Raw genomic sequence first — 109,468 nt, forward strand, 5'->3', positions numbered from 1 at the left:
TCTTGTGCAGGATTTACTAAGAAGAACAGAACAAAATAATTTTCAAGGCTTCATGTACAAATCAGGTCATAGTCTGATGATCTAAAGCCATTTAAATGCAATATATACAGACTTTAAAAGCATTCAGAACTTCTGAACTGATACAGTTACAGGTACGTATGAAGGTATACTGACATGTATATATAAATATATCTACCTGTTTACAAAAACTCAGATGAGGGAAAAGTAATGCTGAAAAAAATTAGTTTCCTATGGAAAGGAAGTCTGACATTTCTTGCACCTTCTTTTTTTGTTTTATTGCTTTAAATTAAGACAGAAATTCATAGGGCTTTTGAAGATTCATGATTTTATTGTCCATGTTTTTGTGGATACACATGTATAACTCCTGTATAAGCAGAATGGGACAGAGAAGCTAGGTAGTGAGCACACATTTACATCCAGTTACATCCAGTGAGAATGGACCTTTTCCACATATATCAATGTTCAAATGCCTCATTTGGCAGCTTTTATATTAGTTCTGTAAGTGGATCATTGGATAAAAAACGCCTTGATTTATTTAAATGACACAGTTTCTGAATCTGCACACATAAGATGTGCGGACAGCTTACGGTTTTTGACTTGCTGCACAAATAAATTGCACTCTTGTTCCTAAGCAAACACCTCACCAGGAAAGTTCTGACTAACATACCCAGGTGTAAGTAGTTACAGATGTGTATTGGATTTGTTGAAGTAAAAAACAGATTAGCCTAAAGGTGTTATTGAAAAGTCATTAAAATGTGGCTAACCAATGTCAGGGAAACAATGTGAAGAGGGAGATAACTCATGGTTCATGTCTACAGTTTAGGTGACTGATGAGTCATCCAGCAAACAGGTTTACTTTGGGACACTACATTGACCAAAAGTGATTTCTTTTCCAATCAAATGGAAAAACTAGACTATTTTAAAAAGGGAATTATATTGGTGAATGTTGTCTCCTAATGAGGCAGCCAGAACTGAAAAGATCCAAGAGCTACATTCTACAAAATTTTCCAGACTGGATGCTTAGTCATGTAACTGCAGGAGAAATACTTGAGTTTCAGTCATGCTAAGCATCTGAAACTATTATTGTCTTGACAGATAAATATTGGCCTTTGTATTGGCCTTTTATCATTTAGTACAGAGATGTAGCTCAGATTCGGAGACAAGACTTCTGCTTGGGAAACACATATAACATAAATAAAGCAGTAGACATTTAAAAATTGGCAAAAAAAAAAATTAGTTTTTAACAGATGGGAATAATGAAGTCAAGGGATTTACTTGAGGGGTGAATTGGCTTATGGTATTCTAAAATATTGAAAGAAATGCAGTAACTCTATAGTTCGCTCCAGATACCTGCCTTTCCAGACATAGCCCTGAGGTAATTCAACCTTGGCCATGCTTACAGTTGTATGATCTGTCAGATTGTCGGTTGATAAACATGGCCACAGTTCTCCCTTGACACAATATCATAACTACTGAAATGTTTCTTAGAAATGGAAAATGCATGAGAGTGTCTTAAATCTATTAAAATGAGTTATAGTTTGTATATTTTCTGAAATCTTGTTCATAATAATATACAAAGCCATCAAAGATTTAAGAAAAAAAAAAGTAAAGGTAACGTAGGTGGTGACACAGGTTGTACCATGAAGAATGCCATAACATGAAATGCCCAACAAGGCCTATCGCCCATCAGCATCAGGTAGGGACAAAAGAACATGCTCATCTTTAACAACTGGTCTTTAACTAGTGCTTGGTTATGCTAAGGAGGCTGCCTGCAGCCAAGAATATTTATCAGAGGAGAGGCTGCTGACATGGCAGGTGTCTGTGGTTTCCTGATGAGAAGGCCTCATAACACAAGAGTATTAAAGGGTAGGAGATACCATAGTCTGGGGTCACTTTGAAATGAAAGGAACAGCCAATATGCTTGAAATAGGGGTCAGGAGAATCCTCTTTTCTGAGAACCTGAGGTGCAGAGAGAGGTATTAGAGGGAGAGGTCAGATGGACCTGGGGAAGGCAGAAGTTTCCAGCTGACTGGTATTTAGGGAATTAAGTATTTAAATTGGGTCCCAATGCAACAATGCAGTAAGCAACCAAACAGAAGGAACGTTATCTAGATCAGTCTAAGAATGGTAAAGGACAGCATTACCCTCTGTTGGTAAGTTGCTTAGCTCCCTGTTTCACGTTTTATTTCTAAAAACTGTTCCTTGTGGGACTAAGTGCCACCTATGGACACTTCACTGCACAGTTCCAACAATTATGGAATAGTCTGCCAGACTATTTGTCAGCTTTCAATACATTTTAAAATCAAAGATTTAATATGCCAAATGCTAGTATCACAAGCAATGCTGTTTAATTTCAGTTATCTGAAACAATCCTCATGCTTTTAGTTTCAGCTGTGTATTGGGTATGCACCAAGAGTTTTCAAGGCTTTGGAAATGGGCTGGGACGTTACTAGGTTTTACAGGACTGATGCAGTTGCAGCAATCTTCATTCTAATGAGGGTACCTAGGATCACTGGATGCTTTTAATAAAGCCTTGGCAGTAAAACAGTGAACAACCTTGATGCTGCAGCCACCTCCAGCCTCAGGGTTACGAGGCAAACAAGGTATGGTTGGAAGCTCTTCTTTCCCCTGAGGCTGTGCTTCCAGGTTTCTGCAAAGACATATTGCTGCGTGGTGCAGACACGCTCCCTTGGGAGCAAGGCGACGAAACACAGCGTTAGGCTCTGGAGGACGTTACCGAGCACACACAGCACATGCTCTGCATGCCAAACTGCAGCGAGGCCCACACACAAGCTCTGTCCCCAGTCACGGCAGTTTGCACGCCTCACCCTCCCCAGGCTCTTTGCCTTAAACTGCCCGCATTCAGGTCCGTGGCCCGTTAGACCGCATCTGGACCGACCACCTCGCATCTCCGCTAACTTGGCTGCAGCCCACCGCACGCAGAGAACGTCCCGCTGCCTGCTGCTGCCTGTCCCGAGAGCCGGGCGCGCCCCACGACACCCCCGCGGGGGCACCGGCTGCCGCATCCACGGCGGCAGCCGGTGCCTCCCGCCTCGCCGGTGGGCTGCGAGGGAAGCTGGGGCGCAGGAGCCGCTGGCCCGCTGCACGGCCGCGGGCAGGCCGGCGGTCGCGGCGGGGCGGGGACTGGAGGGGCCCTCTCGCTTCCCCACCCCTTCCTCGCTTCTCGCGAGGCTTCTGCCGGCACCCCCGGGGGCTCCGTCCGCCTGTCGCTGGGGCGGAGCGGCGGCCATGGCCGCCCTGCGCACCTTCCTGCGGTGGCGCCGCCGCTTGGGCCCCGCGCCCGGTGCGCAGCCGGCGCGGCGGCTGTGGGCCGGCGGCGGGGCCGGGGCGGCGGGGCTGAGGCGGTGGCGGCGGGAGCTGGGCTGGGCGGCGGGGGGGGCTCTCGCCGGGTACGTGGGGTACCGGCTGTCCGAGCGGCGGCGGGAGCCCCCCCGGGAGCCGGCAGCCGCCGAGCCGGGCGGGGCCCGGGCGCTGCTCCCCATCCCCGTGGCGGCCGCTGCCAAGGAGACGGTAGGTGTGTGCGCGCCGCGCCCCTCCCGCCTAACGGCCCGGCGGCCTCTCGCCTCCTCGCCGCGGCCTCGCCCCGTGCCGCGCTCGGCGGGGCGGCTCGGCGCGCCGGGGGCCAGCCGGGCGCTGTCAGCTGCCTGGGGAGCGGGCCGGAGCCGGCGCGGATGGAGGAACGTCGCTCCCCGCCCTTTCGCTGTGGAAACGTCTCTGCGAGGCGGCGGCTGGCGGCGGCGGAGCCGCTCCCCGGGCTGTCGCGCAGAGGTGACCCCGCATGGAGCCGGCCCCTGGGCTGGGAGGCGAGGCAGCCTGCGCAGGCAGGTCCCCCGGGAGACGAGGGCAGAAGCAGGAGCTTGTCACCCGTCCTCCATCAGGAGAGAAGAGCTGTCACTGAAGCGTCGTGGTAGGCAGCGGGCGTTGGCACGCCTCCGCTGCGCCTCAGTATGCAAACCGTGTGCATCCTACTCTGCTTTTCGTCTCTGAAGCTGTCCTAATGAAATTTTTCTATGATAGAAAATATTCTTTTGCACACCGAACTGCTACTGATAGTGCAAAACCTGTGCTCATCTTCTTTATATTTAGGACGGTTATCTTTTTAATATAAAATTTTCTGTGGGGTGAAAGGTTTATGCAGAGCTTCTTAAGAAGTGATAGCGTAGCACTTGGTGCAAATAAGTAATGCTTCAGTTGGACCAGTGCCGCAAAAACACTGGTTGACTAACCATGGGTGACAAGAAACAGTTGACGTGAACCTGGAAGATGAAGTTTCCTGTGATAGAGAGAAACTCTTGCACAATGCCGAATGTAACATATGGCAATGATAGGGTTTTTGTCATTAAAAAATTAGGTATTTCTAAAAAGTAAACGGCTGTGATTAGGTGGTTTGTCAGTGTGGTATCTGCTAAGACTGGAAATCAGTGGTGCAAACGGCCTGCTTTCTGTGGATCAAGTTTATCTTATAATATGTTTGGGAAGAGGATCTGCATTTTTGCAATGGAGGCCTTGGGCTTAAGTATGGATGTTGTTAGCCCTTTTGCCCTGAGTTGTTAGCCGAAAGGCAGATTCTTTTGGCAGCATCCTTTATGAAGGGAAGTTGAGCCAGGTATTTTTGATTATTCATGTACTTGTTGTCTTGAGTGTGTTACTATGGCACAGAGGACTAAAGACAAACTCTTTCAGCCTTTCATACTGTTTTGATTTGACAGAACTTTACATTGTTCTACTTATCCAGTCTTAATTGTCAGTCTTCTTTCGAGGGAAATACGGCTGCTGCACCCTTGAAAAGTAAATATATTTAGTGTGATGTATAATTATGAATTTTCACACACATCACTATAAAAGCATTGAGGTTGCAAAGTCAGACTTAAGGTTATATTTGAATCAGTGTAAAATAAAAAGAAGCATAAAATGTATCTTCTATGTATACATAGACTATTTTTCAAAGACAAGTAGCAGGGGGGGAAAAAAAGGGGAAAGAAAAAAATTAATATGCTTGGTTTTATGCTCCTATGTGGAAAGAGGCTCTAATTAATTCTGTTTTCATTTAGATAGAAGAAAATTTGAAAGATGAAGTTGAAATATGTCCACCCAGTTTGTATGGCCAGACTAAATGCACAGACTGACATCTCAGAATACTTAGCTTTATGTTGCAATTTTTTATTTTTGAACAAGTGGTCTCATTGATTTCACATTGAAGATCTGAATGCTCATCATTCCTGAAAAAACATCCTTTTAATTCAAGCCCCCCAAAATGAGGATCAAATAACTGTGGAATTTTTGGTCCAAGGTAGTGGGTTGCTGTGCTTTTTTTATTACTGACTGTCATGCTGCAGAAGACTTGTGTGGTCTTTGGGGAAAGACCCCAGTTTGAGGCCAGATCAAGCTGGTGAACTACCAGGAGTAGTTTGACCATGATCTCCATCTACGATCTGTACTCCATCCGTGATTGCCCTCTAGACCTGTGATAAGCACCAACTTTTTCATTATGGGTTTCTAAAACACCTCCAGATGTGTCTTCCAGGGGAAAAAAAGGATGCAAATACTGTGTACAAATTGCATTGAATGGTATTTGTGGTATTGTGCAATGGCATTGTATTGTAACATCCTTTATTAGAAGGCTGAATTCATGTTGTCTGAGTGACAATAACTTTTTTGTTTCCTAATTTTAATGCTGGACTTAACAACCTTAATAGTGTTTAACAGTTTAAAAACCATAATAACGTTTGAAGTAGAAAATTCTGTTGTGAAAAGTCATATTAGTGTCAGTGTTATTAGGATCAAGGTTGGAGGTCTTGGATCTACTGCAGAGTGTGTTTGGAGTAATGGCTGGAGAATGAGAACCTGCAGTTTCTGTATAGATGAATTTGATGGAAATGTCATGCACGTTTTGCTAGGAGGTTTTTACGATTATATCATGTACTGACCAACAAAGAATGATGAGGCTCAGGTATCTTGAGATACTTTCCAGCTGCTTTTGGAAGGTTAAGGAGGAGTCAAAGACGTTTCGCCTTTATTCCTGATGCACAAAGTCTGACATCCTTTTCTGGGGCTTTCTAGGTTTGTCCTCCCCCCACCTCTTTCCTATTTCCCTAGCTCCCCATTTCATTTCCAGTCTCAGTCTGCTTTTGATTCCACCAAGGCAAATTATCCAACATCATCTTTTTTTTTCCCTTCCATCCAGCCCAAACTTTTCTACTTCATCCTAGTATTTCCATTTGCATGCTTCTTCCTAATCTTCCCTCCAGCAGAATGCTTTTCCCAGGTGCTTTTTACTTGGACCATTGGAAGCAAGAAGCAGGTGGTGTCTCTGTTCTCAATGTCTTGCCATAGAGGTCTACAGCAGCTGGTAGAAGCAGTCACACTGAGTATTTCTTGTGTGAACCCTGGGGCTCTGACCTGGAATGACCATATAGCAGGTTGAAATTTTGGGGGACTTAGCTAACAAAATGAGTATTTTTGGGTGAGGGTTTGCATAGGCTCATACATATATTGCATATTTACTTCTTAACAGAACAACCACTAAAAAACCCCAGCCCTGACGCTAAAGTGACCACCCCTTGCAAAACCTGAAATCCTTTCCTTTAAAACGTGGAATTGCTGGAGATTCTTAAAAAAATTAAAAATGTTCTAATGTGGGCAAAACAAAATCTCTCTCCTCCCATAGTTTTTGATTCCATTCAAAAAAATCCATTCTGAAACATTAATTGACGATGGATAATTTCATTTTTAATGGTTAACGCGTAGTAAGTTTATAAATGAAAACAGTATCACAATGTAAAGTATTCAGATATTCAAAGTGTTCAAGAGTATTCGAGACAGCTATGGCTCTCTCATCCATATTATTGGGGTTTAACCCTGGCTGGCAGCCACCACACAGCCCCACACAGCCCTTCGCTCACCCCTCTGCAGTGGGATGGGGGAGAGAATTGGAGGGGTAACAGTGAGAAAACTCGTGGGTTGAGATAAAGACAGTTTAACAAGTAAAGCAAAAGCTGTGTGTGCAAGCAAAGCAAAACAAGGAATTCATTCACTCCTTCCCATTGGCAGGCAGGTGTTCAGCCATCTCCAGGAAAGCAAGGCTCCATTACGCATAACGGTGACTTTGGAAGACAAACACCTAAACTCTGAATGTCTGCCCCTTCCTCCTCCTTCTCCAAAGCTTTTAATGCTGAGCACTGTATCATATGTTATGGGATATCCCTTTGGTCAGCTGGAGTCAGCTCTCCCAGCTGTGTCTCCTCTCAACTTCTTGTGCACCCCCAGCCTACTCGCTGGTGGGACAATGTGAGAAGCAGAAAAGGCCTTGACTCTGTGCAAGCACTGCTCAGCAATAGCTGAAACATCCTGTTTTATCAACGCTGTTTTGGTCGCAAATCCAAAAGAGAGCCGTACCAGCTACTGTGAAGAAAGTTAACTACCCCAGCCAAAACCAGTACACATCTTGAATTCACACGTCTTTCTTATTTCTTGAGATGAATTTTTGTAAAAGTGTAGTAAGTGGAATGGCCTTCTTGTTTCATCTAGGCAGCTCCAGCAGACAGCAGAATAGGTTTCTGATCCCCCTAAATACTACAAAGGGAGGGTTAACCTAGTTTATGTCTTGACTTTTGAAGAACAACTTTCTTCTTGCAGGTCACCTGCTTTCAGATAATGTTCATATGGCCTGTGAAAGTATCTTGAGAGTTGTGCTGGGCCCAGTTAGTATCCCTACAGGTTACTTTTCTTCAGATTCTATCAGGGAGTCCAAATAATGCTTGGCAGTAGTGATGGAATATTTAAGAATATAAGGTTATCATATATACCTTGATAATTAGTTGCTTTGTCATACTGCTGTCATGTAGTATTTACTGATGCTCTAGTATTTATGGAACCAATAAGTTTTAAAAGGGCTTTTAGATTCCAGGACTAACACCGATGATTACACAGATGTTGATGGGACACTTGCCCATTCTTGGCCAGTTCAGAAATGGGGTACATCATTTGAGAGTAACTGAAAAAAACTATGTTTGAGTCTCGTAGAGAAACAGTGTCAGAATGGTCTACAGATCTTTCTCCCTGTTCTGTGAAACTCTTACAGTATGAAACCTGATGAGCAACAGATTTGTGAATTTATGTACAGGTATTGCTAGAAGTCAAGTAAGCTATGCTATGTGTCACTAACATGGGGTCAGTGGTTTGGCAAACTTTTTGAACAGACAAATCTAATGTGGTCAGTACAAAAAAATACTTGCTTGACCAAGTATATCATTGGAGGTGTTCTGGTAGAGAGTAAGATTTGTTACAGAATCAGCATGAAGCTAAGCTCCCTACAGGACTCCCTTTTCCCAGATGCTTTCTGAGACTAATTCCAGTCCTGGGGACTAGGGGTTTATATGTGATTATCTGGAGTAAAATCTCGGACACTGTAATAAAGCAACAGTTTTAATTCTAGGGTTGCTGCCACATAACATTTCAGAACCAAAGTAAAAGTCTGCACTCAGAGCTGTGGGTTTTGTGTCTGAAGGTTTTGGTGAAGACTGGGAGAGCTCTACTAACAGACAGCTCCTTTAAAGTCTAGGAGATGCTTATGCAGAGCAGGAAACTCTTTGAAAGAACTGTTATTCTGATACAGATTCTCTGTACTGACAACTGAGAACAGTATTGACCCAAGAAGAGCCCTGATCCAACATACTGCTTGTGAAGTATTTACCTTGTCGGAGCAACTGTGCATCATGTTTTTTCAGAGAAATTTAACAATTTTAGAAAAACATAATCCAGTGTCAGAATTCCTCAGAGGAATTAATATTTGTCTTCTAGTTCCTTGCTTCCGTGTTCCTTACTTCCAAAATTCCAGTGTCATTTGTAAAGCTTATTAAAATGGTCTTGGAAATACCAATGATGCCTCTTTGCATTGCAAAGACAATCTTTTCTATAATCATGTTGTCGTTGTGTAAAGGTAGTGAACTCCAGGTCTCTATTTATTTTTACGAAATATCCTCTGAGAATCACTTCCTTCAGAGGTGGTTCAGGAATTAAAAGGGGGGCAGGGACAGACAGACACAGAATATGTACTTTATCACATTTCTTGAAGGCAAACTCATTTCCAGGAGAAGGAAGCTGCATACTTTGGATGTTTCCAGAGGTTTTTTCCCTGGTACCTCAGCAGTACTGTCAAACTCTCTCTTTGTGAAAATACTCAAAAGGTGAAGTTTATTTGTAGCAGCACATTTCTAAGTGTATTACATCATGTATTTCCATCTCTGTGAAATGAAGAACGAGACTTTTAACTCCAAAAAGTAAGGCAAACTCCCCTAGGGAGGAGACTCTCCTGCCTGCTCACAGAGGATGCCGTTCCAAGAGATGTGTAAAGCATCATTTTTACAAGAATCACTTGTAGCTAACCTTTTTTCATCAGCATTGTGCATTTCACATCATAGGTCAATTGTCAAATGTAGGAAGATGGTTTGCTCTTTGGCTGATGACATCTGAAGCTCCTCACTGTCATCGTGGCTTGCCAGCCAGCTATAGCTTGCCAGCCAGCTATAGTGAGAGCCATGCTGAAGGAAAAGGAAGGTTTACCTCTCAGCATTAGTTCTGTGTTCCTCAAGGTGTTAAAAAAGGATGATACATGTTTGGGACAGACAGATCCAGCTACTAATATGTTTTAGTTTTTCCTGCAGTGAAGCGTATGCACATGTATAGAAGGATATACACACTGACAAGCTTCTTGAAGAACTGCTAGAGGTTAAGTAACTTCCATGTGAAACTAATGTAAGAAGGACTGTTGGAGAATATTTTAGCATAATACTTACTTTGGAGGATTTCTGGAGTAGCTGTGCTTACAGGTAAACATTGTTACCTCAAGGATTTCCTGTAACAGAATTGTATTTGAACAGGGCCCTTTTTACAGCATTTTAAACACATTCCAGCTTCCTATGCTTGTAAATATTTTAATATAATAATGTCCTTATCTCAGTGAAGCAGGATCAACTAACAGAATTGTTGGCTGTACTACATCTAAGTAGTCTGCTAGAAATATAACTTCAGTAAGCATCAAAACAGTTTTGTCTACTTTGGGATTTTCCCACACTGGGAACTTGACGTTTAACCTTTTGGCCACCCAGCATGAAAACAAAATTGTGCTACTTTTATCTACATGGGAGCATATTAAATAAGCCTGAAGTCAAATATAAACGAAGGAAGTAAAGAACAGCATTGCTTTGAAAACCTTTTTATTTTAATAATTTGCACAGATTCTCATTGATGGAAGACAGATTACTTTGCAAGCAAAAATTCAAAGAAACTCACTTGAAATAAATTAGTTAAAGATTAAACTACTGTAACATAACATATTTTTGACTGCAAGCAAAAGGTACTTTTAGTAGCAAATGTTGGCTTCTTAAGCTAAAATAGTCTCACCTTTATCTCAATTGGAAAAAGCAAGAGAACACTGATTTGACTTGGAGCACAGCAAAGTTGTGGGTTTTTCTGTGATTTTTGCCTCATATGCATGCACACACAGCATGTATATTTTTACCTATTTGTTTTGTAAAATATTTTGCATTATTTGTAGATATTCTCAGAATCTGGGAGTTGGAGTATTGTTCTGGGTTTTGATAATGGATTCTTGCGGATTACTTCTGCAGAGCTTTATGAGCTTGTAGGCATCAGTTTTTCTAATTTTCAAGTGAAAAATCCTGTATCTGGCATTTAAGCTTGTCTCTATGGGAAAACTAGATCTTTTGCCACAGAATAAAACATCTGAATTACTGACTTAATGTAATAGGAGACGTAACACTTGGCAAAGAACATTTCTTTTGTGCTTTTTAATAGAAAGGGTAATGATGTCATGTTTTATCTTCTGCACTTTATTTCCACTGAACTTGAGCCATATCATTACCATTCACGGATATTTTCAGATACTTTGGGGTCATAACTACTGCAAAATTTTACTTATTTTAATGTCACTCTGTGAGCTCATGTCCTTTGTTAAGCCATCTTGCGGCAATGTAGAGTTACTGCATGGATTTCACTGGAAGGCCATCCAGGTTAATTCATATTACACCAAATTCAGACAGACCATATCTCTGAGGTAAGAGAGTCAGTAAGACAAACATGGAACCAGAAATTGAGATTAGCCCATGCTTCACGGAAGTTCAAGTAATACGTGGAAACCTTTGGTGAGAGCACCAGACTTTCAGGGCATTTTGACTTGTCTGCATCAAGAGACACAGTACATGAAAGATGAACCCAAAATGGGAATGGGTTTTGGACAGTAATTTTGCTTGATAGAAAGCCTAGATTTTCTTCACTTAAGTTTTTGTTGTGAATAGAGGGAGAAAATACAGAGGGGTATCACTCTAAAAGAGGTTCAGCAAGGAATGCTTTCAAAGTTGGTTGACTTAAAAATGTTGAGTGTCCATAACAAAGACCTTCATTTAAAGGATACTACTCTGTGAGACACATGGTGGTGTTACTGTAGCTTTAAATGCAGTACCTCTCTAAATGCAGTACTTCTACAAAATAGTTTTTAGGAATTATATTAAGTCCTTGAAATAAGTTAGTGAGAGAGTTATTTTTATTATAATCATATTTTAATTTGCATAAGGAATTTGAAACTTTTGAGGCCTTTTCCAGATATTTTAGGCTGTCTGTAATACATTTGTAGCGTAGATTTACAATGGAAGCACACGTAATTGAAGAGTGATACTCTCCATTCAGAGAAGTACCCTGCCAAATTACTATTTGGTCTTCAATTTAATTTTTACTTACCTTGTTTTGATAAGCTGATCTTAAAATGGACTTTCTTACGGGAAATGTTTCCCTCTGTTTCCTTTGCCTGGTGGTGGTTTGCATATAAGTGCTGTATCCATTTAATCCATTTTAGAAAGTGCTTTGAAATGTCTCCTCTGTGTGAGAATTAGGTATGTGTATGTACGTTTCTGTGTTAGGGAACAGCAAGAAAATAGGCCAAGATCATTTTTTCTCCTCAGCTGATTTAAACTGAGCTTAGAAGAGCCACACAGTCTCTGTTCTTGGTTTTGCAGAGGGCAGATGGAAGCCAAGACCATGCATAGCAGCACCCCAAAAAGGTGCTGTGTTCCCTCTGCAGTCCTTCTGCAAGGGTATGGCACAGGAGAACAGGGGGTGGGAGGTGAAATACGGAACAACAAGGTACCAGACTTTGAGGGAGGAAGGGCAGAAGGATGATAACCACGAGCTGTTTGATTACAACTATTAATGTTTAGATTTTTTGTAGAATAGGGAAAAGACAGTACATTTTTCATGAGTGCTGATGAGCTTCAGTCTTGCCTCTTTTTATTTACTTCATGAGTTGTGAAATTGGAAGGATAGAAATTCTGGCTACCAGCTAGATTCTTGGTTTCAGCTGTGGGGCTTTTTTCCCCCCTAAAAGTTCTAATAACAAAGTAGGTCGGTGTACCTGTGCAGGTAAACCAGAGCTAAGCTGCTACGCCTGAAATTAAGGTAATACTGCTATTGGGAGATTCATGACATTCTGCTTGAAGGAAATGGCCGTGTCCAGTTTTTAAAAGGCAGAGAACCATAACATGATACAAGATCATAGTAATTAGTAGGCAGGATTGCCAAGAGGATTAGTAAACAGAAGCATAAAAAAATCTCCCCTCTTTTGTTTGTCAAAGAGATGTACTTTCATGAAAGTTTTTGAAGATTGTTGATAATTACAGAGAGATTTAGTCTGGATAAGCTCTTGAAACTTCAAATAGAAATTGGAATCTTATTGAATCCTGTTCAATTGAATCCTTCACCAACAGTACCTTCCCTGAGGTATTCAACATCTACTTTCTGTGTCTTGTTCATGTGTGCATTGGATTTGATACTAATACTGCTACAATAAGATTGCCTAACCTGGGCGTAAATATGAAATAAATCAATTGAGAGCAATCGGTGTCACTAAGATTCTCATACTTGCCTCACTGGATTATGATCTGCTGATGTTGGGGAAAACAGGAGACGTTTCATAGTTAGGTGTTGAGATGAATTTCTTAAATGAATGCCTGAAGAGGTGCGAATTGAGATCATACTTTAGAATGGCTTGGCTTTTAATTAGCATATTGATTAATTTCTAATAATTGCAGCTTTTATGCAAGGGACTTAAAGTTGCTGTATGTTACATAAGTTGATAAGCAGTAATAGAAGAAGGAAAGCTCTAATTACATAAATTGATAAGCAGTAATAGAAGAAGGAAAGCTCTAAACAAGAAATTTGGACAAAAAAAAAATATTATTCCCAAAGACGGTTTTATTTGTCAGTTTGCTAAGGTGTGTGCCTGGAGTCTTCTGCAGCCAAACTTTGCTTTTATTTGGACATTTAGTGTATGGACCAGTGATCTAATACACATTAAGCCCTGTATACATTTGTTTTAATTCATGTTGGATCAATAGCAGAAACAATTTGTTTTGATTCTTTCGATAAAACCACAAAGTTCAAAATAAAGTGGTATTTTTATTCCTTGGAATAAAATTATGCTTAAGCCTGCTGTTTTCCCATCACTTTAACTTGAAGTAGGTGGAGCTTGCTGCTGGAACAGGTAGTATTTACTTTTCCATAAGCTGCGAGTTCCTGTGGCCTGTTTTGAAACAAATAACTGTTCTTGTGGGGTAGGTCCAGGCATTTGTCTGGCTAAAAAGTAACACCACCAAAACTAAAAGTTCTCAGTCAGATCAGTTCCCTTATCCAGTTTGACACTTGGAAAAATGAACGTAAAGTGCCAGAGCAAGGGCATGCAGGGTATTGAGCCTTTAGGGAGGTACTGCTCTTTTTGGTGGCAGGCTGTATTCATATTAGGTTACAATGACTTTGAGCCGAGCGTGAAATACTGGCATGGCTATATAGTCAGAGGGAAACTGTAGACTGGCTAAAATGAAGCAGAAATTAAGGTTTTGCAGACCCGGGTACTGGCATGACTTAAGTTTAAACGTGTCTTGAAAATTCCATGTTTGCAGTATGTTATTTTATACTTATAGTAGCATGGAGTACTTAAGATAATGTTGAAATATGTGTCTGAGAATTTAGCAAATGCTTTTCTAGGTGTCTCAAGAAAAATATTAAGCAGTAGTACCAGAGATAGTGTGAATTTCTTGAGAGAGGAAAGAATCTCAACATGCTCTCCAAATACTAAGAGTGATCAAAACTAAGATGATATTTCTTGAGCGATACGCTATCTATAGATTCTCCTGAGTATGTATGATTGATTATGACTGATTACAATCAATTATACATAATGCATGTGTAATATGGCTTTGAAGCAGTTTCTTTTCTGAAAACTGACTTTGCAGAAATATTGCTTTATTACTCATGCTTACAACCTGCATGTATTCAAAAGCATATTTGTAATAGTGGTAAAATAACATGTGCATCAAAAATAAGATAGATTATTAAACTTCGAATACAGGGATAATCAGTTATGTTGCTACAAGCTCTACCAAAACAATTGAGTCATGTAAATCCCACATGAAGGCATAGCTTGAATGCCACTGGACTGCTGAAGGATCAGTAAGACCATAATATTCAAACAATGAGATAGGAAAGAAACATTTTTGCTTGCGTGTGGGTATATCAGAAGATAATTCAGCTTTTTTCTTCATTTTGAGGTGAGTTTGTAGGCCTGGCTGTTAGGCTTTATTTTTTTCTCCCCATATTTAATTTGGTAATCATTTGAAAATGATAAAAAGCACAAAGACCACATTTAAAGCTGCTTCTTAGGCAGAAGTGCAGAATATTTGTATGTAGAGCAGTCTACTGAAAAATTAAATTGTTATGTAAGCATTTCTATTACTCTTACTTTCTATGGCAGTTTATTCCATTGAAATGAAACATTTTCACATGCACACACACACACTAGAAGCAATAATTTCAAAAAGACTAGGGACAGTCCAGAAAGAGAACTACGCACTCAATAGCCTTTTTTCCTTCTAGAAGACTGGTTAAAATGTCCTAGATAAAGTACTGAAGTACTAAGTTTCCCATATATAAAATCAAGAAATTGTGAGTCTTCTGTTACATTGTGATTATACACGTGATTTTTTGTTTTGTTTTTTTCCAAATAGAAAGTGTTTGACCTCTTCTAGACACAGTCATTTTTGATGTGTCTATTATACAAACATAATTTAATCTCTTAGTTGCAACTGAGGCCATAAAATTTTGTTTCACTGCAGTAGTCTTACTAATGTTTTAGTTTTTAGGGACGTTGTTTGGAAAGCAGAAGGAAAGTGAGCCCAGATTTTTGACTGGCCAATATAAATGTGCCTTTGCTTCTAATTGCTGAAATCTGAAACCTATTCTTAGAAAGGTTTTGGAAAACCAATTTCCATTTGTAGTGGAGGACTGTTATCTCTTAGTGGACAGCAACTGCAGACATCTCCCAACTTCTCTTTGTGTTTAGATGTGTTTTTCTCTGAAAACAAAATTTATTTGGCTGTTTTCTTAGTTGTTAAAAGAAAACATAGACATTAGTTAAGACAGGTGCTACTTGTTGCCTTTCCTTAGTTTGACAGCTGAAAAATTTTAGGGATACTGTATGAAATGACAAGAACAGTGAGGACAATGGCAGCTTGGGATATTTCATTGATAAGATGCTGCATTCCTATTCAAACATACTGGGAGAAGTTAGCTATATCATTGCTCTTCCTTTTATGAAACAGTTTGGGTTTGTTTTTTTCACCTCTGAAAAGAAGTTTGAGATACTTATATTTTCTTCAAGATAGTGATTCCACAAAGGAGCTTGCCTCGTTATGGGCTAAAAAAAGTTTTCAGATAGCGCTAGCATATTTTCTGTTAAAAGGTTTGACAGTGTAACACAAAGATGTAATAATTTAGAACACTTACAGTTTCGTACTACTAAGTTTATGTGGAAATCAGCTGGATGGTAAATATACCAGAAACTCCTGACATCTATAAACTCTCATGAGGTGTGAACTTAATGCCATATAGTACTTCTGTAACTCTGGAGGAATAATTATGCTCTTCTCTTTTTCTGTTCCCCCAAGTATGGTAGCTTTAATTGCATTGGATACTTGAAATAGCAGTATCTGTAGAAGATTTACACTGGAGTATATTATGGAGGTGTCTTGCCTATTATTGTCAACAGCTGTGTTCTACACTAAGAAACAATGCCAAAAAAAGTGTTATTCCATTCTCTTCTGGAAATGTCAGACAACTGAAATAATTTTAGCAGAGTTGTTTAAAGTCTGACTGCTGAAGTTACATGGACTTCCTTGAGTTTAAGTTGCCCCTTTTTCTATGGTTCAAGACCCTAAGTTCTCTTTTTTTTTTTCCTTTTTTTTTCTGAGCTTGGGTAGTGTCAACAATTTCAATGCATAAAGATTTATTGCTAAAATTGTGGAAGACTGAAAATGATAGCAGTGAAATCCTGATTGTAGTTTCAGCTCTTACCATACAAAAAGATTTGGATGCATTTGACTTTACACATTATCACCTTTACGTTTACAGTTTCTTTATGGTGAATGACAGTGGCAATTGTAAACCAAAACTTTTTTCATACATTAAAATTGTTTCCTTCTGTCTTTGAAGGTTACAGAAAACAGATCAGACCTTGAAGATTTACACCTTTATGCAACTCCTCGGGAGCAACGGTTTCGTAGGTTTGCCAGTTTAGAATTTGAAGGACAGCTATATATGACTCCATATGACTTCATTCAGGCTGTCACAAATGATGAACCGAAATGTAAGCAGGAGTTTTATATTGGTAAAATTGCCAGGGAAAATGCCAGTGGTGTATGTTATTTTCCCACTTGTTTTTGATTACTACTTCTGTTTCTGATTGTTGTACAAAGGTACTGCATCTTCCAGAATTTTATTTTTAATGATATCCAAGTGCATACAATCAGTATCCTGATTGTTACTAGATTGTAAACATCTGTATACTAGTCATTAGCTAAACATTCTTTTCTTAGAGGTCACAGACAGCTCAACAGGTACAGAAGACAAGAAGTTCATTTGTACCATTTGCATTGAGACAGTTACAGTTATGGTTTCTTTCTGAGCAGGCCAGTATTGCTGTAAAACTCTTGCCTCCACCTCCGTATAGTTTCTGTGTAAATAGGCAGGCAAGATGCGAATTCTCTAAATAATTTGGGATAACATTGTTTTGCAATATTTGCCATCTTAAATTGCCACCTGCTATTATGTTGGGGGTTTTTTGCCCTACAGAGATTTTATAACCATATCACGGCTTTCTAAATAACATGCTTTGAGTAAGAGTTTCAGTCCCCCAGGGGATCCACTTTCTACACTTAAAAGTTGCCAGAGTTAGCACTATGTGTTAATTAAATTAATGAAAAATAAACTATCAACTTTAGTTCACTTATTGTAAAATTTTTGCTTTAAGTATCAAAGAGTGACTAAATAGTAAGGTGATCCATTTCTGATCTAGTTTGATTTCCTGGCCCTCAGGCTTGCAGTGCATTGGTAGCAGCACACAACTTCTGGGGAAAGTGAATATCTTTGCTCAGGTGTGACACGTATAATAACTCACCTTAGGTCTTTCTTCCTGAAGTCTACACCACAAAGCTAGTATAGAGAACAGTCAAAAGCAGCTAAAACAGTCAGAGGAGAGCTTAAAGCTCTATGCAGATGTTAGATTTTTCCCCTTTGTTCTCTTAACAGTAATGAAACAAGAGGAAAGAATTCAGCCATGGCACATCAGTGATCAAAACTTCTATAACTTTTGAATAAAGATATAATCTCATTGTAACAGTGAAGACAGAAGATAGAGCTTAGATGGTGAAAACTTGCAAAGCTTTGAAACTCTTACCAGAAAGCAAATCTTCATTCTCTTTTTTTGCTCTGCAGTTAAAAGAGAGGAAGCAGATTCCTTATCACAGAAGTTAATACAAATACACATCAGCGCTTTATATCTGTTTCCTCTGCCCAGATCTCCAAGTCTTCCTTTTTTTGTTACTGTGGAATTGGATTTCACCATGTATGGTCATGAAGGATTTGTGCCATACAGTGGACATCAGTTAAACATTTCATTTTCACTTCATTTTATGACAGTTTGACTGGCTTGGCCACACTGTATGTATGGTTTGCTATTAAGATTTTTCCATGCTAATGAAGGTTACGCTTCCTCCTCTCTCACAGCAAGTGTTCAGATTTTAAAAACCAAACCAGACCAGACCAAGAAGTATGAAGCTCACAAGGACATTCTGTTCATCTCATCCCAAAGGAGAGGAGATCTGGAGTTGAACAGTCAGGCATCCTTCTGAGTTCAGTGTAGCAAACCTTGTTTGTATCAAAATCCTTCCTGTACATCCAATTCTGAGACTGAGACTGAAAGCAAAACTAAGCTGGATGTCCTTTAGTTTTACAGACTAATATCAGAGATTACATGACTGAGATAATTATTTTAAGGGATAGTGTAAGAGGCTGTGACTTAGTAGAAGCAGATGACTTCATTATAGTGGAAGTCATACTGTCTAGGACATTTGGATAGAAGGCTGACAAGTAGGAAGTAATAGATGAAGTAGATGACCTGCAGGTATTACCACTTCCAGCTTCTGATCTCTGACTGTGTTAATTTTAACCTTTGAACTGCAGCTTTGTCAAAGTACCGCTTTGTCTGTTTGGGCAAGTCTTAATTTTCTGTTTTGCTCTATGGAAGGTAGTAAGTTTAAGGAAGGTGTTTTTCTGAATAAAATAATATATCCCAAACATCGTATTTTGTAGTTTTGGATCATTTTGTAAATAAGTTACAAGTTATAAATAATTGGGTCCATTCAGGCTGACATACTAGAGCATCTCTATTTTGCAGAAAAAAAAATAACATACACCTGTTTTTTGTTTTAATGGATGAAGACTAGAAAGGTCATGAGTTTTGTCAAAAAGCAAAAATGCCCTTTGAAGAGTAATAATAGTAGCTCTTCATGTCTGCTTTATGGAAAAGCTAATAATACTAGACCTGAATGAGATTTGTGATGGAGTGAATGCGTCTATTGTGATTGATTTACTTTGGAAATCTTGTAAACCCTACAAAAGTCAAGAGGGTGTTCACTTCCTTTTTTGATTAAACACTAACTAATATGGTAAGAGTATATTTTCTTTTATAAAATGTAACTTTTTACTCCAGGCAGTTATAAAAAATATAAAATAAATGCAATAATTAACTTGTTGCTGCTGCCTTTATGGTGCAAGCTTTCATTTGGGAAAATACAATATTTTTAACAGTCATGCTTGATACATTTTTATCACCTGAATATATGTTTATACATTTAGAAAGCCAATTAAGAGAAGAGAGAACAATATTTTGTTCCCTTTAGCTATAACTATAGTAATTTTAGCCTAATACTGAGCTGCAAGAAGTATGTATATACATATAAATCTTCACTTGCTTGTCTAGAAAGAAAATCTATGTATAATGTATGAGACTGGGAAATTGGCTGATTGGAAAGTTAGATATATTTATTCCCCAATTTTTTTTATGGTATGCATAAGCATATATCAATTTGTATGGCAAATTAGGTTGTTTTGTTGGGTTTTATTTAGTATTTTGAGACAAGACTTTAATTGACATTTAAAAATTAAACTGAAAAGTATATGAACATTTGTTAGCTCACGTTATGATGTTGCTTGATATAAATCCACTATAGTTGGAGTGGGATTTGCAGACAGTCTTGGTGCTAACCTTTACCAAGATGTAAAACTAAAATTTCAGTGAGTTTAACCATGAACTAATGAAAGACCATAGTGAGTAGTTTCTGTATCGTGATAATTATTTAGTAGAGCATGGAGTTCATCATGAGGAAGGGATTTCTAATACCACAGGGTGTTTTGCTCTATAAAAATGAGTTTTTACCAACCAAAAAGTTATGGATTTGACCACATACTATGCTACTTTTTGTACCTTTGTGAATTCTGATGTTCACAGTGCTTCATCTTAATACTGAATCTGTGCAAATGTTTGTCTTGAGAGGGTGGCAATGAACCTCAAGTTTTGAATTCTTGGAGGGTTGTGGACAACTGTTGTCAAATGCGAGTATTTTTTTTTTCTGCTCCTGGAGTCTTTCATGTAAGGCGTTGGGAAGGAAGCATCTGGTCAGTCTTACTCATTATCAGTTTTCAGTGTTAACGAGCAGTTCCAGTTCTGAACCGGAGGCCGCCTTCAGCTTCTCTGTTAAAACTACTTACAAAAAAATTGAGCCTGACAGAGGCTGTAAAAGGGAGCATGAATCTGAGTTATTAGGAATGGCTGAAGGAAGTCTTAGCACCTGGTGTAGTTTCAATGATTTTTTTCTGTATTTGCTTTAAAAGGTATGAGTAGTCCCTGAAGCAAGGGCCAGAATCCAGGTCTCCCTACAATCTGCACTGTAATACTACTGCTACTAAATACTTCTTTCGGAATATTGATACCACAGGTTAACATGCATGCCCTCTATTTCCTGTTTAATGTTTTAGTGGTGTATTTTGGAGGTAGGAAGTCTTTTCTCTTACTGAAGCAGAGTTGGGTTAAAGACTATACATCTGAATTGGTTCTTTAAAGTTAGGAGTTTAGGTATGTATTAAGCTAATTATTTTTTTTTAATAACATAAAGATAATTTTTTGGACCCAGGTTGAAGATTAGCATCATGAAGTAGCAAAAATACCTCTTCTTTGGCTAGAAAACACAGAGTATAGATGCAGTCTAATTTTTATGACACCACATTGGCATAACTAAATTCTGTGCATACATAACTTTGTCTTTTGTTGCAGGTGCTAAAAAGTGGCGATCCCTTTCAAAGCAGGTGGGCAATAATTCTTGTGCTGTCTTATAACCATAGATTTTGATAGTTACTTTCTTTCATGATGTAAACTTAGTGTCACAGGAGAAAGAAGGGAGTTTTTAAATCTTTATTAAAAAAAAAAAAGAGAGACTTTGATTTCTTTGTTTTTGTCAATTCAGACTCAGCTGAATCCAGAATCTCAAAGATACTTGAGCAGCTGTGCTTGTTATGTTGGATTTACTGACTTTCTCAAGCCTCTGTCAGTTCATTTCTCAGCCCATATCTGACTGAGTTTCTTTAGTGTCTAAGTGTAACAGGTGTATCCAAAGCTGCCTGAAATACACATGACACTCTCTATCTTTTGTGATGTTTAAGTGCCTCTTACTTTTTTTTTTTTTTACATTTGTACAACTGCAAAAAGACTGTCTGTATCCCTGTATTTTAAGGACATTCATATTCATGGGTGAAGTTTGCTTTAGTTCGGGTTGAGTGTTTTAAAAGAACTGTTGCTTGGAGCTTGTGTGAAAACCTTACTGAAATCCAGGGGGACTTATCCTTGGCTTCAGTGAATATGGGCAGTGGTGAATAATTTCAGCAACAAATATGTTACATGTGTCTCTCCAACTCTGCAAACACTTAGTATTTATGCAGATGAGCAATTCTTGGAATAATCATGTGTGCAAAATTTATATATGTGCTTGAGTACTTCCAAAGTCATTGTGGTAAACTGAAGTTAAATTAACTGGTAGATTTGTATGCAGTTCCTTATCTTTTATATTAATTTCCTAGCATTTACTCATAATCTGTTAACTACTTCATTAAATTTTTAAATATATACTTTTATATTTTTTAAATCTTATTTTTTAGGAACTGAATCAGATCCTTATGGAGACACCACCGGTTTGGAAAGGATCATCCAAACTGTTCCGTAATCTTAATGAGAAAGGTGGGGGATAAGAATTTATTTTCCTGAACCAGATTATCACTTGTATTAATTTATTGTGGCTAAAGCGATGTTCTACTTTAATCTGAGTCACATCTTCAAAAAGATAAAAAGTGTTCGTTGCTTTCTACATTTTACAGCATGGAAAAGTTCCTTTTAGTCTCTACAGTGTTTTAATCATGCCATCTTACACCTAGCCTCTTTAAGTGAATTGGTTTCTTAGAGTTTGTTAAACTGATGTTTGAATGTTTCAGATTCAGTTTGCTGTAATGAAGAATGATCTACAGAACACAGAATATTCTAATAAAGACACCATATCTCTTTCCTTTTTTTAATAGGTTCAATGATGTGATTATTTTTAAAGACAGTAATGGTATCTTACATCACTGCATAAGCATTTTCTTCACAACAAAAAGACATTTCAGAAATGCTGTATATCCCTTTAAATTCTGCAGATGAGGCCTTTGATAGCTTTTAAAACTCACACTATTGGTAAAGGAAGAGCCATGAGCCATACTCCTGGTCTCCTCTTTTTTTTTTTTTTTTTTCCCCCTTAATAAGCTCTGTCACTTCAAAAACAAAAAACACAGAAAAAAACCCCTATGATGGCTTGTGTACAGACATTTAAATGCTATTTACAATAAATAATCCAAATATTCCTTTGCTTATATTCAGAATGGCAAAGGTCTGGTGGAGCGTTTTAAATATTTTTAGAAGCAGCCACAAGTACTTGCTATAAAATAAAGACACTTTATGAATGTTTAAAATACACATGCCAGCAACAAAACTCCAATCAAACGTGTGCATGTAATTGAGGAATCTAATCCAAATGCAGCTCAAATTTGTTAAAGGAGTAAGTATGCACCTACTCTCAGACGAGGGTCCTGGGCTCGAATATCTAGTGCATGGAGGTGCTCACTTTTTCTGAGTCTGCAGCCAGAATTCCAGAGAGGCAGAAACTGGCACATCTTTGCACTGTATTCCCTTGTATTTCCTTGCTCTAAGCTGCTTTCTGTATAGTCAGAACAGCTGACTTTTGAAATATTAATTACATTAAAATTCAGCTTCAGAATCTGTTTAAATCAATACATTATCATTTTAATAAAAACATATCTGGATGTTGCTTATTAAATCTGTAATAAAATGTCTGCAATGTGCAGTCTTGATGCAACAATATCTTACTCCAGTTTTCTGCCAGTGAAAATCTGCAGGAGTTGGAATTAAGAGAACTCAAAACTGGTGTAATAAGCTGGTAAAATTAGTAATAAACTTTAGCACTTACATAGCTTTTCAGCATTCTTTACGAAAAAGTGAGTTCCATTATCCCATTTTATAGATAGTATAAGAAAAGATGATGGGTCTTATGACTGATAAGGTCATTCAGTAAGCCAGCGACAGGAATGGGAATAGAATTCAGGTCTCCTTAATTCTAATTTAATGTTTATTTAGTACATTACATGAAAACTTCAGGAATAATTTACTCATTTTCTTTAAAACATGCCCATTTTAATATGAAGCAAGTAGCAAAAGCCTATGTCTATTTATTTTGCCATAGATGCATTTAAATCAGATGACCCACATAGATTTATGCCAGTTGTCCTTAAGTTTTATTTTTGTTTTACCCTTGAGTGACTTCCCTCACTTCTTTCTGATCTTAGTGTAAGCTTTTCTTTCTGTTCAGTAGTCATTTCAGAGCCTCTCTCCCATAACACTCAGAGCAATCAACCAGAACTATCTGTCTACAGCTACAATATGCCAGTACAAACAAAAGGAGAGAATGCTTTCAAGGCCTTTTATATTGCTCTCTTCATACCTGTGATGGACTGCTTGACAATTGCACTTTCTTCCTCCCTTTTACAACAAAGAAGGTGTCATCAAACAAACAAAAATACATATTTACATTTATTGACTGGCTATTAAAGAACATTTTACATCACTGAATGAGAACCTTTGAGGTATCTGATTTCTTGATAGCTGCTTGTCCAAACAGATTCAAGCAGGCCTTTGAAAACTAATTTCTGCAAGCTGCTGTATAAAATCAAGAAGATAAAGCATAGAGCATGTGTTACTTAAATGGTTGCATTTAATCTTTGCTAATCTTCAGGGTGGAGCTATGTGTAAATTGAGGAAAAGAGTAGGTGGTATTAAAAATACTTAGTAGCCTTCCTAACTAGATCTACTAGCAGTAGTAAAACCTTGGTTCTGAAGACTTAAATTTGCTCTTGGATCAAAAGGTGGGGAAATATAATTTTTTTCCATGAAAAGAATGGAAGTTGGGAGGGCAGTGTTTCAGCTGGTAAAGGGGTTTAGTGATTCTTTCTAGTATGTGATTTGGTTCCAAAGACAGTTTAGTTAACTGTCTTTCTTTTGCATTGTCTTTATATTCCAGTCTTTGTGATACCTGTACAGATCTCTGTGGTTGGTTATTTTTTCTTTTATGTTTGATAGTAGACATGATTGTCTTGAAGGCACTCCTCTTTCAGGACAGTTGGCTTTTAGGGAGGAGCATTGTATGATCAAAGGTTTGGGGAGGCATTTGGACAGATCCAAGAGAAATGTAGGTGAGATTTTCATATCTGAGCTATTCAAGAGGACAGAAAGTCCCTCCTGAGTATTATTTCAGGACAGAATTAATTTAGAACTTTTTGTGATGTAAATATTAGTAGAAAATGCCAAAGTTTCATACTTTGGAAATGCTGATGTTAAATGCATTCAAATAATTGTAAAAGCCACATGAATGATACAATGTTTTGAGTTTTAATTTTACAGGTTTTTCAGTGAAAAAAATTCAGATGACTGTTTACATAGTTTGTCACATATTCAGTTAAGTCAGATTTTAAAAGGTATTTAAACATCCAAAGATGTGTCTGTTTTTCTAAAAACTTTTGCACCTGACTTGGACTGAAATCAAGGAGACAGCCAGCAACTTTGAAACTCCCAGCTGATAGACATCATTACTCTCAGGCATCTAAAAGGTTTTGTTGGGTTTTTTTTTACTCTTTTGAAATAGTCTGATATTGTGGACTGACTTACTTTTTTTTTTTGGAGAACAGACAAAATCAATTGGTTAGAAATCAAGAACCAGTTTTGCTAGTTCAGCCTCGAAGATTGTTAGAGCTAAGGGCTTTTGGGAGAGCTGCAAGTAATTGTTTTCAGTTCTTACTGAACTGTAAGATGCTCCTCTTCATTGGTACTATGGGCATTCTGCAAGGTTATCTCTTTACCCAAGAGCTAGAAAAGCGGAAGTACAGCTTATGGTACCAGACATACTATTTGGATATTGACTTCAGCTCTAACTTAAATTTTGCCTTAATCACTTCTGAAAAGGAAGTACCATTCCACACTGTGATTGCCTTTTGACATCTAACAAAAGCTTAAAAGCTTAGGATGTATTCCTTACAGATCTTCTGAATGTAGAAGAAGAGATAGTACAAATGTCTCTAACAGGATTTAAAAATATTTAACAAAATTCACACATTCATTTAGTAAGCGTTTTAATATAAATTTCAGGTGATGATTATTAAAATGTGCATGTAAAGACAACTCAAAAGCCCAAATCTATGCTTTCATAAGTAACATGAGGCCAAGTTTTCAATTAATATAGGGCATGCACTTAAAAAGCACATATTAAAGTCAGGAACTGTATTCAAATGGTACATATCAGGAGGGAGCACTATTAATGTTCTCAGAGTAAATGTTCTCATACTGTTAGAGAGTGTTGTCATGAATTATTGGTGGGGTTTTCAGAAAGAAAATTGAATAAATCATTTCTATTAGCTTCTGAGAATCTAGCCAGCTTCTGTTTAATGAGCCATTCTCCACTGACCGTAGTTGTTAAATTGCCATATTTAATGTATTCCTCCCCTAAAATACTCAAAACCAAACCAAACCAAAAAACCCCACTCCATAGATCAGTATTTTATACAAATAACTCATTGACCAGGTTGAATACAGTCACGTGCACAGAAGTATGAATATGCATATGCACAAAAATTCTCCTTCTTATACATAGATTTAATATTTTCAAGTTTAGGATGTGAAGACAAGGTGAAACTAATATGGCATAACTTTTTTTTGTCTTCAGGTGTGATATCTTACACAGAATATTTATTCCTCTTATGTATTTTAACAAGTAAGTATTTTTGGAGGAAAAACCCCAAAAACTTCCTTACAAATTTCTAAGCTCTGAATGTATTGCTGTATGTTACAATACTCCTTTTCTTTTTTCTTTTTTTTTTTTTCCCTCCCCTCTCCTGCATATCCCAATATGGAAGAAAATGTATCATGCATCTCTATATCCATTTGAACCTTTCCTATCCTACTGGAATCTTGTGTTATATTTTATTTAAGTGCTTTACTATCTAGAACACCTTTTACTGACTGTTGAGAAAGTTGAGCCATACACTTCAGCTAAACTCCTGTTAAAAGCTTAAATTTATTTTCTTCTTTGAAATTCCTACAAAATTTCTAGCTGAGTTTACTGAAGTTCATAAAGGGCATTGAATATAGGGAGAAGAGAAAGATATGCATTATTACTGTTTTGTTTTACCTATTAGTGCGTAATGGGTGACATCAGCGAGACAATGATAGAATATAAAACCTGTCAAACTGAAGTAGATGTTTATTTATGTTAGAAAACACTAACAAAATTGCATACTTATTCTTCTACCACCCATAAAAACAAAGTAGAAGAACTTATAGCTAGAGTAAGCTAAGCCTGATACAGACTTTGTTTTGATATTTTAAGAGGTATTTTTTGGGAAGGAGCAAAGTGTTTTACTTGTCTTTCCTTTGTATGTAAATAAAAAATTTCTATTGGATTCATTAGGTTTTTCTTCAGACATGATTTGGATTCTTATTGTGAATCAGAGCAGGAACTTGACCCTGAACCCTTACAATGCCTAACTGCTGGATCGACGGATATTCTTCTATCATTTCTTTGTTATCTGGACTAACTTTTGGTCATAATTCATCCATATTGCAAATCATTGAGTATCACCAAAATGTTGCCTAATGGCCTCACTTACAGTTACCTTCAAAGTCCCCACATTTCAGAAATGATTTAAAATTCTAACCTGATTTCAAATTTCAATGACTCTAAGCATGTAAACAAGAAAATTCTGGGTTTCTTTCAACACATCGATTGCTTTGACCAGAAGTTGCCTCCTGTACCTTTTTTTGCAAAACTTTTTAAAAAGTCTTTTAGAACACTGTGTTTTGATAGAAAATTTATTTTCTACAAATTTGTGTTTTGTAGCATAAAATAGACTTTAGTTATGAACTAATACTCTTAATGACCCAACCAGCCATTACTGTGAGATATTTTTCTTGGATATTTCATGTTCTATTTCTACCATCTATTTCCCCTAATCTATGAATTTGTGAGCATGCCTTCTGTTTTCATAACATGGATAATATTGTTTTACAGATGTTACGATTTGCATTTACTATGTACACAATGTACTAATTTAAATTAGTTGAGGATATGCCTTTTATAAACATACGCCAAATCATTTCTTAGAGTTTTGTATTTGCTTTCTTTCTAAGCAAATAAATAATTGAATGGGGTGTTTTTTGCAGAGCCGCATGCAGGTTTTAGAATTGCTTTCAACATGTTTGACACTGATGGCAATGAGATGGTGGACAAAAAGGAATTCTTAGTGGTACGTATATTTTCAGTCTTTGGATATTTTGATGTAATCTTGAAATTCATTTTTTGACTGGATTAAGACTCATGATGATGTCAATAATCATGAGAACATGAGCTATTCTTCACTGAATGTAGTTGTTTATTTGCCTTATTTAATGTAAATAGTAAATGTAACATAAATTTTAAGTAGTATCTCTTTATTACAGTACATGAGTGTGTTGTATATAATGATTTTTGAAGCTTGGCACTTGAGAGAAAATCTTCAAAAAATCTTAAATCGTCCACTATATTTTGATTTTCACCATGATAAATCTGATAATTGCATCTTAAAATTTGAATACTTTATAAGTTTTCAGGTGATAGGATCCACTAAGTACAGGAGAATGATGCTTGCACTGACAAGTATAAAATTAAAAAGCCTTGGAACAAGAGGACTATTTCAGATTTATGTTAATTTCATTTATTTTCTAATTTTAAAAGAAATGGGAGGAATAATTAATGCTATTCTAAATTAATGTCAGTAATGAAGTAAAAAATTGATCATTTAAAAAAAAAATCATGAAATGCAGAAGATTGCCCACTCATCATTAGGTCTTCTGATTTTACAATTACTATGTGGCTTTACGTTAACAAACTGCACAATACAGTATAAATCAGAGTTTTCTAAATTGATAATGTCCATACGCAGCAGATGTCTGGGATTACACTGAAACACTCAGCTATGGCAAACATAGTTTTTGACATTTCTTTAGAAATTAGCATTTAAAGGTTTGTGGTTAGTGGTTTAGACAAGTTTTCTGAAGACTGCACAAGGCCTTTATTTTCTACTGAACAAGTAGAGGTGATTAACGGAATAAAAAATATTTATAAGAATTGAATCAGATGTTTTTAACAAAGATATTTGCAGAAAACATCAATTCTTCATACATTTTTTGTGTAGTTGAGTTTATAAAGAAGTATAGTAAATACATATGAGAAAAAGCCCTCTGCCTTACTGAAGAAGAAGATGGAACAAAATATAAAGAATGAAATAGACATATTGAATGGAATGGATTTAAGTGTCAGATCACTATTTATTTAAAACGAAGACACCCTAATTTCCTGTGTGCTGTTCCTTAATTGTTTTCAAGTCAAGTTATAAGGTTAAATTCTGATAAGCTATGCTAACCTAAAGAAAAGGGAAACGTGAAAAAAACTGTCCTCAACACACTGAACTTCCCTCAATTCTTCTTTTCAAGGAAGTGACACACAACCAAGTGAGTGAGATCTGGGGGACTTGTTTTCTGGTGGCATAGCTTAAGCAGAATGGGTCTCATTTATTTTGGAAGCTGTCACCACTTGCAAATTGTGGCATGCTGATCATTTTTTGTATTCTAATATTAAATGTACACATCCTTATATTTGCCAGTTCCTAACAAGCATCTCCTCCGGTTGGGGGAAAAAGCCAGCAAATATTGGATTAATTGACCAAAGGAAAAATAGAAGAAGAATTTAAAAAAAAAAAAGGGGGGGGGGGGGGGGAAGTCTTTCATGAGTCCATAAAACAGAATGTGGTGGAATAGACTGACGACTTTTTTTAAAAAAAAAAAAAAAAAGGCTTCCATTACAACAGCTAAGTGGGAGGAAATTGAAGCAGGAGGCTTTGTCTTTCAGAAACTGATGCTGAAAATGAAATCAAATAAGTATATAAGGTAGGAAGCAAGGACAACATTTAACTATGGATATTGCATCTTTCTTGCTAACTCTGCTTTTATAGTCCTCTTCACATCCTACTTTTTATTTGTTCTCTGTCATGGTCCCTGATAAAAATTTCTCCTTCTTATTCTTTTCCTGTTACCTGACTTGGTGGATAGAAGAAAGAAAGGATAATTTTCAAACATTAGATATACTGTTCTCCACCAATTATTGTATTTAACAAATTTATATAGATTAAACCTGAGCCTAACTCTGCTTGGTTACCATGTCAGTGACCCTTCAAAAATTAGATCAAAACCCGTAAGTCAGAATGTTAGATCTGAAGTGAGAAAGACTGAAATAGATAGGTAGATAGATGGATAATGTCTGTGTAAATAAAAGTAAATATGAAAATAAAAGTTGATTCAGTGATGTTGCTACTGTGATAGACCTGGCCCCAGAACATACATTTGGCATCTGTACTCACATTGCTTGGATATGCATCATCTCCTGTGTGCCTGGAAGCAGGAAACTGTAAGTGTTGCCATTTGAACTATATCCAGCATTTGCAAAATACTTCTCCATTGATTACAGTTGGCTATCATAAAATTGGAAGTATAGCTAATACTACTCAGTTTTGCACATAAAGAGACTTTGAAGAGATTGGTGTAGGGATCACATGTTATGTGATTCTTGAAGAGAAGGGTACATGTAGTGAAGAGCTGAAAAATACTTAATTTTTCTGATAACAGCTTTAGTGGTTTTGTGAACTAATTCCATGGTGTTTGTGCTTTCCTCTTTGATTATGTCATAGGGGTGAGGTCAGGGAACAGAAGGATTGTGTTCCCTTGTTACAGGAGATGTTGTTTTTGCTGCTTTCAGCAGTCAATCTCATTACCCTATTTCAAACAATGTTCCTATGAAAGTACTCCTAGATCCTTTTCGCATTCACTTTTCTACTTGCTGGTATCCTATAGCGCTCCTTCTGAACAAAAGATCCATTTCCAGAAGTTTAGCAAGTGCTTTAATGCTGAATGCAACAGAATCCTACTCCCTTTGCCTCTGTGGCAGGGGAAATACATCCAAGGATGCATTGCTTTTTACCAATCTTTTTTGATTTTTCAATTACTGCCACTCTTCTCTCTTGCTTGATGGCTTGTCACTTTACTTTTCACAAGGTATTTTCTTTCTACTTCTCTCTCTTCATTTACCTTTCTTATTTCCACAGTTTTGGGTTACAAACTGTGTAATACTCTGTGCTGTCCAGCTAAAAGTCCTATCAGGACTCCCTCCTTGTCAGCACAGGTTACAGTAATTTGTGCCTGTAGGTTTTCAAAAAATTAGAAAAAAACATACCAAGGTCTGTAAATTGATCCCATACTCAAAAATAGATACAGTGACACACACAATATTCTGGTCTGTATTTGCCTTATAGGCAATTCCAGAACATAGTAGTCAATTTTGGAAATTCATAAAACATTATTTATAAATGCATTTGCTATTTAATTGCTAAACACTGTATTCATTTATTTCAGTGTTGTTATGCCCCTCCAGTAGAGTTTGCTGATCCCTTTGCCTAGGTCATCTGCCTTCTTTGAAATATGGTATTCTGAAATTCAATTTGGAAAATTTGCTTGCAAAATTTATCACACAGACTTTATCCTTCACATTCCGATCGCTGGGAGCTCTGTGTGTGTGTGTCATTACAGTATCAGGTTTTTATCAGACTTCTAGTAGGTAAAATCGTGTCTTTGAAACAACTGCCACAATTGTGTATTTATGGTGTATCACCATCTGTATGCCATGATGTTTGGTTCTGAAAATCCTATATTCTAGATAGGACAAATTTGTCAGCCACAGTGTTTATTCTTTTTTCAGCCATTTTGAGATCAGCAAATGCTACAAGTGGCAGTACAATATTTTCAGGTGTAATTTTTGAAAAGCTGAAGTTCACCGGTAGAGATAAAGATGGGATCGTAGTTAATACTGCTCTGTCTCCTGTGAAGAGTAAACAAGTTGTCACTTTTTTCTAATGGTTTGGGAATATTAATAAGTATTACTATAAATAAAAATATTTAAAGAATACAGGTACTTACAAAGAAGGATAAGTACAGAACATTTCTTAGTCTGAAGACTGCAGTTTCCAAAAATAAATATGTTTAACAATCTCTGTATGTTTTAAATCTTGTATTTGAGGTTTTCTCAGAAGTCATGTTTAAAGCTCTTAATGTAGAGAAAGTTGTGAAAGGGGTATTTTACAAGACCTGAAGGTATTCTTTGAACAGACTTGAAAAAAATGGTACTTGATAAATTACTCTTGAGTAGTTGTTTGTTGCTGCTGAAGGGGAATGTTTCACCCCCACCAGGTGTTTCCACCCTTCCCTTGTGCCAGCAGGAGTAAGAACTGATCTGTTTGGAAATTAACAATATGAAAAAAAGATTGATCCAGCTGCCTACATAGCCACAGAGATACTAACTAGTACCTGACAAGAAAGGAGGTGGTGAAAAAGGCTGGACCCCCCCTTTTGGTATAAGCTGGGTTGGCTAAAATATAAAGCTAAATAGGATGATCTTAGTGCTTGCAAATAGAATTATTAGCCTTACTTCGTGAAAAAAATATTTCCTTTTGCCTTTCTGTGTGATGATTAAGGTGACAGGAGGAACATGAAAGCATAAATATGAACAGTAAAGCATCACTGAAACACTGATGTTTTAGTAAAGAATTACATTTTAATACTGTTTGCAGTGTTCCTCACGATGAATGATTGTTATGCATGTGAAATAGCCTGAAAACCAAATAAGAACAAAATGGTTTGTTTTTTAGCTGCAAGAGATTTTCAGGAAAAAAAATGAGAAGAGAGAAAGAAAAGGAGATGAAGAAAAACGTGCAATGCTGGTAAGTAAAATTAGAATAGTTGCAGCTGGCAGTTGGTTTTTCTTCGATGTAGGACAAAATTGTGCATGTGTATATATTTCACTAGTCACTTTTAAAATTTTTTTAAACAATAATTTCATATAATTAAAAGAATATGTATAACTATATAAAGAAAAAAGCAATATTTAGCCTAAACTGCAGTTATTGAAAAATATTTAAGTGGTCTATAGAAAGGAAAAATTAGTGTTTAAATATTGCATTACATATTATGACAGTAGCATTGATTCCATTTGGAATCTATAAATGTAGGAAAAGTGAATAGCAGTGACCCAGTGTTGTTGTCTGTAAGAGAGAGATCTCAGTGGCAAGACCCAACTATACTCCTGCTCTCATAACTAACAGAAACTGTTCATGTAGACATACTGATCCTGATGCCTGTTATTAACATAGTAGTTTTAAAATAGCTGATGTTGTAAGCGAACTTAGATTTTATATTCAAATTTAATTTTTTTATTAAATAGTGCTTATGACCAATGCAGAATGTTTTTAGTTGTTTATATTATGTGAATAGATTTTTGTGGAACATTGAATACTCATTCTTATTTCATGTCAAATTTGCATTTCTTATGTGCATAAGAAAGGTAAGTCAGAAATAGCCAAGTCTGTGGTGGTTTGCCTGGAGGATGGCAGCAGTAGCTGGAACTTATTTTACTGTTGGACAAGTGAAAATTAGGGACAAGTCTCTGTCAAGCCCACAGCAGAAAAAAACATGTTCATTTGCGATTTGCAGATTTATGGCAAAAATTCCTTATTATAAGAAACATTTTGACATATATGCAAAGCTTCTCATAGTGCCCATTATCCTCTTGGGACCATAGATGCTTGATCTCAGATCTTTGTCCCTGAAACCATGGGAAGTTTGAATTTCAAGAATTAATACTTTTTAAACCTTCCCTGAGCATAAAAAGGGATCTTTTCTTCTGACCCAGAGAGACCTATCCTTCTCAACTTTTCAAAACTGTAGGTCAATTGTTGAATCTCTCACACACTGTTTATTCTGAACAAAGGAAACTTACACCCAAAAGAAGAGCTTTTGGAAAAAGTAAAGATTACGAAATAAAATGTTTCTCCTGAGAATAATCTCTGCAATGCTGTAGTTCTCTTTTGAAAATTTAAAGAATGATATTGAAAATAAACTATTTTTTCTTCACTGTCTTTTTAAAAACAAACAACAATTTTAATAATATAGAAAATAAAGATTTACTTGTCTTAACCTATTCTGTTGTCTTTATTTTTTTTTCTTTCTTTTGGTTTCATTCTGACATGTGATACTTGGCTTGACCCGTTTTTGCTGTATGTCAGCGTCTTCAACTTTATGGATATCATACGTCTACTAACAGTGTATGTACTCTAATTATTTTCGATTTATGCAGTCTTCACCAGTGAGGTGAAATAATATGCTATAAGAAAATTTACTGTATTTATCTGTTTCATCAAGTAGATTACTTCTGCTAATCAGTAAAAATGTGATGGATCTTTACTTGCATAAAAGGTCGTGCATGCTTGTTGCATGCATTCTGAAACAGGCGAGCCTACCAGGAGGAAAGGTTGCTCTTTCTATTTATATAAAATGAAGGAAACGGTATTTTTAAGGAAAGGACAAATTATATCTTAAGAAATTATAGACTTGGGTTTAATTAGCTTATGTAAATTAAGTCATCCTGCATGAGTCATTTGATCCAGGTCTGTCTTGTCTCCTTGTGTATAATGTGCAGTAATAGTTAGTCAAATAAAAAAAAAAAAAACAGAAGAGAGCTTTTATATTTTTGTGCTTCACTTACAGAACAAATAAATAAGAAATTTCAGTGCTGAACTAGAATAGAATTTTACAGAAAGTAGTCCCTGTGTTACGTAGGTGACAGTCAAACTTATTTTCAGTCATTTTGGAGGAGTGGGAGAGAGAATTGGCAAGAGAGGTCTTCTGGGTTTTTTAATGTCTTCACCCTGACCTGATTAATTTTTGGATCACAGTAGAAGTAAAACTATTGTAAAAAAAGTTTGATGTGATGTTAACATAGCAGAATTAAACTTGTTTTGGTATGACTATTGTGATATTCAAAGTGAGGGGAGGGAACCTACAAGAATTAGATAACTAGTGAAATTACAATTTTAAAGTCTGTTTCTTTATATAACCGTTTACAGGAATGCACAAGTTTATTTCCTGTGAAGTTAGCACATACAATTTGGGCAGTATGCAGGAAGGAAGTCTGTTGAATGAAAAGGTGACATGATGTAGATGCTGCAATGTTGTGAGAATAATGTAGGAAATGCGAGGCCTTACGATTCAATGGATTTCAGATCAGGCTGTACTGCAGTGAAAGGTGCTGTACAGTGGTTGCCATATTCCTGTGCTGCCTCCTATTTTAAACTGAAACCAAACTAGTTAGGCTTTCCTATTCATATAATAGTTTTCAGCTTTGGTAAAAAAATCGCCTTCTGGATGTGATCCACTCCAGCCACATCCTAACTCTGTATCAAGATGATGCCCAGATGTGCACCATCTTTTCCTGCCCTCCTATGACCTGAATGGAGATCTCCATGCAAAGGAGACTCAGATATATGGGAATTCACAGTATCCAACAAATCCCCTACCCTAGACTATTGATATTTTTTATTTCTATTTCTCCTACTGAAGCAAGAACTGTAGCAGCCTTTTCAGTTTCCCTTAATGTCCTGGGGAGTTGAAGATACTCAAAATCAAGGAGATGCAGCCCTGAAAAGTCTGGGATAGTCCAAAGTGCTGTGTTTGGCCCTTTTCCTCACTTCATCCTCCAAAACAGTTCTAATTTTTTGAGAAATGTCAAGGTCTATAAGCCATAGGTGCATACAGTGAAGTTTTAAATAGGTTAAATATTTTCGTCTTTTCATTTGCATAGGTTGATTCAAGTCATGTTCTGGTGTATACTGCAGTTGTGTGTTAAGACTACTTCAGCATGTATTGCATGAGTGCTCTTACTAGCCAAATGCCAACTGGAACATTATAATTATGATGAGATGCATGTAAGGAAAATAAAACGTGTATGCCCAGAAATACTAATTCCATTGGCTAAAGTAAATCTCCAGTAAGAGAACCAATTCAGTGAATACTTAAAAGTGTTGTTCATACACATGACCTAGTAAATACCAAGGGGATAAATAAGTGTAAGAGAGAAACTGAAGCCCTAAGGACCTAATCCTGTACACACTGAAGTAAACCAATTTCTTTGAGTTTAGCAATTTAGGACTGAATTGAGTTATGTATGAGAATACTGTGGCCACAATGTAGGAACTGTCACTCCAAAATAAGAGAAAGATAAAACCAGAATTTTTCAAAAGGGAAACAAAAGTATAATATACATTAAGCATGGGTATAATTCCTGGTAGTTTGTCATGTTTCTTTGATGACAATTTACAGAAAGAGCTGAGCTGAATTGGTTAGTGGGGAAAGTACGTAATAGAACTTGCAGAAGCAGTACACAAGTTGAAAAAAATTTTAGATTATTTAGCATATTTCCTTCCAGCAAATATGTTGCAGCATTCTGCAGCCAGACATACTTCATATTTAATATCTTAATGCATTTTTATCTTTTAATTTAGTTTAAATTACATATTGACTTACTGATGAAATATTGTTTCTGTAGTCCTAAGAGCATTATTTGTATATGATGTAAATTTACATAATAATTCAAACACAGATGCATTTTTATGAACATGTAGAATATAGCTGAAGCAAACAAGATGGTCCCATAAGCACTGAGCCCCATTACCTTGATAAGAGCCCTTAAATAATATCTTCACTCATGTAATTGTTTATCACTGCTGGATGTACTGCAAGTGTATTGAAGACCTGTTGCCTAAGGGGACACTGTGCTAAAGAACATTAAGGGAAAATAGAAAAATAGAAATCATACTATATTTCAACTGTTTAAAGAATTAAATTTGTATTTCCATGATTGACGTAACGTGGAATACATAGAAACAACCTTCAACTCCATACAGTATTCTTTACGATAACAATGTGGTTTTACACATCGTATGGCAGTCACATCAGTGTAAATCTTAAGAGAATAGTAAGTGCTGACTCAAAAAAAACCAAACCTTTTCATTTGTAGTTGGAAGAGTAAACTCATTCTGTCTTTATCTTGTGTGCCCAGATGGACATGAGTGGGAAGCCCTGAAAGTAGAAGACCTAGTTTACATTGACTTCTGGAGAGAAAGGGGAAAATTCATTTAGTTGCAATAACCCTGACCGAGTTCAGATAGCCTTCTGCTGTCTTTAGGATCACCTCCCCTATATTCTTTGGCGGGGGGGGGGGAAGAAATGTATTGGGTAGATCTTCCAAGACTACTTGCAAGATAAAGGAAGGCCTGTTTTAATACGGGAGGATTTTTCAGGCTTCCAAATATGAAACATTTCAGAGCAAAAAGGTAACCGTATTTTTCTTGGAGGGATTAAACACTTATTTTCTCTTTAAACAAGGTAAGTTTGATCATCAGATGTGTATAGTGGTCTCTTGATAAGTATGTTACAGTTGAAGTTGGACTTACTAGGCTTGGTTTTTGCTTTTGTTTATTGTTGCAAGGATGTCATCCTGATTATTGGATGAAATTAATTTTGTATAACTAATTAGATGGTAGCATTTGTATTTTGACCAATGGGAAAACAAATTTCATATCATAAGAATATAAATTAATATTTTTTTGCAAAAAAGATTTGTTGGGGAAAAACAACAGCAAAGTACTGAGTTTAGAGGACATTTTCATGTGTACTTTTAATAAGTATTTTCTCTATTTTGTTTGGGGAAGTGGAGTCTGGTGATACTTTTGGCACAGTCAAGTTGTGAGTAATAAGAAAATAGCTGTAATATACTAGTGTTCCTTTGATTTACAAAGTGTCATGTAACTGGGTAGAAATTTCTCTGTGTAGAAGCAAAAGAATCAAGCCATGCTTTTGAAGATCAGTTGGAAAAGTTTTTAAAGTCTGTAAGCAGTTGTTTTATTGTTCTTTGGTTTTCAAACAATTGTGCTTCTTGAAACTTCTGCAGGTTCTTAAAACAGAAGGAGAGGACCTTGTCCCCAGAAGCTATTGGGATACTTTGAGACGTAGCACAAGCCAAGCACTCTTTTCGGACCTTGCGGAGGTATAAGACAACCTCTGTCTCTGGTCCATAAACAGACTGCTATTTTATTTATTTCTGTTCTGTTTGTTTTCGTATTTTATGCACTTTGTTTCTTTTCTTCCTTTTAATTATTTTTTTTTTAAACCTGAAAGTTCTCAGATGAAATTAATTTGGTTCCATGTAGTGCAATAATTCAAAGTTGTCATTTCCAAGTAAAAGCAGTTACCTTTTGAAAGAGTTGGAAGATCGAGTCCTCTTCAGTCCTTATTGTAAAAAACATTTTCTGACACTAATAGTGACAATATTTCACAGTTAGAGAAATAATTCAGGAAACCTTTGTCATTTAGACTTGGTCCAGTGATGTGACAACTTTAATGAGAGTTGCAGTCCCTTAAGCTTTCAATGTTTACATCCTCAAGGTGCTTTTTCTGTATGTTATAAAAGCTTATCTTCACAAAAACAGTATTGCGCAAAGATTGTTTTAATTGTTCGATTGAACCAGAAATATTTTAAGGTAATCAAAACAGTCTTTTTGAATATTACACGATCATTATGGAGGACTAGCAATATCACTGTGCTGTCAAATTAATTTCCATAGTTCTTTAAATTCTAATCAGATTCTTGTTTCACGATACGCTTTCAGACAATTGAGTAAGACATTTATTTGTACTGATCATTTAAGAGGGTTAGAAAACTAGATCATTTAGGCTTTTCTGTGCCCCATGCAGTGAGGGTGATTGCTCTGCTGGTTGTGGCATTAAAGGACATACAGCAACTCCCCACTGACTCTCAGGTCTCAAGTCCCATGCTTCATAAGCAGGATCATAATGAGAAAAGAACATGGAACTGAAACGGACCTCCAGGGTAAAACAATCTTTTTCTTTGCTTCATAAGCAACGTGTGCTCCATATTAAAAGTAATTAGTGTTTTGTCCCTGCTGTTCCTCTGCAGAAGCTATTGAATAACCTGAGGACTTGGATGGACTTTTTCTAATTTCCAGGCTAAATTTATTCGTAGTCCCTTTATACCAGTCTGTTGTCTCTTAATTTTCATAGGGCTTTTTCTTCTTTAGTGTTAATCTTCTTACTCATGGTTGTGTCTATAAATGCAGTCATAGCCCACAGTTTTAATTGTTGTAGGCTAAACAAAACAAGGTCTTTGATTTTTCTCTTAAGGTAGAAACTACAGTTCCCAGGTATCAAATAGGCCTTCTCTGTACCTCTGTCAGCTTGAGTTCATTTGCCTTTGAACAAAATGTAGTGTTACAGAACTGAGTTTTAGACCAATATTTATAGCAATATACATAGTAATAATACATTAATAGTAATCCTGCAATACAGCAGCATACCCAGCCTTTCTTTCCTTGCTTTTAAATCAACAAGCTCATGAGCTGTTAGTCCCGTTATTGGTCCGTATTTATTCCATCAAATTTTAAACCCCAGAACATCAGTATTCCTGTCTAGTCAGCTAAGGGAGACACAGAGGGGAGAGAGGGCTGCTCTTTTCATTGACTGTTGAAGGAGCTTGGGGCACTGAGTTTTCTGAATTAATTGTCGTCTTAATCTGCAGTTAATTGGCATGAATTCAGTCCCAAGTATAGATGGATTTAAGTTTGGTAATCTCCACATGCCTTTAATTTGAAGAGAGAGATATTTTTTACATCTGATGCCTCAGGCTAGTGTTTGTAACCTACAATGTAACTGAAGCTTATCAGCAGCTATATTAAACATGGATTTAAATTGTCTGTAAAATGTATAAAAAGTCTCTCTGCTCACTTTTAATTCATTTTATGAAAAAAATTGTGTATCCTTCATTTGCTCCACTGAGAATTTCCCACTTCTCACCAGAATCATCTTTATCTTGTTTGGTTTAAGTTTGAGCCGGCTGGTGTTCATCCATATGCTTCTCTCTCCCAGGTACTCTCACATCTGAATGATACTATAGCCATCTGTACTAAGAAAGTGGCATAAAGCTAGGTGATACTGGAGCCTGTGTTGTTTCATAGCCTTTTGAGAAGGCCTTGTGTAAGTTGAAAAGGAGAGTAAATAAGGTTCGTTGTTATGAGAATCAACTTACAAGGTCTCTTTGGGGGGGAAAACAACTTACTCATCACATCCAGTTTCTTTCTAGGACAGTTTACACTATTGTTTCTGCTATTCCTAATTTAAAGCAACTACAGGATCCCGTTGGAATATGCCATTTACCACTGAGTTCAGTTTGTGGGTTTATTCTTAAATTACTAAATGAAACTGGAAATCAGTAGGGTTATTATCACTATTGAAAAATCAAGGACTTGCAGTGAGAAAGCTCTTACTAACTCAAAGCATAATATGCATACTTCATTCTCAGAATATGTTGCTACAAGTGGACCATCGCTCATGAGTTTAACTTACTTTTAGTCGATCCTCTTTAATCAAAAGCTTGAAATGAATTTTGCAGAATATAAAAAAAATAGATTTACTGCTCTTCAGGTTAGGATATTGAGAGGAAAAGATGTTGCCATTGTGCAGCAAGTCAATAATGTGACTGAAACACTTGTCTCTCCTGTTTGTCTCTTTACCTGTATTTGTATTGCAGTTAGTGTAAAGGTAAAGAGAAGCGAGGCAGGTTTTTATTCTCAGTTAAAAGACTTCAAGATTTATTAGATCAAAACAGAGTCTCATATTTGTATGTATGGAAACAGGTGCGGTCATTGCATTTTCACTGATCCAAAATACAAAATTCATTTTATTATGAACAATAAATACTAGTTTTAAATTATTAAGGCATTTGGTTTTACCCTTACCCCTTAAGAGAGAGAATTTATGTAATGCTGCCAATGCAGAAGGAGCACAGGAATAGTTTTCAGTTGCCTGCGATTCTGCAGAGAAGCATACTGGGTTGAGTTTCTGGGGTGAGGTTTTTGTTTGGGGTTTTTTCCCTTTACTGAGGCTGACCAAATGGGAATTGTGAAAAGACTTACAGATTGTATTTTTTTAAATGGTTCTTTAGATATGGATGAATGCAACCTAAGTCCAAGGTTTTGAAATGTTTTTGCAAGATGAAAGGCTGTAATTTAACATTTGATATCTTTTCAGTGTACTTGAGGGAAATTGTTTGAATGTGCTTAGGGATTTAATTGCTTAGAAGACATAAGAAATCAGGGTATCTGCATTTCAGTATATTGTGTCCTGTAGTGGAGGATAACAATATTAAAAGACAAATAGTGATTACTTTTCTGAATTAGTTTGCTCACTCGAAGAGCAGAGCTGCCTTAATTGAAGGACATGAAATATCTCTCTACCTATATATACACTATGTCATCTTATTTCTCCCTGGAGAAGAATATGAGAATAAAGAGGAAGCTAGAGTACATGAAATTCAATCTTGAGAACCCTAAACTGATTATACTAAAGTACAGAAAAGTCACTCTCAGTTCTTTAGTTTTTGGATGTTGAAAGGAAAGGATTCGTGTTGTTACAGCCTCATGTTTTTCCTTGTTGTTGATACATAAATACACTTAAAGGATATTGCATTTTACATTTTTTTACAAATCAGTATGTGAATTTGAAATTAATATAGTATATTTCAGAGAATGTAGATATGAAATGGTTTTTCATGGTACATGATGTTGCACTACTGCATACTGTTCAAAATTGGTTCCTAGTTTCTTCATTTAGAGTTTCTCCATCTGTTATAAATTTATAGCCTCTTCAGTTATGAAATAAAGTCAGATTAAAGGACTTTAATTGCAGCTTGCAGATTTGTATAGGCTGATCTTTATAGATCTGTATAAACAGTTCTCTATACTTACAGTAAATCCCATAGGTTTGTAATCTATCATTATGGTGATAAATTAGTATTGTTACATCTCCCAAATACTCACTAGGTTTCTGTACTGTGTATTCTGTTTTGTACTTTTAACAGTAGAGTCGGCAGGCGCACTTCCACAAAAATACAGTGTTGCTGATGGGTGGTAGCTTGCCTAGGAAGAGCAGAGACTACTGGCTCCCACTCTTTGCTTTTCATAAGACCTTGTCTTTGTAAGAACAATGAGAGCTCGGACAGAAGGTTCTCCCTAGGCAGGTGCAGCAAGGAGACTAAATATATTACTTTTTGAATTTCAGATGTTGGCAGATGCATGTTAATGCCAGAAGGACATTGCCATGGTGGAATACTATGGCTTATTTAAGAGCCTTATATTACTGAATTATTTTTCTATCTCTTCGGTATATCAAGAGTTTCTTTGTAAAAGAGGTAAAAACAACGCACATACACGACAGTTAAGGGTAATGAATATGTAGTAAAAAAAGTGGACTGTTGCGCAATCACTATGCACAGATAATAGTTACTTCTGTTTATACACTGATGGTAGTTACTTCTGTTTATATGCGTGTCTTCCTATTTACAACTCTTGCTATTACAAATGGTCAAAATTAGTTGGTTTTACTATTCTAATTCTGTGCCTTCAAAGGTGATAGTTATTTATTAAGGAAAAACTATTAGTACATGTTCAAAGATTCCTGTCTGATGCAGAGACCACATACTCGGTAGATGAGGAACATTCTTAAGAGAATGAGTCAAAATATTACTTCCCGATTTCAAAATTTCTTACAGTTCTGTTGTTTTAAATATATTTGGGCAATAAAATTTAAACTGTAGTCATCTGCTACTTATAGAAAAAATCATATAAGGTACACGTGACTGATGTGAGTGGTTTTGGAATACAATCCCATACTTATTTTATTTTGAAAGATAAAATAAGAGTATATGAAGTAACTTCCTTTAATTTCTTGTAGTTGCATAGTAGAAGGGAAAGAAGATTGTGTACAAAGGGAGTTATTTTTATGGTTTACCTCAACTGACTAGAACATTTGTTTTTTTTCTCAAGAGTTTCTGGTTTTATTTTTCATGCTTTTCCCCCCTGAATTGCAGCTTCCATTATATTATATTGTTGTTTTAAGTGTTTTCTAATAAATGCAATTAACAGCCTAATGCTATTTTGTGTGAAAATTGCATGACTAAATTAATTTAATGGATTTTAACACTAAAGTCTTTTTTAAGACTGTGAACATAAGACACAAACTCTTTTAATAGAAAGGTCTGTTGTGATTATAGGCATTCTCAGATTATACTTCTGTAAATGATCCAGTCATGGCCATTAATTTATTTTTTATTCTAATACTTAAGCGTGCTGATGATATTTCAAGTTCACTGTCAGATACTACACTGCTTGTACACTTTTTTGGGAAGAAAGGAAAAGCTGAACTGAACTTTGAAGATTTTTATAGGTGAGTCTCAACTTTATTAATTCCTTGTAAAAAAATACTTGCATGGTTGTTCTAATTAATGTGTATTACATTATTATACACATAGTTTATGCAGACATGTATATGTTTATGTTCCCTTTGTCTGTGTTGTATATACAAAGAGCAAAATAAAACAGTAAGTGGACCAACAATAAAAAGTCCTGTACTAATGCTGCTGCATTTGTAAATTTTGTTAGCACTTGTGTGCGTAGTTGGTTTGGGGTGGAGAGGCTATACCCCAACCCTATCCTTACTGGTATGTTAGGAATTTTTTTCTTGGTTTTGAATTTTTTTTTTCCCCTGTTTGTCAGTGCTTTAAAAAAAATTCTGTGTGCATCTCTGCTTTTAGGGACATATTTAAATGTAAAGATTTTTCTGAAGATATCGTGTAGGCACCTTAGAACAAGCTTCTTCTGGGAAAAAGTGAAAGCACAGTGGAAGCTATTGGCTTAATTATTACACCAGTTAAAATAGAATTTAAAAATATAGGGAGAGTGCCATAAAAACAGAGCCATAAAACTGTATGTTTCTGTGTGATTGAAAGAGATACAGTGGTTATTGTTTCCTCAGTAAATACTCCCAATACCTGTTGTCTTTATAGTTATCACTTGACTGTGTATTCTAATCAATCAGATATTTGCAAAATATTTTGCCTTAAAATTATGTATATCATGAAAAGTATTCAGTATTTCACATAATATAAAAACTGTGTTATGAAGTGAAATCATTACGTGAGTTCAAAACAAGAATCAGAAAAGAAGGTACTTTTTCAAAAGGCATCTACTTAAAATGTCTTATCTATTACTGTAAGATGTTGTGAATGCTAAAGAGGTCAAAACCTAGTAGACATATTAATGAAAGAGGGATCCATCAAGTTTTATTCAGCACTACTTTACCAGTTCAAAAAATCATTAAACTATGGATTGGTGAGGGAAATACTATTGTATGTTTACCTTGCACTTATACTTTTGCCTAGACATCTTCTTGATTTGAGGTCCTCATAGTTCTTAGAAGTCAAGTTATATTTTAGGAAGGAGTGTTGCAGCAACATCTACATGATGGGAACTCTTGGGAATCTGTAACAGGGAAGTGTTACAGCTTGTGGTTGACAATCAGATGAACATGAGCTCCCAGTGCAATACTGGGACCAGAGAGCTGATTTCATCCTTGGTTGTATAACTAGGACATCAAGCAGAATCAGGGACGTTATCTTTCCTTTTGATATATAGCTGGTTTTATACTTTATCCAGTTTTGGTGTCCAGAATATAAAAAATGTATTGTTAAGTTGGGAGGAGTTTATAGAAATATCTTAAGAATAGTGAAGTATTAAAAAAAAAAAGTTTAGATTGAAAGGCTGCAAGAGCTCATCATACTTAGCTTGTTAAAAAGAGAAAGGTAAGGTTTACTCACAATCTGTAAGTAACTATATGGGAAATAAATTTTGGGAATTCATTTAGTACCATGATGGAATTTTCAGTCTAGCATATAAAAATAAAGATCAGTGACCCACTGAAGAAGAAAATTAAGCAAACACAAATTAGAAGTAAACTAGAAATGTGAGTATTAAGTCATTTTAGTCCTTTCTAAAACACTTCATCTTTGTATTAGGATCGTTGTGTTGACTAGAAAGTATGTCAGCATAGATAAGGGATTTACCAAATTTACCATCAGTGGTACGAGAAGGGAACTAATTTGTATAACGCTATTTGGCTTTATATTCTACGAGTCTTTTAAGGACATGAATAGTAGAAATAGAAAGTATTACTATTTATTCATATTTATGTTCGTGCTTTAGATTTATGGATAACCTACAAACTGAGGTTCTAGAGATAGAATTCCTTTCCTACTCCAATGGGATGAACACCATCAGTGAGGAAGACTTTGCCCATATTCTTTTGAGGTATACAAATGTGGAAAATACATCAAGTTACCTGGAAAACATGCGCTGCAGGATTCCTGAAGAAAAGGTAAGTGTTTAGCTAGGACAGCAGTGGGCCACAGTATCCAGTCCCAGTGTCATCAAGATGAAAACATAGCCTAGTTGGGCTGAATGAGATTCTGTCACTGAATTAATTAGCACCAAGATTTTATTCTGATCATAAGCTGTGTGTCATGTTTTTCAGATTACTTGCTGAATAAAAAGTACAAGAGTAAATAGCATAGAATTATGTTCCATAGGATTTAGCTGGTAATATTTTTGAAGTTTAGATAACAAAGCTTTATATTACATGAAAATTCAGTTTAAACAGCAAAAACCATAAGACGAACAATTTTCTAACAATGAGGCATTAAAAAACCTTTTTTTTTTCCTTCTTCTCTTTTGCACTGCCACTGGAATAGCACCTCTTCAGAAATATCATTGACACCTTTTATCTAGTTGTTTTATAGTCTTAATAATAGATCACTTGTATATAATTATTGATGGGCATGTGGTTCTTATTAATGGCTGAAGAGATAGAAAAGATAATAAAAAGAGTAAATCATGAGGTAGATAGTCCTTCATTTGTTTAACAACAAACGTGTTGTCAGAAGTGTATCTGAGAGAAATGTAGTGGCAACTATGCATCAATGGTAATCGATAGGATAACGTTAAAAATAGCCCTTCAAATAAAGGATGTTTTGGATATACTCCTTCTGTTTGTGTTTACAGGAGATCAGATTAATCTGTCCTAGAAATCTAACTCTTTCAACAGCTATATATTTTGATGTCATTGACAGCAGAGCTTGTGAAGAAAAGTAATAAATCAGTTTGGACAGGTTTTTTTGTTGTTTTTATTTGAGAAATTACATTCTAATTTCAGTCTACAGAGTAAGTAAGATCAGTCAGCTGACCTGATAGAAACACACTCCAAAAACCAACACTTTTCTGTTCAAATATCTGGATTACCTGATTCTTCCTGTGGTTGTACAGCAATTAGGTCCACGGAGAGATAAATATAGCTGGGGAAAAGGGAAAGCAGGACTGTCTCTTCTGCACCAGATTAGGCGTAAGATTAAGTGGTAAGATTGGGATCAGAGTTCCTGGTCACTGACCCTTTCTGTGTTCCCAGTCTAGCCGCTGAGGCACTCAGTTCTAACTACTCTTTCAATGTTCAATGAAAGCACAGCTTTCAATGTTCAAAGCCAAGACAGTGCAACAGAAATGGTATAAAGTTATTTTTGCATAGTTCACAGATGTTTTTTGTTTAGGGTGAAATCGAGATTTCCGTATATATGGAAATCTGGAAAAAAAAAAAAAAATCACTTTGGGGCTTGTATAACAACAATGACATAAGTATCACTTGGGTAACTGAAAAATAATGACAGTTGTAGGTATAGAGAAATACTTCTTTGAATGGCAAAGGCAAAGTTGATTAAGTAAATATAAATACAGACACTTTCTTTTAAACACAAGGAAGTATTCTTTGAAGTTCATCTCTAAGCCTTCCAATGCCACTGTTCTGATAGCAAATCTTCCACAGTAGTTTCCTCTTCTGATCTCTGATGGGATCATCAGCTAAGGAAAACTTCCACGTAGAAAGCTGTGTCACTCATACAGGTTTGCTTATGCTGTGTTCTGGGAATATCCTGGCACTTGACCAGTGCCATATATCCATATGTCGGATACTATACCTCCATTACGTAAAACAAGACATTGCCGTTTTCCATAGCTCCAAATCACTGGCTTGGTAAATGTGCTGTCAATACAGTGGAAAAAGTAAATCTCTGTGACATCTCTTGTGCTGGCCACAGGCTTACAAGAATGGGACTTTGCCTCTTATTGCCATGGAGGCATTGTTCCTATGTTTGCACTTTTTTACACTTATAATAACTTTATTATAAAAATTATGAAATGTAGTCTCTATTTTATTACAGTGATATGCTGCAATACTAATACAAACCAGAGGATTCCATTTAGAATAAAAATGAGTCTAGCCTGTAAAGTAATAGGCAGCAACTTTCACAGTCGGCAATGTTAATCTTCCATGGCACTGTATGTAAAAGCCTCTAAAGCAACATGATGATTATTTGGCGTACTGTAGTCATATTAAAATGTTCAGCTGGCATGCTGCCTGCTCACAGGATGTTTTCCTCCTTTTACTAACTAGATGCCAAGCAGTGATTCATTTAAGCTGGCATCTTGAATTACTACAAATATGAGCTCCTAAAGAAAGTCTATGCATTTTTAACAGCATTGGTGTATTAATGTAACAGTTTTCTTTGCTGTAACAAAATATAATCTGTCCAAATAAATAAAAAAGTTAGGTTCCTTTTACGCAGAAAATAAATAGTTTCTAGTAGGAAACTTACAGGATATCTACATGTAGATAACTTCCTATGTCAAAATGCAAAACGTATGACAAATATAAAATGTTATTACAGTTACCAGTTGAACAAAATATGGTCCTAGGAAAGGAGAGAGACAGTAGAATGCTGTATGCCCAGCTCTTTTTGAGTGTCATTTTGCCTGCCCTTCTGCCTCTTTTGTGTCCTTTGCTGTTTTTCCTTGAGAGGAAATAAATATGTATGATTGCAGATGATTTCGGCAGAAATTGTAGAACTCTTAAATGAAGCCAGATATTTTTCTCATTCCTAAAAAGTTGTGGAGTACGTACACTTTAGCCATGGACTGCAGGTATGGCTCCTTTATCTCCCTGCTTCATCTCCAGTGTCAACTCATGGGAGCAGTTTTCATCACTACTGGAAACAGAGAAGCTGCAAAAAGGATTGTTTGTAGACCAGTGGTTCTCATCCTTACCTATGCAAGGGCTACCTTCCATCTAGACAGATCATCTCCTCTTTAGTTACATGGAAGGAGCCAGGATTTTTGCAGTAGCCTGACCTCTTGCAGTATCTACCACATTCAGAATCTTTACAGACAAATTGGTGCAAATTAAGGATTTTTTAAAATAATTGTGAACCGAAAAATGTCAGCTCAAGACTTTGATGGCCATTTTCTATTATTGCTATTTTGCCATAGTACCCGAGGGTCCTAGTTGGAGACTGAAGTTTCACCGATCTAGGTATTTCACAAATATGTGACAAAATTATTCCAGACCCAGAGAGTTTTCAGTCTAAACAGAGTGCAAGAAACTGAACTTGGACATAAACTATTAGATGCCAAATACAACGAAACAAGGAGACTATTAGTAAATTAAACTTTTAAGATAAAAATTTAAAGGACAGTAAGGAGGTGGTTCTGCTTGTGTCTATGAGAGTTTCCTCACAATTGCAAAGGATGAAACAGAGAAAAAACATGCTTAGTGGGAAAAGCAATTCATGATGGAGATGGGTCAAGCTCTCCAATCAAACAGTTTGTAAATCTTACCTAGAGCTTAGGTAGGATCACTTAAGCAGTGGCTTACGTCTCAAGTGGGTGGAGGCCTATTAAAGTCTTTTATTTTAACAATATTGTGTTGCTCTCCACATTTACCACAGTACTTGCTGTCTCATATGGGTTTACGCCCAACCTCTGCCATTTTCTGCTCTGACACAAACCTACTTCAGTACGTTTTCTGTGTTCTACCATACCATAATGACTATGCGTATGTTTGAGGAAAGACATAGGTCAAGATTTTAGTTTGAACAGAAAGGCTGATGCGTCTTTCTATTGTCTTCAGGTGTATTCTCAGAGAGAAGTAGTTAAATAGGATAAAAGGATAAAAGCAGACAGAAGAATAGGCAGGAATAATAGTTAAAGGAGGCCAGGGAGATCAAGGTTTGATGAAGAATGTCATCCCACGTTCAGAATGGCTGACAGACCATGAACAATGAGATAGAGGCAATGATCCTGGCTTAATTCAAAGTCTCTGTTTAAGGTCTCTTTCAAAATTGATTGAGAAATAGTTTATCGGGTCTTTGGATTTGTAGCTACGAGAGAAAAGCAGAACAAATATCATAAGGAAAGAAGAAAAAATAAGCTCTTTTCACTACAGCACTTTCAGAGAAACTTTGACAATAAATATTCTGAAGTCTGATCAAAATGCAAAAGATTTTTTAAAAAGCTGGACAAACCCTGCAATACTTGATACTTGGAGTATCGGCTGAAGAGACCTAGGTGTCTAAATCTGGAAATGTAAAAATTTCACCTTAAAGTACAGAGCTTAAGTTAGATCATAACATGTATTTATGAATTCCTTCAATGTATTTTATGTGAGCACACACACTCACATATATATAATAGTGGTTTGCAGGTTTTCCGTAGTAAACATATTCCAGTATTCATACAAACCTAGACTCTTATTCTCAATATTAACTGCCATATTGTGATAATCCTGGAATTCTTAAAGATTGCCTTAAGCAGTAGAACAATATTTTTGACTGCTTTTTGCATGAGAATTGCTATCCATTGCAGTGGCAGAGAGGACAGACATCTTGCATTCTTCAGGAGTCTCCAATTCTTTACTGTATTGACTTTCAGTACAAATCTCTATTTTTTTTTAATGGGTGTAGTATCTGTTCTTAAATGAAGTAGACATATGTAACTGCAAGGTTTATTTATTCAGTTGTCATCACTACTAATAATTCTTATGGTGCATCTTGTTTTTTATTTTTTAGGGTATCACATTTGATGAGTTTAGATCATTTTTCCAATTCTTGAACAACCTAGAAGACTTTACAATTGCAATGCAAATGTATAATTTTGCAAGTCGTTCCATAGGTCAAGGTAAGTATTTATATTTTTATAAAAATCTGTTGATAAAGATACAGAACTGTTGACAAAAATACAAATTTTTTTTGTAATTTCTAGTTTGTAGTTTTAACATCTCAGGTAAAAGGCTAAAAAGGCTAGGATCCCAGCCTTGAGAGGAGAAGGCTCGGTCATATTATAAGAGATGATAAAGCTTTACAAAGTCATATAAGTGGTGGATAAGCTGAATGTAGAATAGTTAGTCACCAAATCCTACAATACAAGAGTTAAGAGGCACTTGATGACACCAATAAGAGATCAGTTTAAAGCAAACAAAACCATTTCTTCACACAGTGGGCATCTGGAATCTGGCCTTCTATGAAGGTTGTAGAAGGAAACAGTGTCAGAAGGTCCGAAGAGGGATCAGACAGATTTTTGAACAAATCAGTAAGTGGGTGCTGAAAGAACTAGGCGGTATGTACTGACTAAAATCCTTAATACAACAGTTGAGATGCTTGAGGAGTGCAAGGTGAAGAATATGTGAAGTGGGCAGACTTGTGTGCTCTCCTCAAGTAGCATCTTCATGGGTCTGACAGAGTAACACCAGCATAGTCCTACCTCATAGTCCTACCTCCTTACTAAAGGATTACACTGTTTTCTCTGTCATCTATTTCTTAGGTTCTTTTTTATGTCAATTAAGTAGATGCCATAACATAGGTTTAATTATAATATGATTTTCTAATTTTGTTATTACATATAGCATAGTATATGGACTGTTATATTTTGTGTAAAATAATTGATACCAATTAAGCAGTATCATTTTATATCAGTTGAGAACTACTTGGTTTAGAACTGTGAAATTCAATTCTAATTCATGTTTTCTTATTTTTGAGTGTTTAAATGTGAAAACTCAAGTATTTCATAATATGTTGTCCACAAAGTAGGATTAAATTCATGTATGTTATTTTTTCTTCTGATGTTCTCTTTATGCAGATGAATTCAAACGTGCTGTGTATGTAGCCACAGGTGTGAAGCTTTCACCACATTTGGTGAACACAGTGTTCAAGATTTTTGATGTCGACAGAGATGACCAGTTGAGTTATAAAGAATTTATCGGCATTATGAAAGACAGACTCAATCGAGGGTTTAGGGTAAGGATTCTAATTTTTATAGTTGACTTTACTACTTACCAGTACTTACTTTAGTACCTGTAGCACCAGTAGGTTGCAAACCAACAGTGTGTATGTTTAAAGACATATGTTTTATAGAAATCCTGAAGCAGTCCAAGATAAATTCCTTCTTAAATTCTTTATTTTTTTATTAGAAAGCAATACATAGAGGACATAATGTACCTTTATAGTACACAAACCAAACTGGAGATGAGAAATCCTCTGCATACTGTCATTTCTTCTGTATTGTGTGATTGATAGATTGTCATTAAGAATTTTAACAAGGGTAGCAATTATGTCTGGGTTGTTTGCAGGGAAAAGAGAGTTTGTCTCTCTCAAACTTGGGCAGTTTAGTTAAAGGTCAACCATTGGCTCTTCTAAAACATTATTTAAAATACCAAGTGTTGATAATGACTGTTGGAAAGAGTTGCAGCAGAAGATAGTTTTAATTTTCAAATAAAGAATTAGTGAAGTGGCGCTGAACAATGCTATATGCTAGTTCAAAGTTGCTTTTGATAATTTAACCCTTTATCTAATATATTAAATTACGAGAAGCTTGAGGGCAGGAAATTACTTGCAGAAAATTTTCATAGGGAACAAGCTTGTAAATCATGTTTTGCCTTTTAGGTGAATGTATAGGCCTTGCTGCCCTCTTCAGGTTCTGTGTAGTACAGGGGAATTTTATAGTAGCAGAATAATTTTTAATGAGAGTATGATCAATAAAAGTCACATTTTTTTATTCATATGACAGATGTTGACATTTTAAACTAAATGTAAAATGGTGTTCTTACTGACAACCTAATCCCTTAGACATAAATCTTAAACTGTATTATGGTTCCTAAATTCACATTTCAGTATGTTATTTCTGTAATGTAATTTTAGTCATTTTTAGTTAGCTTCCTAAATATAATTTTAGAACTTTCTGTGAAGTGGTGTTGAGTCTAATAGTTTATTTGTTATTTTTGTAATATCATGATCAAACGTAAAATGTGGATAACAACCACTGCATTTGTAACAAACTTATTTCCTTGTTGGTCGTCAATTCCTTTTATTATGGTGTGGGAATGATGATTGTTTCATAACCGTTTCAAGATGTTCAGCTACATGTTTTAATTGTTTACTAATTGTAAGTGTGCAGTGTATGTTAATTTAACCAGAAAACAGTCTGCTTACTAAGTAATCCTTGTAAATGTATTACATGTTTCTATTTCACAAAATGCATGACAGAAGTGACATATAATCCTTAAGAATCTGTATCATCCAGCACTATTCAATCTTAGGCACTTATGTTTCTTTCGCCTAGGCCACTACAAAATATTCCAGTGGACTGGAATAAAATAACTATAAAGAATAGCCAAGGATGTTCAGAAGAATAGCATGGTCTTTCATAAATGATATGTCTAATTTTAATTAGATATGAGATATTTCCTGGATTGCATAGGAGATGATAATGATTTGGTCCTGTAATTCAGTTATATTCAGACATGCCTATATGCAGACTTGTTAGATTATACAGAAAAATGCATTCTCTTCACTAATTAGTAGTATTCCAAGACAATTACAGTACCAAACTTAGGTATTATAATTTCCAGTAAGTTTTCGTAAGTGTCACACAAACCTGATTTTTCCAAGAGGGTGGGTAGTAGTAAAAACTCTGCAAAAATTTTCCTTTTCAGTTTAATAAACAACCCCCACCCACCCCAATCTTGGCTTAGAATGAAAAGAAGAAAACACATTAAGAACCTTTTGCTCAGAACAAATTGGAGGAAAGTGTCACTAATTGCTTCCTATTGTTTGTACATTACAGTATTTAGTGTGGCCAGAACAAGTAAAAGTTTACTCTCTTGCTCCTGTAATGTGGAGGGCTCAAATGTTGTCTTGTGCTAAATCAAAACTAACAAAGCACTAACCTTTTCTTTGTTAATAACTGTGTTTCGAATCCGTATTAAGATTTGGTCAGTTCCATTATAAAGATAAAAGAACATTATAGCTTCTGCTTATGCAGTATTTTGTAGCAACACGGAAATTTTTCCTGTGAGAAATTTGGACCTGTTTATAAAGTGTAAATGCCTGATTTTACTGTTAGGTATCCTACAATTAAAGTCTGCCCAAATCAATGTAGTCTCTGATTATCACTCTAAAACCAGCTAAAAATAACAGTTTAAAATAGACCTATGATTTGAAGTATGATTTTATAATTAACATCTTATACTTAGTAATTCATCTTTTCTTAAAGTTGTTTTACTAAAATGTTTGCCCAGAAGAATCTTGAGGGCATTACAGAACTTGGTACTAGGACCATGTATTTTAGAAAAGGGCATTTTGTAGCTATATAGTCTGACTAAAGCAAACATATTTAAGAGTAAAGAGTTATACAAGTCCAATGAAACTGGAGTTCTGAAAGGTCAGTCAGTACCTACCAGCTTTGTCCTATTTAAAAGCTTAGCCACAGACTTATAAACTTGAGGAAGGTCAGGTACTACCCCTTATAGGAACATAATAAATATTCATTTTAACATATATTTTAGATATGGTTTTGGAAAAGTAAATATCTTAAAGGGTTTATCAAATGATTTCTCTCTTTCTGGAATATAGTATTATAATCTGAAACCTTTTTTTGGTTTTAGTAGTTCGAAACAAAGTAGTATATTAAGCTGACATCAAGTGGTCAGTCAGAGTATTGCCATGAACTTATTAAAATGCAGACATGAAAAGCTTTATTTTTGCTTGCTGTTTGGTTTAAAATAGTTATTTCCTTTCTTTTTTTTAGTTTAAAAATATGTAAGAAGATTCCCTTTCCTTTATAAATTCCATTTTTAAACTGAAAGATTTGGAACTTAATGACTAAATGATAAACATTTTACTTAGTACGTACTATACTGTATCTTCTAGCTATTTGTCACTTAAAGCCATTTTTTTGTATTTTCATGATGCCGTTGTCTTATGCTTACCTCTGGCTGCCTTCACATGTTGTCTGCATCTGCGCACTTCTCCATCTTCTGCTCCACAGGGCTACAAACCTATACAGAGGTATACTACTTTCAAATCCTGCGTGAGGAAGGAACTCTATAGCAGATAAATGACGGTATGTGTTAGCCGCCCAGTCTGAGTGTGCTGGCATGCTTGCAGGAATGGCTGAATGTTAAACTGTCACTGCTTTGTTTCCTGTTCCAAAATTCAGAAATGGGTTATCTGACTGTAAGCAATGTAGTAGCTCAAAGCGTCATGTTGTGTTTTTGACTGAAGCAATAGAATTTTATTCTAGAGTTGGCAATGACTGACTCGCACTGTCACTGTTTTGTAAGCCAGCTGCGATTTTGTACTATGTTTGAAATAAGGAAAAGTATTCTTTCATAGTTTCTGTTGCCGTTTTCTGTCTGTCCTGTGACCACTTTTCAAGTAATTTCTCAGGGACCTATAGCTAATAAGTACATACCAATGAAGATTGTAGAGGCAGATTTTTCTTCCTGAGAGACTGTTAGTAACCTGATTGTACTTTGATTTAAAGAGTTACACTTTTGAAAACAATAATGTGGTTTTGGCTTGATTAATGTTATACCAGCAATTTTCAAAAATTGGCACTGTGCCCACACATGACCACCATGGCTGTTTCTGCGTATCCACTACATGAGTATTCATTCTTACAATTAGATTGTACTGTGGGTTTCAGTGTAAAAACTGGGGTGTGCATATTCTGTAGCCATATAGTGAAACTGTTTGTCACACGGCGGACACAGCAGAAATGTTAGTAGACATTTCTCTTCTTACATAAAGCAAGAGTTTGCTCCTTTACAGTTTAAGGTATTGGTGCCAGCACTTTTTTCCTGTTTATATTTATAGACTTTGCAGTAGTTGCTATGAAGGCTGTTAACAGCTCAACAGTAGGTCCCAGGTGTATTATTTTGCAGAGGGGAGGAACAAAGAGATGTACGCCATGACGAACAAGGTCCCATGGCCAGTGGTCTGGTGTGAGCGGACCTCGTGGAGTAGCCAGCCCATCTTGTGCTCCTGAGCCAGGAGGGTTTGACTGTCATTCCCCTGCTGCTTTTAATTCTGAGGCACAATATGAAGCTGAGATTTCTTGTCGAATAACCATCTTCAGATGCCTCCATACATCAGCATATTGGCATCTGACCTTCTGAATCCTCCCCTTTCCTATCGTATGCCTCTCTGAGCACTTGTATGCCACTGAGCATGCTGGGCCTCTGGTTCAAATCTTCCTTCCCTAACTCTGAAACAGCATGGCAGGAAAGCGAGCAATGTAGGTATACTAAGCAGAAGTTTCTTGGATCCTGTTTATCTGGGGTGGTAGCTGGCTTCCAGCACAGTGGAAAATCTAAGTTTGTAAAGATGAGAGACGGGGTCCATTTACCCAGACTGGTAGCCCACCAGCTCACCAGTCCCACTGATGTTTTCCTTTTGTAGACCCCTGTGCAAGATAGGTAAGGGAGAGGGGATATATCTAAATTATTGACCTATTCCCATGGCACAGCATGTCATGTACCCCAAACTGTGTTCTTTGGGACTCTTCATGCCATTCTTTTTTTCCAGTGAAGTGTCACGTCTTTTGAACTGGCTGGTTCTTTGAAATTTAGCAGTAAAGATGGCTTGGGGCACATCCAGGCTTATGCAGCTGATTTTTCCTCCTAGAAAGAAGATGAGTTCCGTTTGATCTGCATACACTCTTCTTGTACATATAACGTTTAGCATCCATAGGATTATTTCCGTATTATTTTGATTAACTATTAACATTTTTAAAATTATACTTCCTCTTTATGAGTATAACCCAAATACTGAAGCACTGTACTAATATGGGAGGAACAGAAAAGGAAATTTGATCTTAACAAACAAAGTGTCTGGTTTCTGGGAAGCGCGAATGTGTACTGGGAAGCGTAAATGAGTAATGAAATAGTTAAACCAATATCTTAGTAATCCAACTCACCAGTCACATAAGAGGAAATTCATGGCTTTAGATTAATTTTATGTAACTTCATCTCTTTGAAACTTTTGACTCTCAAAACTTCCTCTGCTCTTTTCCCATGTCTTTGTAAAAATCATTTTAGGAGTACTTTGTCTTTTTGTCCCCACTAATTCTGCCACAACCTACGTTGCAGTTGCATATCAAGTATTGTTTAAACTGTAAACTTTTCAAGATACGGAACAGTTCTTACAGGAAACTGGCAAAATGGTATACAGTCATGATGCTTTCCTAATAATTTCAGTGAAGGTCCAATATCTAATCATCAAGCCTAATAAAATTAGCTCGGTGACAAAAAGAGAGACTGTGGTAAAAGCATCACGTTTACATACATCGACACCTTGACAGAGATCTGAATTCAGGCAATAAATCCATTCATTCATCTTTTGAGGTGGAGTAAACTGGGAGAAAAATATACAGTGGAGATTTATAAAGGGAGACTTTCCTCACTCTGTATAACGTCATTCTCAAGAAAAAAAATTTAAAGTTGAATTATAGTATGTCTACGCTATGCACTAGGAGGAGACAGACAGAGAAACCAGGTTAGTTCTCAGTGCGCTGACCTGGCCACAGGCAGCCTCATTGACATAGTGTAGAGGTTGCTGGTTATTTACCTTGCTCTTCTTCCCACCTGGAGCTCCTGGATGCTATAACAAGAATGCTTCTGGTACCTAAGCCTGCTTGTGTAGGTCTATCAGATATCTGTTCCCTGCGTGCTCAAGAACGCACTGTAAACCTCAAATATATAAAATTCCCTTGGCCCTGCAGACACCTTAGTCAGGTACTGCTCTTCACTTGAGCAACCGCTCCTTGTCTTTTGTGATGAATTACACTAAGATATCCAGTTGTTAGCTATTCTGAGTTCCTTTTTGTCCAAAGTGTTACTTAACTTACAGTATTTATTCAAATTTGTTGTAAATATTTATTAAAGTTTGTTGCATGTGTCAGTTAATGGAAATGGAAACTTTAGCCGAAATGCATGTGAAGTGATTTGGAGTTAGTTACTGTGGAGGAGAACAGAACTAATTCTGTCTTTGCCATACAGTGTGGAGTGAAAGTGAATTTACATAATTCTAAAAATAATTATTTTCTATTTAGTTTATAAATTGGAAAGATAATAAAGACAGAATCATTGGGGATTTGAAATTGAACAATTTCAATTGGGTAATTAAATTTCAGTCTGATGTACAAAAACCCACATAAATGTATGTGAAATACAAAAATCTGCTGCAGTTACATCCCAAAGTTAGGTGCAATACAATAACTCTTAATATTACTTTGTTCCAAATATAAATGTATAGGTCATTGTCTGTGCTTTGATATACTTTCTGTGGTAAATGTAGAACTCTGATGAAAGAGATTAAGATACTTGGCTTACGTACCATAGATTATACCATACTTTGAATCTACATCCTGAAAAGGGATAAACAGCACATTGTGCTGTACGTTCCATATCTCTAAATTGCACTAATGCAGTTTACTTAACAGCATAAAGAATGTTATACCCTTATAATAAATAATGAAAATCTCTCCTTGGGGAACAACTGTACAAGCTCTGTGTGGTCCAAACAGCTGGCAATGTTCTTGGAGAGCTTGTCTTTCTGCATTGCTCTCCCTGCAGGGCACACAGCCTGGCTCTGCGTCGGCAGGTACTCCTTTGCATACGCTGCAGGGAGAACAGAAAAAAACCACGTTACTAGAGAACTGCCTAACAGAGCTGAGAGGAGAACTCTACTTCGAATGCCTTATGGAAGGGTTATCTAGGAAATTTCTAACGAAGCCCTTTCAAAGTTAATTTCCAAAGAAGGATGCTAGAGGCCAACTTCAGGAGGGATTCAAGTCCATCTGAAAGTACTGTTGGCTAAACTATTTGTGTGCTCAGTAACTGTAAGAGATACTTAAGCTATAATTCCAATTTTGTTCTGTTCTAAAGTATTGAAAATAAATATTGTATGTCACAATTGTAAATCTAGAAAATAAGTTGTAAGCCGCAGTAATTTCTTGAAAATCTTACAATTTTTGCAGTAAAAGCACTGTTTTCTAGATGTTCTGAATTTTGTGGGGCTTCTAGATTTCTGATTAAAGGTTTTCAGGAAGTAATAGTTAATAGCTACAAACAGAGTCTCGGCACTGATTGGGGAAGGAAATTTCATTTTGAGAAAGACATGAAAGACTCAAGCATGGATTCAGAACCTCATTGCTAGTCATGTTTCAACAATAAATTGCTGTCTTTATAAATACTTCATTCAGTCAAGCAACATTAAGATGTGTCATGTAGTAAATATTTTGAAAGCTTTTAATTTCCATACTTTCCTAATATACAGCAGTTGAATACATCTATCATAAGAGAGAGCTTAAAAAAAAACCCGAAGAGGCTGTTGTGTACGAGCTGAAGAGACTGTTGCTTACCTCTTCTCTAAAGCAAATAAAGTGGGAAGTGTGTGATAGGCACACCTTACTGACTCATCTTACAAAAGTAACTGGGAATTACAGAACCCAGACTTTTGATCTTAAAACTGACTAGAACCTTAAAAACATGCCTGGGTACAGTGGGAGGAGAATGTTCCAGTGAAATGTGAAAACATTGCAGAGTATGTGGACAAAATGTTCTTTCTATGGATTTGGCACACTGAGAGTAGATACAATGCATACATTAGAAATAAGTAGATGAACAGTTACTGTACTTCAGTGTTTCTTTTACTGATTTTCATGACCATTTCTCTGAACCCGTTTCATAAAATAAAAAATAAATGCATATCTCAAAGCACTGGTTAATCAACTGGATGTGCTTTTCTTAAATAATGTGATGCATTTTGCAAGCAATGCATTTTTTTCATAAGATTGACCATAAATCTTAACTAAATTATGCATTCATGTAAGTATTGTTTCTAATATTTCATTTAAAGTCTGGATTATGTACTGCTGTGGATTAGATTGTTTTCTGAATATGTACAACTTCTGCATAATGTTCTATGCTTTGTAATTATACAAGATGAGTAATAAGAATAAGTGAAATGGTGGCTTCACTCTCTAATGGTTGGTTTTAATATACTGCAATGTTGCAGTATTTTTAACTTCTTCACTCAGTTCAACCAAAACAAGCTATCAAACAGTCTCTCACCTTGACACTGTAACCATTTACCTCCAGATACTGGACTTAATTTCTAAGATGGATTACAATTTCAAATTACTTGTAAATGCTTCTGATTTATCTACAGTTACAATTCCTGTTCCTTACTTAGCCTCTTTCCCCAGTTGGTGTAATATTTAGCCCCTCTCCATCTTTCTGTACTTACTATCAAAATAGGCTTGTGAAGTTAGGAATAGCAGAAGAAATAACGAGATCCAGTGATAACTACAGACAGCAGAGAGTCTAGTGAATCTCCCAGGCCAGCCTTTGGACGATATTCCTCTCCATTCAGTAGGCACTTATTAATGTCAATGAACTACAATCCAGTTTAGGATTAAGGTAACCTAGTGTAAAGAAGCTTTCATATCATCTGCCTATTTTGTATTTGGCTTTTGCTAATGCCTCAGTTTCATAAACATCAATAATTTTCTATGCTTTTTATTTGGTATTAGAGGTGAATTTTTTGGTACAGTGTTGACATGAAGACATGAGAAACAAAACTAGAGAGAGCAGGACATACCTGAATAAAGAAGAAATACTTTCTTACAGCTTTTCATATACATAGGCTATTTGTTGAATGCTAACTGTGCACTGTGAGGTGAGGATGCATTCTGAATACTTAACCTGTGTATGGATTTATAACCCTCATTTTACAGAAGTACTTCTGAGCCATAGAAGTATTTGATCTTTCATGATTTTAATATTAAAACATATATCTAGTTTGTATGAGTGTGAGTTAAATTTAATGTAATATTAAGAAATTTGGTGAACGATATCTTTTTCCAATTGTATGTTTTTCACTTTTCACAGGAGACTCCAAAGTATGGTTGGAAGGAATATTACTCTTGTGTGATGACTGTAACCAGTGAACATCTCAGAGATCTATGGAAGCAATTTCGGAGGCGAGATATGCTGAGATAAAGGAAGAAAGAAGGATTATCTGCACTGGCTAGAGCTATTTATTCCTATGAATTCTTAATGAAGAACAAACTAACCCAGGTGAATCGTGAATCTTCCAGCTGCAGTGGAAAACACAGGACTTCTTTTCCACTTAATGTAGTGATCATCAGCTCTTACAACCGCTTTTAAGTATGTATTTTATTTAAACGACAAACTATCACCTGATTGGCAGAAGTCTTTTTTTTAAGAATACATTTTGAATATTATTTTTTATTATTTTGAGATATGTTTGTCATTTAAAAGAAAACAAAAATAAGTTTTATACCTGAGTAGGCAAAGGTTTTGGCAGTGAAGAGAAACTGCCCCACATAGCTTAGACTGTGAATTTGCTTTCAGAAGAGCACTATTAAAAGTTTGTGCTAAATTGGGAATGAGAATACACTAAGTAGAGTAATAATTATATATGAGTTGAATGTACAAATTAAATTATTAGAAACTAACAAAGCTGTTACTTTAAAAAGAGTAAAGCTGTTATGGTTATAATGTGAATGATAGGTATTTACCTAGGAAAGGTACTGTACGGACTATAATGTTCAGATTCTCCAAGTCTTACTATTATGTTTATTAATTTATCCTTTAAAAAAAATAGTACAGATTTTAAGATGTCTTACAAGCAGTATGTTGAAGAAAAGTCAAAATGTTCAAATTCATGTTAAGTAACACACACTTTATAATATTTATTATAAATTTTATTGCCATACATATAAATCGACTGATATATTTCTGGTAGAGTAAAACTTCATGTGTTTCTTGTGAATAGTGCACTTTTATATGAAGTAAGATGTGGCACTGAGTAGAAATGATAGTTGTTTAATTTGCTACTCTGGAATGCAGTATCTGAAAAATAGATCAATAACTTGTGTTTGTGTCAAACAAAAAAGCAAAACAAAACATGAATGCATGCAGCATTACAAAGCAACACTCACTAAGTAATATTATTTGAATATTACGCATCAAATATTAGACATAAATTAGGCCTTATAAAGTTTATGGAGACTACAGGCAATCAGTAGCCACCATGACCTTTCATGCCCTGTAGGTTTAGATGTTACCGAAAACAGTGGTAAGGACACTGGTACATTTGGTTTTCATATTCTCTTTGCTATTCAGCACCAGCATTTTTCCTTACTCCCTTTCAAGATGATTGTTAGGTGGTGTGAATTAAACCCAAACAAACATGAACACACATTTCTTATATCCTTCTTGAAAAGGTTCACTGGACATTAAATAAGTTTGTATCTATTTAGGAACAATCTGTGCCTTGAAATATTTCTAGCTGAATACATGCACACTAAAATTAATGTCAGGAAATCATTATCGGAAAGGCAAATATTTGGTGGAGTCTGACAATTAAAATAGAACCAAAATAATGGTCTTAAATCTTCTATTACTCCAAATACCTGTAAGCAAACTTCTCAAAATCATATTTAATGCACATGTTGCTCAAATACCATCTTACATCACATGTGAATAGAAAAGATGTATAGCATCTGTGTAAGTATACCTAAGTTTAGAAATGTTTGATTTATAGTAAGATTTATTTCTGCTAAAAATCAAAACAAAATTAAAAGGAAGATGTTTTTAAGAAATTCCGCTCTAGGAATCTTAGAAAAAAAAATGTGCTAAGTGTCGCTTTTATCTGAGAAAAAGCCAGTTCATAAAGCTTTTGAAGGATGCCACTTTAGTCAGTATTTCATGATAAGTACTTACCAAATTTCCACCTTGGCATCCTTAAACTACCGACAACAAGAAAAATCAAATAAATTGGGAGAAAGACACAACAGAACAGGGATAAGCTGCAATCCCTGTGTGATCATTTAGGGAATTAATTGCATTCAGTGTATCGTCTTGGTACAGAGAACTGTCTCACTGCTTCTTGTCAGCATATGCAAAACCCAATTTGCTACTTCAGTGATGAAGGACAAAAAATGGGAAGAAAGGATAGGGAGTACTGAAGGGGTTCCCATCCTTCCTCTTCATTCACTACTGCCCATTCACAGTGATCCTCCCGTTGGAGGAAGCAGCAGCACCATCATCATTTTGCTCCTCCACTGCCCTAGGCAATAGTGCACTTTGCTTTTATGGCTGGCTTGAGACAATTTTATCGTTTTTCTATATATTTCCTAACTATAGCCACTTAATATAAAATAGAATGTGAAAGTGTCAGATTAGTTTTTAAGAGTATTTTTTTTCCTCATGTTTAATAATAAGTTATTTAATACAAATATGAATATATGCATATAATATTGCTTATTTCCAAATAAATGCACTTGAAACTAATTTTCTTTGCAGTGTACATAATTCAAATTCTTTTGTCATAAAAAAATCTTTTTTTGCATAACATGAATGTACAAGTGCTTTGAATTAGAACATCTCACCATCAGAAAAAAATAGACTTTTTTGCTTCTTTTGGTCATTTCTTTAGGTAGCTTTGCTTTTCTGCCACAGAATTCTGTATGAAAGAGCTGGAAGTGCAAGGACAGACAGGTGAAAACAAAGCAGGATAATGGGACATGCCATCTGCTATAGAGGCACCCCTTGGATAGGCAGCAGTCACTGTGCACAACAAAACCTTATTCAAAATCCATCAAATTCCTGGCAGCAGAGAAGATTTGTATGCTGCAACTAAATTATGTGAAAAGTTGCGTAAATTAAGGCTTTTTGTAAAAACAGCTCTTGTTCTCTTCTGTAAGTTAAGAAACCTGTAATCATGTAGGAAGATACTCAGTGGATGTGTAGGAACTGCCCACTGATGCCCAGACCAGCTGTAAATTGTGATAAAATGGTAACTATTAAACCTGCAGCTTTGGGTGGTTTTGTGATACTAACTAACTTTTGTCTGAGCTCTGACGAACGTGTTCCCAGCAGAATATCCTGTACTGCACGCTGCTCCTTGCTAATCTTCTTCTGACGTGTAAGATCACATTGGCAGTTTCCCTCCTTTCACATTTTGGCAGTAAGTCAAAATAATTACTTCCACTGCAGATTCTTGTGTTGTATGACATGGAAAGTTATCAGTGTGAAGAAAAAGAAGCACTATTTAAGAGTGACTTGCAGCAGATTGTTGGTCATACTGCCTGGTTTCTATAGTTATTTGATCTTTTCCACCTAACTATCAGGATAAGGATGCACTGAAATAAAATGGGAAAAAAAATCCTAGAATCATAGAATCATTAAGGTTGGAAAAGACCTTTAAGATCATCTAGACCAACCGTCAACCCAACACCTCCATGCCTACTAAACCACATCTTGAAGTGCCACGTCTACACATTTTTTTAACTCCCCCAGGGATGGTGACTCCACCACCTCTCTGGACAGCCTGTTCCAATGGTTGACCACCCTTTCAGTAAAGAAATTTTTCCTAATATCCAGTCTAAACCTCTCCTGACGCAACTTGAGGCCATTTCCTCTCATCCTATCACTTGTTACCTGGGAGAAGAGACCAACACCCACCTTGCTACAACCTCCTTTCAGGTAGTTGTAGAGAGCAAGAAGGTCTCTCCTCAGCCTCTGCTTCTCCAGACTAAACAACCCCAGTTCCCTCAGCCGCTCCTCATAAGACTTGTTCTCCAGACCCTTCACCAGCTTCGTTGCCCTTCTCTGGACATACTCCAGCACCTCAATGTCCTTCTTGTAGTGAGGGGGGCCCAAAATGGAGTGCAGTATTCGAGGTGTGGTCTCACCAGCGTTGAGTACAGGGGCACGATCGCTTCCCTAGTCCTGCTGGCCACACTATTCCTGATACAAGCCAGGATGCTGTTGGCTTTCTTGGCCACCTGGGCACACTGCTGGCTCATATTCAGGCAGCTGTCAACCAGCACCCCCAGGTCCTTTTCTGCCAGGCAGCTTTCCAGCCACTCTTCCCCAAGCCTGTAGCATTGCATGGGGTTGCTGTGGCCCAAGTGCAGGACCTTGCACTTAGCCTTGTTGAACCTCATACAATTGGCCTCGGCCCATTGATCCAGCCTGTCCAGATCCCTCTGTAGAGCCTTCCTACCCTCAAGCAGATCAACACTCCCGCACAACTTGGTGTCGTCTGCAAACTTACTGAGGGTGCACCCGATCCCTTTGTCCACATCACTGATAAAGATATTAAACAGAACCGGCCCCCATACTGAGGGGTATCTATAAATGACAGAGGAATTTCTCACTTTGATTTGACATTGCATAATATTCTTTACGTAATGATGTGTCTTGCTCTCTTGTCCCACTGAGGACACTTTCAAGTTTCTAGCAAAAGAACTCCAGACTAATACTTGCAGAAGGAAAAGAATAGACCAAAAGCTCACTATTCAAAAATTTATCATGTGAAACAAAACTAATTTGTAGCAATACCAAGTCTGAACTCCCCTTAAAATCAAGCCCAAACTAGTATAAATATTTTCTTATATATGTGAGGTTTGAACTTACAGTATTTTTCCCTATATCTGAAAATCTATGAAAGCATTTGGCACCCTGAACCTATCAGCAGATGGTGCCCTTAATATTATGTTCTTTTTCTTACACACACAATAAAATACAGGGGGGGGTGCTTTAATCTTGAATGGGTAATGTTAATTTTTACCACTTGTTTGACTTACAAATTCCTCCCACAGAGGAACATTATTATTAGCTAGGAGCGTTCTGTAAAAATATTAGTACCCACTTGAAAATTTTACTATAAAAATACGTAATTTTATATATATAAACATTCATAGAAACAGCAACATATTAAATGTATTTAAGTTTTAGTAATATGTTTCTGTTTATTCAATGTAAGCAAATAAACTATTACTCCTGGGTTTTTTTAAAAAATACACAGAGCTGAGTTACCTATTTATAGGTAACTATATGTCCACCTTATTTTAAAAAGAAATGAAATGAAATTAATATCACTGCACAGGAACTTTGCCAGTTCCTGTTTCATAGCTATCCATTGCAAGTAACTTTTCATTTACAGTTTTCTTCTGACAGCAAATTTATAATCCTTCTCTTTTTTAAGCAGCCATACCCATAAGCCCTGATTTTTTAATACCTGTTTCTACTGTTAAAGTGGGTTTAGGTGATTTGCCTGAGGTTGTAAGTTCTGGTTTGAAACAATGAACTCTAACTCGCTCTAACCCTGATTCAGAAGCTACAACCTAGATTCAAAAGAGGGTAGCGCTGTAAAAATAAACTTTCAAGTACTCCAATCTCTGCAGTAAAATACTGAGCCTGAAGGTAGTCACCTAGGCTCTCTTAACAGATCCATGCAGAGAATTGCACGAGATCTGTTTTAAATCGGCAAACTAGCTAAACTAGTTAACCAGGCAGTACTGAGTATAGGGATGTCGTCAGATGTTGCTCCTGGGAGCTGTGCGTTCTCATGCGCATCCTCCATGGCCAGTAGCACCTGTGTGACAGGCAGGTGAGATGGCTCAGTTAGGAATTAACACAGCAAAAAACCAAATATCACACATATATGTATATATGTGATTCAACTGAAACAGCCCCCAGTTACAAAAGTGCTGGGGACAGCATATGAAAGGGAGTGAAAAAACATTGCCTGAAGCAGAGATGAAAAGCAGGATAATGGCAGTCTGGATTCAGAGAGACTTGAGCTGCTGTGGTAGTGGCTATCAAATTATGCTTCTTGCCAGAGATAACATAGCTTGTGAAGAGAAGAATATGCCATTGCACTTGGAAACCGCATGACAAAACCCCGTACGAGGAGCAGGGACTGGAATCCAGAAGTCCCTGTTTTGGGCAAATGCCCTGAGAGGCTGCTGAAGCATTTACCTTCTCTGATGCTGTGAATCTTGCATCCTTTTCTATATCATTTCATAATGACAGTGGACAAATTGCCAAAACTGGCTTACAAACTGGCAATTAAAACACTTCCATAGGAAGTGGAAAGAAAGAAATTGTAGCTGTCACTGCATTTTGCGCAGAGACATATTCTGAGGATCGCCGGCAATAGAAAGCATGGACATGGGCAGGTATCTCATCCTTGGACAATGATGTGTCACCAGGGTACTGAGCAGCTCAGCCCTGTCAAGGCATTTCAGGGCATTAGCTGTGTAAAAGTGGGTTTAAATTGCCTGATCTAAAAAAAAGGGGGCTGTCAGACTGATAGTTTTACATTTAGATGCCTGCTTTTGGAGTCAACCATCAAGCCACATAACTTCTACTCCAAAGGGCAGAAACCACTGGATCAGTGGACACAGCATGGGATGTCACTAGATGGGGTAAGGTTTCTCACATACAGCTCTTTAGGGGCTTTCCACTCTAGGGGTTGTGATTTTTGCCTAAGTAGAGACACGTAGAGTAGAACTTGTTTAATTTTTTCCCTCCTTAAGTGGCAAAAGGGGAAGCAGCAGGGGAATGAAAACTCCAAGATGAATATGTCTGGGAGAAAACAATGCAATGAAAAAATTACTGCTGAAAGTGATATGACTTTAAACAACCTCCCTGAAGGCAGACTCTGACAAATACAGTATTGTATCAATTCAGGGGTAGCAATCAAGAAATTCCAGGAAGGACTTCATTACTTGAAAAGGAGCTAAATGAGCCTCTCCTGTGGAGAACCAGGCAAATTTCCACATAGTGGAAAAGTAAAAATAAAATAAAAAAACCTCATACAGCAACAGTTAGGTTTGGGTACCCAAACAGTTGCAAATAATTAAGTACCTAGCTAGGATGAAGGGAGAGCAAGAGGATGAATACATCTGGGCCAGCCCTTCAATTCAAATACATCTGACAGCTAGACTGAGACTGGAGAGGCTACTAAGCTGCTTGTTTTCATGTAGCTGGGAGCCACGAACTGTACACAGATGGTACTTGACTCCAGCTGGGATGCAACATACATTTTCTAAGTGATATCTTATGCCAGAGACTGCAGAGGGGTTTCTTTTTCTACGTGTGGTAAGTGTGGTCCAACACCCAAACATTCTGGAGAGAAGCAAGCGGCACGGTCACTGTCATGAAGGTCAGAGAGCATCCCTGTAGAGCCACTGGTTTGCCTAATTAGTTACAAGTGTCTGTATGTCTGTGTCTATATGTATTCCTGCTTCTAGCTGCTGGTCTGTGTATTGCACTTGTGTGACGGCAAAATTCATACTCCTGTCCTATTGTCCCTCCTCCTCTTGCTGCTCCACTGAACATGTTGGGACACACAGTGGGGGAGAAAGTATTCCACCATAGCAGAATCCTTACATAGAGGAGGAGATGTTCAGAGTCTATAAGCTGTAAGTTCCTAGTCAGATTCTCTGAAAAATACTTCTTAAATTGAGAGCATTTTGCTTGTGTGTTTATTTATCATTCACTGTATTCTGCATATACTTAGTTTGGGAGTTTTTAATTGACCAAATACTGTGCTTAAAATCATCAGGAAGTTATTATGAGATTATAAAATTAATCATGCTTTATAATTTTCAAACAGTTCTAGCACAGTAAATCTCTGACATCTTAAAATGATCTAATAATATGATGTCTTATTTTTCCACACTCAGTTGTTGTAATGGTAGTCTTAAGAGTTCAGTCTAATTTTATAGCTGAAATGTAATGAGCTAGATACATATATGGTATTTCCAGCTACTCATCATAACCTGTGAATGGACAGTAAATGTGAACATCTATGGCCAGCCTTGGATATTAAATCTGCAGGAGCCTAAATGAATGCTAAAGTAATTCCTTGACAAATGCTCTCTTACTGCAGTACTGTGGTATTCAAGTCACGTATACATTAAAAAGAACACTGTTAATTTACATAATCACTTTTGTTTCTTTTCTTTTGTGGCTCATTTTACTTTTTTATTCTTACTGTTTCAAAATTTTATGAAATTCATTTCAAGATGGTACAAAACTGAGCTCTGAAGAGACTCTCTATGCTAAATTATCAGTAACAGATAATTTTTCTCTGCTGTATATTAAACACCTGCCCTCGCTTTAAATTTCCTTCTATTTTGCTGCCATTACTTTATGACATTGATTATCAGGAATTGTTTATCACATCTTAATAAAATACATTCAAGATGTCTGTGTAACTTCATTAGCCATGTACAAGCCTTCTATTACTGTTTGCTCTAGATGGATGACTTGCACAGGAGTAGTTTTTAATTAGGACTGCATGCTCAGGTACCAAGGTGACTTTCCTCAGAAAGCGGCACTATTTCCACTCTCTGCTTCTGTATCTAAACCCAGCTGGAATCTACCTGTCAGCGCACATGGAAGGAGAGAGCACCTGCTTCGTTAACATCATCTGATCAAGGACTTTGTCAAGTGGGATGACAAGGAGAAGGGGGGAAGCCAAACATACGGAGGCGCAAACCCAACCGAACAACAATAACAGAGACAACAACAGGGAACAGCCCTGGTCAGCCAGACTAATTGGCAAGGGTATGTGGAGTGGGAGGATGCTTGTTTCAGCAAGATCAGCTGGATGAGGACCTTGTCAAAATGCAGTGAGCACCAAACTGGACCAGGCGGTGAGTCAGGGACTGTGGAGCAGGTAAGAGGGCCTGGGATCCAGGCAAGGGGTGTCAGACAACCAGGGAAGCGGTGCCGGCACTCGGGGATCTGCAACTGCACGTGTGCTTGTGAACATAGAGTGTGGGGGGGGTGTGTGTGTGTGCGCTTTCTCTAGTGAACCTCACCCCTGACGGGAGAAGTGGACTTTGCTGTTGGTACTTGTGTGAGTCCTATACGTAGGTGCTGCTGAAGTTGCCAGTGGTTGAGCGGGAAAGCAGCAGGCATGTCCACCAGCCTGGGACGGAGATGCCAGTTCCCCGGGCTGGGCTCCAGCGGCCAGGCAGGAGGATGCCTGGCTCCGGAGCTGCGGGTGGCAGCCCCTTCCTGTAACATCCCTCCACGCTACCTAGATCGCACAACCTGATACAGAGAATAGTCAGACATGGTAATGTTAGAAATGTATTCCAGAGGAGACACTTTTTAAAAAAATTCATCAGCAATACCTTGCATATACCTTGCCTGAGGGTAAAAGCTGAGTGGTACCACTCACAACAAGAACATTTTGTTTTGATTTGCCAAACACTCAAGCCTCCTCCTCAAACCTCAGCTACTCTCAGCCCAGCTCCTGACATGAAGAAAAGCCAGTAAATTACCTTCGTTTCCTCAGTCTTTTCCTTGTGAACATTTCATATAAGCATCAATAAACTGTGCCCCAAGTAACCTCTCTCATTGTAGAGAGAGGCTGCCTGAGTACAGTCATTTGGAAAATCTGTCCACGAATACCTAGTGGTTCGGATTATCCCAGGATTTACTTTTGCCATAATGCAATGCTCCTTTGAATATGCTCGCTCTTGAGTTGTTCTGCTGCTGCCTAAAATTTCTGCAGGTCATACCATAGAGGGAGGAGAAGGAGGAAAGGCACAGAAGAAAAGGTCCCTCATGACCCATCTGGAGAGTGATGAGAGTCGTGGAGGGAATAGAAAGGAACTGTGGGCATGAAGGAGAGCTAGAGAGCCCACGTCCATGGGGAGAAGCCACAAGCGCGAGGGCAGGAGAGAGGGATTCTTTACAGCTCTCTGACCAAAGGATGCTCCAAGGTAATTGGGAGTACCAGTCAAGGCAGGCTTTTTTGTCCCCACTAAATTAAAGTAAGGTTTGCCTGTTTATTTTACCAAATGAGCTAATTTTGAACCAGAATGACCATGATTTTGGAGCTCCGGTAAAGAGTATGCTATAATAATTACTATTAATGTAATTATTAGCATACTAAATAAGAAAATTCTGATTATTGTGAAATCTGAGCAGTGAGAAGAGGGTGGTATTGGCCATGGAAAAGTTAGAAAGCTGGACTACAGAAGGCCATTTCCATGAAGGGGTGATAAAAAGCCTCTGACCAGAAACTGTATGATATAATTCGAGGTCTTTGTAACACATCATCTTTTTATTCCCACATCTCTGGCAAACTGCCACCTCTCTATATACATAATTTTGTATAATAACTATTATTTCAAAGAATTAATCACTACGTTAAAAAGTCTTCTCTACTGTTTACCATGTTTCCCTGGCATGTGTCATTGTTAATAAGCCCCGTATCACATAGAGCGTTTTAAAATGGTTTATAGGAAAAAGCTTTTCATAGCCCCCAAGTACAATGCAAAAACTAATTCACCCTTATGCATACAGTTCCCAGCTGCTGACTTCTCATCGTACAGCCATGTGACCCTGGAAACACACAACACAGTAGATGCATGATCCTTTGTACCTGAGAGGTCACTGTCAGGTATTTCCAAATAAGTGCAAAAAGCCATCAAATGAATTAAATTGCCTTCATTTCTTTTAACTTTTGCCAGTAAAGCATGGGGTATGCCTTCAAGCAGTGGTAATTTTGTTCCTTATACTTTTAAAATCTCTTTTGAATAATGATGGATGTTTTCATTAAACATACTGAAGTCAAATCCTTTAAATGTTCTATTAAAATGCTGGCCTCAGTGGTGACTTGCGTAATTACTTACAGGTAAAATATAGTGGGTTTATTGCCTATGTCATGTTGGGTTTGGTCTTTTTCCTCTTGTTCTGTGAAATACAGTACATAGGAATATCAAATCTAGTTTTTCAGTACCGTTCACTATATCTCTGCCTTTTTAATGTATAATACATAATTCCCCATTATGCAGAATCTTTTCTTAAATTATTATATTCCAATCTTTCGATGGCATCATATCTTGTTCATTTCTCTTCTATAATAACTATACATTGCAAAGATGGTTTCACTGAGCCATCCACAATGACATACGAGCCTTTTTCTTGAATAGGCAAAGATAATTTACTGCCATGGGGTATGTAATATTCCTCTCGATACATCATTCTGTATTGCTCATTCAGCCAGTTCACCGTGGCTAACTGAAATTCCTCAGCCCAATCTTACAATAATGAGGGGCGCATGATTTTGCATTACATAAAAACACTGCAGCCATATGGTCAACTTCTTTTTCTGTCTCTTCAATAAAAATGCTAGTGACTCCGTTTCATGCTCTGGAACCTGGCAGCACACCTACTATCGTTTTTGTCTTATTTTCTCTATTTTGTTCCCTTTCACAGCCTGTTTCCTAATCAATGGCAGTTGTATGCCTTCCAGGTTGTGAGTACTTAGCTTCATGTGTAGCCTCCCATGCGAGACATTATACAAGCCTTTTTTCCAAGTCCAAACACATTTTAATCAGCCAGCTCTTTCCTACCTACTGTGCCGCCGATGCTCCGAGAGACTCTAGCAGATTGCAGAAATACTACGGGCCGTGCTCGGCATTTCTAATTCTGGAACGATAATTCAGCAACAACTTGGGTGCCCTTACTGCAACGCAGTCTGGGTTTACTATGACATTTCACAAGCGTTTCATTACGATGGCCATAACGTAAGGCCTTTTCGGGAAAGAGTGAGTCAGCACAATCCTACGCCACCTTCCCTTGGCCGAACATCCACCAAGAGCAGGGTCGGCCACCGCAGCCTCCCACAGCCTCTTGCTCGCTGTGACACGGCAGCCTGCGGCACTTGTTGCTCATTATATGCTACTCCGAAACACGATTTGCAAATGAGGCAGCACTTTTCCTAACCAAGTGTTTTGAAGAATTTCCAAGGGCAGTCCAGTATCACCACCCCTATTACAGAGGCGGAAAAGCCGGAGCAAGCTGGGCTGGGCACCGGGAGTTCAACGCGGGGAGACGCCATCGGTGCCGCCAGCCACGTCAACACCCGAAGGCTCCCGCACGTGCCGGATGCCCGAGAAACGCAACTCATTCTGTAATGAGCCGAGCTGCTCCGGGGCCCGGCCCCAAACTTTGAGGGAGTGCTTCCCGCTATCGCCCACGGGAGGCGGCGGGAACGTCCCCTTCCCTCCAAGGCCCGGGGCAGCCGGAACCAGCCGGACCCTGAGGGGACGCTGCGGCCCCCCGGGCGGCTCTTCCCGCCCCGCCCTGCCCCTGCCCTGCCCTGCCCGGGGGGAGCGGCGGGCGGGCGGTGGGAGGAGCGGCCCTGCCGGAGAGCCCTGTCAGCGCGGGAGGGAGGGACCGGGGCGGGCTCCGGCGGGGTGCGCGGCCGGGGCCCGGGCCCCCGGAGCGAGCGGCCGGGATGCGGTGCGGGAAGATGGCGGCACCGCCGCCGCCGCCGCCAGCCGGGGCGGCAGGCGCTTGGGGCGGCGTGCGGCGGCGCTGCCAGCGGCTGCTGTACTGGGTGCCGGTGCTCTTCATCTCCAGCATCCTCTGCTGGTCCTACTACGCCTATGTCACCCAGCTCTGCCTGCGTGAGTGCCGCCGCGGGGGCGGGGGGCGCCGACGGGCTCCCGCGGGACGGGGGTGGGCGCCGCCGCCGCCCCTGCTGGGAGAGCGCGGCCGGGCTCCCGCCGCCCGCGCCTGCCGGGACGGGGACGGGGACGGGGGGCGGCGGCGTTGCCTGTTGTTTGTCGGCGCCGGGGCCGCCCCTGGCCGCCGCCGCCACGCCCGCGGGCCGGGCCGGGGCCGGGGCCGGGGCTGGGGCTGGGGCTGCGCCGCCGCATGCGGCCGGCGACGGGCTGGGCTGGGCTGGGCTGGGCCGGGCGGGCTGGAGAGGGGCCGAGCGACCCCCCCGCCTCAGCCCGGTCCCCCCCAGGCGGCCGGGGTCGCGCTGGGCCTCCGCGCTGCCTCGTCCCCCCCGCGACCTGGTCGCGCGCAGTCTCCACTTCCACGCGAGGAGGGAGCCGATCGCGGGGGGCTTCCGACGGGCGTGAGCTTTGCTCCGTGGCGAGCACAGCGTGTGACACCCCAGCCTTGAGCGTGGGACCTGGAGGCTCCCTGGGCAGACGGCGTGAGCAAAGTTAGCGGTCCCTTTGTTTTCCTCCCACTGCGTGACAGCACATATACATACATACACACACACACACACACACACACATATATATATATATATATATATATAAAAAAACCCCAGGGTCTTCTGTCAGCCAACGTGGAAGCGGGAACAGCTAACAGAAAATCCCCGAGTCTCCCCGTGCCACTCTTCCGTCATCTAGAAGACGCCTGGCTGTCACAACTTCTTGGTCGGCCCTTGGCATCGGCAGCCTGCAGTTCAGTCAGGAGTCATCCTGACCGTGCTCCTTGGCTCTTCCTTAGCGTTAGGCAAATAATTAATCACATACTGGCGATTGGGTGTGATCAGAGTATTTGTGTGAATTTGAGTAGTCAAGCCAGAAGGATTTATTAAACGGCCAGCTCGCCTAGGCTCCCTTGTGAATTAATTTCAGTTTCTGTTGCGGTATATCTTGTAGGAAACAATTTAATCTTTGAATTTTAGAAGCTAATGTACAGCGTACTGATGTTTCATGAACAGTATTATAATAATGGCGCAAAGGAATACAAATTAGCTGTTGTCTCCCCTTTCCCCGCTACTGTAGGTGAGGTTCATAGTGACCGTTGGTCATTTAGCATCTATTTAAGGAACAGCAGTGAGGGGAAAATACCCAACTCAAGCAGAGTGCATTTATATGCCTATATAACTTTGCCAGACTTCAGCTGTTCATGTTGAAAATCTCAGCAGTCTGGTACCTAATTTTGGATATTTTTTTTTTTTTAACAGAAAACTGTGATAAAATTTTTGTCCTACAGATGCTTGGCTGAGCAGTTGAGACATTAAGCAAAAAATGATTGCCAGGCCTAGCCCCTTTGTTTTGGAAGGAGATATCAAGGCTTGGTGTGGTTCCTTTATTGGAGATGGGCTTCTTACATCTTTTTTTCACTAATAACATTCACGTCTGTTAGTTTTAAATGCTGCTCTTCAACTAGAAATTGGGACTTGAGTTGCTGCGCCCTCACGAGAGGAGGACTGACATGTCTACCTCCAGCGCAAGGAAGTGAATTGTCTGGAAGGTTGTGGGAGAAGTTGACTGAGCGAGTCTGGAAAGGGGAGCTGGAAGCTGACACAAGGAGGGCAAGGATGTTTTGGGGGAAAGTGACCCTATACTTAACATCTGTCCTAACGTACACAGCCCCACGATGCTTACACAGTACAGTAGGCTTGATTTGGGCACTGCTGTTTGAGTGATCTAGTGTGTTTTTTCTTCTGAGTAATTCTGTATAACAGAGGAAGATTGGGTTTCAGCTTACCTGAAAGCGGGTACCTCTTAAGGAAATGGCATGCTTGAAACTTGCTTCAAACTATAAACTATGGTACCATAATTCCTTGAGAACTGCTCAAAGCAAAAGGCCTGCCATGGGAGGAGAGGAAGAGGGAATCCTGGGGTTCTGCTAAAACATCTTTTGCTGAATTCTTTTCTATGGACAAAGGTGATTTTTTGTTGTTGTTGTTCCCACCACCACCCCCCTTCCCCATTCTGCCTGGCTCACCAGTTTTTGAATTCAGCATAATAGTTGTCCATGGCTTCCGCTAATTCCATCTTTTATCTATATCTGGATGTTTTCCCTTGTTTTTGGCATATTAAGATAAAATAAACTTATGTCTTGTCTTACTAATGAATATTTAGTGTAAACAACAGAAGGAATAGCTAACAGCTCTGAGAATGAAAGCCAACGGCAGGAATAGACTGTAAGCATTTCAGCACTTTGAAGCCAGCCTGTCTGCTCCATGCGTATTTTACTCCTGCAGCACTGACTGCTAAAGAGGACATATATAGCTGCTTATTTTGTTGCAGCTTACTGTCGTTGATGCTGACGACAGTGTACAGGGAACAATGTTAACCATTGTGCAGTAGGACTTAGCAAGGACTTTGCACAGTTGTAATGTAAGTCGTTTATTTGAGCTTTTAGTAATGAGAAGGTGTTTCAAATGTAGTATTTTGAATATTTTTTGCAATTTCAACTGAGTGTTGTAGGAGGGATGTTATAGGTTTTTTAAAAAAGAAAGAAAAAGTCTACTAAGATGATCCATTTCATCCCTAAAGCTAAGTAGTTACAGTATTGAGTAGCATTTTAGAAACAACAAAAAAAGATTTTAGAAACAGAAAAAGGAATCCACAACTTTTAACTGTAGTATTACCATGTCTAGAGTTCTGTCTCTTCTATTAGTGGATTCATTTAAGTGCTTGTGCTGCTTTAACCTTTAAGGAAAAGGAGAAAGGTACCGAACACTAGCAAACGGTTATCTTCCTCCTGCTGGTTATAGAATACTGGAATTAAATGTGTAAACGAATTGGTTTTAAAACATCTGACTAAAAATTACTTCTCTCTAATCCAGTTCCATTCTCTTGATTTTGCTGGTATTGTCATCTCACAACCCTTGTCTGGCAGTAGTAGTTTTCTTTTTCCCCCGAATAACTTCCTTTTGTGTTTAAAATTAATGGTCCTTTAAGTACTTCTTCCCTTAAAGAAATTTGAGTGTGTTTATGAAAACCTAAGGGTTACAGATTTATTGTTCTTCCTCTAAAAAAGATGAGGAAATACAGGCGATGTACAATGAGTACATTGAACTTTGATAGCTGAAGCTACTGAAATTTCAACCTAGGATATATGGAACAACAACAGCATGAAGTGCGAATGGAATTCTTTCCCCTGGCCCCTGCATCCTTGTGTCTACTCTGAAAATACATATTGGATTCGGTAAACTCTGCACATGAAAGAAAGTAATTTTTCTTATGTCTTCGTTCTTATGTGTATCTCTCATTTGGGTTAGTAGAAATATAAGGGTAGAGTAGTTAGCCACTTTATGCTTTGGGTAAGGAAGAACCAGTAGTTGTTTGCACTGTTTCTGACAGTTGTTTGTCAGATATGTTCTTGGCAAACTCGGATGTTGAGTTCCTTTTTGGTTTTTGTTTTGTTTTGTTTTCCTGCCAGTTCGTGATTTGGAGTTGCATGTAAGAAGGAAAATGTGAAAATTTGACAGTGCTGTGACAGATGTTTTTAGTGAAAATATCAACTGTGCTGATGAAAGGTTATCCAATAAATACAAACTGGTTGTGTATGTTCAGTTTTGGTCCATTTTTACATGTCACTGATTTTAATTCTAAGGATAATACACTTGCTCAGGGAATCCTGTCTGAAAATGCAGCTTGAATTTGTAATTTTGAAGAAGGAAAATAGATTTGCTGTGAAACATAGAAATGAGTAATAAGCATTTTCTGACTACTTGAGTGAGGGAAAGGGAGGAAAAATTCCCACCTGGTGAGCGATTTGCCTGATTTGGAAAAGAACAAGTGACTTCAGCACAGTTGAAGAGGGGAACAACAAGACATTCACAACACAGTCAGGAGAGAGAGCTCATAAGCCACATCTTTGTTTTTGGAGTAGAATATGCGACTAGGATCTGTCCACTGCTACCTTCAGTATGGAACAGAAAAACGTGGAATGACATCCAGCTGCTAAAGATGTTAATGATCGTGAAAGATTTTTGCTGGAGGATCAGATTGACTAGTGCTGAATTGAGGTTTTTGACTCTGTGTAGCATCAGTGGAATGGAATTATAGCAGGATAAAAAGCTGCTTAATTCATCACAGTTTAGAGGCAGAATTAATATGTGCCCTGTAGGCATGGCACAGTGTCATTAGGGGATCAGAAGCAGCAGAAAATATGGAGATAGAAACTGATGGGGGGGGGCGGGGAAAGGGGGGGGGGGGGGGGAAGTGAGGCCCAAGATTTGGTCAGCTGGATTTGAGCTCTTTGCTCAGTATGTTCTCCAGGTGGATCAAAGGTTTTATGGTACTTGCTGCTCATGTCTTGTAATCATTTACAGCTTACATCTGGCTACAGAAATACTAGTATGTTGTAACATTGCAGTTGGCTGCTGTCAAATACCAGTTAAATACCCTGTCTGTACATCGGCTGCTAAGGTAGCAAAGGATTTTGGTCAAAGCAAATTTGTATTTTTATACTGTGTTTTGCAAACACCACATTTTTTCCTCTTCTGAGATCCCTGGGTACTTTCAGAAAAGTTTCAAAACTGGCACCTGAAGTAAAATTGGCTTCTGAATTTTAGCCAGCAGAACTCCTGGGCATTTCTCAAATGTCATTTGATTTCTTTCTCAGACTTTCAAAGACAGCTGCCATTCTCTACTTCTGAAATTGAACTGAAGTCTGTATTTAAGGATGACTGCTTATCTTTCTATGTAGTGCCTGGTGTACTATCTATAGGTTTTGTGCCTGAAAATTTAAACCATGGCTTTAAGTTGAAAACATAAGGTCTATGGTGAAGATATAATTACTGCATAAGATTGTGTTTTCAGTTAAAGATTTAACACTGGTTGATATATAACAACTTGAATAGATGTTCTTGTCAGGTTGTACTCTTTATTTGCTAAAAAGAAATCTGGTCATACAACTTCTAGAAGTAGTCTTCACTCTTCAGTTAGTCCTTGTGACTTGGAAAGTAAATGGGAAGTTTGTAAAGAAGAAAGATTAGATCAATTCTTAGGCATACTCAATTCAAAAGCAGTGGTTTTGTGACCTTACCTAAAAAAGCACCAGATAGCAGCTTGCTGCTGTGTAGGTGGGTGGTGGTGTAGTTTGATGCGCACAGGGGTAAAATGAATTTACTGAAACATTCACAAATACTGCCAAATACAAATGTGTGGGTTATTGATGACTACTTATGCCAACCTTAAATATCCCAGAAATACTTCTGTTACTTTTGTCCTGAAGCGAAGCACTGGTGGCAAAGTCTCCACCGTGTCACTCTGAATCAATGCAAATCACCACTCTGTCTAGCAAAGAGGCAGTTTTTATTGCAAGCACTGATTTTTTTCTAAAGGACTATTGCAGACAAGGATAGAGCACGTCACAACTATAAAACACTTTTATGTGTACAGAGACATGAGTTAAACTGCATCTACAGATCAGTGTTTTCCAGCTTCGGATATGCTATAAAGATAAAATACATACTTAGTTTTGTGAATCAGATCCAAGATGTTAAACTCTATAAAAGTTTGAGAGAAACAGCTATTTATAGATGTGGCTGCAGAATCTCTGAATCAGATGTTATCTTATTTTCCCATTCCAAAGTTCAAAATATTTTAAAAATGTACATAAAATACGGAAGCAAGATTTTGTATATCCACTTCCGTCAAAGCTTTAAAAAATTAATTGCTTTCTCCAGTCTTTTTTTTTTAATGGTTTAAGCTAACCATTACATTTACTGTTCAGGAATTTCGATTTTGGGTTTAGAAGTCAAGCAAAATTTAATGTTAGAAAACCAATGCAAATTTTTTACATGAATTCCAAAATCTTCTGGGTTTTGTGATAGCAATGTGTCTTGCCATGTCTCTAGCTACATGGAGATGGATGCCTACTTAATTTTTCCACGGGTGAGTGAGAATAAAGATTTCTAGAGAAAATGAGCCATAGTTCAAGAAATGGGAAATCCATTTCTGTCACTGAATTAACCAGTGCAAGGTGCCTAGCAACGTGGCTTCTCTTCTTAGCAAACTAATTTGCTGATGGAGTTGTAGCAGGCAGTTTTGAGATACTGTGGTGCCTAATTTCTAATGCTGCATGGCTTTCTCCCAGTGCAGAAGACTACCAGCAAGTGTGGGGTGAATTCCCCAGGCTTCTCTGGGTGTCCTTTCCATCCTGGACTTTCTCCTATCTTTTGTAACACAACTTTCTGTCCTCAGTCACTGTGTTTTGCAAGCACAGGCTGTTTAGCAGCATTGGCTACTGAATGTGCTGTTTCTGTTTCTGGCTGCCTGTGGCTTAGGGCAGCAGGGAATTATGTTTCTGGCTCAGGAAATTGGCTTCTACGTTGGCCAAAGTCCTGCGTATGTCCCAGCCTGATCCCTAATTCTGATGAGCACTGTCTGCAAGCTGCATAATGAAACAGAGAGGCTCTAATGATGTGATAGTCTGCTAGTACCGAACTGTAAAAGGCATCCTGACGCTTTAGCAGTGGAAGGCTGATTCTTAATGAAATTGGCCCCTGCGGTATCTCAAGCGAAGAGAGGTGTAACTTTTTAATGACTTCTTGAAGACAGGTCATGGTTTTATAATTGTCTCGGTCTCTGAATATATGGGAGTATCATTACATTCCTCTCTCAAAGGGTTTTACCCTATTTTCTCCCAGATTGTAGAAATTGCTTAACGGTTGGGATTGGCATGACCTTCGTGTTTATTTTAGTCATTGTAGACATAAATGCTTTTTACCCTTAATTTGACTACCAGTAAGTGAATTTGCAGCATTTAAGCTGGTATTTATTAATGACAGGATGCACCGTCTGACCTACTTTTCTGTGCGCTACCAGCAGTGAATATAACCCCTTGGAAGAGAAATGAGAAAACTGCCAGAAAGACTGGTATAAATGATTCACAGAAGACAATATGGTCAAATACTATTGAATAATATAGCAAAGCTGTATCACTGAATCTACTGAAAAATACAAAATTTGGTTTAAATAAATATCTCATGTGTGCTGTTCAGAAGGTGGAGAAAATAGCAAACGTTTCTTTGATCAAATTCAAAATCAGAAGGGTTTTTTGGTATTAGAAAATTATTTTCCATGCACTTAAATAGTGTGAATTTAGAACTATAAGCATCTTGTGGTTACCCTAAGAAGTCTTTGTATCATGGTTATTCTACAAATAGAGAAAGTTTAATATTTAAGAGAGAGTTTGATTTGTAAGGGCTTCCCCCCCCTTCCTGCTGGTCAATTCTGCCACATTTGTGCAAAAAAACCCCCACCAACCAAACCAAACCAAAAAAAAACCCCTTTATTTCCTCCCTGATCCTGTGGTATTGCAGATGCCTGTCCATTACTTTCCCACACATTTTACCTCCTTCAGGGAGCCTTCATCAAAGGTGATTTAAAAAGGCATGAGCAGAAGGAGTAGTACTTCACTTTGTGAAAAGCTGCAGATTATTGGATATCTTGCGTATTCCTCTGTGTTACCATCTGAGGGGATGTTAAGCAGTGCAGCCAGTCTCCTTGTAAACACCAGTTGCAGTAAGTGTGGAGAAGAAAGTTGGAAGATTGAAGATACTGGCATCTCTCTTCAGCCTTGCCTCTTCTACTTCAGTCTCTTACAGTGGTTGCAACTCAGGAGTGTATGAAATAACTCTGAGTTATAGTCAGGTGGTAAAAGAGATTAAAATGACAAGAGGTATCCAAAAAAACCTGGTTCTCACTCTGCTGGGATTAACTGGACATCTTTGGGCACTTATGTTTCAGCCGTCATGGTCTGCAGCTCCTGACTGTCAGGAACATTTGGCTTCCAAGCCAGATACCGCAAAAGCTGAAAAGATGGTCTGCCGAGCAGGTGCAGACTCTGAAGAGTGCATTTCATCCCAGAGGTGGACAGAAATTTTGGAAAGCTGTAGGCTTGCAGTCAGATAGAAATTATTAAATTTGTATTTATTAGTTGTATTGGTCCTTTACTTACAGACGTGTGGAAAAGTTAAGTCTCAAACACGTTAATTAATACATTTTATCCAAAGTTAAGGGGGGACAAAAGATGACAACTGCTTTCACAGCAATGTTCTACGCCATTCCCTTGTTAGGAGGGTAAAATACCACAAATCATTGTGAAAGGTTGGTTAAGTAGATTTTGGTTTGAAACTGGTGATTCTGCAATGTATGTTTGGCTATGGCTTTTTAATTAGCAGAGAGTAGTTATTCCAAGAGGACTGGCAAAATTTCTGCACACCTTGCTCGCCATACCAAGTGGAGAAAGAAAATCAGAATTTGATTTGTAGGCTAGTTTGTCCTAACCTGAGAGCTCCAGCACTTTAAAATTACACATCAGCTCTAAAGATATCTTTTGTTTTTTTCTGGTGGATGACTCTTTATTTACAATCTTACAGTTCTTGTGCATCATTGTACTGCAGCATCTCTGCTCCTCAGAGACAAATGTGTATACCTGCTCCCTCAGCTTCTCTCTAGCAGTTGTCTAGATGGATATTTAGCTTATCAAGCTCTGAAGATTTATCTTAGCTGAACTGGAAAACTGAGGGCAGAATAGAGTTTCCTTTATAGTGGCTTATGCAACTTCTGTGGTGTCTTTCTGATTTTTGTGAAGAACTTTATAAACATGGTTATTTACTGTTTTCCCTCAAGTAAGGTAGATGCTCATTTTGGTATACCTATACTCAAATCTCCATTTTAATAGACCTATTTTATAATTATAGAGTCATGGAATAATTAATGTTTGAGAGGACCTCAGTTCATCTAGTCCAACCTCCTAATCAAAGCAAGGTTAGGTGTGAGGTCAGGCCAGGTTGTTCAGGGTTTTATCCAGTTGAGACTTGAAAAGCTCCAGAGATGGAGACTGTACAACATGTCCGGGCAACTTGCTCCACTGGTGGACTGTTCTCATGGTGGAAAAGTTTTTTCTTGTATCAAATCTTGTATCAATCCCCTCATTTCAACTTATACCTACTGGCTCTTGTCCTCCCACCCTGTGCCATTGTGAAGAGCCCAGCTCCACCTCCTTGATGCCTCCCTGGAGGTCCTCTTAGGTCCTCCCAAAGCCATGTCTTCTCCAGGCTGAACAAGCCATAGCCGTGCAGCCTCTGCTCAGACGGTTAGTGATCCAGTCCCTACCAGCTTGGTCGCTCTCCCCTGGACTTGTGTGTTTGTTGTATTGGGGGGCCCAAAGCAATGTTCTGGATGTGGTCTAATGAGTGCTGCATAGAGGGGGATAATCCCTTCCCTTGATCAACTGGCCGTGCCCCTGCTAATGCAGCCCAGGAGGCTGGTGGCTCTCTCTGCTGCTTGGATGCTGCTGGCTCATGTTCAGCTTGCTGCCCACCAGCACCCCGGTGGCCTCTTCCACAGAGCTGCTCCAGCCCAGCTGTCCCCAGGCTGTATCGTTGCAGGGGGTTGTTTCTTTACAGGTACAGGACTTTGCCTCTGTCTTGGTTGAATTTCATAAGGGTCCTGTTGGCCCATTCCTCCAGCCTGTCTGGGTCCCTCTGGATGGCAGTCCTGCACATGAGCATATCAGCTGGTGTCTCCAGGGTGGTGTCATCCGTAAACTTGCTGAGTGTTCACTCTTCCAGAGCATTACTTAAGGTGTTGAGCAGCACTGGTCCCACGGTACATCCTTGCATTGTGCAAGATCTATTTAAATAGTGACTTTCACTCTATCAACAAGCCTAAGTTTAATACATCAAAGTAGGATGGCATGGCTGCTTGGCCTTTCAGTAGGAGTTGCCTTGTGCCTGCTGTTTGAAGACCAGCCTTGTGCAGCCATTTTTGTTAGGAAAACAAGAGCAGATCCATATAGCTACTGTCCTCTCACTCACAATTGTAGGTGCCAATATATTACAGTTTGTAGACTGCTTAATTAGGATGGATAAATGTGTGGTGGAGTGGTTTGGGTGGAAAGGGAAGAGTACCATGAGGTTTTGATCACTTGGGAGTTTCTGATCTCTCTGAGATATCTGTTGTGGGGTGGTTATTTTTTTTAAATAACATGACCGAGTGTGTTGGAATACAGGTGTAAGAAAAAGATTTATTCTCTTTCATAAATGCGGTGACTGATACATGATACCTGTGTACTGCACTCCATGCCTGACAAACTTGCGCCTTTCTCACTCTTACTATCCCCAAATCCTGTAATCCATGGGCAATTTCTTAAAGAAAATGCAGCTTTTGTCTACTTTCGATTTTTATGCCTTGGACATCTAAGGTATCACTGAGTATTGCTGGCAAAACCAGTTCTGAAGTCTGACACCTCCACCTCAAGAATAGAACATATATAAACAATAAAACCTGTACAACCACGGTTAAAGAAATAACTATTCTTCAGAGGTGGCTTTTCTTGGGTTAAACTCAGGCAACTTCAGATAGATGGAGGTGCTAGTTCTCAGGAACTGAGCCTGGGAATGGGAGCCAAAAAACCTTCTAAGCAATGTGCATTGTCTGTCTATTCTTGTGATGAATGTACACAGCATAAAAGCTTGATAGTGCGTGGCCTGAAGCTTATATCGTTTGATGATTACTCTTCCCTCTTTGGTTGAAAAACAAAAGTTTAAAATATTTAGTTACATCATTTGCTATTTAAACATAATTTTTACTCTTTCCTTTTTTCTCATTTTTCAGTGACAATGACAAATATTGGAGAAAAAGGTAAGATTTTTATTAGCTGTTTGTAAGTGGAATTCATATATCAGGGTAGTATAGTAGTTTACTAGTAGAATTGAGGTACAGATCTAACCTGTTTTAAATAAGTGTATTTTTTTTGTGTTCCTCAGCTCCTTTTGTTATCCTGCTGTTCCTGAATATTGCTTTAGCCATTCTAAATAGACATGAGAAAAATTAGAACTTTTTACTCCTCTTACTGGCTTTCTGAAGTGTCAACTAAAATAATCCTTATATTCTGTTTCTAAACATTTTTATTCATAACAAGGAAAGCTCTTGTACAACCAGGACTCCTACAGATGAGCAAGGTGTTTGTGCAGAATGCAACATAGTTAAATGGGAGGTGAATTTTTTCTGCAGTTTCTTTTTAGCCAGTGTCTTTGAAGAAACAGAATCCTTCAGATATGTAACCTTTCCAGAAGATAATAAAACTGCCTGATTAGCTGTCATTAGAGTTTCTACCCCAAGGCTGTAGAATGTTTAGATTGCTTTTCCAGATGCTATTTTAATACTACAGCACAACATGGAAGTGTAAAGTGTGGGGCTGCATAGCTTTCGGAGGAAGGGGTTGGGGCTTAGGAGACAAACTGTATGCTTTTTACTTTTGTGCAGTTCCAGCAGGTTTTATTAAGTCGTTGGCAACTCCCTCACTTAGAAAAAGTATTTCCCAATTAAGAAACATTTGCTTGAAAAACTTTTTTCAGTTCAGTGATCAGTGAGTGCGTATGAGTATCTGAGTGCATAAGCATATCTGCAAACTTCAGCACCTGCAGACTGAAATAATTTGTTTCTTGCTGCTCCATAGTCTGGGGGGACGGACGGACGGATGAGCGTGTTGTTAGGCATTGCTCACAAAGCACATTAGAATTGTCAGCAAAATGCATTGGGGATCATTAAATTTCCTTATTTTTAGCTGCGCAAAGTCTTGGTGAGCTTCAGCCAGTCAGGAGAAATCTACCCTGGCTGTACTTCTGCCCTAAGCATTTTTGGGGGTGAAAACTGGGCAAATGGGGCTCAGCCCTATTACAGGTTTCTGCAAATTTCCAGGCAACTCTAGCTATGCTAGCTATTTGTAAATGGGTTGCCTTCAAGCCAGGGATACATCATTTGGGGTTTTTTTCAGAAAAAGTGTAAAATAGAAGGATTTCTGCCCAGGGAGCTGCAGACAGCTCTTCTCTTTCTATCTCAAGGGAACTGAGGTTCTTATGTTGGACTCTCAACACCCACAGACCCAGTGGAGCAGCTGGGTAGCCCAGGGTCTCCTTTGCGGTGCAGGGAAACTGGTGGGTAGGTAACCAGGGAGAAGTCACTGGTTGGGACCTGTGCCAGGTTGGAGAGCTGAGGTGCAAGAGCAAACCAGAAGAGCTTACATCTTGTGCAGACTTTAAAGGAGAAACATGGAATAATGTCTTTAGGCTAAAATTTTGTCTTCTTCCAGTAGTGTTTTTTCTAATATATGAAAAAGGAATTTTCTTATCAGTCACAGTTACCATTATTCTCACAACAATAAAATACAGATGCAGATTCGTAAACACATGGTGCACAGAACTCATGTAACTTGCCCTACCTTGCCCTCGCTTTATGCCATGAATATACTGTTGTTTAAAAAAATATTGGTTTTGTTTGAGTAAATCAGGGTTTTTTAGAGTTGATAGAAATGTTCTGATAAAAATGTGGACTGTTCCTGCCAGATGCTTGTGCAATAACAAGATGGTCATTTAGTGTATTGTGCTTGATGTGGAGTCCAGTTCTATCACTTACTTATACCGATGGGATTTTTTTCGGTTTATAGACATGGCGTATGGCTGTTTTCCCCTGTCATCCCAAAAGCTTTGTACAGTGTTGGTCCTCAGATTTTGTTAGCTTTTTTAAATTATTTTTTAACTGCCTAGTGAATAAGAGTAAATATTTACTGTGTTGCTGCTTTTTTGAGTAAACAAACTTCAACACCAGAAACATTTATTCAGCGTTACTTTTGAGGCAAAATTACAAAAAACAAGAACATGCTGGGCTACTGTTCCTGCATTTATACACACCATCATGCATGTGTTATGGAAAATTCTCTAGCACTGAATAGCATTACATATATAAAAACATGGGCTAACCATACGAGGGCAATATTTCAGATTGTGTAGTGAAAGTACACCAGTTTCCCTTTATGATGTTTTTTGATGATCTTATGAATTTATAGAAGTTGTATAAAGACTGTTTGACCATGTAGCTTCCATATAACCTTGAGCTGTCTATGCTCTGAGTTCATCTGTACAGCAGGGAAACAATATTTTTCACTGTTGCTGTCCTAGCTGTCCTTTATTTGCTGTTTCTCTGCCTGAGGAAGAAAAATACAAGGAAATACTCTTTTTTGTGCATTAGAGCAAGTTAATCAGGGGATACAAGTTTTGGACATACTATTTATACTCCAGTGAATTGCTTAGTACAGTGAGAGCTTTTAAATGGAAAACCCTATCCATCCATGGCAGGCTCTTTGGAAAAGTTAATGTTACCTTCTGTATTCTAGTAAAACAACTCAGCATGGTAAATGTTGACTGGCATCTATTTAAAAAATCTAAGAATAAATCACTGGTTGTGAAGAATATAAAGTAGTGACGGGACATTTGAATTTAAAGAACCTGCAAGTTTTTAAAAACCACCCTACTGTCCTCCCTCCTAAAAATCTGGCAAAACAAATTACCTGGTTATGGTTACTGCTCAGGTATCGTATGCATATCCACTCCCCTCCTCTAGTCATTGTTTAGGTAGCTATACTTCCTTTGGGGGGGGGGGGGGTGTTTGAGTTTTTATTTGGGTTTTTTTGCATGGTAGCTGTCTCCCTGCACGGTCCCTGCTAAAAAGCAGAGACGCATCAGTGAAATAGGATTTAACAAATGCGTAAAGAGAGAGTTGCTTGCTAAATAATTACAGGGCTCTAATAGGCTATTAACCGTTCCCTTCAAACTTTTGTAACATATGTAGCCTGTATCGTGACTTTCCCCACACAGTCTGTATTTGTCTCATGTAAAGTTGCAGTGCAGTATTTTTGTTGCAAAGCTTTTGCAGAGCCTCTGTATTTACATCTGTTAGAGTAACTATCTGTGATACCTACAGCATCCGTTTGTAAGTACTATAGTATCACTGGTCTGTTTGTATTAATTCTGTTCCTTTTTGATTTTAGTTGTGTGCCTGGTTGCTTACCACATATTTTTCATGCTGTTCGTCTGGTCATATTGGAAAACAATCTTTACGCTACCAATGAATCCTTCAAAAGAAGTAAGATAAACTTAACTTTTTTGTTTCTGAAATAGCCTAGTCAAATGGCTGATTTTGTAGTATTTGAATAACTTAGACTCTGATCTCCTGTAGTTTTACACTGTGTAGAAGAATACAGATGGTATTCTTAATAGGGGTAAGTCAGATTGCAAACAGTGTAATGACCAAGACAAAAAAAATTACACCTTCTCTAAGTTTTAAAGGTTTTTTTAATACATTTAAAAAATTATATAGTATTTATGATATTAAGAAGAAAAAACCTTTCCACTTGAAAATTATGAGTTACTTGAACTAGCAGCTTAAATCTTTGCATGGGAATATAATACTTTTATGTGGGCAAAAAATTTATTTCCCTGTGTTTAAGACTTATATTGCCTGTCAGCGTCTGTCTGTTGTCCTCTGAATTAAAGCTTCTTCCCCATCTGTTTTGGTATGAAAGAACTTGGGGCTTGTGGTGTGAACGCACAACAGGTAAGCTGATGCTGGGAAGCCATGGCTGGCTAAGCAGGAAGGGAGCTAGTATAGAACAGCTGCATGGAAAAGAGGTCTGAGTAAATATATACCCCAAGTCTAAGTCCAGCTAGTACAGAAGTGTTAAAGAAGAAGGATCCAGTTGTCTTGGAGAACATTAAGATACAAAACCATGTTCAACATGATGTAGCCTCAAGATAATTGCTTTTAGTACAGTACTGGTTTTTTTATTTTAATTTCACATTCTTTCTAACATTTACCAAAAAAAAAAAAAAAAAAAAAAAGAGAAAACTGTCAATAGCCTTGATGAAAATCCTCCCCATGCAGCTTGGTACAACCAGCGCAACTTTTTGGCCTCTTCCATCCTGTCTTTATACAGAAACCCCACAGTCTCAGTAGGCGCTGTGTCACACAACCTCTGAGGTCAAGAAGAATCATGTTGTGGCTGCTCTGGAGTTTGACATATCCACAAAGCCAATACTTATTTCAGCATGGACTTGTAACTCTAGCTCCTATAGCTACCATGCCAACACAAAATAAATAGCTTGTGATTTCTACTGTCGCACAGAGGTTATTTTCTGAGTAGTTTTCATGCACTAATAAGATACGTAATTGTGGAAACAAGTAGATAATTCAAAGTAATTGGCATCTTCCTTGAATTTCACACTGCAGTCTTTACTACAGCTTGGGGTGGAGAGGAGTGAAATAAATTAAGAATCTATTTCATTTGGTAATTACATAGCAAAATATATGCATGTATATGGTGACTATAGTGATAATTAGAAGGGTTTTCAGATCACTGGGCTGATGCCAATAAAAGACTTCCAGAACATTTTGACAAATCCTTAGTAACTATAGTGGGATTCCAAAGCCATCATACAATGCTACTGGAGAACTTCAAATGGGATATTAAAAGTATTGAAGTTGCGTAATAGAAAGCAATGTGTAGTGTTTCTGTGTTCTTTGAATTTACACAATGTTGCTGGCAGTAAGTGACATCTTTGTTGTTCCATGTCTTTTTCCTAATCTACTAGAGCAGTATTTTAAAAATTTAATTAGGGTATTTTGTAATGTTAAGTTACAGCTTGGCTTCCAGGTTCTAGGATGAAGTCTGTAAATGTAAAAGGATGTATTTTCACCTTAACTGAACTGACTTATCAACTATAGCAAATACTCGTTTGAAGACTGAAAAACAGATAAAGCTTTTGCGTTTTGTTTCCATGAATACTGCAGCTGGTGCAAACCACACAGCCTGTATATTTCTTTTTAAGCTTATTTCAACTTTTTACACGTATGAAAAGCACTGAAGTTCTGTCTGCGGTTTCTCTTTAAGAGGCTTTGAGGGACTTCACTTTAGTGTGTGCCATTCTGTACCTGTGTGTGCCAGCTATATACAAGCGTTGCATGAAGGTGGGAGAGAAGATGGTTTCCCAGGCAGGAAGGTTTTATAGACTTAGGACTACTCTGAGAACCAATACAAAATGATGGAGCAATACCTCTATGATGTACATCAAACAGGAAGCATTAAAAAAAAAAAGTATTCTGAACCAAGTTTCTGCAGTGAGAGATCCTATATATCCCAATATAAATAAATTCCAGTGTTGGCAAGAGTGTATTCTTGCTAGGGAAAAAATGAAAGGTGGCCTGAGAAACTCAGCTAAACAGTGAACTTCCAGCTTCTCCTGGAAGATTGTGAGCTTTGTCAGCGTGGTGCCTTCTCTACAGAGGTGAGAATAAGCTCCTAATTGTATGTTTCTGTCTGCTTTCTTAGTTTTACATGCATCACTTTCATTCAGGAAAAAAATTAATATTATTGTAATGACTAGCCTTTCTGTAGACATAAATGCTATGCAGGGGGCTTCTGCTTCTAGTACAGGTTAGAGACAGCCACTCTTCCCACCAAATACAGATGTCTTTTCAGAGGTGATTTTCTATCCTATTTCTCTGATAGAGATACCAAAGACTTCGGCATCTGCCCGTTTCTAGAAGCTACAGTGACAAAGCTGACTATGTTGCTGTGTTGCAGAGGACTTCAGAGTGTAAGAAATTTGGACTACTTCATGTATACCATGCATCTCTCTCAGTAATTTTTACCCTCTCGGCTCTTACTAGAGCAATGTTTGTTATTGCCATTTTGGGCAGTGACAGAAGTTGTCCTTTTATGCAGGAAGATGTTAAGACATGGTTATTCTGTCACACAGGACACCCATCTCTTCCTTAGCCAGTCTCTGAAGTAAAAACACATCCTAACACCTGCGTGAAGAGAACAGCAACTGTCCAGTGGCAAAGAATAGAAGGGAAAATGCCAGACACCAGAAGAGAAATAAAGCTATCTTTTCTGCTATTACTAGTAGTGTTTTTTCTTTCAGTTAAAGACTGACATCCCTAGCTTATATTCACTAGCTAATATTTAGTATTACAGAAGTAAATTAACTGACCTTTCAAGGGAATGGTAAGCTCTTGATCCTCCTCTTGAAGAGTGTCCCTTATGACTTCTGGCAGCATTCAGCATTGCATCAATACCAAATCAGAAATAATTTTAATTTTGTCTTCAGTTGTCACAAACTAAATTAGTGGTCTTAGGAACACTGGGTTATTTGCTGTAATACCTTCTACGTGCTGCTAATCCATCTTTATATAATGACTATTTATTTCTCTTTACATCTCCACAGATACTTATTTAACTTGAAATTTGCTAACATATCTTTGATTTTAAAAATTATTCCAGTTTCATCTATCATATTCAGACAAGGAATCCCTAGAGAGGGAGCCTAGAGGTGAATCCCAGCAAGAAGTCTTAAGACGGGCAGCCAAGGATCTTCCTATCTATACACGGACAATGTCTGGAGGTAAATAAGTGTTCAGGAGACCACCGAAGGCAGGTGCCCAGATGTACTACCTAAACAAATTAAAAAAAAATTTCAAGGGTTTGGACTGTAGGGAAGAACTGTTTTTCATACTTCATAAAATAATAAAGTGACCCAAGAACTTAACTTTAATGTAGCTTTATGCAGCTACATTTATTCAGTGGAAAGATTGTTGGAAAGTAAATTGCTGTGTACAATTTAGGATTTTAAAGTGGGTTGACAATGCCTTGCTAAATGTTTGCAAACTGACATTTACAAATAGCTGGTAATACTAACAAACTGCAGAAGAGGCTGTAGCAGTCTTTAACTGCGTAGATTTCTTCTTTCATAGGTTAAAAAAAATTAAAAGGTAATAAATTAATCACTATCTGTATGTCATGTATAGCTAGATAGATCACAGTAAGAAACTGTTACTGTTTTACTTACTGGTTGTTCAGTTGCAAGAACAAAAGTTCTTCCAAACTAAGAGTTAATCTTAACCTCCCGATATTGTAAGTTTGTGAATGCTGGCTAGCTAAGCAAATCCAAGAGATAATCTCATACAGTAAATTAAAGCTGTTAGAATAATAGTTTAAAATAGCTATATTGTTGAACAGTCTTTAAAGGTTTTCCAGTCTAGTGAGGGTTTTGTGGGTTTTGTTGGTTCGTTGGTTGTTTTGCAGAGCTGAGGGGTTTGGAAGAAAAAACCCTGATTAGCATGATTAGCAGAGATTGCAAAAACTGAGCTTTTTGGGTTCACTCTGCTAGATTCAGCATTTCAAGTACTTAAAGAATGCTTCAGTATTTGCAACTGCTTCTGATCATGCTGAAATGCATTCCTGAGGGTTCTGCTGGGCTGAGCTGCTAGTATTTACTTCTGCGCAGACTTCAGGAATCAAAATGTGTAACTGTACATTGAGATCTAATCTTGGAACTTTTTTCTTTAGCAATCAGATACTGTGACAGATGCCATCTTGTAAAACCAGATCGTTGCCATCACTGTTCTGTATGCGACAAGTAAGACTATTTTAAATAAGTGGTTTTCTGAATAAATGGATTTTTTTTCTTGACAAAGACACTTTTATTTTTTTTTATGCATAGATTTTTCAGGTTTAATGTTTTAGCAGAGAAGCTTTTTTTATTCCTTTGATTTTTTTCAGGTTTAGTTTTTACTCATTTATTTATTTCTAAGGAATTCTGTAACTTTAATTCGTTTGATGGCGTTCTTGATGCCAACACAAATTACGTGGCCTTACACATTCTTTACATAATGGTTAAAAACTATGAATATTAATAAAGAACTTTCCTTAAGAATGTAACCAAAACTAGCTGATAAACAAAGATTTACTTCTTTTGTTAGAATCTGAGTAAAGATCACTACCCATCTCAATCTAATCATGATGTCACTTACATCTTATCCGAGGTAATAAACTTAATATCCTATTTTTCATTGGATAACTTGCAGGTTATTTTTATTTAAAGAAAGAAGCAACCAAGCATCCCCCATTTCTAACTGAAGCCGTAAAATAAAGTTTTTGTTTGTTTAACACCAAATAAAGTTCACTTCCGTATTCCCCAGAAGTCTAATTGCTTTCTAATTTAATCTTTCTTTCGGCTGTTCTTCTCTCTGACCTTTGTCCGGTTAGTGTGGATCTCTGTGTGTTTCTCCACTCTCGCCCCCAGTAATTTAAATTTCTAACTTTGAGAAGGGGCTTCCTCAAAGGTTGATTTATTCTTAGCTTTAAAGCTGTTCCAAATATTCTTCAGCTGATAATACATCAAACCTTCCAACGTGATTGTGAGGCAGAGAAGACTTTCCATTTTGTCCAGCAAAACAGCAGAGGCACTGAAAGAGGCAGAAAGAGAATCTTGGTTGTTTTGTATGGGATGGTGGTTGCGATGTAAGATAGGAACATTCTTGTGCCTGAGCAGGGTAGAGAAAAAGGGTGACCTGTGTTATCCTATGAAATGTGAGTGAAATTTGTAGAATGCCATTAGTTAATATATTTTGCAGAATACCTTAATTTTGTCCTTACCTTGACAAAATTCACTTGCTTCAATTATATCTGATTTTCTTGTGCATGTTTTATTATGGAGAGTGATTAATTGCAAAAATGTTTGGGATTTTTCATGCAAGGTAAGTTCTTAAAAACGTCCTGTCCATCTGCCTATATTTCTATAAAAGCAAATCATGTACTTGGAAATATATTTAGTTGCATCACTAAGTATATAATAATTGAATTAGCCCAGTCTCTAAGTCTCTGTCAGAGAATAAACAATAGTTGAAAAACCTATTCAGAATGAGAACCAAATCCTAAAGCTGAAGTTCTAGATTGCATTTTCTTAAATCAGTAGCCCTTGACAGAACAAGCGTTTTGAGTTTGGGTTACCTACAGTTTACTTGGAGGTAAACTGTATTATGTGAATTTAAATACACATCTTTGTTAAATAGACTAGGTAACCAACAGTCTATATGGGTAATTCTTAATCTGTATGTGAATAATTTAAATCTGCCACCTAACTAACTGTGCTTCTGACTTTTGTTTTTCTTTTGCCTTTTGCGATGCTTGGAATTCTGTTGGGCTTTTTAAGATGCATTTTGAAAATGGATCATCATTGCCCTTGGTGAGTATACTATTGGCTTTCTTTTCTTACTTTCTGATTTGGTAAAATAAACTCTTGAGGGGCCTGTCATGAAGGTGATGCTTCACTATTCCTAGAGTTAGATCCTTATGTGAAGTTACTGGTCTTGCAGGACCATTGGAGTTATTTACTGTATGTCCTCTTTTCCTAGTTGTGAGATGTGGAAAGAAGTTCATATATCAATTTTCTTAGACCTCTGAGTTGGGTAACTCCACGTTTTTACAGTTAGGATGAGGTAGACTTCTGGTCAGTAAGAAAACTTTTAAGAATTGCATCTTTTCTTCATGGACTTTGAGTTTGACTGTTACTGTGGCTTAGTTGCATTGAATGATGAAATACTACCCTAGGTTAAAAACCAAAGGGAAAGGCTGTGCCTTGTTCCCCTCACTGAAGCTCCCAGGACAGGAAACAGCAAGTTAGCTCTTTTAGTTTTATGGGTTCTTTGTTTTCTTTCATTTTTTCTCCCCTCTCCCTCCCACGCTCCCTCCTTTTGCTGCCGTGTCAGCCTGCACAGTGGTTTTGTTTTCCTGTCTTTTCTCAGCAGCCCTTGGAACCAGTGGGTAGACAGGATGTGTAATTAATTTTATGTCAGTTTGACAGGTATCTCATGGAAATAATTAAAGATAATTGTTTAGTAAGGTCCAAGTTAAGAGGATTGAGTGGTAGATGGCAGTTCTTCACCACATGAAATTGATCAGAAAAAAACAATCTCCTGCATTGGACAAACTGAATGGTTCTAAGCAGATGGTTGGACCTTCTTAAATCAAATCCCTGGGCAGAGGAGACTCTGTCCTGGGAGAGGAAGGGGTGCTGGGCTCCTCCTGTTTGTCTTGGTTCTGACTACAGCCTCTGACACAATGCAGCATGATTCAAGAATCTCCCCTTATTTTGCAGGTGCATGGTAGGTACAATTGAAAGAAATATTTAACAATATAGAGTTACTTCCTACATATTTTTTTGCTGTAGGGATATCAGCATGTGAAACTTGATGATGCTTGGCGTTAGTAGTGTGCTTCTTAAAAAACAAACAAACAAACCCAAAAAACCCACACAAACAGATAAAACTGTTGAATGCAGAACAAATTTCTTCTAAGAAAAAAGAGTGTTTCCTTTTTTTCAGCCTTCTTATAGCTGTCTTGTAGAAGGCTATAAGAAAAATAGCTGTCAGGCTATTCCTGACAAAATATCAGTGAAAAGTCTCAATATTACTGTTATTATTCAGTATTATACGCACTTCTCATAAGCTTTATGGTCGGTCTGGGATTTTTTGAGTTGCCCTGCCTTAGGATAGTACATGAAAAAGTTCTTCATGTAAACTTCAATTTCAGAATAAAAATCCATTGCTTCAAATAACAAATCATAAACTGAGCACTTAAGTGTTGTGTAAAGGGGCAGTGAAGTTGTATTTCACTAGGGCATAGACTTCTAGAAAAATAAACTCCATTTTCCTCTCGGTAGCTTTTGCTTATTTTACCTGTTTGCAGACTCTTTGTATCCAAACAACATAAACATACCCAGTTTGAGAGAGTATTTACATTGCTGATTGTTTTTAATCTAATAAGCAACGGGTGCAAAAAGAAAAAATAGAAATGGAAAAGGTACTTGAAAGACATGTAATGCTTCTTGATGGAAAATTGTGCCTTTTGTACTCCAAGTAACAGAAATGCACTAGAACAAGAGGTATTGTCTTGTCTTATTTTTCCTAAGTTGAGTGGGTGTCCACAGTTCCTTGCTAACCCTGCAAAAATTAGCTATGGGGAAGTGACAGGAGAGTTTTGAAATATCGCACAGCTACTGATCAAACTTTATAGTTTCCTTTAAAGACCCATGTTCAAGGGGGCTTTGGGAAATATCACACGGCTATTTTACCAACAAAAGTAAGGGTGCAACTCAGTACAATGGGTGGGTTTTAGCCCCCCTGAAAACATCATTAGGTACTGCTTTGCTTTTTGAGTTGGGATTTTTTGGTGGGAGCAAGTTTGGTGGGAAAGAACTTGTGTGATGCTTAGGGAGAGCAGGGAAACAGTAATGGGAATTACTATTTTAATATTCTGCTAGGAGAAGGATTTCTGGAGAGAGGGCAGGTAAAAATAACCAAGGGAAAGTAAGATGAAGCATTTGGAAGGCAGAGGTAGTCAGATGGTAGTCATGTCCTAGCCCCAGGTCAGCTGTTTTCTACTTTTGGGGAGACTTTATTTTGGCTATCACTCCTGCACTAATGGCAGTGCAGTGATAAACGGAAATATTTAATACTAATTGCCCTCTGACTACTCCAAAAGGTTTAAGTGATGCAGAAATAAAAGCAAAGTGATGCAGAAATAAAAGCATTAGTGGTTTCTATGCTAGTGCTCCTGCTACTCATACTATAGATGGAGCCGCAGGCAGGAATGAGATAGCTTGAGGCACCAAAAATATAACCTGTATGTAACAACTCTAATATTAACAAGGTGCATTAGCAACACCTTAGGAACCATTTGAAACATCTCTCGTCTGTCTTTTGAGTCATCTGAAAAGAATTTAGCATCTCCTTAATTCTGTGATGCTTTTTGTTAGCTGAGCTGCATCACCTTCAGTGCCTTGTAAGTTATTTCTTTGCTTGGCATTTTCAGTAAACTAGCTCTTGAGATGGAAGGGATATCTCTTCTTTTTGTACTTCAAAATTAATTGTTTTTAAACGTTATCTGTAATCCAGATTTTAGCCTGGCATGTTCTTTTGTATGAATGTTTCACTGCAGTTGCACACCATTATTTAGCAAGTTGTCTGTACATTTGTCAGTTTTACTCTTCCTCAAAATGTTAGACTTTAAATCTAACCACCATTCTTGGGTCTTATGATCTGATACTACATGTTCAAATAGCATAAGTACAAAACCTTGGTGTTTACTTTCTCTTTAATCTTTTGATGAACTATTCTCTTCCAGTAAGACCTCCTCAGTCTGGGACTTTGTCAAGACCGCGGGGAGTGGGATAATTTATGAATGTTTTTTTTAAATGTGTGTACTGTATGCATAGTGCAAAAGAACAATGAGAAAGAAATCTGTCTTTGATTCAAGAAATTTCATCTCTGGTGAATAACATTTCACTTGATATTTCTTTTCTCACTACACAGCGTCATAAAGTAAAAACTGTCATAAAAGAAATACTATGAAAGTAAAGCAGGGTTATTATAGAAACCTTGCATCTGAATTGCTTGCAGTTTATCATGGAATTGCTAACTTTGACATATCTAATGGAGAAGACACTTCACTGTGGAGAATTGTAAATTTACTTTCCAGTAAGAGTCATGATGAGCTTAGAAACACATCTTCTGTTTTGTTTGTTTTTTTTTTTTTTAATTAGAACAATCTCTTGTGAGTCCCTCTTAATTGTAGTTTAGATGCTTAGCTATTGCTGCATGTTTAAATGGTGATGCTAAATTTAATGTTTAGCCTAGGTGGCATGTTTTGTAAAAACAAAAACAATAACAAAACAAAGAAACCCCCTATCCACCCTGAGGGAGGATAACAGTAGTGTACAGTGAAAGCTTATTTGGTATTTTAAGATTTTGCCCTATTCTGCTTACTGGGTATACTGCCATTACCATCACTGTCTCCCTGACGAAGAGAATAGTTGCAATAACTAGTCCTGTACTTCTAGAAGAAGCTGAAGTTGAGACTTGCCACGCCTTCTTATTTTTTGAGAATTATTTTTCAACATACAAGACTTTCATGAATGTAGTCTTCTCTTAATTAGCTGATCTTTCTGACGGCAATATCAATTAGTAAAAGAAGGTATATGGAATTTTTTTTTTTTTTTAACTCATGTGGAGAGTTACGTCAAAGTTGGCAGTGCAGTGGTAACTTCGGTTAGTTTCTTAATGCAACCAAATAAAAGAAAGGAAGCTGCTTACCAATAAACTGCCCATGGGCAGCACTCCAGTATTTTTCATTTGGTGGATGTGACATCATTACCTGTTTAATAGAGCTCTAAAATTCATAATACTTGATATATTGCCTCTAATGAGAAGCTGCGATGGTACTAAATGTACCCTCATCGTGTCTCTCTGATGATAGTGTATACTAGTTGCTCATTATCCTGTATAAATTCTTTAAAAATGGGAAACAGGTGAACTTGAAGCCCATAAGTAAAAATGTTAAAATGAGATTTATTTGAACATTTGAACGTGTATTTAAATGTTCCTAATCTTTTTTATTTGCTGTCACGTTGTCATTGATATGGAGTATTTTCTGTTTACTCAACACTAGTATTTCCCTCATTATTTTATATAAATGTAAATATTTTTAGGGATCTCTTGTGAATACTCTTAAGTTTGAGAATCTTACTAATAAAGTTTACACTAATATGTAGTATGATTAATGAAGGAGGATGTGGATTAAATGAGACTGCTTTTATTCTGACAAAATTCAATCGAGATTCAAAATCTTGGCTTGTAACTGTCCCAGTTGTTATGTGCAGTATGCCTAATGGTAAAACATGGATACTTAAACTTACCTGCAAACTAAAAAAGTAATTATAACTGCGATCACGTTTACATTGGATGTGCTGGGAACAGATTTCATGCCATAAGTCAAAACTGAATTTCAGTAAACTTTTGAAAGTGGTGTTAACCTGGTAAAGTTCTTTGGGTTTGTTGTTGTTGCTTTGGTTAGAATTTCTACACTAATTTAGGAGTTGAAGCTAAATACATTTCAGTAGCTTGAGGCATCACAGATAGGAAGTAAAACTCTGTTTACATACCGATATTAACTTTTTTAGAGTAAATTAGTTTAATTCTAAATTGGATGAAAGCAAAGAATACAACTTTCTTTACATTCCTTTTTTATTTTTACTTTTTTTTATCAGGGTGAACAACTGTGTAGGATTCTCCAATTACAAATTTTTTCTTCTCTTCTTGGCTTACTCTCTACTGTATTGCCTTTTCATTGCTGCAACGGATTTACAGTATTTTATCAAGTTTTGGACAGTAAGTACTCTAATATACATACTGTCTTTAAGCGTATGAAGTCAGCACTGTGCAAGAAGTCTAAGATTCGAGGCTTTACATTGTAATCTAGTATCTCCTAATACAAAGTACAAAAGTTATCTAATAATCATATCCCTCTATTTTTTTCTATTTATCATAGTTTATGAAGTTTCACGTATTCCTACATTATTTTGAAGCTGCGTAGAACAAGTATTCAATTATTAATTATTTAGAAAATAGTTTACAAGGGAATTTATATTATATGTAGGTTTTGTTAACTTCTTTTAATGCTGTGCTATGGAAAGGCTTCAGGGACGTTTTGTAGTATTTTAGTTATGATTATCTGGGTTCACAACTTAGGATATTACCTTCTTAGATTTGCAGTATTTATGCTATATATAACTATTCTGAAAAGGCTAATTAAACAAGACAATTTTTGTAAAGATAAATTATTCTCCTCCAAAAGACACTTCAAAGTTCAGCTCCAAATTGCAGGTTCTTGTTGTCAGTATTTATACTTTCTCAAGAAAGGGCCCATTTCTTTCACTTAGGTGCTGTCAACAACCTAATTGCACAGCCATCCATACATAGAAGGTGTATAATTCATTTATTCAGACTCTCGTTGCATGGTACATTTGTGTCTGCACTGACTTTGATTTGGCTGAATAGAGGATTATTAAGAATCAAATTAAACAGCTATTTCCCCAATTCTAACAGCATAATTTTTTTTTATTTTTAGAATGGCCTTCCTGATACTCAAGCCAAGTTCCACATCATGTTTTTATTCTTTGCTGCAGCTATGTTTTCTGTCAGTCTGTCTTCTCTCTTTGGATATCATTGTTGGCTTGTCAGCAAGAATAAGTCTACATTAGGTGAGTGGATTTAATGCTTCTGTGTTTGACAGCAAAAAAATAAATAATAGATGTATACTATATGTATGAGGGTAATGGAAAAAGTGCGCAATCCTATACAGGGTCCTTGGATCCTGGTTAGAAGTGGCTGGGTCTGGCAATGTCCAGTACTGACTCCCCAGTTCTGCTGCTCCCTGGAAATTCTGACTCTTATCCTCCTGCCCCAAGGAGGAAACTGAATAAATTAAAAAAAAAAAAAAATTGAGATCACGTTGTAATAAACGTTAGATGCACTAATGCAGGCTCACACAAGTGCTTCTTGTTTGGCATTCCCAGCCCCCAGGTCAGAGTCCTCTGATGTGGTGCGTCAGTCAGGGCAGTGGCTCCAGTGCTTCGTTCCCACCCGTGCCCCCTGCAGAATCAAAGTTCCTCTGTTAAATTCGGCTATAATTCTGTTTAAAAGCTCTGAAAGGCATAGTTATTAATTCCAAAACTTTGCCTGTAGTGGAGGCAAGGAGAGAAAAAAAAAATCTGGAAGGCAGGCTGATTGTGGCCCTAGTGGTGTTGGTTTTGATCACCATGAATGAGCCACCACAAAGAGCCAATGTCAGAGAATGATCTGATACAGAAGAACAGACTTTAAGGCAGTGCTTCTATATTTAGTAGTAAATGAACACGGAGATCTGAAGGGCGGTTTCACAGTTGTGAGTCCTGTCTACCACATAATTGTAAATGCATAGAAAGGACTCTGTGTTATGAGTTAATTTTAAAAACCTCAAAGAAGGTGGCCTGTGCCTCTACTATGGGAGCGTATATATAACTGCATTGAATATCAGTGTTAAACCAGGATTTCCCACCACCTGGATGCATGTTTGTCTCGTTACAAATCTTAAAAAATAAATAAATAAAAGGAGGTGCAGAAGATTTGAGTGCCTGTTCTATACTATGTCCTGGACTGTAATAATACTAATTTGCAATATATTAATTAAAGTTTCTAACTCTAAATGCTTTTCTGTTTATGTAAGCTGAACTGGAGTAAGCCAATGAATTTATCTGTTTTTTCCAGTTCTCTTCAGATTTACTAATCTGTAGATGATTAATGGAAACCTTTGAATATATATCATTCGAAGAAAGCTTGTTTACTTCAAGATTTCTCTAGGGTTTGTGGGTTTCTTCAGTATTCTGAAAAATCATCTACTTAGAAATTAGTATCAGAAAAAATTTGGTCAATCTAGCTATAAGTGGAGAAAAGTTTTATTAATGATGCTTAAATGAACAGAAATAATTAAGTATTGTGTTTATAAACTGTTCTTACCATTTTAGTGCAAATAAAATTTGTTCAAAAGTAACCATAATGCAGTACACTTCTAATTCAATATTTCATGGCTTTAGAACAAATTGAATTCCATGCAGGTAATATACCATGTTTTCTGTACCTTAAGCTACTCAGAAAGATCAGTTTGTCTCTTCTTCCCATTTTACTTTGGGAAATTGCTCAATATGTGAAACCCTGAACATGCCGTAGTTTGGTGATGTGACCATGACAGCTTTAAGTGTGATTGTGCTTAAATCATCCTGGGAGCTCTTTTCCTAGCCTAACATGGGCATCTAAAAGGGTATCTCTATTTTCCCTTCTCCCTTCTTTAAAACATCTTGTAAGATATGCATACTACATGTTGAAGGTCATTTCTAGCAGTTCATAGCTAAGGATTTACTGCAGAAGGACAATCTCTGCATGGTTCCAGCATGGTTTGTGTGAGCTGTACTGTCAGGATATCAGAACATAGTTTGCCTACTATATATAGCCAATTAAAGGAATTAAATGGCTATCAGTCACTTGGTGGAAAGTGAATGAGTTTTCTGCTTCAGGCACTTTGCAACACTTGAAGCTATATGTAGCGCTCTTCTCCAGAAATTTAGGTTGGACATCTGGGTCTATGAGTAAAGTGCTTGCCTTACGCAGCTGTGAAAACACACAACATTTTCATACCCCAGGGTGTGATAAGCTAGTCTTACTACTGAATTGGGTTAAGCTTTTCTTCCTTTCCATTACTCTTTCTGTATTAAACCCTTTGTTTAGGTTTTTCTTTCTTGAACACTCTTTGTATTATAGTCACATGCTGAAATCTTCATATAACATATCACTCCTTAAAAAGTGAGTTCCTCACTCTTCCTTGCCTTGATTAGGGAGGAGGGTGGAGGAGACTTTCACCCTTCCTCAGCCAGAGGACTTCCTCTGCACGCACAGTGACTCTGTAGCACTGACTTTGGCTTTCGTGAGTGGACTAGCTTTGTCAGACATTTGGGCAGCACAACCTTTCCTCTTGAATGATGGTATCATCAGTGCAATTGCCTAAATACTGGTGTGAAACTTAAATGTGCTATCTTGTGAAGAAATCTAATAATTTTTTTTTCTTTTAAGAGGTATTCAGAGCTCCCATATTTCGTCATAGAACAGACAAGAATGGCTTTAGCTTGGGCTTCAGCAAAAACCTCAGGCAGGTGTTTGGTGATGAGAAGAAATACTGGTTACTGCCTGTGTTTTCAAGGTATGCTCAGTTTTTAATGCTTCATTTGTTTAAAATGTTGAATAATTAGGATCCACAGGGTTTGGGGAGGGTGGTTAGTTTTTTGAAATAAGATACAGTAATAGTCACTTTAGAAAAAACAGTTCTTCGAAGGTTTTTTTGTATATATGACACTAATTCTGAATTTTTCAGTCTAGGGGATGGTTGCTCCTTCCCAACTTGCCTTGTTAATCAGGATCCCGAGCAAGCTTCCACACCTGGTGGTCTTAATTCAACATCCAAAAAGTAATCTGCTTTTTGTTACTCATTTCAAATAGTTGATATTCTTTTTTTTCCTGTGCACATATAAATAGAACCATGTATAAGACACTTACAAGTGGTAATCAAATGAAGAGTGTCCTGTGAATAAATACAAGTCAGATTTGAAACAGCTAAGTTGTAATTCAGCCAATCCTCAGACTTATAATTAAATTTATGGAAATAAGTTTGTCTCAGTTCAGTGGCATCCCAGGACCTGAATTTTCCATGCCTGCCTAAACGGTATCCATAACATTCTGTTCTGCACATGTATCAGACAGTTAAGTCGGTCTGCCTGTGATACAGATGCATTACCTTGCAAGGCTTTTGAGGGAGGCCTGCTTCTTCGTATCTGGTGAAAAGATGCTTCGCATAAGGGCACTTGTGCTGAAGGACAAGAAGCTGCGTATTAAATGCACGTGTTTTATTTCTGCTGATAATAAGATACATTTTCTTAATCCTTATCCTTCTTAGCCGTGACATCTTTAAAGTGTGAAAAGTATGCAGATGTTCCTTAAACTAAATAAGTATAATAGCTTAGTATTTCACATTGTAACTCTTTAGCAACATTTATGTAATGAAGTGTGTGATAAGTATAGTAGACTTGAATATGTGGCTAAGAAATTATAATGGAATAGTATTGACAATCTTTTACTCATAAAAGAAATACATTACGTTTCAGGTAGCTGTTTATTGACGTTTTAAATCTTACTGCAGTGATTCAAACTTATATGAGGCAAGAGATTTTGGAGGTGTTCTCTCCACTATTTATTATGTCAGGTTTGTTACAGTGGGAGTGAATATGGATAGAGTGCATTTGGAATTGAAGTACGTGTCTTAATATATAATACCTGTCAAAGAAGAAATCAGAATGTTTCCCTGTTCTGTGCTAGGGAGTTGCCTTTTAGATTGCGCTTGCCTCCGTGACAACTACAATGTAATGTATGTAATGATAAAAGTTTAGTGATTCATCAGAAAAGAAGTGAGGTAAGGTAGGGAAGATACTGCCTACGACAAACTGTTTGTAATGTGTGGTGAGATAATGAAAAATTACTGCAGTTTACTACAATGTTCTTTTTATTGGCATTACAGTGAGAACCACCTGTTTCCTGCAAAGCCGTTGCGTGATTCCCAGAGCCACCTTCTTACGGATACGCTGTCTTGGTCAGAAACTAGTGGAAAGGCTGAAAAGGGCAAAGTTGGTAAGGAATTTATTTATGCTGCAATGATTCGTTTTGTAATAAACTAGTTTTGGAGGATATAGTGTAAAAATGACCAAGGTCACTTGGTTTTTGTATTCATGAACCAAAATTCATGAAGCTTATTTAAAATGCATGTTTGTAGGAAATTCCATTTATCGAGCTGCTGTGCCCTTCCCAATTAAACCTGACCTGTTACTGAGAACGCTAACACTAGTAGGTGCTAATTATCTTTTAGGCTGAGCCTGATAATTCTTTTGGGAACAAATTGCTTATATCAGAATATGACGCCTTGATGCAATTAGTGAAAAGCCGTGTAATGGATGCAGGACAGGAATAGACTTGGTAATAGTGGAATGACATTAAGATGATTAATAATTAAAGGCTGTATTATTTGCTGAAAGAGACATGAGTCCTTTTCCTGTGGAAACACAATTTTTTGTCTTTAAGGTATGAGCAATCCTGCATTAACCATGGAAAATGAAACCTAGTTTCCCTTAAAAGAAAAATCTGAATATATAAGGAAAGGTATGTTAATATTCTGCGTACTTAATATGCTATTCCATGATTCCTTACCACTTGAAGAATGCACAAAAGAAAATTACTAAAGCAATTCCTATCTGTTTTCTTTAAAGTCTTTTTATCATGAGGTAGTAGCACATGAATTCATAGTTTTAAACTAAACCTCTGATTTCTTGATGTGTCATGTTTTCAAAATATTGTTTAGCCTTTACATCCATTGCTTTTAGGTAGTATTCCAAAATATTATTATTGTTATTATTATCATTCCCTTTCTCTAGAAAGATAATGAAATTGTGACTATTCAAGCTGTCCAGCAGATCTTTGTAAAGCTAAGTTTGAAATGTAGTTAGTTCTTAACACTGAATGCAAAGATCGTAGCTTGGCCTACTAAAGCAGGTAAAGGTCTATCAGATAATGAAAGAAAAATAGATTTATTCTAATATGTAAAACTATCAGCAGCTTGTTCTTCTATGCCAGATACTGAGCATCCTGTTCAATAATTTTAAAAGTGCTGCCTACTGAAGACAAAAGGTGTCCATATGACTTCCTGAGCATTTAGTCACCTATTGTCAAAAACAGCTGAGATTTTTTTTTTTTTTTTTATTTCTTGCATTGAAATCTTGCAACATAGACTTCTTAGAACACAGGTTTGAGAAGCAAATCTCAATGGTAGTAATTCATAGTAAATGTAGTCATGTCAATAGTAAATTCTGTTACATACGTAAGAGGAAGAGACCTTAATAATTGGGTTGGGGATGATGAACACAATCAATCATCGTATTCACTTTAGTATTTGAAGATTTCTAACCCCACCAAAGCTTACGGAAATCAGCTATTTCATATTTAAAGCCAGATAAAAAAATTTGACTCCAACCCTAAGAATTTCAGCATACCAAATAATTTAACAATTTTCCAACAACATTAGAGGAGTCGTTCCAGCAAGGTCATTTTGATCTCTGTTATTGGAAGCACCCTTTCAGTCATCCTGAAAAAGTGTCTCAAGTGGGTGTCCTTCCTTTGTGTATGACGTGACTCCTGGACATGCTGTCACAGCTGTCAGGCTGCTCTCAGTCACTCCCGGAGGAGTGGAAGGCATGGAAAGCCATCAGAGAACTGCAGTGATTATTACTAGACCCATCAGGCATGGTATTGCACTGTCAGTGCAGATAATAAAAATGGTAGGTGTGCAGATACAACAGGTGGCCTGTAGCTTGTACCAAATAGGTCCCAGAAGTTCAGCTGGATTCATCAGAGAAACTAGAAAATTCTTGACCATTACATTCTGGTTTTGTGTTAAATGGCAAATGCAGACACAGACGGTTCCAGATATAGGTACATCTACAAACTTGATGATGGTGTGAAGTGTTAAAGTGTTGAAAATGTGGGTGTCAAATGAACAGAGTTAGAGATGAGCGAATGAAGCTCAGCTGGTGTCTGCAATTTTGACTGCTCTGTGTAGGGTTTTTTTTAATAGAATCCAAAAATCTCATTTCTAACCCTTCGTTCAAAATGTAAAATGACATGCTTCTGCCCTGTTTAATCCATCAGTTTCAACAAAACAACAGCTTCTGGAAAAGAATAAATAATTCAATTTCAGTTTCATGTCTTACATGTCATCACTACTCAAGAGTAAAGCATTGGAGACAGGCTTTAAAAAAACAGATTTTTGGATTATGTTACAGAAATATCATTAATTGCAACTAATTTTGTCAGGTTGGAGTTCTACTTTCAAAAGTTCTAATGGTTTATTTACTTAAGTAATAACTTTTAAATTTTAATCTTTCTTTGAACAGTGTGTACCTTTTATTGGAATTTTGTCATTCAGATTATTCTGAATGTCAAACATGGTCTGTGATTGTTCTCAAGATGCTGAAAGTGTTGTTTTTTCAAGCTGTTTAGCTTGATAAACATCTCATGCTCTTTTTTGGTTGAGTTTTTTTCTTTCGTCCAGTCTGAGAAAGTAACAATTAGATTTATTTTTGCAGTCTGATTACCCTCCCCCCGGGTTTTGGGGGGTTGTTTGTTTGGGGGTTTTTTGTTTCTTCTTTTTGTAAGCATCCATTTTGAAGTGCAGCTCTTAAAGAGAAACCACCTTCAGAGGAGGTGATGTTCCAAAGAGTAAGTGTAAAGCCATGTAAAGGGGCTCCTGGAGGTCAGTTTTGCCTCAGACTGATGCATGCACATCTCAAAAGGGCAGTAGCTAAGGACTGGTAATTTCTCTGGCATAACGGTAAGTGCCAGTTTGGTTGTATCCTTAGCTCTGAGATATTTCTATGTGGCACTTCAAAGACTTTCTGGAGATGTAACGAAACAGCTCGATTACTCTGTGTGTGTGTGTGTGTGTGTGTGTATATATATAGCTGACATACAGTTGCTGGTATAAGAGCCCTTATATAAAAATGGTTTTAAATTTTTTTTCTGGAACTACTTTGCATTTAATTTCCATCCTTTCTTGTCAGTATTTGAGTTATATTTGTTGCTAGGGAGTGAATAGAATACTTTATTAAAGATGCTAAAGTCACAACAACAAAACCAACTAATTTAGTCTTTGACATGAAAAATACAGCGCACAGCCCCTGCCAGTGTATTAGGAATTTGAATTTCTGTCCCAACTAAGGTTATGGTCAATATCCTGTATCCTGTAATCCTTTATAGTTAATCAGAGGACTAATTACTGAGAGTGCAGGATGTGGTTTACACTAAGGTAATGGAGAATTGTTTTTTAATGATGTTGGTACCTGGAAGTACTCTAAAAATAGCTCACTTCATTTTATAAACTGGTGGCCTGCTTGCTATGTAGTCAGTTTTTAATCACTGTCATCCTGAAGTGGATTAGTAACATAACTGTGAACGGTCTTACTGTGTTCCCCTTCAGGATGGGATTTTCATTCAGCTGTTGTTCACTTTCCCCTCTGAGTTGATGAGACCTGTTACAATAACTTCATTTTTAAGTATTGTTCAATTCTAATAATGTATTTTGTGATTAATGTTCTGTTCCAGTTCAATAAAAAGCTGTCATTGGAAGGAAGATGCATTCTTCCAAATATCAGCCCTGTTGGCCAGCTGCTCCTGTCTGCTCCTGTGTGGATGTGCTCAGAAAACAAACTGACAGATGATTAGCTGTCTCCATGTCACTGCTTGAAACATGAAACTAATACTACTTCTGAACCATATAAAGAATGTTTCAACTTAAAATTACTGCTTTTGAATGGTGAAGGATGATTCTGAGTATTAGGAAATGAAAAAAAAAAAAAGGAGTCTGAGTTTACAATTGTAAAAATGCAATGGCTGGTTTTACTTCAATACTCAGCACAAGAAAAATGTGACCTCCTTACAGATCAGTCCATGTTCTTGCCTTGGTTTTGAAAATGCACCTGTTAATTCAAATTGCTGTAAGTAGTTGACTTTAAAAATCAAATTTTTGCACTACTGGCTTTATAAATTGGGAGAAGAGCCAGTGTTGAGTACAAATAATGTAGTGGCTTGGTGGACTGTATTTTCTTTTGAGCGCTTGATAAGCAATTTTTGAAGATAAGGAAACCCAAGTGAAGTGTCTGACTATTTTTGGAAAACATTATGGCAAAGGCTCTGTTTTCCCTCAGATGTGCACTACCAATAGTTTAAAAAGTTGTGGAGGGGGAAAAAAACTCCTTTGTTAATTGAATGCTATGGTGGGGCACTGGTAAGTGGAGCGATAAAAGCCTGCATTCAGATTGATAATACATAAATGAAGCTGGCCAGCTGGGGATTTTGATGGGAGCTGCACAGGACAGTGCTATGAAATGGGGATTTTATTGTCCCGTTTGGAGCCGTTATCCCCTTCAGGAAACAAATGTTAGCACTTAACTTTGATCCAAAAGGCTTTTCACCAACCTGTGTTCCTGAGGGCCACCGTCTTTCAAAATCCCAGTTTCTTATAATCAAGAGTTGTCTCAGATTTCTTTTTTCACTTGTTCTTTAAGACACTGCCTTTCTTACTGCATAACTTAACAAATATCATGTACAATCAAGGAGACTTACTGTTATAACTTGTGATACTTGCATTTACAGGACAATGGACGTTTGATAGCAATACCAAAAAGCCAAGCTGCTGCATGTAGGAAACCCCCTTCGATTAAGTTAGGAGCTAGCAGCTTTCTTAGGATCAGAGTTTACCGGCCAGATAATAAAAGATGCATTATCAACTTTCAAAGTCAAGGAAGTTTCAGCAACACAAATGTAATTGTCTTGTGCCTTTTGTATACACTACATTTAAGGTATCAGTGTTTACATTTAAATGCAAATTGTTATTCTGAAAACAACTTTAGGAGGAACTTAGTTGTGCTTTCTAGGTGGCTAGATAAAAAGACTAGTCTGGAAAAAAAAAAAAGTGAAAACCTCTCAGACTAAGCTCAGTTCAGTTGAAGCAGAAAAGTACTTCTGTTATCAGACCTGAGTAACTTAGCAGGTTGGTTCACAGTGTAAAGATGCCAGTTGTTTGTTTAGAAAACTGGCAGCAGGACTAAGTGACAGATTTCTGAAAGCAAAAATCTTATCATTAACTCTTCTACAGGCAGGTAACTCTAAAATTAGTCTTTCCTGGGTTTACAACTTAAGTGATAGGTATTGGAGCACAAATGTGGCTTTTTTTTCTGGTGAGGGAAAATGTATTTATTTTACTTTTTTTTTTAATCTCAAAATTTTACCAGCCTGAAAACATCTGTTTCTTGCCAGAAGTGCCAGAGTATGGATCCCTTGATGTAGTACACCTTTTTTAAACTAGCATGAAGGTAGCATACAGTTTACATGATGCCTGCAGACATCTAGCAACCAAAAGTTTTTTGCAGCTATTTATTCAGTGTTGTTCTGTCAGCTTACCTCGTATTAGTGTTTGTTTAAAGGCTAACTTGTCAAGGGATGAGGGGGAGAGGGAAAATATATTTTTTAACACTTCAGGTTGTCTATCTGTATAGTCTTGGTTTTTTACGCAGTTAGTCACAGGGTGGTTTGTCATGGAGCATGCATTTGAAAATACTTGAGTAAAAAGTTGAAATTCAGCTTCAGTGTAACTTGCTCCATGTTTTTATGTAAAGACAGAGTACAGATTTCTTCCCCAGCGAAATCATAACGGCAATGGATCTCTCTAATACAGACATCAGCCTCCCTGACTATCTCCAGGGCTCTGAGAGCTCTCAATAAGGCTGGGCATCCATCTAGAGAAAGGACAGGGGTAAGGGATCGAGAAATGCCTGGCTTCTCCATGTCTCAGAAGTCACACTTAGAAGACACAATAGCCCTAAATAATCTGCAGCTTTGATGTAGCCAGAGGCTGTCCCTCTAGCAGAAAACTGATGGAGGCGTGGGAGCACATGCTGATGAAGGGAGGAGAAGGGGAAAGAGAAATGACAGTAGCTCAGAGGTAAATGTTCAGCAGATCTGAGCCAGAGGGCTCTAGCTACACCTGCTCGCAGGATGGGTATGAGCTGTGCCTCCGTGAAGAGCACTGTCAGCAGGCTTTTGAGGGTTCCTGGCAGTTCTCACTGTATAGAGTATGGACAAAAGCGAGCTAACCATGCTCCAAAGTATAATTTCTGATATGACTATACTCTTGGCTTTAAGCTCTCTAATACTTTATATAGTGAAGTGAAAATGGTCTTTTTGACATATTATCATTGAGCATTGATGCTGTTACAATGCACACAGGAGAATTTGTGAAGCAGTAAGGGGAGCAAGGATGCAATGTTTTTTGTCCACTTACACTGATTCTCCTATTCTTTATATTCTTGCTAGGCACTTTACTACAGCCTTTTGTGTAATTTCTGTATTTTTATTTAAAGACTGCTTTTTACCTACTGTACAGTTACTAATCTACTTTTTTGCTAAAAAGAAAATAATAGCCCTGATATTTGTCTAGCAGTATGACTGCCTTTCAAGCTTCAGTGGAAGCTGGACGAGGTCTACAGACTCCTCAGATGGGCCTCAGTCCCTAATGACAACAGTGTTACATTTATTTTGTATATATGTAAAGAGTCATATGAATCACAGCCCCCCACATGTGTAAGAAGCTTCTTTAATTTGTAGGTTAGAACAAATCCAATACATGTCTGCATCAGAATTGGTCCACACATATTTTGTCAGTTGATGTACTGGTGATGGAGTGCTCAAAGTCTTCACAGAGAACTATTTTTGTTAAGAAAATGGAACACCCAGATGTTGGTGAGCTCCTCCCACTAAGCAATTAGGCACAGCTGCTGCTATGCACTTTAATTCTTTAACTTGAGAGAAAAACCACTGTCAGTTTAAGTTGCAGGTTGAAAGCTCTTTAGTAGCCTACAACTGGGGGCAGATAATTAATGAAACACTGGTAATTATTTTTTAACTGTTTGTGTACTTAAAATCAGGGTCTTCAAACAAGAGTTCAGAAAGGTTGCAGGAAGCAAGTTTGGTTTAGTGCATGGTATGCTGTAGCTGTTGTTCATCATGTGGACTGAGAGTTCTTGCCCCAGTTCAGTTGACTGGTATGCTGGAGTGTGGAGGGAATATATTTCTACATAAATTTAGTGTATAACTTTGCACTTGTTAATGTATTGCTCACATAAATAAATGCTTCATGTTCAGCAAGTCATGTATGTAGCAAGTCATTGACACACTACCTTCAGTTTTACTGACTGTACCTGAACAGCAGAACAGCCATCATCTCTGGCTTCATGAACAACATCAGTGCTGTAAATGTTGCCCTTCACCAGGGATCTTTGACTTTTTCAGGTGAGTTTTCTCTCCCCAGTTTAATTGATAGATCCATAGTGGCTCACAAAGCACCTACTCTGAAACGGGTTAAGAGGCAACCAAATCCTTTTTGGTCTTTCATGGGTGAAACACTCCATGTCTTCATACTGGCAGAACAGACACACCTGTCAAAGGTCAAAAAGGTGGAATTCTGTCCTAAAAAAGAGGGGGTTCTTAAACCCTCCTTATTTTATAGAACTGAGGAGGTGCAAGGACTGTTACTCACTGGGGTTGTCACCCACAGCAGCTTTGCTTCACAAGGGCTCTCCCATCCATCCCATGCCAGAGTCTGCCGCTCCACCTGACTTTCCACTCTGCACTTTGCTAAGTCTCCCCTAGGAAAGCAGTAGATCCACCTCTGCTGCAGAGAGGAATGAGACTGTCTACTCAGGGGCCTCTCAAAATGCAGGAACGGTAATGTAAAGGTTCCAGTTCAGGCATAGCCTGCAGTATATGCTCTAGCTTTTCCTATTTTTTATTTAAAACCCTTCCATAAATATTTGTATTGAACCATATACAAACATTCTCATCCAAAACAAGAAGATTAAAAAAAGAACATGCTGCTATGCTGTATGGGTGGTGAGGTGTCTGTTGCCACTTCACTTGCAGCAATCACTTGCTCATCAGTGACCTGGTAAGAGGACAGGAACAGCAGCAGCCTTCTGGGGTGAAATTTTGAGCAAGTGGCATCTCACATAACCTAGGGAAAACCTTGCCTACTTTCCCTTTGCAGCTTTTCAGTTGTTCCCTTTTTAAATTTTTGATCATCGTTCTCTCTCTCTGCCCCTCCCATAGAAGTCCAGATTGAAAAGTCTTTCATTTGAAACGTACTATCAAGGTCTACGGCCTCTTCATCCCTCTCCCTCCCAAGGTTTATTCCACATAGATAATTCCTTCATTTCTCCAACTTTTCCTAATGGTGCCC

At 37.7% G+C, this 109,468-nt stretch overlaps 2 protein-coding genes across 6 annotated transcripts; both read left to right on the forward strand.

Moving 5' to 3' along the window:
• The first annotated feature begins 3,213 nt into the window (after positions 1-3,213).
• Positions 3,214-61,452, forward strand: MICU3 (mitochondrial calcium uptake family member 3). Of its 5 annotated transcripts, XM_072861906.1 has the most exons (15): positions 3,216-3,552; positions 16,597-16,750; positions 20,774-20,805; positions 21,652-21,730; positions 25,812-25,859; positions 27,308-27,390; positions 31,876-31,947; positions 33,289-33,327; positions 37,011-37,106; positions 42,255-42,355; positions 44,170-44,341; positions 48,912-49,020; positions 49,978-50,135; positions 53,164-53,238; positions 59,072-61,451. In XM_072861906.1, exons 1-14 carry the CDS (start codon positions 3,271-3,273, stop codon positions 53,230-53,232), a joined length of 1,494 nt encoding a protein of 497 aa, XP_072718007.1. In that variant the 5' UTR covers positions 3,216-3,270; the 3' UTR covers positions 53,233-53,238; positions 59,072-61,451. The 5 variants fall into 5 exon arrangements, with proteins under 5 accessions (XP_072718008.1, XP_072718010.1, XP_072718006.1 ...); XM_072861909.1 differs by lacking the exon at positions 37,011-37,106 and having other exon boundaries at positions 3,215-3,552; positions 59,072-61,452; XM_072861905.1 differs by lacking the exon at positions 53,164-53,238 and having other exon boundaries at positions 3,215-3,552.
• Positions 61,453-71,183: 9,731 nt separating this feature from the next.
• ZDHHC2 (zDHHC palmitoyltransferase 2) lies at positions 71,184-108,380 on the forward strand. The gene is made up of 13 exons (XM_072861872.1): positions 71,184-71,442; positions 82,153-82,179; positions 85,364-85,458; positions 88,658-88,778; positions 89,723-89,792; positions 91,368-91,400; positions 96,261-96,381; positions 97,121-97,253; positions 99,655-99,781; positions 99,953-100,045; positions 101,150-101,259; positions 101,707-101,784; positions 104,779-108,380. The coding sequence occupies exons 1-12, from the start codon at positions 71,271-71,273 to the stop codon at positions 101,745-101,747; spliced, it is 1,143 nt and encodes a 380-aa protein (XP_072717973.1). The 5' UTR covers positions 71,184-71,270; the 3' UTR covers positions 101,748-101,784; positions 104,779-108,380.
• Positions 108,381-109,468: the final 1,088 nt, after the last annotated feature.

This window comes from Ciconia boyciana, chromosome 5 (genome assembly GCF_034638445.1).
Source record: "Ciconia boyciana chromosome 5, ASM3463844v1, whole genome shotgun sequence".
Taxonomy (NCBI): domain Eukaryota; kingdom Metazoa; phylum Chordata; class Aves; order Ciconiiformes; family Ciconiidae; genus Ciconia; species Ciconia boyciana.

Bases quoted from the DNA above. Each gene is read 5' to 3' on its own strand.
- MICU3 (XM_072861905.1), top strand. From the start codon at position 3,271: ATGGCCGCCCTGCGCACCTTCCTGCGGTGGCGCCGCCGCTTGGGCCCC. The intron at 16,751-20,773 runs GTAAGCAGGAGT...CTTTTGTTGCAG, and splicing joins CACAAATGATGAACCGAAAT to GTGCTAAAAAGTGGCGATCC. The intron at 20,806-21,651 runs GTGGGCAATAAT...CTTATTTTTTAG, and splicing joins GGCGATCCCTTTCAAAGCAG to GAACTGAATCAGATCCTTAT.
- ZDHHC2 (XM_072861872.1), top strand. From the start codon at position 71,271: ATGCGGTGCGGGAAGATGGCGGCACCGCCGCCGCCGCCGCCAGCCGGG. The intron at 71,443-82,152 runs GTGAGTGCCGCC...CTCATTTTTCAG, and splicing joins TGTCACCCAGCTCTGCCTGC to TGACAATGACAAATATTGGA. The intron at 97,254-99,654 runs GTGAGTGGATTT...TTTTCTTTTAAG, and splicing joins CAAGAATAAGTCTACATTAG to AGGTATTCAGAGCTCCCATA.